Source organism: Sprattus sprattus (genome assembly GCF_963457725.1).
Source record: "Sprattus sprattus genome assembly, chromosome: 16".
NCBI lineage: Eukaryota > Metazoa > Chordata > Actinopteri > Clupeiformes > Clupeidae > Sprattus > Sprattus sprattus.
The window spans coordinates 13262979-13395451 of NC_137914.1; the positions used below are offsets into that span (position 1 = coordinate 13262979).

Consider the following 132473-nt stretch of genomic DNA (forward strand, 5'->3'; position numbering starts at 1 on the left):
ACAGATGATCTTCAGATAATGCCTCATGCAAGTTACCAGATGGATTTTTTTTTTCAAAACTTTCTCAAAATGCTTCTGTTATAGTCTATCAAATTTAAATCTAATTGAAAAACAAATAGGACGTGAGCTCATATCTCAGTCAATCTGTGGTCAGTTGACATGAAACTTGCTGTGAGGACAGCCATACCCTTGATATAATGACAAGAAGTTTCCATGGCGGCTATGCACTGCTGGACTGCTTGGCCCCCTCATTACTGATTGCAGCTTAATTTATCAAGAAGTCTTTTGGTTAATTTCCATTTCAGCTTCAGATCAAACAATTCTTTCTTTTTAATAATTTAGAGATATTCATGCCTTTGTCTTATCCCATTTTGATTACTGTAATTACCATTACAGTAATTAGTCACCTTGCTCTCAAGCTTACCATCACTACAGGATTCACTAATTTGTTTTTGGACTAATTTCTCACATTTCTTTTTTTTTCTTTTTTTCTTTTTTTTTTTTGAGGCTTTTGCCTTTATTTAGATATGACAGGGAATGAGTGGAAGCGAGATGGGGAGTGGGATCGGGGAAAGAGGTCAGATGTGAACCCGGGTGTGTCAGCCATGTCATGCTGAGGTTAAAAGTAGACTGTGTCTTGACAGATGTGGATGTGGAGAGATGTGGAGTGGGGGCTGAGCAGTGCACTCATGACGCAGAGTTTCTTCCATCTCTAAAACTATACTCATTACCATCAGCATTCATTTAATTGCTAAATATGACTGTCACTGGAAATATGAAAGTATTTCTAACATCTTTAATATGCACGCCTCCTAAATGATGCTGTGAAGTGTGAACTATTTAAAAAAAATGTTACATGTTACAACTGAATATCCCTTGATTACTGTGAGTTGTTTTATTAATTACTTTATAAATAACAAATTATTTAAATTTCATGACTCATTATCTTTACAGATCTTAAATGCCATATACCATGCCAAAGCAGGTAAGTGAACCAAAATAATACATTTCATTGCTGTCAGTAAACAGCAAACAACTGAAATTCTGTGGCAGCTTTAGCATCAGCTGTGAAAGCCAATGCATTTTAATGTAAGGTCTGATTCAGTGGTTTACCTCATACTTTTCAGCATGCTACATGAGCAGGAACCTTTCAGGTATTTGTTCAGCTTAAATTTACAAGGACCTCTTCTGATATATCTGCAGTGTATCTACGAAATACTTTATCAAAGCAACTGACAGATAGCTAGAGTCCATTCTGATTCAGTATGCCCTTACTTCTTCACACTTGGGAGACCAAGGTTTGTTAGACTTTTTTAGGTAGTCTGACATATCTTGATGTTTTTGTATATTTCACCTTACTAAAAACATTGATGCAAAGGTGGCACATATGATTATATTCTAGAAGACCTCAGCAATAATAACATGAGAGTAAAAGGAATTTAGTAAAACATGTTTTTATTTCAATCAAATGTAAACATTTACCCTTACCAAAACCTTGAAAACCAAAGAATCTTGCCTTGGATGGCCATCAATACAGCATGATGCATAGAATTCTGCACCTCATCAAGAGTTTTAAACTAATGGCCATGAAGCTATTGGTTCATAATGCAGTTTCAACCACGAATACCTTCTTTAATGCAAGACCTACACTTTGATACACTGATGTACACTTGGCAATGTCACTGGGCAGCACTGCCAACAAAAACCAACATAGTCAATTTAAATAGTGTTTCAGCTGTAAAAAAAAAAAAAACTGTTGAATGAGGGGGACTGTGTTTAAGGGGTCTCATTAATGTTGTCAAGCAACATTTCTCACCACCTAAAAACCTGCCATACACCTGTTTCTTCAAAACCATGACAGTTGAGTGCTGATGTTGTTTCCCCTGCTAAAAGCATTTCCTGTTGCCCTGCAAATGAAAACACTGTATTCTGGTCCCAGTGGATGGGATATTGACTGTATGTTGATTACACCTTATCAGTTTCAGCAGATGTAGAGGACCACAAGCTCCCAACCACTTATTGATCCTTTACTCACATTGCTGCCGATACTGAAGAAGTACACCTTGGTTGTTAGTGGGTGAGGTTGAAGCAGTGAGTTCGTTTGAGATCAATTCTTGACTCTTCAAATAATTCGAAGGTTATTGAAAGGTGGCTATAATGTTTTTTAAGAATAAATGTTAACATGTGCAAGAAACTTGCCTCTGCCTTTCTGGCTACATTGTTTGGTTTAATGTTTTTTCTCTGCAATTGAGCCACAGGCCTCTAGTAAATGAACTTCTATTACACTGCCTGAATAAAGCAACTACCAAATCAAATGCACACAATCACATATCAGAACAGAAGGTGCTCCACAATCAAAGCCAATCGCTCTCAGATCTCTCCGGCCACCATCACTACCTCTGCTGACAAAAGACCAGGCCAGCATGACAGAACTACTAAAACCAGTGCTTTAAATCCTCTCAACAGAAGACCACAATCCAACCCGAAAAGAATTGAAACCATATTTTATATACTACTCTGAATTCAAAGGCAGTCAAGGTGGGGAAAAGAACTGGGTTTTTTTTTCAACAAGAGTGTGATGTACTCACCTATGATCTGTATGGTGTTGCGTCCAGGCCGGGTCAGATGCGGGTGCTTGATTGTGTGATAGAAAGTAGCTTGGCACAGTGACAGGCCTGCCACACTGATCCACAGCCACAGCAGCCACGACATGACAGGACACCTCTGCTGGGAGAGAGCTGAGAGTCAACAGCAGAGTCCCCAATGGCTTCTCCCCCCCCCCCCCCCCCCCCCCCCCCCCCCCCCCCGCTCACTCACACTCATATACCTTGTCTTTCACCTTTAGGTTCACAGTTGCTTTCTCGTCGTTTACATAGTTTCTTTATTCCTCTTAATGAATGTTTGTTTTGTTCCCACACAGAAAAAGAATGTGCAAAAAACAGGAAGTCATAAGGAGGAAATCATAAGGATGTCATAAGAAGAAGAGAAATGAGAGAGAAATGAAATTTTGACACATAATTCCATTCTTCCTTTCTTTTCTCATCTGCAATCATTTGGGTCTATTTTGGATGCCAAGGGAGAATAAAAGCAATGACCAAAATGTGTTTTTTTGGTGTGAAGACTCATTTTCCATCAGCCCCCCCAAGACAACCCCCTTCCCCCCAATAAAACCCCACCACCAGCTTCTCCTCTTGCCTGTCCATCTCCACTGACCTACTATGGCACATGAACACTCTCGCCTTCTTCCACACTGACTGCATGTGTTGTTGTTTTGGTGGTTTTGAATTAAAGGCCAATCATGTTGAGCGCTCACTCTGCACCCAAACGCTCAGAAATATGGATCTCCCCTCCTGGGAACGTTTCCTCACAGCTGGATATTCCTCCTGACAGCTTTGCCGTCAACCTCTGAACACAACTCTGCAATTTAAGCCCAAATTAGACTTAAAAGTGGGCCGGTAAGACTTCTTTTTCCATTTCCCTTTTCAGGACACTTGGCTGCCAGCATTGTGTCTGAAGACGCTTTTTGATATTGCAAAAAGCACAGACTGTGACTGTGACAGTCACGTGAATGCTTTATTGTCACCCCACTGAAAAGAGTGGCTGGAGCTTCTTACAATAAACTGGTGGGATGTCTTCTCTGTGTTGCAATGCCACGAATGTAACAAAACCAGTATTGGCAACCAGGAATATTCCAGTGAAATAATTGTAAGATTTCTCCAGTCCTCTGACCCATATGGCCATGCTGGTGTCTGACAGCTGTCACATCTGTGTCATGCTTGTGCACTGTGTGCCAGGTAAATCACTTTCTGTCAGGATCATCATTTATTCTGATGCTCAGATTCTAATGTGTATGCTCAACATGTAAAAGAAAAAAAACAGTCTCATTCTCATACAGATGTGAGAAACTGTTAGATATGCCATTCACTCACATTCATGTACCCTGGTTACTCACTGAAATTACAAGACAGGAATGAAGCAGGCAAAAGCAGCATAACACTGCAATCAAGACTCTGCAATCAAGTTGTTGTTGTGGTAAAGCGTTTCTTACCTGTAATCTTTAGGCACAGGCAAAGGGCAGGTACTAATACGTCCACTCTAATTCCCCCATTCTGAAGTTGTCATGAATATCCACTTGTACCCCGCTTGGCGTCTTTGGCAAAACTCTCTCTCTTTCCCTCTCCACTCTTCTCACTCCGAGCAGAATCGCACCAGCTGTCGGGTGAATGAGAGAAGCCTACCGGAGATGAGGCGATAACTCGACGTAATTTAACTCGGTGGAAGGCGGAACATCTCACCACCGAATCGTCACTTTTCCCCCAGGACAAGAGGCTGACAACAGCCGTGGAGTTAATACGCCTCTGCACATTCACACGTGCGCAAGGAAGGAGCGGCGGAGAGAGAGCGAGTGAGTGTGTGTGTGTGTGTGTGTGTGTGTGTGAGTGTGCGCGCGCGCGTGCGGCCAGCGACTGATCAGGCTCTCCTCTCTTTCGATCTCTCCCTCCCTTTTCTCCTTATCTCGCCCTCCCTCTTGCTCTTTTCCTCTCTCTCTCTCTCTACTTGACTCCCTCCCGCTCTCCCTTCCCCTATGTCTCTCTCTCTCTCTCTGTCCTTCCCCCGGTTTTACTCTCTCTTTATCTCTCTCTCTCTCTGTCCTTCTGCCGGGTTTACTCTCTCTTTCTCTCTCACTCTCTGTGTCTGCCTCTCCTCCTTACTAGTGCTGTCTCCAGCTGCACGGCTGTGCCTCCTTCAATGAGTACTTTGCAGTGCGAGTGTTCCCCCTCTCACTGCTTGCCTGCTGCACTGTGCCATGGCATTGCACTGCATGTCTCAAAGCACGGCAGACCTGTCGCGTCTCAGAAAGTGCGCGCCGAATGACACCCTATGTCATCTTGCCCCGTCACTGCGTCAGTGCAGGTGCCAGACTTCTGCGAAGGACGGAGAGAGTCAGAGTCAGGTGAATTTACACCCGAATGTGAACTCCGCCTTGCTTTCCATATTTTACTTGACATTCTGGGAAAAAAAAGAGTAGGAATAAACTCACATCACTTTTCTGTTCTTAGTGCGCATCGGTAAAATTGGTTAAAGTCTTTACTCCTGGGGAAATGGCATTAAATCCACATTAAACGGCATGCTACCTTATAGTGTTGTTTCAGCAGAAGGTTCAGTGATTAACAGCAATTCAAGAGAGGGAGTTACATGCTTTATTCCCTCAGAAGGAGGATGTGTGCAGTGGGGTGGGGGAAGCTTGTCATCTGAGCTCAGTCCCATCCCGCTCTCTTATCTGCCTAACATGCTGCTGAATTCACCACCAACACCCAAATGACTCGAAGGACCTTACACTGGATAAATTGAATTTCTGACCTTCTCTGTCTACCTGCTCTTTTTAATGGCCTTCTTATGACAGGGAATGTTCATTTTTAACCTGCTTGCCAACAGACTGACACCAATATATTGTGTTGGGGCACTTTTGCTCCACCAAACATATACACGTACACTCACACACTAAGGCAACCACACACAACATACATACACACACATTCATGCTCACACCGAAAAGAAAAAAAAGAGAGAGCGAGAGAGACAGAGAGAGAGAGAGAGAGAGAGAGAGAGAGAGAGAGAGAGAGAGATGTCCTGTAGTGGAGATTTCCACTCCCTTTAATCAGAGGCTATGATTGAAGTGGAAAAACAAACAAGCATGTGACATGCAACGTCTGTGTTTTGCCCACATTCTCAAATCTATATTTTTACCTGTTCATATCCCATTCATTATCAGTAAGGCCACAGGCTGATCTTCGCTGCAAAAAAATGCTCGAGCACAATTCATTTGCTGACAGCCAAACGCTTTTTAATGTGCGCATGTTGGCAATTTTAATTGCTGTTATCAACTTGTAGAAAATGCCTTGAGTCAGTTTGTACAACAGCATATTTGATCCCTGCACAGAACGATGTCAAACAGCTGCAACCACAACATGCTCCAGGGGTGAGACATCCCTCATCCAAAACAAAAGAACGTCTTCTCTGTGTTACACACACAACCCTTGATCATCACTCAGCCTTACTAAACAAAGACATGTTTTATTTGAATTCCTTAACTGAAAATATATTACAACCAAAAACTAGAAAGTAAGGCAGTTTGTGATACTTTCTGAGAATGTTGTGTATTCCTATCCAGAGTCATAGAAGAGTATATATCGGTCGACTAAAAGAAACTCCATGGGGGACAGAAAGTGCTAAAAGAGTCTAGCAGCCTCCAGGAAGTGTTTTCGGATGAGATCATTTAAACAAAGTGTTCTTTGACCTAAATGTATTTAACCTTGCAGGGGACATTTTGAACTTCAGTGACTTGCAGAGTACTTGAAGGGTACACGCAGAGATGGGCAGTATTTCAATTACTTGTATTTGAAATACTAGTTAATTTACTTTTGAGTATTTTGTAATTTGTATTTGATAGGGCCGATAAAAAATCGAAAGTAATTTGTAACAAAATACTTTAGAGTGGAGTAATTTTGTATTTAAAATACTCAAAATACTTTCTCCAGTGTTTAGGCAGATGGAGATTTTTTTCTGTCGGATTCTACCACTAGACCATCTGATCTGCCTCTGAATGTCATTGTCGAATCAGGCATCAGTCAATTTGCCAAAAGTGGTGCTTCTTATGGCCCGCCCCTTTTTGGGGCGAAAAGGAAATCACCCCAGATCTCTCTTATTGACTCTCATGTTAAATCCATGTTTTTCACAAAACAGGGCTCAGGTCGAAAACTTTCAATTTATCTTCATTAGTACACCGACTAAAAGGAGGTTCTTTCAAAGAGCGAATCGAGTTGTTGCACTGAACGTTAGCCATCTTGACAGAATGTGACTTAATCAAAGCCGTATGATGTCCTTATACGCAATTACGTATGACGAAAGCATGGTGGGGATAGCCCTCCCGGAAGCCATAGAGATTGCAATGAGAGCCCAATATACAAAATCAATCAAGTTGTTGTCTTTTAATAGCTTTGCTTAGTTACACTGACATTCTGTGACTGTTCTTCCTTTTTTACTGGGTTCACCAGAGCTTTGTGTACATTATAGCCCCGTAGCAAGGGCCCATAGACATATTCATGTCAATCTAAATAGTCTGAATAGCCAAGTCACATTGCCAAAAATACTGATGTATACCTATATTCAGCGAAAAAATTACACTGACAGGTGTAATAGGCGGAATATGTGTGCGGGGGCAGGGGCGTGGTGGCGGCGGTTACAAACATGAAAAAAAGGATACGGGACTCAAATATTTGGGAACCACCGCCTTACAACACTGACAAGGGCCCGTCATAATAGCCTGCACCTGGGCCCGTCATAACTACGTTACGCCACTGAATAGCCCAAACCTGAATGTTCTGCTATACCAAATTGAGAGAAAACTGAAAATTCTGAAAAAGTATTTCCTGTATTTTAAAAATACAAAATACATGTATTGTATTTTGTTACATTTTCTGGCAACAGTATTTTGTATTTTATTTTGATACATTTATTTGAAGGGTATTTTGTATTTTGTATCAAAATACATTTAAAATACATACATCTCTGGGTACACGCTTGACTTGTCATTTTATATGGTCTCATCAGTGACTGAACCTATGACAAGCCACATGTGCCATCTGCATGAGAGCTCATTCGGTTGTGTCACACAACTGTAAAGTATCCAGAGAGCAGTTTTTAGTGTGACATAGCAATTTCATCACTATACAATAACAAAGTCCTTTCACTGTCAAGTTGAGCATTTGAGATCAGTGTTAAAGCACAACGGAGAATAATTTGAGGTTAAAAGAATATCCTAGGGGGTGGGGGGGGGGGGATCAAGGGTAAATAAAGTTTTTGTTATTCATGGCTCATGCTGTTTACAAAGCAGGTCTTGTGTATTTACAGTGAGCGCTGAAAATAGTATTGTCATGCCAACAACTAAGAACAGTGCCCAGTAAGCCATGAATCATTGCTACTGTTGTAAGTATTGCTAAGTAAGTGTTGCTGTAAGTATGGTTTATTCATGTGTGTGTGTATATGTGAAAGGAAGAGTGCATAAAAAAGGATGTGCGCATGTTTACAGGCATACATTTGTGTGTGTGTGTGTGTGTGTGTGTGTGTGTGTGTGTGTGTGTGTGTGTGTGTGTGTGTGTGTGTGTGTGTGTTTGTGTGTGTGTAGAGGTATGGTGGGTGGGAGAAGTGTGGTGGGTGGTAATACATTCTTGCACGTAAGTGTGTGTCTATGCGTGCATGTGTGTGTGTTTCTCTGTGTGTGTGTGCATGCAAGCATGACAGCACACATCTTTCTGTGTGTTTTCATTTCTTGTGCATCATCGGTGAGGTGGGGAACGTTCAGCATGGGAAAGGGACTATTGAATCACCCCAGTCTGACTGACAGCTGGGACATTTGCTAAGCATCTGCATTGTGTCCAGTCTTATCAGCAATCCCCAGAACACGCCTGTAGCATCAGACCTGTAGCTCCGCAAAAGGGAAAAGTTTCAGATTCATGGGCTTTCTAATTGAAGGTGTGGAAGCACAGAGGCTGGGGAGCGATGCATCATTGCAAGAGGCATGTGCCTGTCCTGTGCTTCACTGCACGGTATAAATAGCCTAGAGGTTTAGTCTAAGGCAACGGCATAAAAAACATACTCTAAAGAGAGTGAACATTTTTACAATCCTCATTTCTTCAAACACAACATTTCTAGAGGCAAACATGGTGACTGTGATGTTTGTTTTGGAAAATGGGTTTGTCTTCTACAAGAACGTATTTGAAGAGGAGTTTTCAGTTTATTTTTACATTAGATATGGGGATCAGTACGTCTGACATAAACATAATTAGTTTCCCGCTGTCTGCAGTGGTCCTGACATTAACATATCTTTGTTAATTAAAATCCGGTTTTAATAAAGGTGTTCCACTGCAGAGCACACGCGTTAACTGCTTTTTATGAGGTGGACTGCAACAACACATACCATGCCATTCAATTCTTTGTGTGTGCCGGGTTCCATATATCCATGCTGAAGTCTGTGACCTTCAGTTCCACACAAGACAGACTGCATCATTCCCACTGTAAAGAGTTATACTGACTGAAATAGCTTAAGTTGGCCATTCATCTCCGGATAAGTCTGCGGCTTTTTGTTACACAAACAAACCACTGCGCCCAAGCCATTCATCTCTACATTCACCAGACACCGAACTCAAATTACATCTGTCTCTTTCGAAAAGTTGTGGTAATCACAACTAAGGAACCATAGTTATATTATATAAGCCACATGCAAAATAATACCCATTATGGATGGATACATCTTTCATTAAGAATTCAAACATCAACATTCAGTCATTTGAAACATAAATGGATTGTCGGTTAGAAGCATGTAACCAAGGATGGCATAGGTTTCAGAATGTAGTTCTGAAGACAAAATACTTGGCACAGACATTGACCTATCTCCCCCATGGGTGTCAGTTCAATTAACGCTGGTGGAAATCAATCTCATCTATATGCACCAGATTGTACACTCCCGCAGACTCTTACACATAGGCTTATTCTGACCACAATCAGGTGTTGTGGGCCAGTTTTGGGCTGGAGCTGGCCACAGTTTTTTACAGACCTGTGTGAACTACTCGAGTGAACTCATGTTTGAGAGACCCACTTTCCCCACCTTTAAGATATCTTGCCACTTGAGACATCCGGCTATTCCAGAGATGCACTCCAAAGTGTACTTGACAGCTATTCTCTATGGAGAAGAATTCATTTACATGCAGAGCAATGAGAGAGAGGTGAAACACCATTCACTTTAGTCAAAATGGCTTTCCCTGAGTATAGAAAAGAAGACCTGGCCTCTCTCAGACAATTGAGACTAACATCAAATGAGGAATTGCAATGTACTGACAACTTCCATTTCTTTTCACCTAGGTTTTACACCTCGGTTAGTTCACAGTTCAAAACAAACCCATGAAAACCCATGAAAAATACAAACCACAAGCTATCATGGATACACCATCCTCTTGTTCGCATATCAGATCTTTCTTGAAGAGACTGTATGTGTCTACAGCTAAATGTATAAGACAACACAGGAGTCATTAGGTATAGTCATGACCCACTTTTTTTGTATTTCTTCTGAGGAGAAAACATACAATAGACACTCCCAAACAAAAGCTTTGGCAAAGAAAGGCGTGCATTTGATCGATCAGTGAGCCTTTTGAAATATTTGAAATGTTGAAGTTTTGTGAGAGTGCAGCACATACAAGAAAGCAAACGCCAAAGGATTCACTTCATACAGATCTACAGTGGTATGGTATCATACAATATACTATTGTATGTTTGCCATGAAGGAAAATCAGCATTCACTCATAATGGTTTGGGGCATTCCACAATACTATGAGTGAAAGCATTTGATTTCTGTGAAATGTATCAGTGTTGTTCTGCACAGTACAGCACCTGAGGCGGTTTAGAGGATTAGCAGGGTTTTTAGGAGCAGGAGGATGGTCCTTTATCCTTCTTTTCACAACAGTGACGTTGGCAGCCATCATATTAAATGAGTACAACTTAGTCTGACAGGGTCGTTACGGCTGTCCTGTATCCATCATTTTACCTACTGCTTAATGGCTCTCAACTAATGAGTACTTTAGAGGGCAGCGCAATGTTTGGTTTATTAATTTAATAAAGCTAACATCTTTTCTTTGCCTATCGCCGACACCCACAGGAAATGCAACCACAAGTGGGTAAGCCTCAGCCCAAGGTCACCGTTGTGCAAAGTAAACTAATTTGAGAGGAAAGATTCAATTCATATGCGCTGTTACAAGGACCGTGTGGCTGTTGAGTGGAACCGCATTCATCATAATTAAAAAGGCTGGCTCTGACTCAACAAACTGGAGCTGTGGCTCCACATGCTTTTTAGTTGCAGATGAATGTTTGCTCTTATTTTTTTCTTCCTGGCGGTGGTATGTCTCCGCTGAGATGCACACAGTGTGAAGACAATAGAGCTGCTGTGTGCTCGTAAATATTTAACATGGGACTGCTGAACAGAGCACATCAAACACATCATGGGTGCCCTACGCCTCTCTGTTCTAACTTCACATTTACATTTCTCAGGGTTTGGGGCTATTCCATTGTAATGGCCGAACGCAAGGGGCGATACAAGTTGTGACGGGTTGTATCAGGGAAGAATGGAGATTTTCCACATCAATGTCATCACATTTTTGTAAGTGTTTTAACCGCTCTGTGGTCAGTTTGGACTTTTGAAAACACTTTAAATACTGTCACTTTTAATAGAGGTGAAACGCACTTAAGTCTGCATCTCTCTCTCTCGTCCCCCCCCCCCCCCCCTCTCTCTCTCTCTTCCTCTCTCTCTTTCTCTCTGTATTTGAGTGTTGAATTCTACTCACTCATTCAGTGCACTTTCTCCTTGGGCAGTGGGCCTATTCTGTGCATTATCCTCTTTCGTCTTGGGCACTTTCAGGAATGCTGAGAGCTGGAGGTGAATTTGAATTGGTTCAATTTCCAGATGCTATCCTCATTTCTGATGAGCACCTCCCTGAGAGAACATCCATCATCTGGAATCTGCTATGGGGGGAAAACGCTTGATTGGAAAATTCCTACTCTCCTGTGTCCCTCCCGACAAAAATCATCTGTTCTGAAATCTAGAGAATGGTATGGAGATATGTTTGAATGCCATACTTAAAATCTGAATTCTAATGTTGTTATTTTGAATTTCCTTGACATCGGACTCTAAAAAATTTGGTTCTGGTCTAGCTGTTTCTTGTGAATGTGTGTGGAGCTGAAGTTATATGCAACAGTAAAGTTCGATTAATTAATTAAAGGAGAAAGGTGAGTTCAAGCCTACAGGGTGCCCTGCGAACTCTAATGAATTACAATTACAGGGCATAGGCATTTGTGTCAATTATTGTGATTAAAACGCAGCTACTCACAAGGATTTCTTTCCCTGTGCACTTTCATGGTTATATGGTACTGAAGTGGAAGAGAGGGCATTGACTCAATTTAAAACAAAATGTCATGTTGTGCACGTTTTGGCATATATTCAGGTTTTTTTTGTGGTTGCCTTTTGGCCTCCGCAATAGCACTTTCACTTTTCAGTATTTTATGCAGTGTTTCTGAAAGGTCAGATGTGTAACAATCTGTTTATTTGTATGATGGAGCTGTTTACAATATCAGAACCAGCTGCTGAAGCCACAGCCTCATAAGTGCCACCTGTCTCACCTTTGTGTCCAATACCTTGGTCACGCTGACAATTACAAGCCAGTGCAAGTGTGTTTAGATAGCAGCCTATAAACTGATGGTCCGTAGCATGGTGCTGGCTCAAATCCAAGCATAGCAGGAGTGCCTATTGTCTAAGCTGCCTTCACCTTAGACAATAGAATAAACAGAAGTATGACTTATTCAAACCACAGAATCAATGTGCTTGCATTCAAATAGGAAGTTCAATAATTCCTTGCAGCGGTGCACCACAAAGCCAAGGGCCAAAAATGAAAGCTAACCTGAATTACAATACGTAAAAACTCAGGCAATATTCAACTTAACCAATCCCTTTCCCCATATGCCAGTGCTGGAGCTGCAGAGGCAAACACAAGGTATGTAGCCAAAGTACAGAAAAGGATTTTTAGGGGGTGGTAGTATGGACACCCTGTCACTAGGTATGAGGAGGGTGTTGGATTATCTGCAGCAGGATGAAAACCAAGACCACACTGAGGCCCCCCTGTGTGTTGTTACCCACCTCAGAGAATACCTGTGATTTTATGACCTTAGGAAGGCAGGAATATTTCCAAAGCTTTGACAGCTCAGACTATGTGCCAAATGGGCTGGGGACAGCTGGGAATGTCCAGAGGAATTGAAGAGAGGAGTGGGAGGATTGTGTAGACCCGGAGAGAGTGAGGGAGTACCACCCCCATTTATTTCAATGGCTGATGCTATGCTAACCCCGGAAGTACCAAAGTGACTGCTGACATCTTTGAAAATGACGTTCCATGGGTGCTCAATTCTGGCAACATCTAAATGAAAAGCCCATTAGAAACCACATAACATATGACAACAGGCACCAAAAAGTAGTGTGTCATCTATGTGAATGTCTAATTTGAAAACTGCCAGCTCATGCACAAGTTTAGTGAAGGGCATGTGCTTCCTCATGCGTGCATGTTGACAACATTCCTTGTTTCAGGATAACGATAAAAGACACTGGCTGCTAAGATTTGTGTCAAGTCTAATATCTTTTGGCTCATACCATTATGTTACCCTTATAGGCTAAATGGGAAACAATTAAAAAAAATATGTCATGTTGTGGAATATATAGGAAGCTAATGTGATTGTGACTGCGAAAGAACAAAATTAATTTTAGCATATCTCTATGCGGAAGTTAAAAAACATCGTACATTAGCACCTGTTGTGTTCTGTACAAGTCTTGTTTTTGAATGTGTGAATTTTTGGTTTGTTTTTCTACTTACTGCATGCAATTACTATGCAACAATTTATTACTATGCAACAGCCCATGCTTCTTGAGGGCTGTAAATAGGAGTAGTGGCAATTCGGCAGTTCTCTGTGAGAGTGGGTGGATTTCATGATCGTGGGTTTGGAGTAGAAATTTTGTCGTGTAAGTTCAAATGTCGTCGTGCTCCACTGTTAATTGCACTTTACCTGCAGGGTGTGTACTTCTATCCATAATTGTTTTATTTCAGTTGGCTTGATTTAATTAGCTTGCCAACAGATGGATAAAGCACCGCAAATGTTATTCATTGGGTGTACAAAACATCTTTCAACTTAATTACTCATGTTTTTTCCCTGCAAAATGTTACCCTTCCAGCCACCCACGGATATACATTTGTGTGGTGGCAAGCCAACTATGGGCGTTCATGAATGGCTTTGTGACAGTCATCACAGGCGGTTTTCACACCAATCTGCATGTATACTATTTTTTCAGTGCCTGTTGTCATATGTTATGTGGTGCCTAATTGGCCCTTTTCTATAAATGGAAGTGAGCACCCATCGGACAACTTTTCAAAAGAATGTCAGCAGTCAATTTGATGCTCACTGGCTGAAGCTAACCCTCCACATCCTGACTTCCTTGTTATGAGCCTTTGAATCAAAGTTGATGCAGCAGCTGTGCTTACTCTGTGGTTCTCTGAAAAGCCAAACTACACCTACCACCCCTAGGGAAACAAATCCTGTAAAAACTCAATATGATGTTAGCCTTACTCAGTACATTGCTAGTGATGGATATGGACCATTAGGTAGAGCAGCGGCAAGAGAAGGTGCAAGTTAACAACAACATTTCCCATAGGTCTGTGTTGGCATCCCTCTGCTTCTTGTTTGGGCTGCCATGTCATCCTTAGGGCAAGAGGGAGAGACTGGTTTCACAGCACCATCATTCACTTGGGCCAAATACTGGCAGGCACAACAGAAGTACCAGCAGTTGAGAGAACACTCATAATACCACTGGGCAATAAGGAGAAAGAATGCTTTTGAACTTTTACCTGAAATGTTTTGTAGACAGAATCAGAATTTCCAGATTTGGGCTCTCTTACAAATACAGTGGGATGGTAACACTGGCATGAAGTATAGTTCATGATGAACCGATAGCCATATGGTGTTTGAGCCAATAACCAAAAAAGGGGTGCATGGGTGGCTGGAGGAATGGACAATATAAGCGGTTGCCTGTGGCGCAAAATACCAAAGGGGTGCTGCAGAAGAGTTTTCTTTTTGGAAGTGCACTCTCTCACAAAGGCTATATGCTAGTGGTGACTTTCTACTTTACTGCTGAGCTATAGCCCATTAAAACAGTCCATTGAGATGCATAGCCTTTTGGTTGCATGAGCACGCTACCCCTTCTGAAGGCTTGCTAATGTTTGCCTATTAGCAAAGTGACAGGATGTCTAACCAATCAAATCTCTTATTTGCTGTGTGGGGGTCTTACCTTAATAAACAACTAGGCTACCAAAAAAACACACACACACACAAAACACACACACACACACACACACACACACACACAAACACACACACACACACACACACAAACACAAACACGCTCTGAGAGACCATGTTTGTGTAAGAGTCCACATGGTCAGCGAGTTTCTCTCACATCAACAATGAGAGGCATGTAATAGTAGCCTGTGTCACCAGTTAACAGTTAAATTAGCACAAAGCCAATTCTGTAATTACTGTTGCAGGCTTAGAAGTTTCCCATCCTTTGTCAGACGAACCTTACCTACTGCGTTGCATAGAGTAACTTAAAATATGACTTCAGCCAATATAATGCGATAAAGAACTATTAAGACACACTCTGTGAAACCATCTTTGGTTGAACAGCACACATCAGTTTTGACAAGGTGTGATCAGTGTCATGAACAAATAGTGGTATCCCTTTTTGCAGTTTGCAGTATCTATTTTGCTTCCTCAGCTAACTGTGGTGGGCTTCATTTGGTGATCATTGACCACTGTAGTATTTGTCAGTGACATAATCTCACTTAATCTCAATTTTTAGTTTAGTTTTTTGTGATGAGCTGTAATTCTAACATCAGTATAACTCGAAAACAAGAGCTTTCCCTCCTTAGATAGCAGACATTAAACTCAGTAACTCAGGCATGTCCATGTTAAACTTTGTTTGCGTTTATTAACTTTGTTGGCTTAAAGACCCCTTTTTGATTTGTGTCTAAGACCAGCACCATCTGTCCCACATGCGTTAGGTTTGTGAGCTAGCCAGCAAGCTAATTTTTTCACGAAAAATAAAAGAGCATCGGTTCAGAGACAATTAGCAATCATTGATCATTCAGAACAGAAGTACACGCCTGTTGAAAAAGATGATTTACACGATTTAGAGTCAAACCGATATACTCAACAGCTTACTGACCCTACGTAATGACATATCATGAACCTACTTGATAAAGAATGCAGGGCCCCCTATATTACAGTAAAGTGTCTTTTTTATCCCTCCAGACTCCATAGGCGAGGTACTGTATGATGGGTGTGTAATTCTTATGAATGATTCTGATACTCTTAAACTAAAGTGGTAAGACATACGCAATTTGCAATGCTGTCTGTTATTTTATGCATGAGTTATTGGTGTGCCCTCTAATGTGAATCTAAAGCCAGTTGACAAGCTCATAATGCAATTGGCTCTGGCATTTATCTACCCCCTATATTAGTGTTATTGCTTTTTATGTTTGTTATTTGGTGCTTTAAAATGTGTTCAAATCCATATTTAAGCACCCTTCAAATAAGGTTTTCCTCAGGATATCAGAATGTCAGAATGCAGTCTGCATCTTCTTGGAACAGTGTGTGTATATATATTTCCATCTATTTAAGTTGCTAAACAGCAGCCATAATGAATGTAAAATGGTGAGGTAAAGGACTTAAAACATTTCAATGTTTAGAATACAATGGTATTCAAATCAAAATACCCCAATGATCCCAAAGTCAATGATAGCTGGTCAAACTGATGGATGGATTTGAATATGACAAGAACTACGACATACTGCAAATAGTGTAGAACAGCAGGTCAGGGTTATTCTAGTTTTTAACATTTCCCAACAACTTCACAATGTTCTCAGCAAATGAATACATCCCTGAGGGTAACATTCATTTTATTCCTATTTACTCAAAGCAAAAAAGAGTAATGCCATCCAAATGCTACAGTATGCAATGTTATCACAGCTAATAGCTAGGGCCTAAACATTCACCCTAGTCCCCACCTAGTTTCTGAGACAGCTGTTCTCCTGAGATCTTGTCTCTTGTGAGAACAAAGGGAATATTGTGTGTCAGCTTCTTCTGTAAATATTGGGGTTGGTTTGTTCTGTTTCTTCTCTGTGGCTTCGGCTTGGCTGGTAGTGGCTCTGTGGTATCTGAAGCTCATTCACGCTACACAGCAGCAATCTAATCTTGCCAGTGTGCTGATTTGTCACATCAGAGAAAAAAGAAAATATCCAACAATGTAAATATTCACTGGGGGATAAAATGACACTGAGATGTCTTTCCATTTAGTGTCCATTTGCAAGTAAATAGAAGGGTTGAACAATGTAACAGAAACAGTCACATACAGAAATGTTTTCTCCTTTTTTTTTGTATCTTAATCCAATCAATATCAGGAACTGAGCTAGAGAGATAAAGCTGAGCTTTCAGACTACATTCTTTTTCTATCTGTCTCATTCTGTTTGTTCAGCTTTGCTAAGTGAATGGAGCTTTGGCTTTTGATGAAAATGCACATTTACCTGATCTTCTTCTTCTCTTCATTGTCCCTCAGACAGCTGAGGACGTTTGCTAAACCGCCAGAGAACTAGGCATCACCATGGAGACAGACAGGTGCCGTGATGGGCTTGTCATGGCCATGTGTCTGCTGGGACAAGCTGACAGAGAGCGGAGTGGAGACCAGCCACTCCTGGGCTCAATTTAGTCCTTGCAGTTACCTGAAGCACTGGCAGAAGAACGACAATTTCCGTAGACGTAATATGCACCGTGTCCAAGGATCAGGGACAATTTACTCTCCAAGCAAGGTCAAAACCACATTGAATAGAATAAACACACTAAACTCGCGTTTAGCCTCGGCAGGGCGTTCCTATGCCTTTGCTGCCACAATGGCAGATGTGATTCTCCACTGAAAATGAACACTGACAAAAATAACCTTTTTTTTATCTCAGTCTTGTTACCCTTCAAATACATCTGCTGACAGGTATCCCCCAGGGGAGGATGTTTCAATCAAATCATAAGAAATGCCTGAATTTTGCCTTGCAGAGCAAGATGCCAATAGGGAGGAAATCTCTTAGATTTCTGACATACATACATTGTGTAGGGAAACACAAAAAAAAGGATGACTAATCTGTCATGTATGAAATCAACATTTGAATTCTCCACAGGGCATACTGAGAGAGGAGCAGCCAAAATCTTGAGAGGTCTGTATGTTTTCTGTTCACAATTCATCACAGTGATATGAATAAATTGGACACAGTGTTCTGAGATTATCCTTTTGTATTTGGATACGTAAGCCACACAGTCAGGATACGCTAATATAAACAATGGGGCCACGAGTGAGAGAATTAGCTAGCATAAAACAATGAACAACAATGAAAACATAAACAAACACCTTTTGACCACTGAAAAATGGAACATCAACTGGAACATTTCCAATGAGCTTTTCATTCTCCACCTCGACCTGAGAAACACCACACACACACACTCACACAGAAAAAAATGATGCATACTAGGCTCAAAATTGCATTCTGACAGTGTAATGAAAGGAGATTGCAACCTCCAGTGCGCCACAGCTTGGAGTTACCACCCGGTATGACTCCTGAGGTTGGAGGAGCCACATTTTTCTTCCCAACAAGGGGAAAGTGAGTCAGGTTTATTACTTTTGGGAACAGGGTCCTTGCCTTTATCTTCCCGAAAAAGCCTCATTATCATCACCCCCTCGAAATTTACGGCTGGTTTCTTGAAAGAGCGGGGTGACCTGAGTGCCTGTCATTTCCCACCCCTGGTAATGCATTATTGATAGATGTATACTCCAATCATTCAGTGTGTACGCTAGCAATATTTCAGCTGCGCCGCGCCATAGAGGTCCTCCGAGAGGCATGTGTGAACCTATCTCTCCATCTGTCTCTGCATGGAGAGGGAGAGAGAGAGACAGGGAGATGAAAGGTGAGAGAAATAGGATGAGAGAAAAGAAAAGGTGAAAAGCAGAAACAAGAAAAGAAGTGCAGGGAGTGAGTGAGAGATATCCAAGAGAGACGGAGTGTGTAAAGGTAAGGGTAGAGGAAAGACTGAGAGAGAGAGAGCAAGAGAGAGAGAGGTGATGGAAGAGGTATACATCCATTGTGGTCTCTGCACTTCACAAACACATAAACATGGTCGTTAGAAATGTACAATTTTTTCCAGTAAATTTACAGATATTTCACAGAGATGAGAAAATTAATTTCTTCAACATTGAGGGATATTTACATTCAAGTCAAATTGTAAAAAGATGATGAAAAGAAAATGCCTCATAACCATAGACCATCTACTGAGCACTAGGGGCCATACTTACGAAGGCTGTTTAAGCTGCGTTTCTCTGGTCAACAGCCTAAAACCCTTGTTTAACATCGCTTGTGCATAACTAGACAGTGATGAGTGCAAATTACAAATGATGATCAGTACCTGTTTAGCTGGCCACGTAAAACTTCTATATCGCATTATGAAATTTTTGTCATCAAACTCTGCCAGAATATTGCTCCTGTCAGCAAATATTTGCAGTCGTCAGGGACGATGTTCTTGTACGTATCTCCTCAAGTCCTTGCAGTGGGTCCATTTCAGCAACAACCCAGATAAATGCTTTAGACTGTAAAACAAGCCCCCACGGACATCTAATTCTTTTCATTGTCATTGAGTCACAGGTGACTAACATTTAAACGCCTCTCGGATAATCACCCGTTGTAAAATTGGGCTTTATTAGTCACACCTGATCATCCTCCCATCTGTCGGGTCAACTTAGACATGTAGAGATAAACACCCTTTTGTAAATATTGCCCTGGGTTTGGGGGTAAACAAGGCTCTAAGTTCCAGCTGATACACAAGTTGTTCCAAAGTCATTGGTTGCCATGTTTTTTCCTATTTGAAGTTCATAGCTATTCCACTTCTCCCCTGTTGGTACAGTTGGAGCAGTGTTCTTGACTACTGGATCCTTGCATACTGGATCTCCAGGCTGGTCCTAGCACATTTGATCTCCTCCACCAAGCTGGTCATTTTTTACACCAAAATTAATTTTCCATACATAGCTACAGCACTTACACAACATGGCCATTTCCTATCTGCCTTTTTAACGACTCTCTCAAAATGATCATCCTTTAAAAGAACAACTTCATACACAGTCAAAGACCACTGTATGGGTGGCAACAACCCAAACTGCCAGCAAAGACAATTTCAGTTTACAAGGGAAGGAGTTCTTAGCAACATTACTGAATGGCCTAATTCCAGAGGTGACGGTGTTACCACCAATTTTCCCTTATAAAGGATTCTTTGATACTGTCCGCCAGATACATTTGGAGAAAGAGATTCAGCCAAATTAAAAAAAACACACAGTGTGCACAGTGTCACTTTTTGAGGGGGATGGATGAATCAGCGTGTCCACGCCTTGCCCACTTGGGTGCCAGCCTCAGCAGAGAGATGAAAAAAAAAATTGCAATCTTGTTTAATCATCATCATTACATTAACTCAGAATAGGGTAATGGAAGTCTCTTCTTCCTAATGAGCTAATTAGATAACAGGGTAATTACATAGCCAGATTGTTAAGGGCCTGATTAGGGCCTTTGCCAGTACAAGAGCACCCAATGATATGAACTATAATAGTCGTTTCCAAACTATGGGTGCTGCTGACTGCAGACGGTTGGTTAGTTGATAAATAGAGGTTGTTAAAGTAATATTGGAGACGCTGAGGAGTATTGAAGAGTAAAAAAAAACAGAAGTGAGGGGAAGAACGTCATGGTGACTCAGTCACGACCAGGAGCTGCAACAAACTCTCACAGTGCTCTTGATATTACATTTGTTCAATAACATAAATGATGAATTATGACTGGGGTTTAGATTACAGATAACTAACACAAATAAGATACTTACTGATACATTTTAGCAATAGGTAAGGGAAGTTACTATCAGGGCATATATTAATCAATACAGGCACATATAATAGATTCTGACAGCCCAAGTAATTTAGGGAGGTGAATGCATAAATAGGTGAATGTAAGTTAGTGCTATCATTGTTTGTGTTCACGCGGAATATGGGGGCTATTTGCATGGCTCAATGGTGTAAATATACATATGAATGATTAATGTCACACATAAGTCTATTTTAGTGTGGATATAGTGTGTGGCCTTTGTCAGCCAGCGTCATGTAGTGTTTGCTTCATGGTTTATGTGTCATTTGAGTTGCAGTAGCTCAACTGAGAGAGCGACTAGTAGACAAAGGTCCACCACGGTCACTGCTCGCTCAACTACCTGTGAGCAAACTTAGAGATGAAAATGTGTATCTGTGCTGTGCTGTAAGTTGCTTTGTATAAAGATGTCGGCTAAATGAATAAAGGTACTTGCTTCATACCATAGCAGAAAAGCCATTATAGAATCACCTTCTTCCCACAGTCTGTGCAACTTCCCCTTCGGTCAGAATGTCTGCATCGTGTGGAAAAAGATCTTCAGGCCTTCAGGCAGAGTTTTTCTTTGTTTTACCTGGTAATTACATAGCATGCAAACAAAAGCCGGTGTGGCCTTCTCAGCTGATGTAAATACCCAGGGTAAACAATGTATCATCCAGTACAGTCTTTTAGTTGCTGTGATCAAGCCTCTCTTGATGTCTCATCCAGCCAGTGTCTCTGTAAATGCAAATCATTTGTTATGAGCACTTGAAAATGAAAACATATGTAAATAGGAGTCGTGTCAGTTGGCAACATATTTGTTTAACACCAGCAGCACAAAATATGCTGAGGACCTTCAGCATTTTACAAACTTCATCGCAAACCTCAGCAGGATCAGTTATCAGTGGACTAACTCTTGGAGAATGCCCTGAGTGTACCTGTGAATGTATCTGTTTTAATAAAGGCAGCTCAGAAGAGTCCTTGTAAGTTGCCATAGCCACTGCCATATCTGAGGTAGTGTAGCTGTAACTGGGGCTATTAAACAATGTAATAATACAGTAAACCACCATCTCGAATTCTCAGGTGGCACAAGAGTTATTAGACTGAATGATTAACAAGAGTTATTTTAGATCTGGGACAGGTATCAGAGGAAATTCAATTTTAAGACATAATTGAGACCCCACCACCCACTCCCACTTACTTTATGTGTAGGTTTGTGTGTGTGTGTGTGTGTGTGTGTGTGTGTGTGTGTATGTGTGTGTGTGTGTGTGTGTGTGTGTGCGTGTATGTGTGTGTGTGTGTGTGTGTGTTTGTGTGTGTGTGTGTGTGTGTGTGTGTGTGGTAATCTGATCCCTCTCCCACCAAATACTTGAGTGTTTGAAGGACTCTTGAAATCGGCTACAATCATGCTGTTGAAACAGAGCTGAGAGCGGGTGCTTGGTGTAATTGTGTTCTATTCCTGAGTAGCAGTGTGTTGTGTTGCTTATGCTAACATGATTCATCTTTACCATTTAGCAGCTGCTCTATGTAAATAGGCTCACCTGGCTTCCTCTTCCTTTTTGTTTTATTTTTACTTTCATTTAATACACCTGGGTAACAGGGATTTAAATTATTTGGACATCATGAGTAGATTTAAAGAAGGATTTGGTAGAAAAGTTTCAATGTCAACAGTAGTGTCTGTCTGATACCAGTGTCTGAATGCCTTTTTAAAATGCTATGCCACAATGCCTTCCTTTCTTTGAGATGCCAAATCAAGCCATTGATTAATTTCAGATCAGGGAACCATGCACAGACAAAGGCTGCTAAAGAAACGATATTGCCTCTCTTCTTTCTGCTTTATCTCCTTTCATTATTTTATTCATTCTTTCATTCTCCTCTCTCTCTCTCTCTCTCTCTTTTTCCCTTTCTGACTCATTCTCATTCTCTGTAGTGCCAAACTGTTTCAGTTGGGGGAATCGTGTCAGGCCGTTTGCCACCCAGACAATGCATCATAAATCCCCATTGCCAAGCTGACCTAAGGGCCCCAAGAACAGCACTTCAGGCAAATATGATCTCCTTTGATGCAAGCCAGGAGTTCAGAGAAACAGCGGGGATCTCTTGACAGGATTTGCTGTTGTGTCAACAATGATTGTTCATGACACTGGGAAAAATAACGTCACACTGACAAGGATGCTGTCTGTAAAACTCCAAGGCATAAGACAAAGCTTGGACTGTTCAAAGTTATATGCCAAAGTTCTTTTGGTATATAATGAGTTTGATGGTTAATGGTTCGCAAGATGTTTACTCTTCTGTCATATCCTGTAGTGCCGCCACATTAATATAATTAATTAATCATTATTAATATATATGGAAACTGGAAATATTATCATATGCAGCGCATAGAAAGAGGTAACTGAAGTCCATTGGGGTGTGTGGCACCTACAGTATACTGCACCTGACATAACCAGACAGCCCGCTAGATGTAGGCCTTTTTTCCAGTGTCCAGTGTCCAGTGTCCAGTGTCCAGTGTCCAGTGTCCAGTGTCCAGTGTCCAGTGGTTGGCTGACTTGGCAGTGGTAATGTTTCAGCTCTGTACTTTCATCTTGGTAGGGAATAATGGTTGATCTCAAGTATCTGGCAACTCCAGTGTGACAGAGAGTGGTTTTGACCTAAAAGAAAAGAGGCGTTTTAATTACCAAGGGACCATGAGGATTATACCTGTTTTTCCTATGTGCTGATTAGTTGGTGGGACACTGTGTCTTGCAGTAATTCCGACCTAACAAATAGACCAACCAGGAAGTTCTTGTTCATACCGTTTATCACCTGGGTGATGATTATCACAGTTGTGATTGGGAAAGCAGAGTATACGGACGTTACAAGTGAGTCGCAATACAAGAACATAGAAGGGCATAGGAAAACAGTTAAAATGTGTTCATTAACATCTGTTCATTGATCTATCCTTAAAGAATCTACAACATAAAACATCGAATTGCTTAATTGTAAAAAAAAAAAAAAAAAAGATAATTTTACATCACAGTGAGATTGCTTACACTGTTCTTTCTGAACAAGAGAGAGAGAGAGAGAGAGAGAGAGAGAGAGAGAGAGAGAGAGAGAGAGAGAGAAGAATGCCAAATATGAGGACTGTAACAGTGGAAATATGCGACCAGATGTCTATTGTACGCCCCATTAGCTTCCCAGATCAAGTCCAATCTGAGTCAGAAATAGTTTGGATAATTGACCCTCTGAGTGAATACATTTCAATGTATTAAACCTGCTTGGCCATGTAGTATTGAATAAAGTGTGAAATGTGCTTTTCAAATGAAAATGGAGGAGAGAGGTGGTTGCCTGGCTGCCTGAATTTTTATTGGGGCGGTTATTGACATACTAGGAGTTGTGTAGGTGCTGACCAATGGAAATCATGAGGGACGTCAAATAACCTGTAAATATAAATGATTCACCATGGCATGTTGATTAAACAGGCTATGAATAAAACATACTATATTGTTATGCCAGATAGAAGGCTACCCATCATTAGGGATAAGAACAGCATTTATTTATTTCTTTTTTAGGTTTTTTTATAAACAGTACAAATTCTAATCAGAATAACGACCAGTGCATCTGTGCATAGCGAAGGTGGGGGTCTCTGACTTTCCACAGTAGCTAGAAGGCACATGTTAAGACACTGATAAATGTATGCAATGTGAGAAAGATGTTTTTATCCTCAACAATTCAAGGACAAGACTGTGGCTTGCCAACTTCTGCCCCTAAGACATGGACATCAGAATTCATTTTCAGATCCATTCATTTCAATACTAAGTGTCTGTTAAACTCTGTAGTTCTGCACAAAAACAGTATCTTGCCTTAAGTTACATTTACATCATGTGGATATCTCAGACCTCTGACAACAACAAAGAACTTAGACTATCTAATAAATAGGCCTACTCATTTATTTGACAAACCTCAGTAAATATTATCCATAGAGCACCATAATGAAGTGTGGTAGCAGGTCATTAATAGAGACACAAGGGATTAATTTATAAAAAAAAAACATCCCCTGAAGCATTTAACAGCCATTTCTGGAGCATAAACCCAACACTCTGCTGGGGGAAGTTGAAAGAGCCCTATAGAGTTGTGAGGGAGCTGCTGTCTGCTGTAACTGGCAGTCTCCTGGGCTATCAGCCTTGCCAAGAATTTGCTGCTAATGACCTCCTCATGCAGGCTTCCCCTCAGACTACCCACAGCTGAGTACTTTTGGAGGGAAAATGACGCAAGCGCAGCTCACTGAGACACTTGAAACCATGCTGAAAATTGAGTGTGTAACAGAGATATCAGCAAAGGGTCCTCTTGCTCACAGTGATCATGTTCAGGTGTTATATACTGCATGTCTAAACACACACACTGGTGAGGAAGTGCTTTCGCTGTGGCTGCTTGCTGTGATGGCACATTGTGACCAATCTGAAACATGCCTCAGAGAGTGACTGCTGGAGAACTAAAGGTAGATTTACAGTCTGTCCAATGACATGTGGCTGAACAGACTGCAGACTTGCATTAATATCAAACCAAGTGCCATACATGCAACATTATTGAATGCAATAGGCAATGCACACTGTTTCAGTAAACAAAATGGCCACACAAAGCAGCAATATCACAATATGTGAGGTTCAAGTCCAGGATGATCTCCTGATACCCGTGGTTTGATAGTGGTCCAGGATGATCTCCTGATACCTGTGGTTTGATAGTGGTCCAGACATCAAAGCTCGTCTTGGCCTACCCAGATTGGGGAGTTTGGCTCCAGTCCCCTCTGTGCACCAGCTGCCACTAGCCTGGGGCTTCACAGCGCTTGCGTAAATGTCAGATGTCACCTCTTAATACTCTTAGTGACTTGATGTGTGATGCGCAATAGCAGGAACAGGTGAGTCAACCTTAAAAGTGTGGAAAACAACTTGAATTCACTCTTAATATACATGTATTCCTGTCTTCTTTTGTTGAAACAGTCTGTCGAGGGGTCTTAATGTATAATGTATGAAGTTGGACAATAACAATGTGATGTAATGCTGGCTTCAGTATATTCTATAACTTCGGAATGGTGTTATGTGGCAATATATTGAGTATTAAAGATACATACTACAAGATTGAACACGCCGTATGTATGCATCCTCAATATCATGTTGAGACAAATAAAAAGAATGTAAACACCCAGGAACATTCTGATCCACAGTTGGTAGCCCCTATCTAAGTTCTAAAATAGTTCAGAAGCACAGCGTAGTCAACAACCTGCTAAACAAACCCTCATTTTACAAAGGGATACAGAAAATACTCAAATCCAGTGAAAAGGGTTTGAAAGGCCAGCTTTGACTTTGTATTCCTTCTACCACTTAGGGGGACTTTTCTTTGTTCAGTAAATGACAGTGTGATCTGAAGATTCCTCATCACTGCATTGTATCCAGCATTAGCAGTGTGTTTCAAAAGACAAATAAAAGAGAAAGGTCGTCTCCCCACTGAACCGTGTCCAATTCTGTTCATGTCTGTCTGTAATACCTATTGATGAGAAAAAAATGCACAATCTCAAAAAAGAACAGCAAAAAACACTCAAACAAATGGCATCTTGGAACAACCCTTGGATTAGCTGTCATCATCTACCATCATTTTAACTGTCAACTGTCATCTTCTTCAATCATTACAGCTGCCAACCAGTCAGATATATCAGTGACTGTCCACTGAAATGATGATATAACTGCCAGCACATTTAATCATATCAGTAATGAAGGCAATGCATCATGATTTTGTCAGTTCCATGTAAATGCAATCACGAGGTCGTGTAAGACAGGCTCTGATAGACGATCTGTCCGATGTGTAGCGACACATATCTGTGTAGAAGTGACTATGCATTCCTTTATGTAACTGATATGTCACAGTGGGCCTCATTGTATTATAGCTTTTTTTCTCCCACTTTAGGGCAGTCATGAACTGACATGCTCCAGCGGGCCCGATAATTATTTCTGTTCTTCTCCTCCACTCTCCAAGACGAGGTCCAACTTTCAATTGCGGTGAAAGCTAGCCTGTTCCCCCAGTGGACATGCCACTGGAATGGCTAACTGAGGACTGTGTTAATAGGGATTTGGAACTGGCGAAGATTAGATAAGATTTTCCTTTTTTTTTATAAGAGGCGGATAGAATTAAATGGAATTTTACAGGCTGAATGGCCCGCTCCATTGTGTTATCCTACAAGCTCTATAACCCATCTTGCACACAAACAGCACGTCCCTTACCCTTCCTCATCACTCACTCTCTGTTACCGATTCAATCGTATTGGTTGCTTTTCACAGAATCGCGGCATTCTACCATAGGGTCATGGCCAATAATCATGTGACAGTGTATCTATGCATTTCTCTGCAGTTTAGCCCATGAAAGGCACAGATGGTTTCACTAGGAAGTGATGATCTGCAAATATACCACCAAAACACTCCAGTTCAGCATTCTCATTAGAACGACCGCAGTATAGCGCTAGCTCAACTGTTGTGTATAAGATAAGGAAAGAGAGAAAAAAAGACAGGTAAGGTTTTGGTTTACATCTAAAGGAAAGTGTTATTAACCCATCATGTACACCAAGCGTGTTCCAAACCAGTGCTGACCAGAGAGGGATTACAATCCCAGAATACAAAAGCTGCTACTGTAGTCTGCACACAACAGATAAACCTCAACAATGACTTTAATAGGCTGCGCAGAGACACCACAACCAATGCTTGAAAAAAAAAATGCATTTGTTCCCCCCAAAAGATGAATGTGTTTTGAGTGGCAGATTAGCCCAGTTGGTCAGGGCTGCCATATTGTCAGTGGAGAAAGGAGCTGAAAATGTGTGTCGGGGCGATAAATCGCAGCGTTTCGCAGGCGCCACGGGAATCTGCGACGGTGGAGCTTGTGGATGGTGCCGAGTTCCAGAGCCTGGCCCAGAGGGGAGAGTCATTACTATTCTCCCCCTTCTCCCCCCGCGCTCATTAAGTTCTCATCTTTACACGGTTCTGGACTTGTTTGGAGCAATTCCCTCTGCTGCACAGGCATTCCAGACCCTCCCTGGTCCTGATGCTGTCCATTGGACAACTTTAATCCTCACAGTGGCGAGAGTTCATTTGCTATTCTCCCTGTTTTGCGTACAGCTCTCTGTTTGTTGCCACTGTAGGTTCTGTTAAAAACCCACATACATAATGACTTGGTAATTGACTTCCGGTTGCCTGAATCAGAGACAGATAAAGATAGACCATATCATCATTGGTGAAGGTAATTGTATGTGTCCATTCATAGGTTGTGTATTTCTCTCTGTCCCTCACTCCCCTCTCTGTCTGTCTGTATGTATGTGGTTTGTGTTGTTTAGATTCAGTGCTTCTGCAAAGTTCAGCTGTGGATTTTAGACTCTCACTACAGCTTTTAACGCCTGACCCAGATAAATGACACTGTCATGGCAGAAACAAGTCAGAGTCTCTTTCCCTTTCCCATCCCCTGGGTCCATCCCTTCTCCCCTCCTCGGCTCTCATCAGTCCCCCACTGTCTATCCTGCAGTCTCTCCGGACCACACTCTCTCCTCAGGCTCAGTCACTCACAAGTCAGGCTCTCTGTGACATCTTCCGCTGGGCTTCTGTGTTAATTACTCTTCTCATATGATTCTTAACAGAGTCAATCTCTCTGTTTATTGCCATTTAAAAAATAAAAAACGCCCCACATAATCCCAAGTTCTTAGTTAACAAGTCGGATCGATTTAGATGAGATTTAGAACTTCGGCTAAGAGACTGCTACAGACAAGCCAGGGATTTAAATCCAAGGTCTTTTTTCCTTGCCGCATCTGCTCGTTGATTTAGCCTGCCCTCTAGGGTGTGGAGGAGGTAAGGCTACACGTATTGATCTCAGATGGAAGCATATTAAATATGTTTGAATTTAGAGGGAATGTGCGAGAACGCTGAAGCTGACTTAACGCACTCAACACCATTTTTTTCATACTTTCTGTCTGGCACTTCTGACGCAGCCCCTCAAAACTCCATCGAAAGCCCCGTCAAGCTGAATTGGTCTCCGTGGGTTGTCTCTCTGTCAATCATCCCCCCACCCCCACTGTTTCCGCGGGAACATCACTCTTGTTGTCACACCCCAGTAATGCATGGGAGAGTTTGACCTTGTGTCCCTTTTCCTCCCATGTATTTTGTCCTTTAGCATGTCATGAGCCTTCCTCTGCTGTTGACAGTAAAAGATCATTTACCGCATGTGGCTCTGAACCTTCAGATGACAGGTAGAGAGCTTCAGATGACAAGTCCCATGCTGTCTGAAACACAGGTATCTGAGACACGGGGCCATGCTGGAAAAACAAACAAAATGAGTTACATTTGCATTTTAAAAGGAGACCTTACACTGAAGTGTTATACTCAACTGCTGAGAGACATTATTGTAAATAATAAATGACGAGATAAAATATTGAAATTGAAAAAGACAGTTGAAAGTCAGAAAACAAGCATCTGAAAAATAAACACAGTTTTGAGATGCATCAAGAGCACATTTCTTCAATGGCATTGTGTCTCAAGAGATTCCTCTGGGATTTATAGCCGAGTGACACAATGAATCATTTGGCCTACTTTTTTTTGTTTGGACTCCCTGGAATCAGTGGGCGGCGAATTTGTAGGGGATCAGATTCTCTGCTGTCTGTCTGCTGTTGTTCCAGGACAGAGGATTACAGAAATCCTTGTTAGACATCACAAACTTTTGACTCGTCCCCTGGAAACCAGTGCCTGGCTGTGACACCGAGCGCTCAGGGGGCTAATGCTACAGATGAGCAGGCTGCAGTGGCTCCTGTGCCACAGTCAGATAGACAAAAGGATGGGAGTGGGGGATGGACTGGGATCTGTTGTTCGACATGTTTGACAGGTAGAACGCAGGTAAAATGAAAGCCCAATCTTATAAAGAAAAGGATCTGAGTAGAATTTGAAGAGTCTGTGATAAATTATTCGTCTTTTGGAAGAAATACAGATCTATGGAAAGAGTCTGTTGGTTCTGCCTTTCTCACAACACTTGTGCTATTTGGTTCAAATACACTCCATTTTAGGAATGTTTAGATATCATTTCAAGACAGCTTAGACAGTCTTTCCGAGCCTTGGAAAGCAAAAACACTGAAACTGAATGAATTAAGAAATACCAGCCTCTCTTTGCAAATTCAGCTTTGGGCCTTTTTAGATTAGAGATTACCATCCATAGAACTGGAATTAAACCAATATCTTCTCCCCCATCCCTTGCAACTGTAATTCACACCTGAAATTAAAATCAGAGTGTAAGAAATGTTTTTTTTTTTTTTTTAATTCCAATTCATTGCATATCTGAATTGCAATTCACTGCTTTTCTAGTTATTGAAACATTCATGATGAATATTAGAGATCAGAGGGGGACCATGGCCTTCTGTTTCTAGTTCTCAAAAAAGCCTGCGGCCCACTTACACTGGCAAACAGCTTTTGTCACAGTGTCTCAGTTAACCCGTTGAGGGATTACATTTAAACATTGCGTTGATCAGTGTCTGTGGTCCTCAAATCACAACCCTTGTGAACATATTCAGCAACACACAGTAGGCTTGGCACAGTGCACTCTAGCATACAAACGTTGAAACGCACAAGTCCCTCATGGCCCCCGAGCTCAAGCCTGCTGGCACTGTAAAAGATCTAACTTACATGACATTTTACAACAGCTTAATACAAGCCCAGTACAGCCATTCGGAGAGTGCCATCGACATGCGCACGAATCAATCGGCTGTGTTTCAATTAAAGTCAGATTAAGTGACAACAATCCTGGCGCAGTCCATGTAATTATAGGCAAGCTGTTCAGCAAAGAGATAAACTGCTGCTTATGGGAGCTGCCGCTAATTGGAATTCCTCCCCCTGCTTGTTTTTTTTTAACCAACAGGATGAAATTATACACTTACAAAGCATCATTTTCTGACACTGTTTAATCAATGTGTGCAATGTGGCTCAGGGGGTCACAGACGATATGATTTCATGTACAGGGACAGTGCGTTTCCAATGTGTGGGCAAAACATATTTGATTTCCGCTGCTCGAGTGAGCTGTACATATTTGCCTGCAAGGGTGGGAGAAACAGGATCTTACAGTTCGAATGGATAATCCCCGGGAGACGCTAAATTAAACCTACAGGCCGCACAATGCTTTCAATGGCAAAATGACCTCATGAGTGGGAGACTTCATTCTTTCAGTTTACGCTGTCATTGACAAATCCCCTAGCAATGTTATGAAGTAAATGCATTCATTCCATCTCACATGCAAAGTCAATTGGGGGAAGATGAGAGAGGAAACTAAAGATGCTTAATTTGTCTGCCATCATTAATACATTTTAATTACCATTGATAAACCACTGATTTTCTATATTATTACTTAATCACATTTTTCCCTATTGTTAGCAAGCAAAATGAGTTCTGGCACATTTCTCTTTTAGCTTTGCTTTACAAAAGTGTTTTATTCCCATCATTAAAAATGCAGTTCATCTGCAGGCCACGCTTTGATGCCACACTTGCACTGATAGGATCATTACTGTTGTAATAGAGCTATCTGTCGCCCCAAGGCAATTAACACAGTGATGAAAAACATGCCCATGTGAGGCTCTTTGCTTCTGTAGGACACTCTCCCTCAAATGCAGCCATTGAAGTCCTCATTCCTCACATTATCACAGTCAAATCCCCATCTCCCAATGCCCTAGATCTAAACACAGGGTCATCATTGATTAAATCTTAGAGATGTAATGACAGATAATTGTCCTAATCAACATTGTTAAAAAACCTTCTTGGAATTGTGGAAGGTTAAATGATTCAGGAAATCACGTAATGCCTTTTACTTTTTATATAAATTCTTTAGACGACCATGCATAATACATTCTGGTTAATGTGGCAATATTGCTCTTCTTAAGTGTTGTTTATATTTATTTTCTTTAATCCACCATTTTTTTGGGCGCCGCTTCTACTCCTAGCGCTTTGGAGATTCCAACACTGCTCCAACTCTGACACTGTGTTAATAGTTGCACTGCCCCCTGTCGTTCTTTCATTATTGTTGTTTTTCTCAGGGAATAGAATGGTGGAATGTTCTCTTATTGTGATGTTGCTCACTCTGCAAGCTGTACACTAGGAAGACCGATGGCAGCGCTTCATGCTCTATGATATTTTATTTCAATCATGCTATTGCGTTTACATATTTCGGTGGTTTTCAGAGATTTCCTTCAACCATATTGGTGGTAAAGCGGTTAGTACTGCATACTTCCAAGTCGTTGACCAGGGTTTGATTCCTGGCCAATGCAGATGCTTCTATAAGTCACCATTACGTTTACAGGTTAAAAGAGATTTTTTCCTGAACTTTAATTGAAAGATTATAGAGCACCATTCATTATACATATCTAGCTTTTATCAGATTTTCTAGTATGTGTCAATCCTCCTACTGAACAATACAAGTTAACGGGACTGCATGACTGCGTGCTCTAGCGCAATCACTGCATACTTGCTATGCCCTCACAACATACGGATATACAGTATGTGCATGTTTCTTTAAAGAACCACATAATTTAAATAACCAACACATGGGGGACTTGATTGGTATTGACAAGTCAAAAGACTACCACTGGGGTCACAGCATTGAAACAACTAGGCACAAATTGGTCAAAAGTGAAAGTGAAAGTCCTCTCTATGGCAGAGGTGGTGTAGACACACACACTCTGAAATTAGCCTCTGCATTTAACCCATCCAGGGAAGTGACACACACACACACACACACACACACAGTGAAGTGAAGTAACACTAACCTGGAGCAGTGGGCTGCCATTGGCGGCGCCCGGGGAGCAGTGATCGGGGTTAGGTGCCTTGCTCAAGGGCACTTCAGCCGTGGATGTGGGCATGGGAAAGCAGTGTCTACCACTTCCCCCACCCACATTTTTCCTACTGGTCAGGGATCGAACCGGCCACCCTATGGTTTCCGGACTGAAACCCTAACCAGTAGGCCACGGCTGCCCCATGGCTGCCCCAAAAAGATGCCATGTCTGCACTGAAATAAGCCTGCTAATTACCTCCAGCAAGGAGGTTATGCGATCGGGTCCGTTCATTTATTTATGTATTTGTCCGTCTGTCTGTGGACAAGATTTCTCAGAAACAGACTGGGCGGATCTTTCTGAAATTTTCACAAGAGGTGGATCTTGGTCCTGGGACATCCCCATTAAAATTTCAGGATGATCCGGATCTGGATCATTGTTCATTGATCATTGTTTTTATACGCACATATTGGAGCACCCTGTGGGACAATTTGAGATACATACAGCCACATCAAAGGCATTGACAAGTACATTTGTTCTAATTTATATATTATCATACTAAATCATGCAAACAGGAGTATGTCTGTGTGTTTATTGGCATGTGAGTGTAAGTGTCAGTGTATTTGCATGTGTGTGTGTGTGTGTGTGTGTGTGTGTGTGTGTGTGTCTGTGTATGTATGTGTATGTGTGTGTTAGAGAAAGTGAGCGAGAGAGAGAGAGAGAGAGAGAGAGGGAGAATTTAAGAGTTGACTCGCAGCATCTTTTTTCCCTTCCCTCTTTGGGAGGCCCTTCCCCTGTTTACTTCCTCTCCCCTTTTCCTGACTCTCTCTTCAGGATAAACTGTCTGTTTCTTTCTCTTTCCTGTCTCTCTTGTTGGATTTTCAAATGATAACAAAAGTCTAAGAAAAAAGTCCTCCATCCATCAATGCAATTTTGCATAGCAAAATTGTCAATCTGACATTCCCAAATTGCCTTAAATGAAGATTAGGGTCTCCTTCTCTCTTACGCTTTGCCTGTGGCTTCATGTTACCTTTCCAGAAGTTAGTTTAGTTTGTTTCAGTCTGTCATTGATTTTTCTCTACGTGAATTAACCAATACAAATTGGTTATCAAACCAAAAACCGACACCAATACAGCAAATAAGTTTAGTCGTTCGGTTATTCATTGATAATTAAAACATTCTGTGAATGTCAAACTATTGTACTCTCGTTTTAAGGCAGAGGTTCAGATGGTCTGGGAATGCACCCCTAGAGGTAGTCCTACCCGTCAAAAGTTTGGACATGCTTGATGATGAGTTTTTGATTGATAACTTTTTAATCAACAATGAATAAATTGCGTCAGGCTAGCCCAAAAGAATGGAGATGGACACAGAGATTTCTGATTTAAAGCCAAGAACCCTGATCCCATACACCACACAATCCCTGGAGTGCCATTTAATACTGCAAAACTAATTTCCCCCACACAACACGACCCTGGGAGTGACATAGGAACCACAAGCAGCAGGGAACACACAACAGGTCTTATACACCAACACAGCACATACACTGGTGGCACAGATACTCGAAACTAAAGCTAAACTAAGTCATCAAAAACCCTTGTACCCTACAATATTATATATAAATAAGATAATTTGAGATTGAGTTGTTTTTGACAAACATCAAGTCGTCAGTGGTCTGTTTCTTTAAAGTGGCATTATGCAGTAATTTTACTTCAGGGTTAGGGTAAGGGTAAGCAGTTTTACCTTAAAACAACAGCTTAAAAAAAATGAGGGGGCTACAATGACTTTTAACATGGAGAATCGCTTCCGTGCCATTGCCATACGATGGTCCGTAGGCATATTACTGCGTTATGTAGGTTTGCCTGAAGTCGACCGGTTTCTACTGTCTGCCAAACTAGTAAGTAGCTTATTTGCCGTCTTGCTTTGTCTTGTGTTGCACCTGCTTGATGTTTGACTGTGTTAGGACAGTTGTTGACTAACTAGTTTGTCATAGTGTCAAAGTAAGCACATTTCAAGAGGTTTCGCTAGTTTTAGCCGCTAGCATCTCGTTAGCAATTAGCAATTCTTCCGTTATGCTGCTTTTAAAAAAAAAAAAAAAACAGCAATTAGCAGCTAACATTAATTTCTAGCCGTGTTCATACTGGCTGACTGGCTGACTGGTACTGTATGTTTTATCATGTTTTTAAACATACAATTATTTAAATAAGTGCAGCAATAGCTTTGCTAACCATGCTCTTGTAGCCATCTCTACACATTTACACCCAAAGAAGTTGTAAAATTAGACAAATGACAACTGCATAAGGCCTACCTTCTATATGTCTTTGTGCAGCCTTGCTCCAATCAGCTCAGCGGGTTGGTTGCTCGACAACAAAATCTTTGGGATTGGCTGCTCCAACAAAACGTGCATCACAATGATACCTGTATAGCTTGTTATGTTAACTGCCCATCAACTTCAAACAAGGGCCTTGCTTCCTGTCCCTGTGGTGGGAGCTTTTACTGAACTTGGCTTCTGAACCTTTTCATAATTTTCTCGTCTGCTTCCCACAGACTTCTGTGGTTTACCCATTTTATCTTGGGCTCGGTCTAATTCTTTCTTTTTAGCTTGCTTTTCTTCATTGGTCTTCTTCTGTTTACTTGTCTTTGTTGTGTAAGCATTTGTTGGCAAAGAAGGAATGTGCAGTTTTTCCATTGTAGATGTTTGTTGAGTTTGACCAAGTGTGAAAGCATGTGGGGGAGGGGGCTGCCTGTATACGAGCAATGATTGACACTCCGTCAGACAATCCTCCTGGTACTGATTGGTTGTTTTGATTCTTCCAAAGAGCATAAGGAGCACTAGGTAGAGCCAGAGAAGCCTTTTTTTCTCAGATCACTGACTTTGAGGATTTCAAAGCAAGTAATCTAAGTATCATTGACATTCTTAACACTAAAAGCATGGAGGATGGGTTTGAATTTGGTTCAATTTGGTAACACTTTAGTCGTTCAACACTTTAGTGATGTAACTTATTACATGCGATAAATAAAGACTGTCAACTCATTGTGAATACTGCTTTATTAATCATAAAGCCCACCGTGTGCTGTATGCTCATTTGCTGGACAAGGATTAGCGGTCCTCTGCTGCTGTTGAGCAATTACACTTTGCTTTTCTTTTTGCATTTAAACCTGCATTTTTTTTGCTCGTTATCGCTGTTGTTGTAAAGATGGTTTTGCCATTGCCATTGGATTAGAATGAATCTATATGGAGCCACACAGTGGTCAGCCTTAGGGTTTGGGTAACAATGATGTCATATTTCCCAGATAAGAAAGCAGTCTTATGAGATCGTTTAGTTCAGCCTAAAAGTAGCCACGGCCTCCCAGGAATAATTCTGTGTTTGTGAAGGAGCTTTATCCCTCTACAGCATGATATACTATGATGACACATGGTGATTTCTTCTGGTCGCTTGCTTAGGCTGCATGCATACTGCAATAGTGACCTCTTCTGGTGAGAGAAAACGACTACTAGATGCACATGGGTCACACCCAGAGGCAACTATAGAGGTACATTTTCTCAGTCTTCTAATATATTCAGTAAAGTAAACATGGCCAGTGAAAAACAAATTAGCTCCTTATCTTTAAAAATAACCATTAGGAAAAAGCACTGATTACGGTTCACTGAAAACATGAGTTTAAAACTTAACACTTAACACACAAAACATTAACACAAAACATTAAACATTAACACATTAACACATTACACATTAGCTTGTGTAGATTCTAGATTTACAATGCATTACAAGGTCAGCTCTCTCTCTCACAAACACACACACACACACACTCACTCACTCACTTACTCACCTCACACACACAGACACACACACACACACACACACACACACACACACACACACACACACACACACACACACACACACACACACACACACACACACACACACACTCACAGACACAAATGCACACACACAAATACACACTGGCAGAAAATCAGCAAAATGAAATCAATAAATTAAATGACACCTGGTGTATAGTCTTCTCTAAAGCAATGGTGCCAATTGTAATCACATTTGTTGAAGTTGTACATGCATTTCCTTTCAACACAGCTTTACTAGTTGACATTGTCAGGTAAGCTACAAATGTGATAGAAGTCCATGAACCATATTGATCGCTGATGCCTCTGGCTCAGAGTCCAGCTGGAGGGCACAAGTCTCAAATCCAGTTGAGCCCAGTTGACTCTGTGCAAGCACAAGAAGTGGAGGCGCGAGTTCCCTTAGCAATCCACCTTTAGTGACCTGCACAACCTGATCATCTGGAATTCTGCATTGTAGAATTCTGCACAAACTGCCTCGATTCTACTGAAATGGTACTACACTGGAAGAGCACCTCCCAAGCATGTATTTATTTTACGCTAAATTTTGAAAAATAATCGAACCCCCTCAGAGCAACATTATGGGAAGAGCAAATACTTGGGCCCAGTATATCTGTTTTTCTATCCTCCCTCTAAGCCAGAGTCTCATCAGTCTCATTTTCAGCGCTGCTCCCCATCTCCTTCAGCTCCTCCATAGCCCCCTTCTCCTCCTCCAGCTGCCTCCGCTGCGTCTCCTCTTGGGCCAGCCACTTGTAGTTGTAGTAGTTCATAATGAGCAGGAAGATCCCCCCGACCAGCATCATTACACCACATGCATAGTACATATAACTGTAATCATCGAAGATGTCCACCAGAGCACCTTGAGGGAGGGAGAGAGAGACAGACAGACAGACAGACAGACAGACAGACAGACAGACAGACAGACAGACAGACAGACAGGGTTGAAGAATGTCATTAACATAAAAAGTTGAAAATAAAAATGAGCATTTTTCTCTTGAAATCAACATTTGCAGTATTAACTGTAGTGGAGGCAAAGACAGGCAATTTAACAAAGCATTTACAGTACTACCTGATACTACTTATCCTGATTGACATTAAGGGTATCTAAGATGCTTTTGCTGCACTCTCAGGAGTCTTTCGCAACCAGCAGAGATGACATCTGACAGGTTTAATACAGAACTGCTGAACATACTTCCTCAGTCAGCCGGAAACACTCACCAGAGATGGGGGGCCCCAGAAGGACAGGGGCACACTCGATGATTGTGGCGAGTCCAACTGCACTCGAGAACCGCTGTGGCCCGACCAGATCCGTGAGAACCTCAAAGAGCAGAGCGCACACCATGCCAAATGCAACTCCGAAAAACACAGCATATACAACCAGGCCTCCATACCCAGTGGCAAATGGACACAGGATATGGCACAGTCCGTTATAAGCCACCGACAAGCTGAAGAAGTACTGGATTCGGGGCCTGATCCACTTGGTGTTGGCCACTAGGCCAGTGATTGGGCGGGCGAACATATCCACCAAGGCAAAAATTGAGAGCAGTAATGCGGCTGAGTACTCATCCACCTGCATGTGCTTGGCATACAGCGCCAGGAAAACAACCGGGGCGAAGAAGCCGAAGAACATGATCACGTTTCCCACCAGGTAGATGAGGTAGCCCCGGTGCCTGAACAGCGAGAGATCAATGAACTTGTTAACCCTGTCCGCGCACCCTGTCTTCTCCACCGGGCTCTTGGTGCTGGTTTTCTCATCTGACACCTCCTTATCGTTTTTGGCTCCATTTGCAGTTGGATCTAAACTCATCCGTGGCTTGACTCTGATGGGTCTCATGAGGGCTCCAGCCACACAGCAGTTCATCACAAATCCGCCCAGGATCAGGAAGGAGCCTCGCCAGCCGAAGCTGTCACAGAGGAACTGGTTGAGAGGAGCCAGTGTGGAAAGGAAAACAGGACTTCCTGCCATGGCCAAGCCGTTAGCCATGGGCCTCTTGACCTGGAAGTATTTTCCAATGATGGTGAGTGCAGGCTGTAGGTTAAAAGCAAGGCCAAAACCTGAAAATCAGAAAATGGTTTCAAAACATGTTAACATGGCATGTATATTTGTCATCAGTTCTTCAACAGTGCTTATATTTAATCTGTGTATGATAAAAAATTACAGTTAGCTCCTCAAACATCTTTATCCAGGCCATATTTCTATCTGAGGTGTGCCTATGAAAATAGTTTTGACGTGATTATTCACAACAAAAATGTGCATAGCTACCCAGAAGACAAAAAATATGTTGTCTCTGCTTTTCTGAAGCCTCAAATTAACTAGAAAGGACAATCCCCACACAAACTTTAAGAACCTCCTGTGAATTAGGCTAATGGAACTCTGTCTGCTAGCCAAAAGGAGCACAGTTTCTACACACACTCCATTGCCTTATTTAACTTCACTTGGCGTTTTATTTCACAAAGGCTTCCCACAGGTTTTCAGAAAATGTCACTGAAAAGAATAATGTATGTATAATTGCATTATACAGTAATTGCATCACTGTTTTTGCTCAGTGATAATGAAATACGGAGACAAACAGACCACTCACACAGGGAATAACCCTTGAGCTACCCCCACTAACCACAGTGAGAGAGAGAAGGGGAGGAACCCAAGTCCATTGACCTGTGCAGTCGTAAATGATGATCAATCGTCAATGAGTACAAACAATGTTTTACTTTGAGAGAGAAGCAGTACCTCCAATGACTCCGACGCAGATGTACAAATGTGTAATGCTAGTGGCAAAAGAAGAGGCCACCATTCCGATTCCAACCATAACCTGTTAGGAGAAAATTCCCTCAAGTTACCTCAGGACTCTGGATTTGCATATAAGCATATTTATTAAACAACACCAACAAGCATGTTGGGCTCACCCATGTCCCAGCAGGTTGGAGAGAAGCACGGGCCCTCTCACAGAGAGAGAGAGAGCCCGGGCTTACTCCCAGACTGCAGCAGACGAGAGAGAAGATATATTAAACAAATCACATAAGGCGCCAAAACAATTTGTCAGCAGGGTTAACCACGTGGTGGGTCTCTGATGTCTGAGGCTCCCTGTCTTGCAAGGATGTCAGGTTTGCACAAGGTCAAAAGAAGCACAGTTCGACCCTTCTTATCACCTCTGGTCCAAACATGCTCTTGGACATAAGCAGACTAAGTGGCACCTAATAATCTATGTTACACACACACAGAAACACAGAAAAGCCATGTTCCTGCTTACATAAGCACATAATTCATACAAGGTAATTACTAATATATCCTTGAGTCATTAACAGTGTTTTGAGATTATCTCTGTCATTACCCCTCCAGTCATGACCACCGGTCGGCTGCCATACCGGTTCACCAGTATGCTGCTCACGGGTCCTGTAGGCAGACAGGAGATGGAAGTGTTCATTCAAGTCAGCCACAAACAAGTTCTCCTCCTTTGTCTGTTTGGGTACAACATTCTTTGTACTGAAATGGTTTACCTGAATTTCACAAAGCTTAAAGGAGAGCACACATAAAGAATAGAAAAACAGAAGGTATACCATATCCGAGAGAGAAAGAAAGAGAGAGAGATTGCCCTTACCTCCAGCGTACATGGAAGCCAGCATGATTGATGACACCCATGCGATCTCACTGTATGAGCTGAGAAAGTACCTCTGGATCTCTTTATAGTAGATTGTCAGGGACTTGGGGAAGGCATAAGAAAACCCTATGGATATAAAAGACCCAAAGACCACTGCCCAGCCCCAACCACCATCTGGTGGAGTGTAGTCCAGGTTTGTAGGTGCAGGAGAGGGCATGGTGAATCCCTAAATAGAAAAGATGAAAATCTTAAATCAATCAAAGAAAGTATCTTTAAATGTTTAAATATTGGCTCATTCTGAAAACTTTCAATTAAGTTTTAACATGATAATATAAAAACAATCTAAATATACTTATACTCACATACTAATTCACACACACTTACATACATACATATGCCTCGTCCAAGACTAAGACTGAAATATATTCAGCAACCTAATTATGTAAGGCTCAGTTACATTATTTGAAAGCATAATTATTCTTAACATTTCCCAATAACCTGTTTTAATTAGTATAACTTTGCACGTTATTGTGCATTTGTTTTACATTAAGCTTTTGGGGGAAATAGGCCTACTTACCTCTTCGTACGAAGACTGTCGGGTGTTCCCCTCGCTGCAATTCAGGCAAAATGATCAGTCAAATGCCAGGGGAGTGCCCTCCGTCCACTCAATCTGGCCAGTCAGTTGATAGAGAAGCTAGGACAAAAATCGACCTGTTTATTTAAGCCTTTTCAAAGTATTGATGTTTGTCGAATTAATGAATTTGAATCGAAATAAAAGTTAATAAATGGTTAATTTGATCTAAGGGGTTAATGGGACAGTGTTTAGTGTGCATATTTTTATGGCGTCATTTTCGTCACATTTTGAAACACATTGGTTGGCTTTCCGCCCTCTTTTCCGGAGAGCAGAGGTAGTCGTACTGGCAAATGTAAAAAGCTAACAAACACTCCGGGAAAAAAACACCCATACTTAGATCATAAACCTATTTAAGTTTTAATAACCGACTTTAGGACTACTAAATAATTATGTGTTAAAGTAACGCGTGCCTTCTCAAATCTAAGTTGTTCTGATAGAAAGCAATGGTGATTAAAGTGCTCTCATCAGTGGTGGAAGGATTGCACCATAATTTTCAACCTGCTAAACTGCGATACGAAATTTACGAACTTTACCCTTACAAGCTGCCTATTTCCTTCAAACTTTCTTCACTTACTTTAAATAATTGTAACTTAAGTATTTTTTATAATTATAATTTACTTTAAACTGTTCAGAAATAAAATGTATTTGGGTTTTTGAAGAATTTTCTCTGAAAAGAAAACAGTTTAAAATAAAGGTGACGGTAAAACATGATTCACCAAGGTTTCCCAGCAGAACGTATCTGTTGATGTGAAAATTACCACGTATGTTGATCTGGGCAGCCTTCCTATAGGCTACGATTGCTTCAAGTGTACGGTAGTGTGACAGGTACGGTGACAGAACAGAAGAACAATCTACATCAGTGGACCAGCGACTAAACTCGAGAAATATCGCCTCCACGTCGTTTGGTGGCAGTATTAGTTTTCAGAAATACGTGTCCAAAACGGTCGAAGAAGAGGTCAAAGATACCTGTATGTAGTTTACAGAACGCTATTATTTAAGGCAGTGGTTCTCAACCGGGGGTACGCGTACCCCTGGGGGTACGTGAAGGTAGTCCAGGGGGTACGTGAGATTTTTTAAATATATATTCAAAATTAGCCTCCATTCAAAAATCCGTTAAAAATAGTTAATATACGGCTCTTCAGAATGTTCCTAAAAATTCTGTTGATTTGTATCCATATGTGGGTTAAATGTCTACGTTCACAGGTTTGTAATTTCTTGATTCACACTGCGAAAAGTTTATGACCGCTGCCATTGGCAACAGGTTTTTTGCTTCTTTCATTCATTCCGCAAATATCCGGTTGGTACGCAAGTCAGAAGGTTGGTACGCATTTGTGTGAAAAACTATTTTTTTCTTAGCGGAAATCACGAAATGGCAACAAACTCTTTAAAAAGAGGTATTATGGAGGAATGTCTTCTATCGTTTTGGCAAGTAACTGTATTATAAGCGCAATTGTTTTCGCGAAAACATGGGACCTGAACACACACAACTCCTGCTGCACACAGAAGTGCGTTGGCGCTCTCGAGGGAGAATACTCAAACGGCTGTGGGAATTACGATCTGAAGTACACACCTTTATGATTGAGCACAGATCACCGCATGCCACACAGTTGCAAATATGTGCTATCTGGCAGATATATTCAGCAAACTGAACGAACTGAATATATCTGCAGGGAAAGGACACCAGCATTTTAAAACTGTATGACAAGGTGGGAGGCTTCCTGAAGAAAGCAGAGCTGTGGAGAAGAGCCTCTGCACAGGGGAATATTACCTGCTTTCCTCAGATGGATGATTTTCTCTCTAGTGAGGATGTGGACAGAGCTCCAGTCAAGTTGGACATCGTGGGACATTTGACGAATTTGGTTAAAACATTTCATTTTCAATTTCCTACTTTCCTGATATGGAGGATAAGTCTACACAGCTGGATTGGGTGAAAACCCCATTTCTCTTGTCCGAAGCATGTGGAAGTAAGCTACCTGTCACTAATCTGGAAACACTCCTGGAAGTGTCATCTGACCGTGGCCTCCAGATGAAGTTTGCCACATCCACACTCACACAGGAGCAACCTGACCTGGGAGAGAGCGCTTTGGAGCAGCTACCCTTTGCCTCCACATATTTATGTGAGGCCTCTTTCTCTGCAATGACTGTGATCAAAACAAAGCAGAGAAACAGACTGTGCAGAAGAGCTTGATCACAGCAGTTGTCTCCCTGTCACCAAGACTGACAAAGATTTTCAGTGAAGCACAAGCACAAGTTTCTTACTAAAATGTAATTGCAAACGCCCTCAGTTCAATGCAACAATGTTCAATCTTCAATGACAGTTTAATAAATCAGACAATGATGGCATAGCGCTGTGTATTACATATTTTTTTTCAATCAAAAATGCTTTGCGCTGGTTAGGGGGTACTTGGCTCAAAAAATATTTCACAGGGGGTACATCACTGAAAAAAGGTTGAGAACCACTGATTTAAGGCGTTGTGTAATTTGAAATCTTAGCTGTTATAAAACTGGCATTGAGAGTTTCAAAACAGTTATCGTGTTCGTGTATAGTGGTCGACATGCAGTTTGTCAACGTTTGAAATAGGGGGACCACAGTTTGCAACTTAAATAACAAACATGATCGCAAGGAATGCTTTAATACGTCTAAGGAGTTGTTTTAGGACCGCAAATGCTGTCTCTGCTAGGCATTTGTATCGCACTCATCCAAAGTCCTCAAGCGTAAGGGTAAGCAAGCAAGCAATCCGAAAATTCTTGTCTTTTCTACTCCAATAGGCCTACATGCTTCATTGGTTTTGTTTTGAATTGTTTAACCATTTAACCCTTTAATTCAAACTTTAATGATTTAAGGCTATGTTACGTTAATTGTTCCAGGTATTGTATGACGGGGAGTGTCCGATATGTGTGAAGGAGATACACTTCTTGCAGTTCTTGCAAAAGAAGAATCGACCAGAGGAAGTCGAGTTTGTGGATATATCACTTCAAGGTTATGATGGAGCCAAATATGGGGGGATCAGCTACGAGAGGGCAATGGAGGAAATGCATGTGATCGATGAAAAAGATCAGGTAGGCCTACTCTTGTGATCTCGTTTATTATGTCCCCCGCTAGAGCTGTCTCAATAGAGACAATCACTTGCCAAGTTCTATTGGTTGCAACGATAGTAAAACAGTACAGTAAAATACATTCACGTCATATGGGTCCATGGCATAGGCCTACATGAAAATAGCAATAATTATTACACACACACACACACTCACTCACCGTTGTGCTTTAAGGTTGTGTCTATGTGCAGTGCACCATACACCTTGTGTAGGCTATGAAAAATAGCGACGAAAATCATATTTTTTTAGATCCCCTTTAATTATTCATTTCATTTTCTCACAAGGCTCCTTCTCCGTACACCATCGAAGTTACATTTTTGAAATCTCTTACATAGAAATAGGGTAACATTTCTGGTGAAGTTTCATTGAATCCGCAGTCTCACTACTGAACTCAACACTACTAGCAGTCTCACTACTAGACTCAACACTATTAGCAGTCTCACTACTGAACTCAACACTACTAGCAGTCTCACTACTAGACTCAACACTATTAGCAGTCTTACTACTAGCAGTCTCACTACTGAACTCAACACTACTAGCAGTCTCACTACTAGACTCAACACTATTAGCAGACTCATTTCTAACAGTCTCACTACTAGACTCAACACTATTAGCAGTCTCACTACTGAACTCAACACTATTAGCAGACTCACTACTAACAGTCTCACTACTAGACTCAACACTACTAACAGTCTCACTACTGAACTCAACACTACTAGCAGTCTCACTACTAGACTCAACACTATTAGCAGACTCATTTCTAACAGTCTCACTACTAGACTCAACACTATTAGCAGTCTCACTACTGAACTCAACACTATTAGCAGACTCACTACTAACAGTCTCACTACTGAACTCAACACTACTAGCAGTTTTACTACTAGCAGTCTCACTACTAGACTCAACATTACTAGCAGTCTCACTTAATAGACTCAAATTGCATTAGTTCAAATAAGCTGATTAGTATCAAATACAGAGCCAGCACATCCACTTCCCCTGTCTGGGGGAGTCTGTTTGAGTCTAGTGTGTGAGGTATATTGTACATAAAATGACTCCCAGATGCCTATCCCAGTAGAATACCATTACCTCAGCTGGCTACACAAAAAGTTATCAATTGTTGAAATGCATGTTCTCAGATTATGAAGTCTACAATTCCGAACTAAATGCCGTTTTATGTGTACAGGTTCATGTGGGAGTCCCAGCCTTTGAGGTGATGTACACTGCTGTCGGTCTGGATTGGTTGGGCCGCCTCATATCCTGGCCTTACATCCGGCCCCTGATGGACAGAGCCTATGATACCTTTGCCAGAAACCGCCTCAAGTGGACAGGCAGAGATGAGTGCACTACCGGACGCTGTGTAAAGAAGGATGAATAGAGAGAGAGAGGAATACCAACATAAAGAAAGAGGGATGAAAATTAGTAATTTTTTGTTTGAGTATACGGACATCTCCGGTTCCTAAAGATCCCAAGATGAATTTGTTTTTGGCTTGAGGTTTTGGACCATTTTGCAAACTGAATTTACTGAGATCATCAATCAATACTGAGGCCATTATCATGTTTGGATGATGTGTGAGAAAACCACTTGCCCATTGGTTGTTGGGGAACAGAGTGGTCATGGAAGGAACAACAGAATAATGACTTTCTTATTTATTATCATCATTAATATTTATTTTTGTTGTGAATTAAAACATATAAAAAATGTAAACATGCTACTTCGCTATATATAGTGAAATGTTTAATCCCAATTACTCCCTTGTAATACCTAGAAAAACAAAGGACAAAAATAAACCTCAGTTGACATCCAGAGAGGAAGCAGCATATGGATTTGGACGTGATGTTCCCTAGTGTTTCGCATACTCATAGTGCCGGCAGTTGTATTTACTAAACAGAAGCCAGCAGTGCACAATAAATCTTCATCCTCAGTATCTTGAGCATGTTGTTGCTAGAGTGGGTGCCAATTGTTTGGCTTACACTTGACCTTCTTTATTAATGACATCACAGCCCGTTTTTTCTCTGTGATCTTTCAGATGCAATATGTGCGATTATTTGATTATTTATCTGCTTATGAAGGATATTTTCTGAGAAACGTGACGTTAGTACTGTACTGCTCAATGTTTGGGACTTAACTGTTTCTCTAATTTTAGACTGAAGACACATGACTTCCATGTGTTGGCCAGGAGTGACCTATAGGAAAGAATGTAAAGGGGGCATAGCTGATTGGGTTACCAGAGTGCAGCTTTAGATGGGACTGTCCTGACGATAGCCAATCAAAAGGCAGTCCTGTAAGAAGGAGGAGGGAGATAAAGTATCACAACACAAGCTTGTGCTTGTTCATAGCATAGAAGAAAGTAACTCTCAGTGCGAAACACTGTTTTCTTTTAGCATCTTGGGCAACAAACATATATTTGTCTGCAGTAAAGTAAACAGTAGGAGGAAAAGGAGTCAGCTTCAGGTAAATGCATGTATTACCTTTGTGATTCTGTATTCATTTTTAGGCCATGGCCTTCTCAAGGTGAATCTGAGGATTTGCCAGGTTCATGTGAAATGTGTGGCTTTGACCGTCACTCTTTTCATACTGTAATAAGTTATGTTACTGACCATTCTTCATCTGCTTGAGGTTTGACTGTATAACTAGAGAGTCAATTTATAGAAGGACCTTATTATCTATTAAGCTGTTTAACTTGCCAGTGAGACGCATGGGAAGGTCACAAATGTTTACAATGGATATGCAATAAGTAGAGCAGTGCAGAGTATATTCAGCAGCATATTTTAAATATAAATTGAATGCACTTGTTTACACTGTAGATGGTGTCATTTCCAGGAAGGCTCTGCACATTTAGTAGCATTAGCAGTAACATTTTAGAATCCTGTTACATTTTTTTCAATGGGTGATTTTTTTTCTTATTCAGATTCCTTTTGTATCTTAGTGAACTTGTGTTGTCCAGGCAATGAAACACATCAACATACCTTTCATTTACAAGGGAGGTATCATGTTCTATTAGGACGAGAGTACTAGGAAATTGACGCAAATGTACTGTACAACAACAACAACAGCTATCTCTGGACGTGATGACAGGCTAACACGCTTCATGTCTTTGCCTACTACATGATGTGTGTTTATAAATATAGCACACAAACACAACTGAGATTGTTTCTGGATGGAGATTCTATAACTCTTAAAGGTACACTATGCAACAATGACACTTTTTGAGGTATGGTTTTATAGGCAATTAGTTAAGTACCATCCTCAAATTAATTTTGATAGCATATGGTCATGTGAAGGACAGATATTTACCAATAGTCATCGAGGATATGCCCTATGTAGTTCTGTATACCGGGCTGGAATGGAAGAAAAGCTTTCACAGCATGTCATTGCCAGCAAAATACACCAGTTAGTGTGTTAGCAAGCTCCTATCAGTGGCTGGAATGGAAGAAAAGCTTTCACAGCATGTCATTGCCAGCAAAATACACCAGTTAGTGTGTTAGCAAGCTCCTATCAGTGTCAACTGGGCTGTTGGTGGTGTTTGCAAGGTATTTGCATGCCTTTTAGGTAGTCAGCTTTCTAGTTTTGCAGCAGAACTCCTTATTGCTGCTTTAATGAAACACCATAACATGCTGTCATAGCCATTGACATGTGGACCCATGGCAAGTTACATGTGAATATGGAAAATTCACAGTGAAAATCACATTTTATTTTTCAGTCGGTTACACTTAAGAATTGTTGGTACTGCTCTTGAAACATTGCAAACTTTGTACAACCCACCACTTTCACATCCAGTTTTCTGAAGAATGACTTGCACTTTGGTATGTTTACACTTACTATTTATCGATGGATTACATTGAAGGAAGGCATATACACTAGTAAGGCATGTTTGATTCATTTGCCAGCGGGGGGTAAAATATTACTGTTGTCCTTCTCAGTTTTAATGATTTACACATTTACACAATTACTGAAATAGACTTCATAACTTATGAAAATTGTGAGACAAAGCAGAATGCATACAATATTTAATCTTTGCAAAATTCTACCATATTTGTGTTTTGAAGGAAACAGATGATTCTGATATAGCCCCCTAAGCCAATACAGACACAGATCAGAGGTCCACTAAGGTGCGATTTGCTCTCGATCAGCTGCTCCCACTCCTAAATGGGTCGATTCCTCAGCACAAACTTTGTGACTTACCTTGGAGAGAAGAGGCTCAGGTGTTACTCTAAGATAAGGTACCTTATGACTAATATCAGAAACATTTTGTACTGGACTAACGAGAGGCATTTCCAAATTCAAAATTGATATTCTATTCATCATTTTTGTGTCCAACAATCATAAAATACAACTTAAAAATGGCCCTTTTTGAGGCCTCACTGGTCTACATTAATCTTCCACTTCCTACATTCCAGCTCTCTGAGAAAAACATATCTGAAAAATGTAAGATCAAAACAAAAGAACTTGAACTCGGGATCCACCAGTCCTTTTGGGGACATAGGAAGAAGAGGGACACCTGATACCATCCTGTGGTCTCAGGCTATGCGACTTTACTCAACCTCAAGCGAGAATGTATTCAAAACAAAGCCCCCCATTGGCATCTACCAGGAAGAGAAGCCTACTCAGCAGTTGGGTTTGCTAGGGATGCGACTTGGGGAGTCCTTTCAGCGTCTCTCCAGACATATCAATTTGTATTTCAAGCAGAAGGACCTGTACCTAGCACCTAGCGATGGTAGCAGTGGTTTGGTGTGCACCCTGCATGAACCTCAGAGAAGACAACAGAGACGTATGCTTAGTCAGAGAGCAGTGAAGGACAGGAGACCTCTGGAGGAATCAAGGAGTAATCTGAGATCAGAAGCAGTTCTAGAAACAGCAGAAAAGCAAATTGAGGAACAAAAGCCCTCTAGACTGTACACTGGGCTGCAACTGTTTCATATGAGTTCACTCTCTACCAGATTCGGAGAGAGCTACACCTATGTTGCCAATCATATTAACTCAGCCTTCTCTAAAAGTCCAGCAGAAGATATTCATGCCAAGACAGCTGTGGACGAATCTCAATATGGGCGGGCGAGACATGGTAGACGGAGAAAAAACGTGAAAGTCATCCCTGACAGCCAGCCATTAGTGAATGATGTGGTAAACATGAGTGCCCAAAAGGAAGATTCCGAAGACACTAAAGTCCCCAGGCCTTGGGAGGAAGGTTACCTTCAATTTGCTCACCACATTAACCATTACTTTGGAGCTAAGGTTACGGACACTGGATCTTCTGCAACATCATATCAGAACATTAGGTCTTCAACAGAATCTAAACAGGGCCCTCCACCACCTCAGCCCAAATCACCAGGCCTATTCCACACAAGCGACATAACAACAAGCTTTGGTGCAAACCATGCAACCATGGCTAACCACATAAACCACTACTTCAAAGGGCACCCGGGCTTCGAGGATGACCTGGAGGGAGATTACACGGACCACACAGCAGTGTCTGTAACCAGTGCTCCAAAAGACAAGCCTGCTTCCTTTATGCAATACCTGCTACATTCAACAGCAGCTATACCAGATCTGATAGGCAACTATTTGGGAGCTGGCTCTAAGAGCCAGGAGGCTCAAGATAGCTCCAGAACCACACCAACAGGAGCCAGGTTGCAAAGACTGGTGAGTCATATACTATGACCGACTGACTAAATCACAAATCAATCTGGCAAAGCATGTTGTTCAATGGCATTGATTTTAGCTCTGACAGTGCTAGAGGCGTCTGAAAGCGTCAGTTCATGCCTACGTTTATTTGATGGCATATGGTGATGTGAAGGCCGGGACAGATCAACACACCTGTCCTTCCCGCTAGCTGCCCAGGTTTTTAAATAGGCTGTGCGATTTTGTGATCTGTGACTAAAATCAGTTAGCAAGTTAGCTAGCTTTTACGAGCGCAAACTGAACTGTTCTTGCATCACCTTCCACGCGCGAAGCCCCTAAGATCCATTACTTGCAACAACAAAAAAACGCGATTAACATCAGCCGTCACAATTTAAGATCAGCAACAGAATATGGAGCAAGTACACACAACGCAGCACACGTTAACAGCATGACAAGCCACGCTTACAACGCTTGCGTGTAATATTCATCGAGGCATTATGGTGTTGTGCAGGACAACTATGTCAATTTGTGAAATATCCCTAATGCCAATGGTCTTCTTAAAATATGTATAGGTTTTGGCCCACAATCAAGCCGAGGAGATGACAGGGGTCCTGTTAGCCAACCTGAGGAGTGCCAGTACACCTTCATCCGTCATTGCTTGCACAGAGGAGCTGAACAGACATATGACTGCACACCCAGCATGCAAAGCGATGGTTTGGCAGGTAATTGATCTGTGTGCATAATCATTTGAATAGCTGCCTGGACTTGCTTTGTCATGTATTGTGACCTATCCTCTGTGCAATAATGTATGAGTGCTGATAGGATTGCTTGCCTACAAAGTGCTTACTGGGTCTGCTCCCACCTACCTAAATGCTCTTGTAAGGGCAAATGTCACATCCAGGACGCTGCGCTCATCCAGTGAGCGTCGTCTGGCACTGCCCCCAGTGCAAGCAAGGCAATCCAGACTATTCTCAGTTGTAGTTCCACGTTGGTGGAACGACCTGCCTAGCACTACCAGAGCAGGAGCGTCCCTCCCTACCTTTAAGAAACTCTTGAAGACCCAACTCTTCAAAGAGCACCTCTCTTCCTAAACTGGCACCTTGGCTCAACCTGCACTTAAGCAGCAACAGGCCCGCACTTCTTTTTTGTATTCTTTCTATGTCGTTTTATAAGCAATATTTATTGTTACACCAGGTTTTTTTAATGCTCTTAGCTTGATTGTTCTCCCTTGTACGTCGCTTTGGACAAGCGTCTGCTAAATGACTAAATGTAAATGTAGGATTGAACTGTTTTTCAGGAAAAGACTGCATTACATCTGTTGAGACATCGACGGAACCACAAAGAGGATGTAAAACTGCAGAGATCCATCAGGGAAACCATGGCTCTGATGGGTTACATGGATCCAGTCAGAGGCCAAGGAGTGAGGATGCTCTCTATTGATGGAGGTGGCACAAGGTATAGCTGGGTCATTCATTTTATTAATGATTTTTAGTAGAGGATAAATCACATCACAGAAGAGGAAACAAGTTAAGGGTTAGAGTAGTCACAACAAGTCAATTATACCTTATTTGAGATCCCTGATCAGTTATGAACAAGATACTTACGGAGCCCAACCGGTTTATGGATTTGTTCTTCTGTGTGGGTAAATGTGTTCTGAATAGGTCTTCATTAACACTTGTGACTTTAGGGGAGTTGTTCCTCTTGAAGTTTTGAAGAAGATAGAGGCACAGACAGGCAAGCGGATACATGAACTTTTTGACTACATGTGTGGAGTGAGCACAGGTAAGTGATAGTCTTACAAACTATATTCATGAAAATATCATTAATGAATCAACAGAACAATATTTTGATAAGATAAGTTGTAACTCCTGTGCCTTGAACAAATACAGTGATTCTTTTGGCTTTCTTAGCTGACCAGTGTCTCATGATGTCTGTTTCCCCTCATCTTGCCAGGAGCTGTGCTAGCCTTTATGGTAGGTCTGGGACGGTTCTCTTTGGACGAGTGTGAGGACATGTACAGGAGCTTTGGATCTGATGTTTTCAAACAGAACCCCCTGGTTGGAACCATGAAGATGGGTTGGACTCACTCCTACTACAGCTCACAAACCTGGGAGACATTACTAAAGTGAGTCAAAGCGGATGAGACCGTATGTGCTCTGGTGTACTGTCATTCGGAGGTTACCCTAACACGTTGTTGTTGTGGCACAGGGAGAAGATGGGTGAGAGGATTATGATAAAAACAGCAAGGAGTGAACAATGTCCCAAAGTAAGTAATTTTTGTATCTTTGTCAGTACCTATCCCATTCTAGGAGACAGATATGGTGTATGATACAGTGTAACAGTAGGGCAGCTTCCTATCCTCTTGGGATCTTCTTTGTCTCCTGTACTGCATAACAATTATCAGATCTTACATAACTTCAAATTAGTGCTTCACCTCCTAGACTAGACTTTTATATGACCCCTTAAGCTAGATGGGATGGACAGATTACTTTGTGTTGTAGTTCTGTGAACTCTTTACCTCCTTGCGTTAACGCAGTGCCAGAAGTATGCACTAGAGGGAGTCCTACCACCTTGGATAGTATCTCGTGTCATGTGTGACTTCCTCTGCATGGGTCTACAGGTGTCTGCAGTGAGTGCAGTGGTGAATTGGGGGACCAGCCCCAAGGCCTTCATCTTCAGGAATTATAACCATGCACCGGGGCGTCTCAGCCGGTACTCAGGGGGCTCGGCATACAAGCTGTGGGAGGCAGTGCGGGCCTCTTCTGCAGCCCCCGGGTACTTCAAGGAATTCCCCCTCCATAGTGACATCCATCAGGTGTGGAACCGCTCATTCAGACATTGTTCTGTATGTCAGTGTGCTTGGATTGTAATTGCTTTCAACTGCCAAAATAAGTGATATCATACTGGGGTTGTGTGGGTTTTTTTTTTCGTTGGTAGAATATTTTTATTTACAGGGGAAAGCCCCTATATAGTTTGTTGCTCACTCCGAAATGATAATATAGTTGAAATTTGGTTTGAATTTTAAACAGGATGGAGCTCTCATCCAGAACAATCCATGTGCCCTCGCTGTCCATGAATGCAGACTGCTGTGGCCCAGTCAGCCTTTCCAGTGTGTTCTGTCACTAGGTACTGGACGGCATGACAATGCCCAGAGAGGGCCAGCCACTTCCACCAGCCTTCGAGCAAAGCTCGGCCACTTGATCTACAGTGCCACAGACACAGAGGGTGAGTGCACTACATACTACACTGCACAGAAGAAAGACTCTGAAGCTCATGCTCTCAAAATTACCTTTCATGTTGTACAAAGAAGTAGTTACAGTTCAAGACGACAGCTTTATTTCATAGCTTATGTGAATGAAAAGGCTCTAAATAGGACCTCCTTTCCAGATGGGTTCAGTGGGATTTGCACTTCATTGGCTTGCTTTTGATGCAGTAACATTTTTCAAAGGACAAATAAAGCAATGAAAAATCCAAGTAATTTAGATTTTTTTTCAGGTGTTCATACTCTCCTGGATGACCTGTTGGAAGAAAATGTATACTTCCGTTTCAACCCCATGCTGCGTGCGGAAGTGTCCCTGGACGAGAGCCGACCCGAGGTCATGGACCAGCTGAAGTCAGACACACTCCAGTATTTGGACCGGAACCAGCACAAGATAGATCTGCTGTGTATGGTGCTGGGGGCTGAGCGTACACTTCTCTCCAGGAGTAAAGACTGGATCAGTGGGAGAGCGTGGGAGCTGAAACATCGTTGGGTCTGAACTGGTTCGTCTTGGTCTTAGTCCCTCCGTGTAACAAAACGTAAAACAGTCCAGTTCTGAAAGACACTGGATTTAATGAATGAGGTGGTGTAATGGCCATGAAAGACCACTGAGTCGCAAAATAGGGGTGATAATTAAATAATTTTGGGGAGGCCTTTGCTCTTTTGAAGATGTATTTTCAGTTCAAGCAATGAACGCGTTGAAAAAAATACTCTTGACTTAAGTTGTAATGGTAGCCTTGAAGGATAAAATGCCTATCAGTACAGTGGGATCGCAACTAAACAAAAGCACTTTAACATATGTTACACACAATAGGGATGTTCTTTGGGCACAAATTAGATTTATTAGATTCATGATATTTGCACTGATATACTGTTGTTATAATAACGCACACACACACACACATACACACACACACACACTTGGCAAAAGGGTTTTGTTTAAGACATTTTATGAAACAAGAGATATACTCCTATGTATATCCTCCACAATTCTGAAAATATCATCTATGTAAAATATGGTGATAAATATAGTGCAATTAACAATTTACTCAGTGCACTCAGGGCTAATGTTACTGTGGTCTACCCACATATTTACTTATCAGGGTGTGAAATAAGGGACACTGAGCACTTGAAGCAATATAATGCAATCATAATGTTGTGCCAACTACTTGTATCAATGTATTTATGACATTTACAGGAATATTTCTTAAAAGTTGTTTAATATCTTATATTTTCAGACAGGCAATAAACATATTTTTCTCATAATATAAACAAGGATACTTTGTTGTCAGCCAGTCTTTGTTATACTATGGAGCTTAATACATAAGCAGAGGTCATCATTTGTGATGACAGAAGCAGCTATTCAGTAGCTGGTGAATAATATGTTTTCGTCTTAGTATGCAGGACAAATGTAAAATAATACTGAAGAAAAGACATGGCAAAGTAGCTCAAGGTTTCTAGAGGTCCCATCATTGGATTCTGCCTCTATATCCGCCCTCAGTATCCCCCACCTCTCCATCCATTCACTGTGGCCGCTCTAAGAAAGGCTGACTTTGTTTGTGACAGAGAGGTCTTTTGGAATACTGAGTGTCTCGGTGCCAGCCACAGAGCCAACACAGCAACACGGTTGCTTTCTAGTCCTGTATAAACAAAAAGGATAGCTAACAAGAAAGAAGAAGGTATAATCCAAGACCTAAGTCTATTTTAACCATGTTTTTACTCAGCACTTTAAAGGGTTTGTGTTGGAAAGTCATGTCTATTGAAAGTAAATGAATAAGGGAAGTGCTTGACCAACAGAGTTTAGGTGATGACATCATTTGTAAATTGTGTGTTGAACAAAGACCATATTATCATGGATTTCATGAGTCATGTGACCCAAGGAAATTCAGATGAGGAACTCAGATGAACAAAATACAGGTCTTCTTCAGAGCTAAAATCATGAATTCCCTCACATAAACGCCATCTAAATAATGTAATTATGTCTTAATACCAATCAGGAGAATTTTGTGGACATTTCTTGTTGACTTTATGGATTACCTATTCATGGATTATTTCAAGAAAATAAAGAGACTAAACAGCAGTCTTGTTTCATCTAACACTGGTGAAGAGACGATCACAGATCATTCTACCTTTTAGGTGAACGGAAGCCACAAGACCACAAGCTCAGGTAAAGCATCAACTACTATAGCGTCAGTGTTAGTATTGCTGTCAACAGTATTGATTTTTGGAATGAAAATCTAAATTGATAAGAAATTGGGGTAAATCCGACAATGATATTTCTTTTTTTTTTCTTGGTTTCTGAAAAACTGGGCTCCAGAGCGTGTTGAGTTCTAAAATGCATTGCCTGTATTATTTCTATTAGGTGGGTCTTTGTTTGTCCCTGTAAGGCTCTACTGTATGTGTTATGGGCTTTGATTTTTCACTCGAGCTGTGTCAGTTTAGCAATGATGTCATTGCGAGTTCTGGCAAGAGAAGATGGTCAAACATAATGACTCAGCAGTTCGATGTAGAATGGGCTACCGTTCTGTGAGTGCAGGTTACTAAATCTTCCTTCTGAGGAATGGACCAATGGTTATTCAGCTCACATATTGCACATACTGTATCACACAGAAGCACAAATAAAACCAAGCACAGAATGAAATGCACCTATGGTCAACACACACATTGTCTATTGAGCTATGCAAATTTAAATGTGTGGAACAGGACCAATTCAATTTCATATGAAAGAGGAAAAAAGAGGGATAGGAAATAAATTCAAATTATTACAATTAAGTAAAAAATGCATTAAGGATCCAGATACACTACTTTTGGATAATTATTTGTTCCAAAATCCTTCACCAGTGAATACATACACACATACATATGTCATAAACCTGTCGAAAATATATCAATATTGTTAAATAATGAAAATTAATGAGAAGGCCATTACACTTAAAAAAAAGAAAAGAAAATGGACACTGCTGGAGTGGACTGTCTGGCTGCAGCCCCCATCGCCCCCGTCGCTGTCCATGGGGTGTCAGCATGACAGCTGCTACGTCTCTGATTCTGTGGGATTTGAATGATCCATCTCCATCCCTCCACTCAGAGTAGGCCAGTCTCTGTGGGCCAAGACATGCTCACATCCCCATCCGCTCTTGAACCTATCTATGGACACACGTGCCAGGAGACACTCTTGGAGAAATAGAGACCCCTTTGTTGTTATCTTTGGATAGCTGAGAGACGTGTGTGTGTGTGTGTGTGTGTGTGTGTGTGTGTGTGTGTGTGTGTGTGTGTGTGTGTGTGTGTGTGTGAGTGTGTGTGTGAGCGTATGTGTGTGTGAGAGAGCATGCGTGTTTCTGTGTGTGTGTATCTGGAGAGGGGGGGACTGCTTTCATTCTTCACTCTTGGTCCGAGTGGTGCAATCTAGAGCATGGTACCATTTAACCCACAGCTAGTGTCTGCACTGATGGCAATTACAATAGAGGCAGGCAAAATGGGCCCGTATAAGAATCTGTACATATGTCTATTCTGTGAAGCATCTTCTTAGTTGGCAAATAGACTCAAGATCTTTATCTTGACAATGGTGACATGACGCCATGCTATAGGCAGTGGCGAATTTGCTTTTCGATCAGTGGTTGCAGTGTGTAACATATGTTAAAGTAGTGGCTGTCCATTTGTCCTAAATGAAACCTTATGTGTAGATATGGTGTGGGTACTCAGAAGGCCCCAAGAAAACAAGAAAATCATAACGCGAATCGATGAGCTTTGCATTCCGCAGTACCCACTCAGGTCAGAAGTGTAAGGCAAGCGCTGTGATGGCCATTGTCTCCCACGACAGCAGCCTCTCCTGAGTCCTCTCCTGGCCTGGGAAACGATCCGTCTGAAAACAAGAGGCAGTGTGGTGTCCCTGGAAACCCCCTGCCAGAAAGCATTGCTTTCTAACACTAACAGGGAGAGTGTGTGTGTGTGTGTGTGTGTGTGTGTGTGTGTGTGTGTGTGTGTGTGTGTGTGTGTGTGTGTGTGTGTGTGTGTGTGTGTGTGTGTGTGTGTATGTGTGTGTGCCATCCAAAAAAGAGAAGGAAAATACTGGTAGTGGCATCATACACTTCACCTCCCAATGAAAAGAACTTTAACTTTTGACGTCATTTCTACGATATGATCTCGTATGACGGATTTCACCAGATCTTTATCTGAGCCAGTTCTGTATCTACTGTACATCTTGTCCATATAAATAAACAGTTGCTTTTAATGTCTAGTCACAAGATTTTATGACCTCTGTGATAATTCAAAGAAACAATCACTGCTTTCATCCCTGTAGTGCTATTTTTTTTCAAATCCAAACAATGTGGCCCACACATTGATGTCATAATCAAAAAGAATGCTGAATATTTTGCCAAGTATGGGTTGGCTCTTTTGCTTGCAGCAGTTTTAGTGAATGAACACAGTGGACAGAATTCAAATAAAGAGAAAAGAAAGTAAGAAGAAAGTTTTGTCTGGAAAGTAAATTGGCATTTAGATTTAGTATGCTTACATTTATTAAGTGAGAGAGAAGGAGGAAAGCGTAAGATGGATTAACCACTCACACACTCACAGACTGAGAGTGGCAGAAAGAGGTAGACGGGTGGTTTGTGTGTGTGTGTGTGGGGGGGGGGGGGGGCATATTATTCACAATTCATGGACTGAGTGGGAGGCTGGCAGGAGACAGACACAGACTGGAAGTGCATGTGTCCAATAAAACTACTGCATTACAACTGCGTGGTCCTCTGAAAGATTTGCTCTCCACAATTCTGTTTGTTTATTTGTCTTTGGAGAAGAAATTACATTTCAAAGAAACTGAGATTCAGGAATACAGGTTTACAGGATTACCTTGATGGCAGATTTAACATGATCCAGTAGTTCATATCATGGGGCCTTCTTGCCAAGGTACTGTAAAATAACTTAATGTAAATCGTCATAGTGTACAGTAAGTAAGTACAAATATTTGCATTTCGTTCATGCATTTCATTAAGTTGCTGTGGTGGTGATATGACAACATTGTGGATCAAGACTAGATTTGAATAAATGTAAATGTATTGCTAAAACATTTGTTCCAGTCCTGCATTCTACATCCAATATTGTGTCATACTGTATATAGTTGACATGATGTTAGTGTATTGGACTTATTATTTGTGTTTTTTGTATTTCTCAACAATAACAAGTTAATATTCTTTGTCTCTAGTTGGAATATGAATGTAGTCTTCTGAGCTTAAGGTCGACAATGTCTCAATGCTGGAGGCATCAGTGAATACAGGTAGGCTACTTTATCATCTCACAGACTTTTATCAAAAATGATATGCTCTGAAATACTTTAGAAATGTACATAAGGATAATCTTACTAATCAATTTAATTTCCACCTCTTTATTTTAACATGGCTCTTTGCCCAATATTTGAAAGCATTCTCCATGAATTCACTCTCACATTAAGTAAACTACTCCAAGGGTGGAATTGTGGCTTAAATGCTACCTTGAATTATGTTAGCATAGCATTGATTCTATTACAGTAAGCTTCAACACAGTATGGAATAAAACAGTTTTTTTATTCCTGGGTTCTGTCCCTTAAATAAAATTATTATAGTTCTGGGGTGAAACCGAAATTCTGAAATTCTATATGGAATATATAAATAACTGGTATCAGCTACATTAAGTATATAAATGTGATGTATTGAGATTGTTATTAGTATATTAATTATTCAAAAATGAGAGAAATGTGAAGGAGAATATTTTAGTAAACAGTAATTAAAATAAAAACCCTATCCCACTAAGCAGGTTAATTCAAAAGTGACTTAACTCATAACAATAGGATCAGCATGGGCCACAGTAACTCCTCAGTCATGGGACCCAGCAGAGAGTGCACCAGCTGGCTGCATCTGTGTCTGAATGGTGCAGGCGTGAGACAGAGGTGAGCTTCTAGCCTGTGGCTGGTAGACTCATTGTGTGGGCATGCCATGCAGCGTGCCCATGACAAAGGAGCTGTTTGAGAGGCCACCACATTACAGTCAAGGGGTGGGGGGCTGTAAGTCACTATTCACAAAGCACTGGAGCATTTTTCTGCATTGTTTTTTTTTTTTTTTTTTTTACCTCTTGAGTTATTTGTTGTTTAAAAAAGGATTTGGCCTCTGTTTAGATGATGTTTAAGGAAGGGTGCCGGACAGTGCAGTACAGACAGTGGCGACTGGTTATTTGAAATGAAACCAACGGCTGAAAACAGAACCCACATTTCTTTGCTTCTCTGCTGATTCTGTTGTTCATCAGTTCAGCATAGCTGGAGTTCAATCTGAGAAGGGATGGGGAATCAGGACTGGGAGGTGAATTTGGTCATCAGGTTTGCTGTTTTACTGCTCACACGGCCAGGTCTGTTTGCCATGGAAATACCACAGGATGGTAAGTTATGTTACTATGTTAGCAACTGTGTGTGTGGGTGTGCGTGTGTGAGTGTGTGAGTTAGAGAGTGTGCATTTGTTCATTGTGAATATAGAGAATCCAGTCATGGTCTCCAAACTGTAATCTTCTCTAGACTTATTGGGTTTTCAAACATGATAAGTGTGGCATTTCTTTTCACAGTCATACAGCCCCCTACCATCATCAAACAGTCGGTGAAGGATCATATTGTGGAGCCCAAAGATCCCATTGTCATTGAGTGTGAAGCAACAGGAAACCCTCAGCCTGTGTAAGATTTACATTTGACTGTTTGTTTCTCTCTTTGAGGCATTTATTTATTCATTCATTTCATTAGCATTTCAATCTGAAAACAGTGGTGCAGTGGAGAGTTTTTGTCTAGTGAGCTAACTAGCTAGCCAGAAGACTTGCTTTGCAGATAGGCCTACCAACAACAACAAGCCTAAGCACTGATAAAAGCTAGCTACCTTGCTAGCTGATAGAGCGTGGCAATACATTTGGTGATGTGCAGGAAAAGCCTGAATTTGAAAAAGGTTGAAGAAGATGCAAACACTCCAATAGCACAGGCCTATCTAAAAACTCCAATACCATAGGCCTATCTCAAAATTCCAAGAACATAGGCCTGCCTATCTCAAAACTGTAATGACAAAGGCCATCTCAAGACACAGTTAAAACTTGACTGCTGTTACTTTAACATTACAATTAAGATTGTGGAATCTTAACCCAAATAATTTAGTGGGTTGAGGATTAACATTATTTTTCTGTCTGTTACCTACTGCTAGTTTCACCTGGACCCGTAATGGAAAGTACCTGAATGTTGCCAGAGACTCCCAGGTGTCCATGCGAAGGCGCTCAGGAACGTTGGAGATCTTCTTCTATGGCCGTCCAAATGACTATGAGGGGGAATATCAATGTACTGCCACAAATGAGTTTGGCTCAGCAATCTCCAACAAGATCAACCTAAGGGTTTCCAGTGAGCAGCACTGCTTTTGTTTATGAAGATTTTCAGTGTACCTTGCTTTGCCAAACCCATCAGTCACAGTACACTCTGGTGCATTCTGCTCTGTTACTTTCCTGGTGTATTTTGACTATTCTATTTTTTATATGTCAGTTTTGCTGTCATAAGTTGTGACCATGGGTGATGTGAGTGGTATCATATTGTTAGGACACAGTCAAGATCATAACTGGATGACACTTCCTTCTGCCTGACCAGTAAATCACAGCTTTCTTAACCCATTCTGTATCTTTGGGGCAGAGTCTCGATCATGGCCGAAAGAACACCTGGAGCCCATGACAGTGTTTGTGGGTGAGCCGCTGGTCCTGTCATGCAATCCCCCTTCGGGTCCGCCAGAGCCAGCCACCTACTGGGTGAACAGCTGTAAGACCTCTTACAGTCGTTATGGTGCTAATGTCAGAGCACCACAGTTCACTTACGCCTCACTTGTTTTACCACGACTGAATAATTCATGGTGTCATTGCGTGACGTTTTTTATGAAGTCATACATACAAGGCAAGATAACTGCTTTAATAGTAATAATATATGGTACTGAGTGAATGGTAGATAATTAAATCTCTAGATAATATTAAATTATTCATATATGGTGCTGTGGCACATCCCAGACTTCTTCATCCTCTCTGGTGTCTCACATTCCAGCAATGGTGCCAATTCGTCAAAGCCGCAGGGTGTCCAAGGCTGAGAACGGGGACCTCTACTTCTCCTATATCTTGCCAGAGGACGCTTCCACAGACTACTGCTGCACGGCACGCTTTCCCTACACCTACACCATACATCAGAAAAGCCCAGTCATTCTCCAGGTGCTAACAGGTGAGCTCTATTAAAGCCCTAAAGAAAACTCATAGTTTTGTTTGCTTTCTTCACTAACTAATGCTGCTCTAGCTGCTAATGTTGCTAAACATGCAGACAAACCCCGGCCACATTCACTCTTATTTCAGGGAGGGTATTGTCAGTGTAGTTTGTATGATCTAGTGATGAAGTCCACAAACTTAGATTTAGTTTTTCAGTGTTGGCACTGGAACAAATTTCATTTTGGTAACTGTTGTCAAACCCCTTAAACAATCCTAAAGTAAAGAACACTTTATTTTACCAAATATATCTATTTCATTTTTAACAATTCTATTCATTATTAAACTAATTATTAAACCAAGTTTACATCCCCCTGTCCCTCTCTTAATTTATGCATATGTTATTGTTTTGTTCCAGAATATATACTCCTAAAATGACCCACTAAGGTCCTTCTTAAACCATACTGATTGAGTGGTGAGTCTGAACCACAGTATTTCTTTCCCACCCCGGTTTGTTTGTCTTGGTTTAACCATATTTCACTACTATGTGACACACCAGAGCTTAATCACTGACGTCCACCAACCTAAGGCTAGCGCTTGGCTGCTTTAATATTTTGTTCTGCAGTGCTTGATGAATTGTCTGATGTCCTAAGCAGGCTTCTGTTTTTGGCCTGTAATCATCCATACTCTGAATTTTCTTTAGTGCGTAGGCCGTCTGAAAAAGCGCCTGCCTTTATGTACCCCCCAAAGAAGGCCACTTCCAAAATCGCACTCCTGGGGGAAGAGTTGGTTCTGGAATGCTTCGCGACGGGAGTGTAAGTCACAAACTAAGGCTGGTTTTCATCACTTGTCAAAATAGACGGGAAAAGCTCCTTCTTCCTTACATGGGCAAATTAATAAAAAATCCATACAACACTTTGAACATTCATTAAAATGGCAGACCCGCTATGTATTTCATCAAACAATGAATTGAGATGTATTCAATGAATCCATCTTTCAGTCCTGCACCTGTCATTAAGTGGACCAAAGACTGGGATGAGATGTCCCTGGATGGCAAGAGGCTGGAGAGTTTCAACAAGAGACTTCGCATCCTGTCTGTGTCCATGGATGATGGGGGAGACTACACCTGCACAGCCTCCAACAAGATGGGATATGTGGAGCGCACCATCTCAGTCAGTGTCAAAGGTCAGATACAAGAAGACCCACTTAAAAGTTGACCGCCAATGATAGTTGACTGAAGTTGACTGCAGGGATGCTCTAGTCTGGTAACTCCTCCCTTTATTCTCTCACGTGTTCTTCCTTAAACTCTGCAGCGGCTCCATTTTGGCTGGAGAAGCCAAAGCTCCTCATTCTGTCCCGAGACATGAGTGCGAAATTGGTATGTCAAGCTGATGGCATCCCAAGACCCAGTATTCAGTGGCTGGTCAATGGAGTGCCAGTTGAAGGTACGAAACTAGGCATCAAACCAACATTCACATCTCTCAGTGAAGTATCACTTACAGCCACACTGTAACAGTCATACCGTTGTTTTTAGTCCATGTAGCATACAATACAATCCTGTGGCATAAAACACAAAACTGATTCTTTGAACGAACATTTTTGCATTGCATTTTTATGAGACAAAATTAACATATTAACATCACTTGTAAGCCATTTAAGACCACTATGTTACACCCATGTACCTGAAGGAAAAACTTGCAGCAGTTGCTGACTGATTGTAGTCCCCACACTTAAAATTTTCACTTTGATAACTGTCTGTCAGGTTTCTGACTTAGGCTACTGTTCCTGCACATTCTGCTTTAGAAGCCGAGCCGATCTCAAGCAGGCAAGTGTCTGGAGAAACTCTGAACTTCCGAGCTGTGACAGAAGAGACAACAGCTGTGTATCAGTGCAACGCGTCCAACCCGTATGGATATCTCCTGGCTAACGCCTTTGTCAGCGTCATGGGTAAGACAGGAGTGACTGTGAAAATGATCCAAGCGATGTGAGGGAAATTATCTTCAGGTGGGGGAACTGTGGAGAATATTGACAGTCCATCGCCATGGGAACCTGGGTAATAGTTTCAACATTACCTCAGGCTCAGTCAGGCAATAGCATGAACACAGGCGGTGGGGTTTGCAGGTGGGAAGGCTGGCTGGTCTGAATACAAACACAAACTGTGGACAAAGGCACTGAGTGGGCATAGCAACAGGGCTGGAGAGGTACATTGTTGCCTGCCGCCCTCCCTCCTACAGGGATACACAGAATTGGTATCAATTAAACTGGGGTAAATGAGTAACTCAGTTAAAACCATGTCATTAGTAAATCAGTTCAGTTGAGTAGAGGAGATGTGGTTTTGTTTGACCTGTGTTTGAATACCTCAAAATACAGATGGGAGTATGTCGTTTTGAATTACTTCAGAAAGCTGGAAGATATATTAAATATTACTACATGAAAACATGAGGCTCAGCCATCAGGCTTAATATTGAGCATCTGCTGACAGCCATCAGTGAGAAATGAATGTCAATACAGAGTAACATTGATTTCATCTTCGGCACAGTTATGGCACCTTACAGACTTCACTTAGATGTTTCAGGACTGTAAAGTTCCAGGACTCCAGAGAGTATCAACCCAGACATGCGCGCACACACACACACACACACACACACACACACACACACACACACACACACACACACACACACACACACACACACACACACACACACAAAATATGAGTTCAATTATATGATTGTCCTTTTCCACTGACTACAAGAGCGTACTCATCCCTCTCTGCCCTCCCCAGACCAGCGGGCACGTATCCTGGGTCCAAGAGATCAGGTGGTGAAAGTAATTGAAGGCAGAAAGACGGTACTAGATTGCCCCTATTTTGGAGCTCCAGCACCTGCAATGCACTGGTAAGCGTGCTTTGGCCATTGCTATACCATCTAATGTCAACACTGTTATTTTTGAGGTCTTATGTGTTCTTCTCTTTCTCTCACTCTCTCTGTGGTTCTACCTATTCCTGTATTTGTTAAAAGGTCAAAGGGTGCGATGGGCACCTTGGAGGGCGGTCGCTACAAAGTCAACAAAAACGGGACGCTGGAGATCCGCAAGACGAGGGTTGATGACCAGGGCGCGTATGTGTGCATCGTCAGCAACCTCATGGGCAGAGATGAGAATCAGATTCAGCTTGAGGTTAAAGGTCAGTCGGTATTGTGATTGTGCTAAAGTGGGACCACTGGAACTCCTTTTCCAATTTGCATCCAGCACGTATGCCTCATTAAATGTACTGCTGATGTGGTTCTTTGGTTGTCTAAACTCGCTGTTGTTAGATTCCTTTTTAATAAAGTTATTCAACAACCCAAAAGGTTTACAGAGAACTGCCTAGAATAGCTACCTGAAGTAGGAAGTGAATGATGACAGAGGGTGATTCATTTCAGAGCCCACTCAAGTCATCCGAAAGCCACACAATGTTGTCATCCTCCGTGGGGGAGATGCCAAGTTTGAATGTGCAGTCAAGCATGACCTGTCCATGCTTCCCTCTGTCAACTGGGAGAAGGACAACAAGACCCTTTTCATAGGAAGGAGGTGTGTATTGAAATAGCACACAGGCAGTGATCCTCAGTTCTTTACTACAGAAAGTTTTTTTATTCTTCACACATCCTCTTTTGTTTAGAATGCTGAAGGAGGAGGATGCGCTGACTATCGTCAATGTCAACAAAGCAGATGACGGCATCTACAGCTGTGTCGTCAAAACCGAATTGGATGGCGTCGTAGTTTCTGCTCGACTCAAAGTTATGGGTAAGTACACGCACGCGCACGCGCACGCGCACGCGCACGCGCACGCGCACACACACACACACACACAAACACTCACATACACACAACACACATTCTCAGTCATGTAAACACAGACTGACCTCAGATTCCTTTTAACAGACCGCCCAGAGTCCCCAACAGACCTCGTGATATCAGACCCCTCAGAGCGCAGTGTGCGTCTCACCTGGACACCTGGTGACAGTAACCACAGTCCTATCAAAGGTAAATATCGACAAAATGAGTTCTGAGGCAAGGACCAAATCACAAACCTAAACAGTTCAATGAAAAGCATGTATTTAAAAAAAAATAAAAAATCTAGGAAGGCAAACTCAAACCCACATGTGCCAACACAAGCTGGCAGACAGAAGGGCTGGCAAAGCTAAGACATTGCTTCTGACAAACAAGATGAAATGTACATTAACCCTAGGTTATAGGAGATGCAACAGACTCTTCCCCACTTTGAAGTTAGCACTGTTTTGAGGTAAGGCTGAGTGGGGAATCTCTGACCCAGAGTCCTATGTTGCTCAGGGCTCAATCATTGGTAAGACTAAAGCCCTAACTCACTGTGTCTTTCCTATAGAGTACATGGTGCAGACCAAAGAGGAGTGGTGGTTCCCCTCGGCCTGGAAGAACCTGACTACTTACCCTGGGAACCTGAACTCTGTCGTGCTGCAACTCTCCCCTTACCTAAGCTACCGGTTCCGGGTCATCGCTGTTAACGCACTCGGCCAGAGTGAACCCAGCCGTGCAACAGAGTACTACCAGACTGGAGGAGCTGGTAGGGTGTAACATCTATACCAAAGTCCAATCGAAACACTAAGAACATTTGACACATTGTAATATCATGCTGTTGCACATTTGGTAATATTGGGATATAATGTTCTTCAGTGCCAGACGCCTTCCCAAAAAACATCAGAGGAGTGGGAAGTGGATTGTGGAGAAATAACATGGAAATCACTTGGGAGGTAGATATATCACACAACTGAGATTCATTTTCATCACTAGTTTAATTTCAGCATAAACTGTAGCATGAATAGACAAAGTAGTTAATGTTTACTTTTAAACAATATTGTCAGTATTGTAAAATAGTTGTCAGAAATAGCCCTCAAAACCAGCAAATGTGTTTCTCTGGTGTCAAGCCCTTGCCAGAAAGAGACTGGAATGGGCCCTATTTGCAGTACGTGGTGTGGTGGCGGCGTCGAGAGTCAAGGGAGGAGTGGAAGAACGTCACCACCAGGTGGTGGTGGCACACCATCTACGACACGGACACCTTCACTGCCTATGAGATCAAATTGCAGGCTATCAACAACTTTGGCTATGGCCCAGAGTCCCCAGTGGTTATTGGCTACTCCGGAGAGGACCGTGAGTGCAGGGAAACACACAGTTGCAGCCCACACACACACACACACACATACATCAAAATCATGTTCAAATAGTACACATTATTAACACTTGTTTATGGTGTCAGTCATCTGTACAACTTTTCTGTTCTGTGGTAACACCATGTATCCAAATACAAATAAAGCATCAGGAGAAGTTTATAATATCCTAATAAGTATGCGCACTTAGTACGTATAAGTATAAGTATGCATATCGTAACCCATGAATAAGCCCTTGGATGAGTGTTGTGTTTTTTTGCAGGGCCTCTTGAAGCTCCTGCAGAGCTGAGTGTGTCTGACGTTGAGAGCACCTCAGTGACTGTAAACTGGCACCCTGTTCCTCGTAGCAGTATCATGGGTGAGCTGAAGGAGTACAAGGTAATGGTTACCACTATATGGCAGGTCAGATGGTTGGACGTTTTTGTGTGCCTGTTTACTGAAGTTGGTTTGGCTTGTTTTTGTTCGATGAAGCATATCATTTGGCCTACCAGTTGAGGTCGTCTACACAACGAACTGCTGAAACCCAAACGTCCTTCCAAATACAACTGTCAGGCTTGCAATGAACACTGGGAGTTCACTGTGTCTTCTGACATTAACTATGTTGTACTGCTTGCCACATACATTTTACTTTATATACTGTAGATATATTGTTTTATAATTTCCAAGTTGTGTCATTATGTGTATGCTTTTGTTCCTTCATTTGTTTGTGCTTGTTCAAATTTGGGTCACCCAAATCTATAATAATGACTGGCTGCTGTCTTTGCTGCAGGTCTACTACTGGAGGGAGACTAGTCAGCTGCCGTGGCTGAGTGTAAGCAGACGGGCAAAGTCCAAAGGTTTCGCTGCCTCTGGCCCACGGCTTTCCGGTGACCTAACAGGGTTAACCCCTTACAGTAACTACAGGATGTACATAGTGGTTGCAAACAGCCGCTATGAGGGGCCTGCCAGTAGCACTATAGAGTTCCAAACACCAGAGGGGGGTATGTTATGTGTTGTGATTGGAATTATATTATTTCATGAAGTAGTGTAGTAGTTTTGACAGTGTAAATAAAAACAGTGATTTCAACTCATCTCATTTCAACTGCTCTGTCACCCATCTGTAGTGCCATCTGCTCCACGCTCTTTCAAGATTCAGCACCGACATTTGGACACCATCTATGTAGAATGGGAACGGCCAGCGGAACCCAATGGCATCCTAACAGGATACATAATGAGATATCAGCTGTGTAAGAGGAGATATGTGGAAATGGAGATTGTCATTTGCAAGTCCCTCTGTTCCCAAGTCGTCTAAAAAAAAATTATCAGTATCCGCCATTCTACCTGTAGATGCTTGTAACAATGTCATGTCTTTTGACTTCTTTTGTTCTTGGTCTTAACTGAACTTTGAATTGTCTCCAAAGTGAATGCAACCAGAGGGGAGAAAATCCGTGAGGAGCACCTTCCTCCCAACACAACCGATCTCTCTGTCCAGCGGTTCGACCGCTACACACGCTACAAATTCTCCTTGGCAGCACAGACTCAGGTCGGCATAGGAGAGTTCTACACAGAGGAGTCGCCCCACTTCACGGAGGGTGAGACATCCTGAGTAGAAGATCAGATGTTCTGGGTTCAAATGGTCAGATTCTAATTTATCTGTGTGTGTGTGTGTGTGTTTGTGTCCTAAAGCTTACTCTACGGATCAGGTGGACCTGGCCACACAGGGCTGGTTCATCGGTTTGATGTGCGCCATTGCGCTCCTCGTGATCATCATGCTTGTTGTGTTCTTCATTAAGAGGAGCAGAGGGGGGAAGTACCCAGGTACACTAAAATAACATAAAATAACTAAAATAAAAGCATATTTTATACACATTTCTACACATTATAATAATGCATTATTTTCCACAATAACATATTTAGCTTGTACTACGCTGTCACAAATACACCCATTTCTGCATGCAATATATATAGTGAACGCACTGAAGACATTATTTTCATAAGATGCTTATCAGTATTTATTGAAAAAGTAGATTCTGTTTTGTCTTTTGCAAGTGAGGGACAAAAAAGACTTTGCCTTGGAACCACTAGATGATAAGGATCAAGAGGGAACATTTGACTATCGGTGAGTTCCTACGTATCTAAGTAGGTAAGCCCTGTAAGTGCTGATATGGTCAAAAACTGCCTAGTTTGCCTAGGATATGGTGTATGACTAAATGTTACTTTTTATCAAGCACTTTTTGCAAATCAATATCCCTTATTCTGTTGTAACTGATTATCATATGGTTTCTACTGCAGTGTAATTGATAAAGCTCTTTGTTTAGACTAAAACAGGTTGCTTCAGGTAAGGTCTTCAAACACATCAATGAAAGGGCACTTTAAGGAACTGAAATTATTTTATTTGATGTTTGTTAAACAAAGGTGAGATGATTATTTGGGCAAATCATCACCTATGTCACACGTCATTTTATTTAGGTTCATAAACCCTGGTTAACTTTCTATTTTCTGCCTTTCTGAATTCTTTAACTTTGTTTTGCATTTTCTTTTCTTTTCTCATCGGACCACTGAAGGTCTCTGGAAAGGTATGAGAAGAGCTGTGTGCACTGTGTGTCATTTCTGTGAAGGCGTGTGGCTGTGCTCAAGATTAACTGACAACACCCTGGTTTAACACTGAGTTTGATATTTGTTTGTTTGTTTGTTTGTTTGTTTGTTTGTTTTACTAGTTATACAATATCCATTCCTGAGCGTTGTTACTTCATAGTTTGCAGGCTGCTTTGTGATCCTGTTTATTCATGAACATTTCGCAATGTTTGTTTCCATTTCTTTGTAATCACGGAAGCTTTTTTCACTCCTCACTTGTTCCTGTTTCAGGATAACTCGTGTTCCTACTCTCCCCTACAACCGAAGGTATCTACTATCATACTATAATAAAACTCCCATGACTATGAATGACAAACTCATACCTCTAGTGGTCAAAAAACAGTGAATTGTGAACAGGAAAGCAGCATAATGCTATTCGAAATCAGACAAAGGATTTCATTTATTGATTTAATTAGAAATTCATGTTTAAAAAGAACACAACTTCAAAATAGTAGGAACATGCTGTAGGTTGTATGTTCTACCACCTAAGGTTTAACCTTATATCTAAAGAACACAATTCGGAGAACGTCTAATCTTATATGTTATGTAATCCTCTGCATGTCTTGAACCCCAGGGAGGACGACATCAGACAGCTCCAGCGGAGACGTGGCTCGGTGGACGGCATTATCAGGAGGACAGAGAGCGATGACAGCCTTGTGGACTATGGTGAGGGAGGGGAAATCGAGTTCAACGAGGATGGCTCATTCATTGGCCAGTACACAGGCATTAGCAGGCGGTCAGACAGGTCAGAGAAGGAGTACCATGACAGCTCGGAAGCCACCTCACCTGCCAACACCATTTACACACTGGCCTAGTTTAGCTTTCACTATAGGCACCACAGAGGTCAGTGGGTACTAAACAGAGGGTGCCCACATACCAGTGCGGCTGTCTAAGACGTTTTCCCACCACTGTTCAGTCATGGAGAGGAAATGGACTCTGCTTGTATATTTCAAGTGGAATCATAGAGGAGACAGCACTGACCTTACCCTGGTTCTTTCACTCTGGCTGTAGCTGAGTTTGGGATATAAATCAAGGGAGCAAAACAGATGTTGTTTCACAGGAGAAGGCTGCCAAGTTTTTGGATAATCCCTTTATGCTAATATTACCAATACGATCCTGTCCTTTTTTATCTTTTCAAACTAAAGAGCAAAAAGTGGTTGTATAACAGCCCTATGGGGAACGGGAAGGCGATATGTTTTATCATGTTGATAAAGAGCAGTGAAGGGGCTGAGGGGTATTTTATGCATGGCGTTATGGCTCAGCCAAAGTTCATCAAATATTTATTCCCAATAATTTGATTTCTTTACCCATTTCTGAGTCTATTAATGATGTGTTATGTAATGTACTTGCAGACAGAAGCCTACTGCTTTAATCAAACTGTCCTTATTCTTCAAACATTAGAGCACTAGAGTGTATTAATGCATAGCTTTAATACATACAGTCCCTTGCACATTTAAAAAAAAATCTTTAATGATCTACACCAATATCAATGAGTACTGATACCAATTGATGTTTAAAGTTAAAACTCACAGTATATTTAAGCTATCTTCCTATATTTCAAAATTAGGACATGATCCATGTCTTCAACCAATATGTTTCAAACATAACACATAATTCTGGGTAGGTTCTGTCAGTTGTATATTGCACTTTTGTTTATCATCTATGGCCTATGTAGTTCTGCACACTCAGGTAGCATGTCCCATAGTATCAAAGGCTTAAGAGAAACAGGTCTTACTGTGACTTATATTCTCTGCACTAACCTTAACAATAACCTTTACAACAGAGAAGGTAATGTTTCCTATATCATTCTTCGGTTCTCCTATTGGTGACCGCAACTTCATGGCAACTTCTGATATTCTGTATTAGAGTTCATGTATACAGGAATTGATTACACTGATTCCATTATGCAGAATGCAAGAATATGAGGAAGTACCTTTTACATTAAGTCATTAAGCAGACGCTTTTGTCCAAAGCAACGTACAAGGGAGAGAGCAGTCACGCTACGAGAAAGAGAAAAAAAAGAATTGCAGGAATTCAGTGTAATAAGCCATTTATTGCTAATTATGTCTTTGCCGGTGTGTTTACTTTTGTTTTTAACCCTTACTTGATTGTTGGACATTTGTATTGTGGTTTTATATGTGCATTTTAGTACAGTTTTACTCTCATATCATCTGTGAACTAATTTGCTGAATGTATAAAAGAAATGCCAATAAACCCAGTGTTCATTTTAAATTGATATTGGATTTATTTCAAGTGTTTACAAGGAACGTCAATGGCGCCTCTGAATCTAGGCAGTGTAGTGAGAAAAACTGGTTTAAAAGTTAAAATAGTGATGGCAAAAATGATAAATGCAATGGCAAAATGTAATTCATAAAAAGATGTCCATACCTAAAATTCACCAGAGATTGTGTTTCATGGGTGCCTACAATTAGAAAACCTATGCACCTGAGTATGAAAAAAACCCATTGAAAACAAGGTCATAGCAAAGACCTGCTACTGATGTGTTCACCAAATATGGCCTGGATGGATCATTTAACATTACATGCTGAGGTTTTTACCCTTCAGATACTCTTGTACAAAAAAAAGAGGGGTATGAGGGCTCCCTGACCTAAATATCCTCTGACAGCTTCAACATTTCACAGTACATTCTGTGCATCTAATGGCCGTCACAAAGAGCCTTTGAGCGGCAGAGCCTCTGCTCTGTTTTCCCCTGAGCAGAGGGAGCATTTTACAGACAGCAGAGGGCAGGGGGCTTACATGAGGGCTCAGGCATGTTCACCAATCACCATAACTGAGACAAGACAGCTGAAGTGCCCTTACCACTCTTTTTATCCCAATTTAAACAACATGGTAGTATTCTAACAAAATGGTATCACACAGCTTCACACTTTCAACACAACTGGAGTGTTCTTCTGTGGTAGGGTTCAATGCTCAACTTCATTGCTATGCTGGTAAGACATGGGGAAATTGTCATGCAATGTTTTTGACCTTTTCAAAACAGTCTAGACTTCCTCTTCTCATCAGGTGGTTAAGACAGCCTTGTTTTGTCTGTGGGGACACAAGACCATGAGTTTGTGGAGATTATTTTGTCTGATAATTTCCCAACATGAAAAACATCCTCTATTTCCACATGTTTCATGGTGGGTAGCAGCATTGCATGACAGATGCTGCTGCAACATCCACCCACCAAGTTGCAACCGAGAGGAACTCCTGTGTATTCACTAAAGCTCTTCATTGCATGGAAAGCAACTTTCAAGAGAAAGCATCTGAAATATTTACCTGTCCTCAAATGCATTTCACCCAGTGATGAACTGAATTTATTCATCATGTGTTCTTTAATCACTTCAAATAAAATGGCCTTTAAAATCAATACTGCAGGTTACATGTGTTTCATGAGTCATTCAACGTCTCATTACACGTTAAAGCTTATTATACAGCATAGACTAAGTGTATTACACCTGGTCTTGTGCAACAGCCAGGTATTATCAATAGTGATTTTAACAGACGTTTGTGTTATAGGATGATATCCTGCAAAAATGGAAGAAAAGCTTTAACAGCATGACATTGCTAGCTATACTGCCAAAATACATACGTTTGTGTGTTGGCAAGCTTCTATCAGTGCCAACTCAGCTTTTGGCGGCGATTGCAAGGTCTTTGCATGTGGTTTAGGTAGTTAACTGGCTAGTTTTGGAACAGAACTAGTTATTGCTGCTTTAAGGCCAACGCTTACTGTCAAAGTATCCTGGAATGTTCCTAACGTTTTGAAATACCCATTAACAGTGGTGAAAACAAGACTAGTTCAAAGCATAGCAATGGCAGGAACACAGTGTTTCAGTCCAATTCCAATTCACTCAAAGAAAGTTCTGTGACAGCAGGAATAACAAACAATAAAGCTTGAGCTTTTTGATATTCATGCTGTTTCATTGCTATCTATATTTCAATCAAAAAATGCCCAATATACCAAGTGTTTTCATCTATTGTTGGTCTTTGGCCCAATAAAAGTTCTAAACTCTGGTATCTTTTGACGCATTGGCTTTAACCTGAGTAGATAACAATGTTTAGAATGTTGTGAATGAATTTCCTAGGTAATTGAAATATTGAATGTGTTCATTAAAGCCTTCTTGTTGGTGTAGAACAGAATACCTGCTGAAGATCAACTGGATGTCCTCCTGAGTTGAGACCTTTGTATCAAGCCATAAAGATAAACACGTACCACTACCTGCATTCCTCTGTTTGAAGTCAAACTTAGGAGCCCACACATTTTGCTGTGTCTCAGTTTTTCTTGTACAAATCAGTGATTTCTGTTGCACTATATCCTAGCTGTCCCGGTGGCTATGCCCCTCCCCATCCTTATCAAACATGTATAAAGTTGTGTCATGTCCATCATTGTTCTAGTACCTGAGGAATAGGGAAGACATCCCCTGCCAATAGACTGCTTGGCAAGGAAAAGTATCTTCCAATACAGTATGGCCAGGCTAACAATCCTTGCTGGTAAGTCCTCGTATAAAATTAAAACATGTTTTCAATTGATTTTTTTTTTATTATAATACAATGACATTTCCTGAAAAACACCACATGGCAATAAGCAATAATGAGCTTTTCCCCCATCAGGTTTGACCCTTTTGGCCTGCCTAAATGTGGGTAAGTGAACTTTTAGGGAAACATAATAAATAACTGTTTCTTAACATAAATGCATTGCATAAACACAAAGAATTTGTTTCCTTAATGTGTTAGCACTGTGAAACCCAGAGGCAAGTCTTTAGAGACATAAGTAGCATTAGAAGTAGTTGACTGGTCAGTCTTTTTTAGTACCATGGCAACATAGACTGAAATGTGCACATGTATTCCACAGTATCATCAACCAAATTGGTCTGCTACTTCACCAACTGGGCCCAGTACAGACCAGGATTCGGGAGGTACCTGCCAGAGAATGTAGATCCAAAGCTATGCACTCATTTGATCTATGCCTTCTCCATTATCAACCACGCCAATGAGCTGGTCACCTATGAGTGGAATGACGAGACCCTTTACAGGTCATTCAATGGACTCAAAAACAGGTATGCCGCACATGACTTTGTGTAGATTGTAAAATTGTGGTCATTTAAGGGATTATTGAGCCATGTACTTTCTTCAACATCACAATCAGCCTTTGTGACTGCTCTTACAGTTGAAAAAATCATGAATTGTCTTGACAGAAATCCCACTTTGAACACTCTGTTGGCCGTTGGAGGCTGGAACTTCGGAACGGCCCAGTAAGTGTTTTCCCGTAAAGCATAAATTAAATTGTGTGTGCCCCAAACCTCTAGACTCCTCTCTGAAGCGTGTTTATCAATCCTAATCCTCAGCCTGTACTCATTAACTAAAATTCCACAGGTTCTCCATTATGGTATCAACTGCAGCTAACCGACGAGCATTCATTCAGTCCTCCATCAGCTTCCTGCGAGCTCATGACTTTGATGGTTTGGACCTGGACTGGGAGTACCCTGGCTCACGTGGGAGCCCTCCAGAAGATAAACAGAGATTCACAGCACTCTGCAAGGTACCACCACACCCAAAGCATCCATAAGGGAAATGTTACTGTAGACGTTCCTCATACAGGCTTTGAAAGATGAACCTGTTCTTTTTGTTTCTTGAGGTGATATACAATACACATACCTTTTTGGCTTTCAGGAACTGCGTGAGGCATATGAGCAGGAAGCCATCAACACAAAGCGCCCTAGATTGCTGCTTACAGCTGCCGTGCCTGCAGGGAAGGGAAACATAGATAACGGTTTTGAGATCGCTAAAGTTTCAACGTAAGAAACCGCCCTTAAAGATGCCATTCTGCTTTCAGATTTCTTTGCTTACAGTTTATTGTATAACGTGCATGCCCGTATTAAGACTTCGTGGTGCCCCTGGGCAACAGTGACTCTGGTGCCCACCTACCCCCACCCCGCAGAACACAAACCATACCTATCCACAGGGGTGTTTTAGTCCTTGAGTAGAAAAATACTTTCTTACTTTACTCAAGTATTATTTCTGAGTATCTGTACTTAACTTGATTGTTTTTTTATACATACAGTACTTTATTGCATTTTCTCGCTTATATCACAGCTTACTTGCGAAAGTAATTAATGCATATGCTGTAAATTATGTTTAATGTGAACTTATGTTATTAGAAATCACAATACTTGGGTGCCCTGCTTGCACAGACACAACGCAGGAGGCACCACAGACATAGTGGGACGTTAACGAAAGCGATTTTTTTTTTGGTCACTGTTGTCCCAAATGTATGTACTGTATAATTGCAATTACATGTTTAATTATTATTATTATTTTCATTACTATATATAAAAATAAATAAATAATGTTTTACATCGGTTGCTTGGGGCCCCTGGGCAGTTGCCCAGTTGCCCATATGGTTAATCCGGCCGTGATAACGTGACATGACACACTCTCATGGGTCACACAGGTACCTTGACTTCATCAATGTGATGACCTATGACTACCATGGGGCCTGGGAAACATTTACAGGCCACAATAGTCCCCTCTACAATGGTGCCACTGATGAAGGAGACAACGTTTACTTCAACACGGTATGTTAGATTAAGAGTCTTGTACTCACAATAGAATAGCTTTATAAAGAAAAGGATTTTACACCAAGTCCCAAATCTTCTGTCAATAAAAAGGATGGATTTGAACTCCCTGAGCAACTTACGGTTTGAAACACAATTAGAATGACTGTTTATAGTTCATACTTCTATCTACACTTCCTGAACCTACTGAAGAGCTTCCATAATAGTTAATATGTCTCGTTATTTTAGACTCCAGTGAACATAACAGTAGTAGTAACATTATTAGTTATAAAAGTTGAGCCTTTTTAATAGGGTGGTTGATGTCCACTACAGTTCAAGACACTAAGTCATTAGTTAATTTTGGCCTTTCAATGATTTCTTTTTGTTCAGTCACATTTTCTGAGACTAAATCGTGACAGAACAACCTTTTTTTTTAAATCAACTGTCTCTCCTCTGACAAAATTGAATCATAAAAAGCTCCACAGAAAAAAATGGGGATATGAGGACTATGGTACTAAACCAAACTGTGCATGAGGTGAAGGTCAAAGCATATGTTTGCTTATTAGATTCTGGGTCTACCTAAATGTAAACGGGGCAATGTCTAAACAAATATTTGCTGTGTGCTCACCAGGACTTTAGCATGAGGTACTGGAGAGACCAAGGAGCTCCTTCTGAGAAGCTGCTGATGGGGATAGCCACATATGGCCGCACGTTCCGCATCATATCGGCAGATGACGGAGTCGGAGCACCATCCAATGGCCCGGCCTCTGCAGGAAGCCTCACCAGAGAGGGGGGCTTCTGGGCCTACTATGAGGTCCGTCTCAGCCAGTGGCTAATGCTCAGAGTGTCCATAGAGACGTTCTTCCCTGGACTCGCCCCAAGCTTAATGTTTATTTATTTAATTTCTCTCAGATCTGCACTTTCCTCACGGGGACTACCATCCAGTGGATTGATGATCAGAGGGTGCCCTATGCTGTCAAAGGAAATGAGTGGGTGGGCTTTGACAACCAGGAGAGCATCACAACGAAGGTACTTCTGCTCATCTGGCAGTGACTAAAAAGGACTACTGAGATTCCAATTGAGGCTTTCATTACAATGGACTATAAATGATATCTATTTACAATCAGTATGTCCTAAAATAAAGAGCTATTCAATAAAGCTGACAAATCATCTCAACCATCTATTTTTATGTTATTGCATCTTTAGGTTCATTACCTAAAGGACAACAGATATGGAGGTGCCTTCGTCTGGGCACTGGACCTAGATGACTTTGCAGGACAGTTTTGCAAACAGGGCAACTACCCTCTGATAAACCACCTGCGCTCTCTGCTCCACTCAGGTAATCTAACAAACTGTACGAATATTGTTATTGATCATCAATTTTGTTGATTGATCGTAAATGTGGTGCAATCACGGAAACGACTTCTGAAGGACAATGAACCCGACCCATTTAAAACTCAAGTTGCCATTCCTTTGGAGAAAACAAATATTAAATACTTTTGTTCCCCTCAGACCTGCCACCTCTCCCTCCCACTACTTTCCCTGAGAAGCCTACAGAAGCACCGGCCATCACCGAAGCTGACACTACCACTACCACCACTACTGCCGCAACCACCACAACCACTCCAAGCGCCCCAGGAAGTGGCTTCTGTGCTGGGAAAGCTGATGGCCTGTACACCCATAGTGAAAATCCCAATAGATTCTATCAGTGCTCAATGGGTCAAACATTCATCCATAAATGCGCTACGGGCCTTGTTTTCAATGGCAGATGCAACTGCTGTGATTGGCCATGAGGCAATGTGAAGATTTTCTTGAAATGAGAATGTATACTTTGGATGTGGGTTACTTTATTTCATTGGTTCTCATCATGGCGGAAACGGTCTGAAAGAGTCAAACCTGATTGGCCTGGCTGTGCCTGCCTATTCGATAATGTCTGTCTGGTCATGCCTAGTCAAGTGGCTTAACGACGCAAGCGTGACAAAAGCGATGAAAGCATGACATTTGGCACACAATGAGCTTATACCCTACCAAATGGTATTAAAAGGGGTGCCCAAGTGAAACTGCTTGTTTTTCCGTTTTAAGGAGACATTTAGTTTTGACCGAAAACAAGGTATGCGTTACCCGTGGTGCGATTTTCAAAACAGTTATTTTGCCTATAAATGCTTACCAAATAAGTAATTAAACAGTTATAAATGCATGTTTGTGCTTTCTTGTTTGTTTTTGATATGCACTAGTTGAAACAAATATAAGAAAAGATACCCCACCCATTGTTAAGTGTTGCAACACACAGTTATAGACCATGTTTGTTTGGTCTATAACTGAGTGTGGCAATGCCACTGACTCACCCTGCATTTCCTCCCAGACTCAACCTTTTACAGTCACTGATTACTAAACTTGAGTTTATGTCAGTCATTTCTTTGTTTATGACTCAACTGCTAGGTCACAAGGTCAGCAACAGTTCTTCCTCTCAATAATTTACTTTCATATTTCATATTAAATGTGCCTTTGAAAACCTTTATTAGGATTTTGATAATGAATTTGGATGGATCTGCCAAAAGGCCTGTAGCCCATCTGTCCTGTTCCATCCATTGCTTATCTGATTGCATTAATCAAGCAGAAATGACCTGACAACAGCAGATTTCTTAGAAAAGTCGATGTGGATGTATATGAAAGGTTACTTTATAAGAATAGAATTGTATTAACTAACTAAATCACAGAGCTCTTAACTCTTAAGGTAAATGTCAACTCATGGCACAAGTATGCAATTGTTCTCACTGGAAGGAGGACCAAAAGCTGTTGATGGCAAACAAATGTTGGTTCTGTAGTGTTCCTGTTTTGAAAAAAGAGTAACCTTGAAGTGATGTGCGTGTGAGGTGCAGCCACCCATCCAGATCACAAAACACATAATAAGGAACTGGTCAGCGGTCCGTGGTCAGTTTATCTGAGCATGGAAATTAGGATAAACTGTTTAACTAACTGTTGAACATCAACAGGTCCAGGTGTTATGTGACCTGATGTGCGCCTGTCAGTATTGTTTACATACTGGGTTTCACTGTTCAGCTTTAGTGCAGTTTAGCAGCACGGTGAATGAAGATTAATCTGTGCAGTACACAGTGAAGTTCTCAAGCTCAAGTTCAAAACATGTTCAAGTTTATTTCCTGTGACAACGTACGTAAGTCAACACTAGTCCTAGTTATGAAGTGTCTCATCAGTGATCTGTCATGGTAAATATTTGGTTTTGGTAATCAGATATCCCTTTCCTTTTAAAGAATCCATTAATATACCTACAAGATAGAGTTGGTTTAGTAGAGTAAGTTTAATAGAGTTAGTTCCGTAGCAGCGTCAGCACTGCATTTATTCTTCTACCTTTTTTCTTAAATCAAACTAAATACTTTTTAACAAACAAACAACTGAACAAGCTAAATTGCCTCGATGGGCCACATGCAACTAGCTCTAACAGGCTTTATCCAAACATCCTGCTAAAAAGTTCCTTCTCCCAGGTTCATCTCAGCCAGTATCATAGATCAAAGACATTATTCATACAAAACCTCAAAATAAACATAATATTTCTCACCACAACACCAGAAATTAGTTTTTCCCTAAACAATGGGAACCCCATGAACTAAGATTTGTGTGAAATACATAAAGCTTGCAACCCATGCACACCCATCCTAAACACATACCACCATCAAGCTAACACACATCCAATCACAACAGGCGGCCTTCTGAGTACCATAACTCTATCCTCCGATCCGTCGGCATGGCACTCATACATATTACAACACATCCTACAACACAAAAACAGAAGCTGACAAATTAGGAAAGATAGTATTTTTTTCTATTTGGGTATCCAGTCACATTGCCTGTGGGAGGTGTGGTTAATCATTGTCATGATATAAAACCTGCTCTGTAACAGGCTAGAACACACTCTTCTTGCCATACTGAGAACAAACAGGCCTCTGAGGAACTGAATCCAACCTGTTGAAGAAGTGACAGCACAATGGAAAGGCTCACTGCCTTGACAGGTAAATAACTTTCAACCAGATCTGCTTTACAGACTTTTTTCTGAACTCCGTTTGCCCTGTGTGGCTCTCCACTGTTGGCTTAATCAATTATGTTTGTTATTTTTAGGGCTGTGCCTCCTGCTGTGTCATTTAGGTCAGTTTTTCTTTTTCTGTAATCATTCCAATAAAAACATTGCATTAATGCAAACAGCAACATTTTTGACATTGGTATGACTTATGTTGAAATTGTTATTCATTAGGATGTACGTCTGAGCTGGTGTGTTATTTCACCAACTGGGCCCAGTACAGACCAGGAGCAGGAAAGTACCTCCCAGGAAATGTAGATCCATACCTGTGCACACATTTGATCTATGCCTTTGCCGTCATCAATGATGCCAATGAGCTGGTCACCTACGAGTGGAACGATGAGACTCTTTACCAGTCTTTCAATGGACTAAAAACAAGGTGTGTTTTGTCTGCAGACAAAAAGGAATAATATGTTTTTGTCTATCCTTTCCATGCTGTACGTTTTTGTATTTCTGTATTCTGACAAACAGTAAAATGAAAAGGAAAGAAAAGAATAATATTTAATGAGGAGATAAATTCTATGAAATCACAATGGTAATTTTTTTTGTCAACAGAAATCCCAATTTGAAAACACTTCTAGCCGTTGGTGGATGGAACTTTGGCACAGCAAAGTGAGCCTTTGTCTCTCTTAGGCACATATGTTATTTTAATAGGACATACAAATTAAATGTTAGCAAACAGCTACCTCCCAATAATGTTATTACTAAAATAAGAGATAGTACAAAAACAAATCATGGGACTGAGTGCTAAAAACCAGAGTATGCAAAGCACAAAAATGAGGACAGCTGCCGTCTCTGAAATCTGCATGTCTCTCCCCAGGTTCTCCACTATGGTCTCCACACCAGCCAACAGACAGAAATTCATCCAGTCATCCATCAGCTTCCTAAGGAAGCATGGCTTTGATGGACTGGATCTGGACTGGGAGTACCCTGGGTCCCGGGGAAGCCCGCCCGAGGACAAGCAAAGATTCACTCTGCTGTGTAAAGTAGGGAGATTTCATGTGTGACTTACAACAGCGCTAGGCATCCCAAAGAGTTTCAAGGACCAATGGGGAGTAGTCAAATTACTTCTAAGCTACTTGTTTCAGTGGCTTGATGTTTCTGAGTGTATCTCTTTACGTAGGAACTCCTAGAGGCCTATGAGGCTGAGGGAAGAGGAACGGGGCGTTCCCGACTGATGCTAACAGCAGCAGTGGCAGCAGGAAAGGACAAAATAGATGCAGGCTATGAGATAGCTGAAATTTCTAAGTATGCATTGAGTGTGTTTTTTTTTTTAAAGAAACATGTACATAAGGATATGTAAAATATATTAGGTGTATGTATTGTCATCAATATTATTTAAAATTCAGCACACAGGCATACAGATTACTGATGGTATATGCGTCACAGGTACCTGGACTTCATTAGTGTGATGACTTATGACTTCCATGGAACCTGGGAAAGTTTCACTGGACATAACAGTCCATTGTTCAGGGGCTCAAAGGACACGGACGATCTTATCTACTTTAATACGGTGAGTAAATATTTGGGTTATATGACAAGAAGAAAGACAACTTCTTACCAAACACATCCACAGCAGAACACGAGGATACTGCTAGCATCTACTATTTAGTAAACTCATTGTAAACAATCATGGTGGAATTCTGACCCCCCCCCCCCCCCCCCCCTGCCCCCCTTACTCTGTCCTCTAGAACTTCAGTATGACGTACTGGAGAGACCAGGGTACCCCTGTGGAAAAGCTGAGGATGGGATTCGCCACTTATGGCCGTACATTCCGCCTAGCATCCTCAGACACAGGGGTCGGAGCTCCAGCAAGTGGACCTGCCTCTGCTGGAACTTACACCCGAGAGGCTGGTTTCTGGTCTTACTATGAGGTGTGCATGTAAACATAAAAAAAGAGGAAAAGAAGAAAGAAAGTGATCTGATAAAGAATCAAACATTTGCATTTACTGTAAGTGATCAATTAATAATAATTTTTAAATCTCTTACAGATTTGCACTTTCCTCCAAGGAACCACCATGCAGTGGATTGAGGATCAGAAAGTCCCTTATGCTGCTAAAGGGACCGAGTGGGTGGGATTTGACACCCAGGAGAGCTTTCAGACAAAGGTGCCAGGTTTACCGAGATGAGTCAAGGAACGTCATGGTGTGGGAATCACCAGTGCAAAGAGCGTTAAACTAACTCAGTTTCACTTCTCTGTGCAGGTCCAGTACCTCAAGGAGAAAGGGTTTGGAGGAGCTTTCATTTGGGCTTTGGACCTAGATGACTTTTCTGGGCAGTTCTGTGGGCAGGGAAAATATCCCCTGATCAGTCACCTGAAAAACCTTCTGAATACCAGTAAGTCCCCAGTAAGACACATTTTTAAGACATTTGTGCATATTTTTCAATCTCTCATAACCAACCTAGAGAAGAAAACAGTATGTACAAGCAATGTCATCAATCATCAACAATATTGCAATTGAATCAAAAATGTATTTCAAATGTGTTTGAATATTACTTATTAACCAGAATGGGGTTGTATTGTATTTCTTCCACTGAATAAGTCCATTTATCTTCGTGGAGATGCTCCGTTATGCATTCTGGCAAAAGTGTAAATGGAGTGTAAATCAGTTTCCTCTTTCCCAGCCTCGCCTCCTCCCCCGCCAAACACTCCTGAGCCGGGCAAATCGACAACAGCCAAACCCATCATCCCAACCACCAAAAAAACCACCACGCCCGACATAACTGAGAAGCCGGGCAAGGACTTCTGCGCCCATAAAGCTGATGGGATTTATGCCAACCCTGAAGACAGAGGTACCTTCTTCCAGTGCGCTGGTGGTAGGACCTTTCTCCAACGTTGTCCTCCGACCCTGGTTTACAAACAGTCCTGCAAGTGTTGCGACTGGCCATGAAGTGGCCACCTTTCACACAACCATTTTGGGCCAACACCTACGCTGGCCATAAAGACATTTTCTACATAAGTTATGTCTGTTTGTGAATCAACTAACAAGAAATGTGTTCTATAATTTTTTCATTTACGTTTTCATTAGTGTAACAATATTGTTTAACATGATTTTCGCTTAAAAGCAATAACAAAAATGGTATACAGTGCAAAAGACCGTATCATCTCTCTTACTATGCTGTTCTTACTTGGTCAGGTACTTTCATCATTAAAAGGAAATAAAATGTTTTTGTTGTAATTAATCTTTTTTTTGAACACTAAAAATCAGTCTTTTTCATTACATTTTAACATTTATTTTTTGGCATGGTAAAGCTGAAGTCAATTAAAAAAAAATTATTTACAGTTCTGCAACACATACATACAACACATTTTAAATGATGGTTGAGGTTAGTATCCAAAGTAAAGGTGATCAACAGTCAACATGTGGGTTTGTAAACACATTAGAATACTGCCTGTTCAATCAACCATGGCCTCGTTTCCCGAACGCGCACTTAGCCTAAAAAGCACTTGAAATCGTTCGTAAGAGGAATCCTACGTTGCAGACGGGTTTCCCGACGAGGCACTTAGCTTAAGTGTATCTTTCGTTGAGAAGAATTCTACGTGTGGTCAGGACCAGTAGTAACTTCACACTTAGCGATGCAATCCACCAGGGGCGTCGTTCGCCCTATTATAGAAGAAATCCAAAGGATGTTTCGGTGTATAGCACATCATGAGATCAATGTCATTGTTTCACCTGCCTATTCCCATCAAAATAGAAATAATTAAGCAATATAGCACGAGTGGGAGTGGGGTAGGTAAGGGATAATCCCATGTTGTTGCCTACGCCACTCGGCCGCACTCCCACGAGTGATATATTGCCTTTATAAAACAATTCTACCGTCAACAAATTAACATTTCAACACAAAGTTGTTGATTAAAAATGGTTTATTTCGCCATTGTTTCTCCGCAACAAAAAATAGTTCCATTGTCAACGTCTTGGTTTGGAATTTTAAAAACTTTGAATTAATGATGACTGGAGATGGCGTTACTATCCCCGCCCCCGAATTCAGTGCACAGTGCACGTTTGATGCACGCATTGGCTAGCTAATTTCACAGCAATTAACGTAAACAGGTTAACGTGACGTAAACAGCTCCTAAGAGATACTTAAGAACTCGTGCACGTTGCGCTCGTGCACCTGACTTTAAGTTGATGGTTGGGAAACGCACGTAAATACAAAGTGTATCTTAGTCTACGATGTCGCGAAAATCCACGTAGGCCGTTAAGATACGTCGTTATCGGGAAACGAGGCCCATAACAATACATTTAAGAAAAATAATATAACAATAACAAACGTTTTACCTGAAACAGCTGTACATTAACCGATCCATTAAATCCTGTGCCGACCAACTAGCTCCAGTGTACACCATGATCTTTAATACATCTCTGGCCCAAGCTGTCGTCCCATCTTGCTTTAAAAAGTCAATCATTGTACCGGTGCCCAAAAATAGTAAACCATCATGTTTAAACGATTACCGTCCAGTGGCCCTGACATCTGCAGTGATGAAATGTTTCGAAAGGCAGGTGAAAAATTACATCTGCACCTCCCTGCCCAACTCGTTCGACCCCCTCCAGTTTGCATACAAAGCAAACAGAAGCAGAGACGATCCCAATCTGCTAAACACCACTCTTACTCATCTGGATGGTGGGGGGGGGGGACTATGTGAGGATGCTGTTCATTGATTACAGTTCAGCTTTCAATACCATAGTCCCCCTCCGCCTGATCGACAAGATGAGGTCGCTGGGGATCAACACCCAAATGTGCAACTGGGTGCTCAGCTTCCTTACTGACCGCCCCCAGGTGGTGAAAGTGGAGGGTGGTGTAACCTCTGGGCCGCTGACCCTCAACATCGGTTCCCCCAGGGCTGTGTTCTGAGTCCGCTGCTGTACAACATCTACACTTATGACTGCACAGCCTCCGGAAGTTCAACCTCCATCATTACATTTGCAGACGACACTGTGGTGCTGGGTCTAATCTCTGATAACAACGAGCAGCCCTACCAGAACCAAGTGGCAGACCTGGCACTGTGGTGTCAGTCCAACAATTTGGTAAAAAAGACAAAGGAAATGGTGGTGGACTTCCGGCGGAAGCAGGACAGCGGGTTCAACCCCCTCACCATCAACGGGGAGCCTGTGGAGAGGGTTCCTAGTTTTAAGTACCTGGGGGTGCACCTCACTGAAGACCTAACCTGGACCCTCCACACACAACATGTGACAAAGGGCCTCATTTATAAAACGTACTTACGCACAGAACTGATCTTAGACTGTGCGTGCGATCAAATCCCCGTCTAAGTACAGATTTATAAAAAACGTCTTAGACGTAGAAAAGGACGTATCTCTACGTCTGGTTTCAGTTCGTGTAAGTACATTTCATTGCTGCAATACTGGAGTACTGCAGGAATCCAGGACTCTCCGAGCGCCGACAGCCAACATGCAGTTTCATCATCATCATCGTCAGCACCGCCGTCACCATTTGGGCTAATGGTGAAAGGCCAAATTAATGTTTCGCTCAATAAAATCAAATAAACTATTAGAATAATTCACACATGAATGAGATTCACGTCTTATAGTTATTCCGTTTTAATTTCACAAGTGTAAAGCATTCAAACTGCTGAGCGGACTATCAGTGTCCCTACCCAACGTGAATGACATCTACCACAAGAGGGTGGAGTCGAGCGCAAAAAACATCAGGAGGGATGACACACACCCCAATGCCAGCCTCTTCACCCTGTTGCCGTCGGGTAAACGCCTACGAAGCCTTAACTCAAGGACTAAGAGACTGAGAGAAGTTTTTATCCACAGGCAGTGAGACACTTAAATTCAAATTTCTAATTCAACACCTTATTTTTATTAGAGTTATTTTTAAATTGTATTTTATTTTTAATTGTATCTTAATACATGAATTAATTTATTTTATATTTTATTTATTTTTGCACAGTGTGGAGCATTGACCCTTTTACATTTCACTTCAATGTATTGTATGTGACAAATAAAAACACTTGAACTTGAACCGTATAGAACTGGCCTTTTCAGTAGGAATAGAAGTCTCAAGTCACCTTGCGTTGATCTAAGTCGCTCACTAAACCTAATGATCTGCATTAGGAACTGTCAGTAATAGCTTCTCGTCTACTTCCTCACACTCAGTCATACTGCAAACAAGTTGGATCAGAATGAATATCTATAGTGCCATTCTACCATCATGTCAAATAGCAGAGTTAAGTAGAGAAGTATGAGGCCAGAAAAGGTCTGTAGCAACCAATAACGTAATAACGGCCAATAACGTAATAACGGCCAATAACGTAATAATTTAAATGTAATAAAACCAACAACGTAATAAACTGCCAATAATGTAATAAAGTTGCTGAGTCAATAACGTAATAACTTTTGGCCAATAACGTAATAACTTATTACGTTATTGGCTGGTTATTACGTTATTGGCCTTGCATTAAAAAAAACTTTGAAAATGTAATAACTGAGCCAATAATGTAATAACTGAGGTATCACTTCATCATCACTTATTTTCAATATCTGGACAGAAAGTGTCACACTTAGCCTTAATATTGCATCTTGCAACAGATGCTTAAATAGCCAACCTTACAGATACCCCTCCACCCTCAACCCCCCCTCAACAGGAGGCCTTACAGAAGCAAATAAGAGTCATTTTGGATTAATATGTCACTCTTAGGGTTCTGTTATAGTACTCTGTGTATCCAACTCTGTGACCATGCAGGCGCTTTGATGGAGTCTTTCTTAGTTCTGCGTTGCAGTTTTCAGTATGGTATTGCAATTCACTGCCGGAACGCTAGGGGTTGCGGGAATTATCTGACCGTCTCCATTGGTCTCAGTCGCCTCGACTGGTAACATTTTTTGGAGGCACACGTCGGGCTACCATAAGCGGAGCTTTACTTTTACTCTAGGATTCTCGAATCGGCCAAAACTGTGCTAGGGCCAGTCTGATCTACAAAGCGACAGTGGACGTGGAGTTCGTAATACACCCCACTGGCATATACAGTATAACTGAGAATTTTAAATGAATTGCTACACACAGATAATATTCTATTGCAAAAAATGCTGAATAACTCAGTAGGTTAGTACATATTATTCTCTAAGCAGTTATGTTGTCATTAAGTTTAATTTTCATATCAGGCTTAGCTATCACAATTAAATTATTTAATCTACACTGCCATCTAGTGGACAAAACATGCAACAGCTAAAGTAAGACTGAAATAAAACTAGCCTACTTGGGTATAAACCTCACAGCTGTCTTATTACAACAGATATTTCTGCGCAGCGATACACAACAAATTATATTTATACCAAACAATATCTAGAGCATTATGTGCAACCGCAACAATATCTACTGAGATACAGTATATAGCTATGCCTACTATAATGTAAATCATGCTAGCAATTTTACAGTTTTACAGTTAGACTAGCTATTTGTTTGTTAACTTTAACTATGCTCTCTCAATGTATACCTCTTCCCCTTATTATATAGGAATATACATAGGCAAATGAGAATGTATGAACAGGGAATAATTTACCTTCCAACATGTTAGAAGTATGGGCATTTGCAGAACTTCTTCAGTCACATAGCTTAGCCACTTGACATGACTTTACTATTCCATTGCCATCTACTGGACAAATATAGGTGCTGCTGCAAAAGAAGCGTTTCTTCGAGAAAATGTAAGGATTTTACGAGTTTAGGTACGTGTGTGCTGTTAAATTATTTTAGTATTTAAGTTTCTTTTATACACATTGATGGATACAATAAATAAATAAATAAAAATTCAAACAAGACAGCAATAACAGGGTGTGTGTGTGTGTGTGTTTGTGCTAGCCTGGGTGAACCCACCCGAATCTGCAAGCAATTTAATGTCGCTTTGTAGATCAGACTGGCCCTAGCACAGTTTTGTCCGATTCGAGAATCCCAGAGTAAAGTAAAGCTCCGCTAATGGTAGCCTGACGTGTGCCTCCAAAAAAAAGGTACCAGTCGTGGCCAAAAGTTATTACGTTATTGGCTCAGCAACTTTATTACATTATTGGCAGTTTATTACGTTATTGGTTTTATTACATTTAAATTATTACGTTATTGGCCGTTATTACGTTATTGGCCGTTTTTATGTTATCGGTTGCTACAAGGTCCTTGTTCCATGTTTTGTTTTTGTTTTGCTTTTTAAACTTCTTTTATAGGAAAACACTGAATTAAATTCAATACGAGTTTCAAGATTTCAGTCGATAAAAGGAAGAACTTTTACCAACTCCTCATGGATTATCCAATATTTCTTTGCAAGTAACGTATCTGAAATGTATTCAATTCAATTTCAGCATTATGATTTGAAATATGAAGAGCACAGATTGTCCTGTTCCATCTGTCCTGTTCTTACCATTGCTTATCTAATTGCATTAAACAAGGAGAAATTATCTGACAACTGCAGATTTCATAGAAAAGTCGATGTGGGTATGAAAGGTTACATCATGAGAATAGAGTTGCTTTAACTAACTAACTCTTAAGGTAAATGTTTACTCATGGCACAAGTATGCAATTGTTCTCAATGGAAGGCAGACCCAAAAAAAGATCCTACACAATAGTCAGCTGAATATTACAGCTGAGCTGTTGACGGCAAACACATGTTGGTTCTGTAGTGTTCCTATTTGGGGAAAAAAATAACCTGGAAGTGATGAGCGTGTAAAGTGGAGCCACCCATCCAGATCACAAAATACATAAATAGGAAGGGGTCAGCGTTCAGTGGTGAGTTTATCTGAGCATGGAAATTAGGATAAACTGTTTAACTAGCAGTTGAACATCAACAGGCCCAAGTGTTATGTAACCTGATGTGCGCCTGTCATAATTGATTACATACTGTTCAGCTTTAGTGCAGTTTAGCAGCACGGTGAATGAAGATTACTCTGCTCAGTACACAGTGAAGTTCTTATGTTCAAGTTTATCAAGTCAAACCTAGTCCTAGTTATGAAGTGCCTCATCGGTGATCTGTTATGGTAAACATTTGGTTTTGGAAATCAGATATCCCTTTCTTTTTGAAGAATCAATTTCTATACCTGTGGCCAAGTTGACCGGGGGTTGTGCAGAAGAGAGAGTTTAGTTCTAGTTCTAGTGTCCTGCGTGCCTCATGGGACATAAGGCCTCAGAGTTAGTCTAATAGAGTTAGTTTAATAGAGTTAGTTTAGTACCAGCGGCAGCACTGCATTTATATTCTTTTACCTTTTTATTCTTACATCAAACAAAATACTTCTCAACAAACAAACAAAGTTGCCTTGATGGGCCACATGCAACTAGCATTAACAGGCTTTACCCAAACATCCTGCTAACAGAGGGCTACTTCCTTCAACCTTCAAACAGTTCTCTCTCCCAGGTTCATTTCAGCCAGGATCATATGAAGGCTGTGAATCCCACGAGACACACATCCAATCACAACAGGCCGGCCTTCTGAGTACCATACAAACTCTATTCTATGATCCATATAATGGCACGGCACTTTAAAGAACATATTACAACACAAAAACAGAAGTTGAAAAATGAGGAAAGATTTTTTTTCTATTTGGGTATGCAGTCAGATGCTGTGTGTGTGTGTGTGTTGGGGGGTTAATCATTGATCCAAATGATACAAAACCCACTCTGTCATAGGCTAAAACACATTCCCCTCATACAGAGAACATTTTTAAACAGGCCTCTGAGGAACTGAATCCAACCTGTTGAAGAAGTGACAGCACAATGGTCAAGCTCACTGTCTGGACAGGTAAATAACTTTCAATTAGATCTGCTTTACAGACTTTTTTTCTTAACTCCTTTTGGCCTGTGTATCTCTCCACTGTTGGCTAAATCAATTATGTTTGTTATTTTTAGGGCTGTGCCTCCTGCTGTGTCATTTAGGTCAGTTTTTTTATTTATATAATCATTCTATTAAAAACGTTGCATTAACGTTGCACAACATTTTTGACATGGGTATGGCTTATGTTGAAATTATTATTCGTTAGGATGTACGTCTGAGCTGGTGTGTTATTTCACCAACTGGGCCCAGTACAGACCTGGAGGAGGAAAGTACCTCCCAGAGAATGTAGATCCATACCTGTGCACACATTTGATCTATGCCTTTGCCGTCATCAATGATGCCAATGAGCTGGTGACCTATGAGTGGAACGATAAGACTCTTTACCAGTCTTTCAATGGACTAAAAACAAGGTGTGTGTTGTCTGCAGAGAAAAAGGAATAACATGTTTTTGTCTCTCCTTTCCATGCTGTACGTTTTAGTATTTCTGTATTCTAAAAGAATTGTATGAAATTACAATGGTATTTTTTTTTGTCAACAGAAATCCCAATTTGAAAACACTTCTAGCCGTTGGTGGATGGAACTTTGGCACAGCAAAGTGAGCTTTTGACTCTCTTAGGCACATATGTTAATTTTATACGACATACAAATTATAAGAGACAGTACAAAAACAAATCATGGGACTGAGTGTTTAAAACCAGAGTATGCAAAGCACAAAAAATGCAGACAGCTGCAGTCTCTGAAATCTGCATGTCTCTCCCCAGGTTCCCCACTATGGTCTCCACACCAGCCAACAGACAGAAATTCATCCAGTCATCCATCAGCTTCCTAAGGAAGCATGGCTTTGATGGATTGGATCTGGACTGGGAGTACCCTGGGTCCCGGGGAAGCCCGCCCGAGGACAAGCAAAGATTCACTCTGCTGTGTAAAGTAGGGAGATTTCATGTGTGACTTACAACAGCGCTAGGCATCCCAAAGAGTTTCAAGGACCAATGGGGAGTAGTCAAATGACTTCTAAGCTACTTGTTCCAGTGGCTTGATGTTTCTGAGTGTATCTCTTTACGTAGGAACTCCTAGAGGCCTATGAGGCTGAGGGAAGAGGAACAGGGCGTTCCCGACTGATGCTAACAGCAGCAGTGGCAGCAGGAAAGGACAAAATTGATGCAGGCTACGAGATAGCTGAAATTTCTAAGTATGCATTGAGTGTTTTTTTTTTTTTTTTTTAAAGAAACATGTACACAAGGATATGTAAAATATAGTATGTGTATGTTTTGTCATTATACATTATTTAAAATTCAGCACACAGGCATACAGATAACTGATGGTATATGCGTCACAGGTACCTGGACTTCATTAGTGTGATGACTTATGACTTCCATGGAACCTGGGAAAGTTTCACTGGCCATAACAGTCCATTGTTCAGGGGCTCAAAGGACACGCACGATCTTATCTACTTCAATACGGTGAGAAAATATTTGGGTTATATGACGAAGAAAGACAACTTCTTACCAAACACATCCACAGCAGAACACGAGGATACTGCTAGCATCTACTGTTTAGTAAACTCATTGTAAACAATCATGGTGGAACTCTGACCCCCCCCCCCCCCCCTGCCCCCCTTACTCTGTCCTCTAGAACTTCAGTATGACGTACTGGAGAGACCAGGGTACCCCTGTGGAAAAGCTGAGGATGGGATTCGCCACTTATGGCCGTTCATTCCGCCTAGCATCCTCAGACACAGGGGTCGGAGCTCCAGCAAGTGGACCTGCCTCTGCTGGAACTTACACCCGAGAGGCTGGTTTCTGGTCTTACTATGAGGTGTGCATGTAAACATAAAAAAAGAGGAAAAGAAGAAAGAAAGTGATCTGATAAAGAATCAAACATTTGCATTTACTGTAAGTGATCAATTAATAATAATTTTTAAATCTCTTACAGATTTGCACTTTCCTCCAAGGAACCACCATGCAGTGGATTGAGGATCAGAAAGTCCCTTATGCTGCTAAAGGGACCGAGTGGGTGGGATTTGACACCCAGGAGAGCTTTCAGACAAAGGTGCCAGGTTTACCGAGATGAGTCAAGGAACGTCATGGTGTGGGAATCACCAGTGCAAAGAGCGTTAAACTAACTCAGTTTCACTTTCTGTGCAGGTCCAGTACCTCAAGGAGAAAGGGTTTGGAGGAGCTTTCATTTGGGCTTTGGACCTAGATGACTTTTCTGGGCAGTTCTGTGGAAAGGGAAACTACCCCCTGAGTCTTCACCTGAAAAACCTTCTGAATACCAGTAAGTCCATACACACATTTGAAAGACATTTGTGCATATTATTCAACCTCTCATAACAGATGTAATCAATCATCAACAATATTGCAAATTAATCCAGAATGTATTTCAAATGTGTTTGAATATTACTTATTAACCAGAATGGGGTTTGTATTGGATTTCTTCCTCTGAATAAGTCAATTTCTCTTCGTGATGATCCTCAGTTATGCATTCTGTCAACATTGGCATATCAAAGTGACAAATATAAACACGTAATCACCATTAACGGCATAGTGCAAACTCAATAGAAAATATTCACCTGTGTATAGAGGCGTGTAAATCAGTTTCCCCTTTCCCAGCCTCGCCTCCTCCCCCGCCAAACACTCCTGAGCCGGGGAAATCGACAACAGCCAAACCCATCATCCCAACCACCAAAAAACCCACCACGCCCGACATAACTGAGAAGCCTGGCCAGGACTTCTGCGCCCATAAAGCCGATGGGATTTATGCCAACCCTGAAGACAGAGGTACCTTCTTCCAGTGCGCTGGTGGTAGGACCTTTCTCCAACCTTGTCCTCCTACCCTGGTTTACAAAGAGTCCTGCAAGTGTTGCGACAGGAATACCAGTAAGTCCATACACACATTTTAAAGTAATTTGTGCATATTATTCAACCTCTCATAATCGAACAAGAGAAGAATACAGTTTGAACAAGCAATGTCATCAATCATCAACAATATTGCAAATTAAACGGATCAATAGCTATTCACTAACGGTATGCTAGCAGCTAAAACTAACGAAATCTTTTGAAATGTGCTGACTTTGACATTATGACAAACTAGTTACTCAACGACTTTCCTTACACGGTCAAACATCAAGCAAGTGCAACACAAGACAAAGCAAGACGGAAAATAAGCTACTAACTAGTTCGGCAGACAGTAAACAAGTCGGGCTGCCACAGGCAAAACTACAGAACGAAGTTATATGCCTATGGACCCTGGTATGGCAATGGCATGGAGGAGATTCTCCATATTAAAAGTCATTGTAGCGCCCCAATTTTTTTCAAGCTGTTTTTTTTAAGGTAAAACTGCGTATCCTAACCCTAATCCTGAAGTATAATTGTTGCATAGTGTTACTTTAATCCAGAATGTATTTCAAATGTGTTTGAATATTACTTATCAACCAGAATGGGGTTTGTATTGGATTTCTTCCACTGAATAAGTCAATTTCTCTTCGTGATGATCCTCAGTTATGCATTCTGACAAAATTGGCAAATCAAAGTGACAAATATAAACACGTAATCACCATTAACTGCATAGTGCAAACTCAATAGAAAATATTCACCTGTGTATAGAGGCGTGTAAATCAGTTTCTCCTTTCCCAGCTTCGCAGGACTTCTGCGCCCATAAAGCCGATGGGATTTATGTCAACCCTAAAGACAGAGGTACCTTCTTCCAGTGCGCTGGTGGTAGGACCTTTCTCCAACCTTGTCCTCCTACCCTGGTTTACAAACAGTCCTGCAAGTGTTGTGACTGGCCATGAAGTGACCACCACCATTCACACAACCATTTAGGACCAACACCTACGCTGGCCAGAAGAAATGTTTTACATTAATTAACCCATATCGGTTTGTGAATCAACTAACCAGAAATGTCTTCTATAATTTTTCATCTACGTTTTCATTAGCGCAATAATATTTTAACATGATTTTGGCTAGGCAAGAAATAACAAAAATGCAAATCTGTGCAAAGGAACGTACAAACCATATCTCTTACTATGCTGTTCATACTTGGTTAGGTACTTTCATCATTAAAAGGAAATTTGAAAAAAAAAATGTAAACACAACAAATCAATCTTTTTCGTTTATTTATTTTTGAAATGGTAAAACTGAAGTCAATTAAATAAGTAAATTACATAGAAAACATTTTAAATGATGGTTCAGTTTAGCATCCAAAGTAAAGGTAATCAACAGCCAACATGTGGGTTTGTAAACACATTAGAATACTGCCTGACAATCAACTTAATACATTCAAGAAAATAAAATATAACAATAATAAACTTTCATATGCTCTAGTTTCACAAGTCCGATGTGCAATCAAAGATAAGCCATTTGAAAGCTCGACCTCTGACCTCTTTCAAAGTTTGTGCTGAGTGAATGCGGAAGTTCACAATGGCCTCAGCATAAGAAGGGAGATCATTAACCTGCAGAGCAGAGGAGGTCAAACTAATTCAGCATGCTGGGCAAGGATCCTATAAGAGACTTCTCGAATAACAGAAAACATAAATACAATGCAGAGCTTTACCTTCACGCCTGAATTAAACATGGTAATGGCTGTTGTTGTTCGTACAAAGGCATTTGTATCAGGTCTTCTTTCCATTACTCTGTTAGTTCACACAAATTATAACTTTGGGGTCAATATGAGCCCTATTCTCAAAGCTTTTGTCCCATGTACAAACACAACAAACATTAAAAAAAGAAGAAGAAGAAACAATGGTTTCCGCCTTGATTTGCTCCATTTTCTGTTACATCACAGTCACATCACGTTACATCAATGTGTCCTGATATTTCTGTTAGTTTTTATTTCTTTACAGAAGTGACAGAAGTAACTGGCCTGTAAAACAACACTAGCTATTTGAATCCCATTTGACCCAGCCCAATAACACTATAGCCTTGTTGTGATTTCACCTGCACCCTCCACAATTCAAACAGAGCCTCAAGTCTACTCAAAAACAAACAGTTCCTACCTGCTCAGGAGTGGAGTAAACAGCCACAGATTGGACATGATGAATCTGAGGGGAAGGCCAAACTACCAAGTGGCAGAAAAATAAAGCAACTGTTAGTGTATAGGGATATCAGGCAAACTCTTATTTCATCTCATAAAACAGTCGCTATTGAAATATAAAGCAATTTGGGTAAAACAAGCCCTAGAGCAAGAGATTTACACTGTGAGCCAGATGCTCAAATGTTCCCCGTTCAGGACCTAAGCCAAAGAGTCTTGGCATTGGGTTATCTTCTAGCCTGCAAGAGGGACACATAGACCAGCATTGTTCTTAGTTCATCTGGTCCTACACATTTGAGTGTCTATGAATTATTAAAAAGGGGTGATACATTTAGTTAGTTTAAGCAACACATACAGCCGCGGAAAAAATTAAGAGACCACTTCAAAATTATCAGTTTCTCTGGTTTTACTATTTATTGGTATGTGTTAAAGTAAAATGTACATTTTAGTTTTATTCTATAACCTACTGGCAACATTCCTACCAAATTTCAAATAAAAATATTGTCATTTAGATCATTTATTTGCAGAAAAATGACAATTGGTCAAAATAGCAAAAATGATGCAGTGTCTTCAGATCTCGAATAATGCAAAGAAAACAAGCTCATATTCATTTTTAAACTGCACAATACTAATGCTTACACTTAGGAAGAGTTCAGAAATCAATATTTGGTGGAATAACCTTGATTTAAAATCACAACTTTCATGTGTCTTGGCATGCTCTCCACCAGTCTTTCACATTGCCGTTGGGTGACTTTATGCTACTCCTGGCGCAAGAATTCAAGCAGCTCGGCTTCTTTTCATGGCTTGTGACCATCCATCTTCCTCTTGATCACATTTCAGAGGTTTTTTATGGGATTCAGGTCTCGAAATTGGGCTGGCCATGACAGGGTCCTGATCTGGTGGTACTCCATCCACACCTTTACTGGCCTGGCTGTGTGGCATGGAGCATTGCCCTGCTGGAAAAAACACTTCTCAGAGTTGGGGAACATTGTCAGAGCAAAAGGAAGCAAGTTTTTCTTCCGGGACAACGTTGTACTTTGCCTGGCTGAGGTTTGTAAAAGACCATAAGGATTGAAAAAGCGGACTGGAGGTTCTTCTAAGTTCGTCTTCTCTGATGAGTCCGATTTCACAGTAGGTGCAAGACTCTCTGGCTTGTAGGCCTCTCCAGGTCTCCGTCTAACCATCACGACGACCATGTGTTGGGCAAAGCTGAAAATTGGACTCATCAGAGAAGACGAACTAGAAGACCCTCCAGTCCGCTTTTTTCAATCCTTATGGTCTTTTACAAACCTCAGCCAGGCAAAGTACAACGTTGTCCCAGAAGAAAAACTTGCTTCCTTTAGCTCTGACAATGTTCCCCAACTCTGAGAAATGTTTTTTCCAGCAGGGCAATGCTCAGCTTGACTGCGATGTGACATTCGGGACATGACACCCTCATGGACCTATCGAAGCACTTTCTATTCACGCCGGAAGGCCGAATTGTGACGAATCACCGCACTGAGCCCTCCCCCTCAGGTCCCCATAAATTGGGGGTGATTACGTCGCTCATCCTCTTTTTGACTCTTCGCTTCTGGAAGCTACAGATCATCAGAAAAACCCTTCTACACGCTTTGCGTATCCTTTATTCTTGTGTGCTATTTACTCTTTAGAGTTGGTGAGTTGCGGATTAATTCCCTTACTAGCTCTGAGTGCTGCAAGGATATTCAGCGCTTAAGTAAGCTGCTGTCTAGCTGGTGACCACGCTCGTCCTCGACTTGCCGTCTCACTACTGCTGCAACGCACTACGTTGATATAGCTCTTGCTAATTTGTGTTTCATTTCAGATGATGTCCAGGCAGTGGCTACGTCCCGGCCGGCGATGTCTGTGCTAACCTTCTCTCGTTACAGACACGTCAAGACTGGCGTGCCCTGACTCCAGCATGGCTGGTGAGAGTTATCAAGTTAGCTCATTAGCTAGCTAGGCTGCTACTACCCTGCTAACTGAGTTGCACACGATTAGACTCAGTCCCGAATGTCACATCGCAGTCAAGCTGCGATAGGGAACATCTCGGTTACGGAGGTAACCTCGGTTCCCTGAGCAGGGACCAGATGTGACAAAGGCTGCGTGCACAGTGCATGTGTTTTTCTTCTGGTAGGCTCATTGCTCAGAGTCTTCAGAGGGTGAGTGACGTAATCACCCCCAATTTATGGGGACCTGAGGGGGCGGGCTCAGTGCGGTGATTCGTTGCAATTCGTCCTTCCGGCGTGAATAGAAAGTGCTTCGATAGGTCCATGAAGGTGTCATGTCCCGAATTTCACATCTGGTCCCTGCTCAGGGAACCGAGGTTACATCCGTAACCGAGATGTTATCCCTGTGTGTACATACAGTATGCGGTACACTTATGTCTCCATGTTCTTATCATTTAACTGAGAGAAGTCACCAATTCAGATCACAAACATTGGGATGACCTCACCTCTTCGTTATGTCCCAGACCAACGTAGAAGCCTCGTTGTGGAGTGTAACCTCTCGCTAGCAGGAATTCCAGTGCCTCTAGAATTCCCTACAATAAGAACGATCTGGTGGTCAGAACTTTGGGACAGGAGAACGGCTAGTGCGGACTGTCAAGAAAGCTGAAAAATAGCTTTTGCTCCCTCACCATAACCGAATGCTTATTATCAATGGTCCCTCTGCCATAGATGAAGCCATCAATCTCTTTGGCAGAGAAAGGAGGTGCATCCCAGCCCATACCTGTCTTCAGTATATAAATAAATACACAACTGTATTTATCAACAACATCTAATATATTTATGATTATTATGTATTTATTCACAATGAATGTATTCCCAATCACTTATTTATTTTAACAACTCGCTATTCTGTGATACAGAATTGAGGAGAAACTATGAGAAGTCCTATATGGATCTATACAGAATAGCAGTTAAAAGGTAACTACTGTTTTGTAGTATTGTATATGTGTGTGGCTGACATGGCTGCCCACGTGTTTTCTTAGATGGGCTGTACTTTAACCTTAGTGAAACTCCTCGAGGCATTGCCATGTGGAATGCAAAGTATTGAAGCCTTGCACAGGTCTCAGGATATGCATTCTAATTTAAAACAATGGCCAGTAGAGCAATTCAGAGAAGACGCTCCCTGATTCTCTCTTTGTCTTTCTTGTCCATGCACTCTATTGAGTCTGTCTTTCTGCCTTTCACCTTTCAGCAGATGAAGCTCTGAAAAGTGTCAAGATCTTTTGTTGTTCATTGGGTTGTTTTCTTTATTGTCTTCATCATTTGTGGTCCATTTCGTTCCATCAGTCAATCTCTTAACACTTCCAACCCCAAGGGCTTTTTTTTGACTCTGTTAGGTAGTTTGCCATGCCTGATATTTTTGTATATTTCATCTAACTAAAAACCATGAGGCAAAAGTGGCATTTATGATTATATTCTAGAACAACTCAGCAATAATACAATGAGAGTAAAAGGAATGTAGTTAAACAAAGTTTTCTATTAAAATGAAATATAAAGACACTAAAATGAAATCTAGTTTTAGAGGTGCTCAGACTTTGTACAAAAACACATTGTAAATATTTTGGAAGTTTTCTTTTTTACTCTGAACCTTGTAAATAAAGGTGTTTGCTCCAAAAAGGTGAGTTTAGCATTCAAAAAGTGTGTGTGGTTTCTATACTAATTATAAGTAATACAGAAAGTGACACTTTTCTTCACTTAGACCAAAATGCATATTGATGAGAGAGGTGTGAACATTCTGGGCCACCTTGGTCAAAGACAATGGCCAGCACGTAATGGCCCTTGAATGTCTTAAACCTCACAAACAGACTGAAATGTGCAAAGGATTAGTTATATTCTCTAGTTATATTCTCCTTACAAAGTGATTATTTATATTTTAGTTTCAAACTGTAAATATTTTAAAAGAAAAGGGTTTAAGGTTGCTGTAGGTGTTAGTTTCATGTTTGTAGGACAAAAACTCACAGAGATTTTAAGGGCGGCGGGAGATGGATCAGAAAACGGGAGAAACCCGGGAAAAACGAGAGAGTTGGCAGCTCAGTTAGTATCAGAACAACAGGGAGACAACTTCCAAAAATCCAAGTCGCTAAACCCAATGGTAAAACCGCTGCTGTTAATGCTAACTGGTATGCAAAATACTCATGGGTCACTGTTACCATTACAAACAATCGGCTATACTGTTTTATTTAAATCGTTTATAGGTATATCATATTGTAAGTCTGACTGTTCTTGTTCAGCTGACATTCTGAATGTAAATTGTTAATGAATGTTTCAGAACGCGATGTGTTTTCTAATTATCCTACGTTGTCACTTGGGCATTGGCCTCATATAAGGCTACTTTGAGTGATAGATGTAATAATCTGGCATAATCTGAGCAGCAATTGTAGGACGTTTTTGCAATTTTAGAGAACAAAGGTAATTTACTCAGGTATTTACTTTTTCCATTGGCCTATTTGTTTTATATAGGCTTAAAACATCTGCTAAGACAGACACATAGGCTAAACATACAAATATATTTCTGTTTAGTATTAAACTTAGTCAAAGTCAGTCCACCCCTAAGTGATCAATGCATTTGCCCCTAACAATGTTGGTCTTACAGCCCATGTTAATAGTTGCGAAATAATGTTCTTTTACTTGCCTTTGTTACTTGTTGTTTATTATTGTGGAAAGGATGTTAGTGAATGATTCAGAGCATAATGCATTTTAAATGGCATCACTTTTGGTATTGTGTCTTAATTTTTCTTAAAACAATTGCAGCTGAAAATAAAATCTGTCAAATAATAACCAATAGCTTCACTAATTGAGGGGGGAAATAGGCCCAGAATTTTGAATTTAGTTTATCAAATCAAGAGTAGGCCTGATTTGACTTATTGGCTTTGCATCCATTCCTTCTGGCCTTGTCTAGTGACAAGACACGCTGCCCACCAGCTTTCAAAGTACAATGGTGCCACACTGGTGGCTTTGTATCAATTTTATCCCTGCCAGCTATGTTGTACTGTAGTTCACAAAAACACCCTGAAACAACTTGTATCTCACATACTTATGCCACCAACAGAATAGGCAGGCCAATGGCAACCAAGCGCGCAGTCCTTCCTCCCTCACTTTAAAAACCACCAGCCGCCACTGATGCACACCCATCCTAAACACATACCACCATCAAGCTAACACACATCCAATCACAACAGGCGGCCTTCTGAGTACCATAACTCTATTCTCCGATCCCTGTCGGCATGGCACTCATACATATTACAACACATCCTACAACACAAAAAACAGAAGCTCAGAAATAATGAAAGATAGTATTTTTTTCTATTTGGGTATCCAGTCACATTGCCTGTGGGGGTGTGGTTAGTCATATAAAACCTGTGGTTAGTAATATAAAACCTGCTCTGTAACAGGCTAGAACACACTCTTCTTGCCATACTGAGAACAAACAGGCCTCTGAGGAACTGAATCCAACCTGCTGAAGAAGTGACGGCACAATGGAAAGGCTCACTGCCTTGACAGGTAAATAACTTTCAATCAGATCTGCTTTACAGACTTTTTTCCGAACTCCGTTTGGCCTGTGTATCTCTCCACTGTTGGCTAAATCAATTATGTTTGTTATTTTTAGGGCTGTGCCTCCTGCTGTGTCATTTAGGTCAGTTTTTCTTTTTCTGTAATCATTCCAATAAAAACATTGCATTAATGCAAACAGCAACATTTTTGACATTGGTATGACTTATGTTGAAATTGTTATTCATTAGGATGTACGTCTGAGCTGGTGTGTTATTTCACCAACTGGGCCCAGTACAGACCAGGAGCAGGAAAGTACCTCCCAGGAAATGTAGATCCATACCTGTGCACACATTTGATCTATGCCTTTGCCGTCATCAATGATGCCAATGAGCTGGTGACCTACGAGTGGAACGATGAGACTCTTTACCAGTCTTTCAATGGACTAAAAACAAGGTGTGTGTTGTCTGCAGACAAAAAGGAATAATATGTTTTTGTCTATCCTTTCCATGCTGTACGTTTTTGTATTTCTGTATTCTACCAAACAGTAAAATGAAAAGGAAAGGAAAGAAAAGAATAATATTTAATGAGGAGATAAATTCTATGAAATCACAATGGTCATTTTTTTTGTCAACAGAAATCCCAATTTGAAAACACTTCTAGCCGTTGGTGGATGGAACTTTGGCACAGCAAAGTGAGCCTTTGTCTCTCTTAGGCACATATGTTATTTTTATAGGACACACAAATTAAATGTTAGCAAACAGCTACCTCCCAATAATGTTATTTTTAAAATAAGAGATAGTACAAAAACAAATCATGGTACTGAGTGCTAAAAACCAGAGTGTGCAAAGCACAAAAATGCGGACAGCTGCAGTCTCTGAAATCTGCATGTCTCTCCCCAGGTTCTCCACTATGGTCTCCACACCAGCCAACAGACAGAAATTCATCCAGTCATCCATCAGCTTCCTAAGGAAGCATGGCTTTGATGGACTGGATCTGGACTGGGAGTACCCTGGATCCCGGGGAAGCCCGCCCGAGGACAAGCAAAGATTCACTCTGCTGTGTAAAGTAGGGAGATTTCATGTGTGACTTACAACAGCGCTAGGCATCCCAAAGAGTTTCAAGGACCAATGGGGAGTAGTCAAATGACTTCTAAGCTACTTGTTCCAGTGGCTTGATGTTTCCGAGTGTATCTCTTTACGTAGGAACTCCTAGAGGCCTATGAGGCTGAGGGAAGAGGAACGGGGCGTTCCCGACTGATGCTCACAGCAGCAGTGGCAGCAGGAAAGGACAAAATTGATGCAGGCTACGAGATAGCTGAAATTTCTAAGTATGCAATGAGTGTGTGTTTTATTTTAAGAAATATGTACATGAGGATAATTCAAATCTATTAGTTGTATTTATTGTCATTGTATATTATTTAAAATGCAGCACGCAGGCATACAGATTACTGATAGTTGTATTCATCACAGGTACCTGGACTTCATTAGTGTGATGACTTATGACTTCCATGGAACCTGGGAAAGTTTCACTGGCCATAACAGTCCATTGTTCAGGGGCTCAAAGGACACCGGTGATTCTATCTACTTCAATACGGTGAGAAAATATTTCTATTATATGACAAGAAGAAAGACATTGTAACCCAAAACCAAAGATATCCACAGCAGAGTGAATGCATTCAGGATATGTGCCGAGCAGAACATGAGGATACGCCTAGCGTCTACTATTTAGTACACTTTTTTTGAACAAGCATGGATGGAACAGTGGAACTCTGACCCCACCCTAATCCTACTCTGTCCTCTAGAACTTCAGTATGACGTACTGGAGAGACCAGGGTACCCCTGTGGAAAAGCTGAGGATGGGATTCGCCACTTATGGCCGTTCATTCCGCCTAGCATCCTCAGACACAGGGGTCGGAGCTCCAGCAAGTGGACCTGCCTCTGCTGGAACTTACACCCGAGAGGCTGGTTTCTGGTCTTACTATGAGGTGTGCATGTAAACATAAAAAAAAGAGGAAAAGAAGAAAGAAAGTGATCTGATAAAGAATCAAACATTTGCATTTACTGTAAGTGATCAATTAATAATAATTTCAAAATCTCTTACAGATTTGCACTTTCCTCCAAGGAACCACCATGCAGTGGATTGAGGATCAGAAAGTCCCTTATGCTGCTAAAGGGACCGAGTGGGTGGGATTTGACACCAAGGAGAGCTTTCAGACAAAGGTGCCAGGTTTACCGAGATGAGTAAAGGAACGTCATGGTGTGGGAATCACCAGTGCAAAGAGCGTTAAACTAACTCAGTTTCACTTTCTGTGCAGGTCCAGTACCTCAAGGAGAAAGGGTTTGGAGGAGCTTTCATTTGGGCTTTGGACCTGGATGACTTTTCTGGGCAGTTCTGTGGACAGGGAAACTTCCCCCTGAGTCGTCACCTGAAAAACCTTCTGAATACCAGTAAGTCTATACACACATTTAAAAGACATTTGTGCATATTATTCAACCTCTCATAACAGATGTAATCAATCATCAACAATATTGCAAATTAATCCAGAATGTATTTCAAATGTGTTTGAATATTACTTATTAACCAGAATGGGGTTTGTATTGGATTTCTTCCTCTGAATAAGTCAATTTCTCTTCGTGATGATCCTCAGTTATGCATTCTGTCAAAATTGGTATATCAAAGTGACAAATATAAACACGTAATCACCATTAACTGCATAGTGCAAACTCAATAGAAAATATTCACCTGTGTATAGCGGCGTGTAAATCAGTTTCCCCTTTCCCAGCCTCGCCTCCTCCCCCGCCAAACACTCCTGAGCCGGGCAAATCGACAACAGCCAAACCCATCATCCCAACCACCAAAAAACCCACCACACCCGACATAACTGAGAAGCCTGGCCAGGACTTCTGCGCCCATAAAGCTGATGGGATTTATGCCAACCCTGAAGACAGAGGTACCTTCTTCCAGTGCGCTGGTGGTAGGACCTTTCTCCAACCTTGTCCTCCTACCCTGGTTTACAAAGAGTCCTGCAAGTGTTGCGACAGGAATACCCGTAAGTCCATACACACATTTTAAAGTAATTTGTGCATATTATTCAACCTCTCATAACCGAACAAAAGAAGAATACAATTTGAACAAGCCATGTCATCAATCATCAACAATATTGCAAATTAAAGCAGCACAACGGATCAATAGCGATTCGCTAACGGTATGCTAGCAGCTAAAACTAACGAAATCTCTTGAAATGTGCTGACTGACATTATGACAAACTAGTTACTCAACTCAACTCATTTGGGCTATGGACCTAGATGACTTTTCTGGGCTGTTCTGTGGACAGGGAAACAACCCCCTGAGTCGTCACCTGAAAAACCTTCTGAATACCAGTAAGTCCATACACATATTTGAAAGACATTTGTGCATATTATTCAACCTCTCATAACGGATGTAATCAATCATCAACAATATTGCAAATTAATCCAGAATGTATTTCAAATGTGTTTGAATATTACTTATTAACCAGAATGGGGTTTGTATTGGATTTCTTCCTCTGAATAAGTCAAGTTCTCTTCGTGATGATCCTCATTTATGCATTCTGTCAACATTGGCATATCAAAGTGACAAATATAAACACGTAATCACCATTAACTGCATAGTGCAAACTCAATAGAAAATATTCACCTGTGTATAGAGGCGTGTAAATCAGTTTCCCCTTTCCCAGCTTCGCCTCCTCCCCCGTCAAACACTCCTGAGCCGGGGAAATCGTAAACAGCCAAACCAATCATCCCAACCACCAAAAAAACCACCACACCCAAAATAACTGAGAAGCCGGGCAAATCGACAACAGCCAAACCCATCATCCCAACCACCAAAAAAACCACCACACCCGAAATAACTGAGAAGCCGGGCAAATCGACAACAGCCAAACCCATCATCGCAACCACCAAAAAACCCACCACACCCGACATAAATGAGAAGCCTGGCCAGGACTTCTGCGCCCATGAAGCTGATGGGATTTTTGCCAACCCTGAAGACAGAGGTACCTTCTTCCAGTGCGCTGGTGGTAGGACCTTTCTGCAACCTTGTCCTCCTACCCTGGTTTACAAAGAGTCCTGCAAGTGTTGCGACAGGAATACCCGTAAGTCCATACACACATTTTAAAGTCATTTGTGCATATTATTCAACCTCTCATAACAGATGTAATCAATCATCAACAATATTGCAAATTAATCCAGAATGTATTTCAAATGTGTTTGAATATTACTTATTAACCAAAATGGGGCTTGTATTGGATTTCTTCCTCTGAATAAGTCAAGTTCTCTTCGTGATGATCCTCAGTTATGCATTCTGTCAACATTGGCATATCAAAGTGACAAATATAAACACGTAATCACCATTAACTGCATAGTGCAAACTCAATAGAAAATATTCACCTGTGTATAGAGGCGTGTAAATCAGTTTCCCCTTTCCCAGCCTCGCCTCCTCCCCCGCCAAACACTCCTGAGCCGGGGAAATCGACAACAGCCAAACCCATCATCCCAACCACCAAAAAACCCACCACGCCCAAAATAACTGAGAAGCCGGGCAAATCGACAACAGCCAAACCCATCATCCCAACCACCAAAAAAACCACCACGCCCGAAATAACTGAGAAGCCGGGCAAATCGACAACAGCCAAACCCATCATCCCAACCACCAAAAAAACCACCACGCCCGAAATAACTGAGAAGCCGGGCAAATCGACAACAGCCAAACCCATCATCCCAACCACCAAAAAACCCACCACGCCCGAAATAACTGAGAAGCCGGGCAAATCGACAACAGCCAAACCCATCATCCCAACCACCAAAAAACCCACCACGCCCGAAATAACTGAGAAGCCGGGCAAATCGACAACAGCCAAACCCATCATCCCAACCACCAAAAAACCCACCACACCCGAAATAACTGAGAAGCCGGGCAAATCGACAACAGCCAAACCCATCATCCCAACCACCAAAAAACCCACCACACCCGAAATAACTGAGAAGCCGGGCAAATCGACAACAGCCAAACCCATCATCCCAACCACCAAAAAACCCACCACACCCGACATAAATGAGAAGCCGGGCCAGGACTTCTGCGCCCATAAAGCCGATGGGATTTATGCCAACCCTGAAGACAGAGGTACCTTCTTCCAGTGCGCTGGTGGTAGGACCTTTCTCCAACCTTGTCCTCCTACCCTGGTTTACAAAGAGTCCTGCAAGTGTTGCGACAGGAATACCCGTAAGTCCATACACATTTTAAAGTAATTTGTGCATATTATTCAACCTCTCATAACTGAACAACAGAAGAATACAGTTTGAACAAGCAATGTCATCAATCATCAACAATATTGCAAATTAAAGCAGCACAACGGATCAATAGCTATTCGCTAATGGTATGCTAGCAGCTAAAACTAACGAAATCTCTTGTGATGTGCTGACTTTGACATTATGACAAACTAGTTACTCAACGACTGTCCTTACACAGTCAAACATCAAGCAAGTGCAACACAAGACAAAGCAAGATGGCAAATAAGCTACTAATTAGTTCGGCAGACAGTAAACAAGTCCGGCTGCCACAGGCAAAACTACAGAACGAAATTATATGCCTATGGACCCTGGTATGGCAATGGCACGGAGGCGATTCTCCATATTAAAAGTCATTGTAGCGCCTCAATTTTTTTCAAGCTGTTTTTTTTAAGGTAAAACTGCGTATCCTAACCCTAATCCTGAAGTATAATTGTTGCATAGTGTTACTTTAATCCAGAATGTATTTCAAATGTGTTTGAATATTACTTATCAACCAGAATGGGGTTTGTATTGGATTTCTTCCACTGAATAAGTCAATTTCTCTTTGTGATAATGCTCAGTTATGCATTCTGTCAACATTGGCAAATCAAAGTGACAAATATAAACATGTAATCACCATTAACTGCATAGTGCAAACTCAATAGAAAATATTCACCTGTGTATAGAGCAGTGTAAATCAGTTTCCCCTTTCCCAGCTTCTCAGGACTTCTGCGCCCATAAAGCCGATGGGATTTATGCCAACCCTGAAGACAGAGGTACCTTCTTCCAGTGCGCTGGTGGTAGGACCTTTCTCCAACGTTGTTCTCCTACCCTGGTTTACAAAGAGTCCTGCAAGTGTTGTGACTGGCCATGAAGTGACCACCACCATTCACACAACCATTTAGGACCAACACCTACGCTGGCCAGAAGAAATGTTTTACATTAGTTAATTCATATCGGTTTGTGAATCAACTAACCAGAAATGTCTTCTATAATTTTTCATGTACGTTTTCATTAGCGTAATAATATTTTTAACATGAGGCAATAACAAAAATGCAAATCTGTGCAAAGGAACGTACAAACCATCTCTCTTACTATGCTGTTCATACTTGGTTAGGTACTTTCATCATTAAAAGGACATTTGAAAAAAAAAAATTAAACACAACAAATCAATCTTTTTCTGTACATTTTTTAATTTATTTTTGAAATGGTACAACTGAAGTCAATTAAATAAGTAAATTACATACAACACATTTTAAATGATGGTTCAGTTTAGCATCCAAAGTAAAGGTAATCATCAGCGAACATGTGGGTTTGTAAACACATTAGAATACTGCCTGACAATCAACTTAATACATTCAAGAAAACTAAATATAACAACAATAAACTTTCGACCTGAGACAGCAGAGGGATATTTAAAGTACATGGTGTAGTGACAAACATGGGTAAGTCGAAATAAACGGTAACTCGAAATAAGCGGTAAACTTCCTAATAGAGGAGGCGTATGGCTTTTTTTTGCTAATAGAATAAAGCCATGAAGGCTCTTTTATTAGGTGGTTCACCACTTACTCTGAGTTAACTGATCCACGTTTGTCACTTCACTACATACCTGGAATATCCACCTGTTCCAGTAGCAAAAAAAAAACTATTAAAAACAAATCACTCATGACTCCTCTCAGACAGCACATAGATTAGAGGGCTGCATTTCTCCAATACTTTTCTAGAATCACTTTGGCCTAAAGCAGAGTTCACTCTTCACAGAAATAATCATACATTTACCATACAGAACTGGCCTTTTCAGTAGAAATAGAAGTCTCAAGTCACATTGTGTTGATCTAAGTCGCTCACTCAACCTAATGATCTGCATTAGGAACTGTCAGTAATAGCTTCTCGTCTACTTCCTCACACTTAGTCATACTGCAAACAAGTTGGATCAGAATGAATATCTATAGTGCCATTCTACCATCATGTCAAATAGCAGAGTTAAGTAGAGAAGTATGAGGCCAGAAAAGGTCTTTGTTCCATGTTTTGTTTTTGTTTTTTAAACTTTACATCAACTACTTGTATAGGAAATCACTGAATTAAAAATCAAGCTTTCAGTCGATAAAAGGAAGAACTTTCACCAACTCCACCTGGATTACATAATATTGCTTTGCAAGTACCATATCTGAAATGCGTTAAATTCAAATTCAGCATTATGATTTGAAAAACGAACACTGACATACAGTAGAAAATGTTTATCATGCAAGTGGTTGTAATGAATGTTATGTCCGCAACTGAAGAATATCAATATCCTAGAGCTTACTCTGTCTTGATTGTGAAAATAAAAGGGCGATGATGAGGTCATGGAAGGATGCCAACAGCACTCTTAAAGCTCGTGTCCATCATCATGAGGGGATGGGAGATCTCTGATGTCACAGTTTTGGAAGAGTTTGATGTAGAACACAACAAGCTCCTCATAGTTCTTAATGGATATCCTCTCATTCACACCATGAAACCTGGATGAGATTGCAGAGGCCAAATGGGATCTCAACATTAAATTAAATACAATATTGCAAAACATGTTTGTTTTTTCATTCACTGACACACATATGCATGGGAGGATTGTGGATTATTAATGAAAAATCTCACCAATATGGGGCCTCTGACATATTATATACCATTGGATTGGAAGGCATAGAATGTACACAACGAACGTTTCTCAATATACAGAATTTACAACTTAGGGAAAGGTGATGACCATAATGTGTCAATAACAGTTGCCATGGATACTAATACGCAAATTAATGCATCTTATGCCTTTAATTATTTAAGGGCGTATGGAACCATTCATATCGAACAATATGCGCCATTGTAACCCTCATGCATCGATACATTAACCTATTCTGGCATGAATATTTATGACCCATAGGGTCCTTAGTAATAGGAATTTCTAATCTATATTCTAAACATATCCAAGATGGAAAATTCTAAGACACTAATCTAAATTAAGCTGTTGGTGTGTTATAATATCAATACCAGACCCTTGTGATAGTTAAATGTAAACGTAGTTAAAGTAAACGTCAGAATTCCAACAGCAATGAATAAAAAGTTTGCGTTCAAGACCTTACCTCTTAGGGTCACCTGGCTTGAACCATGTCGGAGCAAAGCGATAGATATCTTTGGTCAACTCAGTGTAGTGTCTGCTGTCAGTATTTCCCACACAAATTCCTGCACAACAGTGGGATGAGAGAGAGATAGAGAGAGAGAGAGTGAGAGAGAAGGGGGATTAGGACCATACAGAAGTCAATTAACCAGATGAGGGGCACTTCAAACACACCACTCCACTCTTATTGAAGAAAGCCCCGGAACACTCCAGACAAAATCCCTGCTCTCCTGTGTTAGTGGCACTCACCTGGAGCTATGGCCACATGTGGGAACATGTCCTGCACTGTTTTCTTGATGACCTGGTACCCAAATGCTTTGGCACTGTAGTCGCTGACGGGCAATGGGTCAAACCCATTCAGGAGGTCTATCTTAACTCTCTCATCCGCCACTGAGGCCTCAATTAGGTCCAGCACCTGGAGAGAAACCTCTTTCAGCCTCTCTTTTATTCTGTCATTTATTCATTGATTCATGCATTCATTCACTAACTTGTTCATTTATTCATTCATTCGTATATACTTTAGTTGGACCAAAACATTGTTACATCTGTACATAACATTTGGTATGTAATGTGAAATATGGTCTAGTTTCACAAGTCCGATGTGCAATCAAAGATAAGCCATTTGAAAGCTCGCCCTCTGACCTCTTTCAAAGTTTGTGCAGAGTGAATGCGGAAGTTCACAATGGCCTCAGCATAAGAAGGGAGAACATTAACCTGCAGAGCAGAGGAGGTCAAACTAATTCAGCATGCTGAGCAAGGATCCTAGTGTAAGAGACTTCTCGAATAACATAAAAAACATAAATACAATGCAGAGCTTTACCTTCACGCCTGAATTAAACATGGTAATGGCTGTTGTTGTTCGTACAAAGGCATTTGTATCAGGTCTTCTTTCCATTACTCTGTTAGTTCACACAAATTATAACTTTGGGGTCAGTATGAACCCTATTCTCAATGCTTTTGTCCCATTTACAAACACAACAAACATTAAAAAAAAAGAAGAAGAAGAAACTATGGTTTCCGCCTTGATTTGCTCCATTTTCTCTTACATCACAGTCACATCACGTTACATCAATGTATCCTGATATTTCTGTTAGTTTTGATTTCTTTACAGAAGTGACAGAAGTAACTGGCCTGGGAAACAACACTAGCTATTTGAATCCCATTTGACCCAGCCCATTAACACTATAGCCTTGTTGAGATTTCACCTGCACCCTCCACAATTCAAACAGAGCCTCAAGTCTACTCAAAAACAAACAGTTCCTACCTGCTCAGGAGTGGGGTAAACAGCCACAGATTGGACATGATGAATCTGAGGGGAAGGCCAAACTACCAAGTGGCAGAAAAATAAAGCAACTGTTAATGTATAGGGATATCAGGCAAACTCTTCTTCTCATAAAACAGTCACTATTGAAGTATATAGCAATTTGGGTAAAACAAGCCCTAGAGCAAGAGATTTACACTGTGAGCCAGATGCTCAAATGTTCCCCGTTCAGGACCTAAGCCAAAGAGTCTTGGCATTGGGTTATCTTCTAGCCTGCAAAAGGGACACATAGACCAGCATTGTTCTTAGTTCATCTGGTCCTACAAATTTGAGTGTCTATGAATTATTAAAAAGGGGTGATACATTTAGCTAGTTTAAGCAACACATATGTTCAGTCTTCTCTTACCTTTTGATGGCAGAGGCAAGGATGCCAATACTGCCCTCTGCTGGAGGCATGGAGGAGTGGCCTGGAGGGGCAGTGACACTGAGCTTCACTGTGGCTTGGCCCTTCTCACTGATTCCAATCCTTGACAAGCACACAGTACACATCAAATACACACACACACACACACACACACACACACACACACACACACACACACACACACACCAGAAAATTAGGAAAGAAACAAGCCACATTAAAACATATGAGTGTATTCCAAATAATATTCGTAAAAGGCATCCATTGCTTGAGGACGGCAACTATTCTGTTTTACACACAGAGCTGCAGGTCCATGTAGGCCACTGATGATGCCATCCAGCACAGCCAGGCCCTCATCCAGCACAAACTCCAGCCCAACTCCTCGCTCCTTCAAGGCGTTCACAATGTTCACGGCACCATTGAGGCCATTCACCTGAGACAAGGCAAGTGCAATCCTGTCAGCCTTATAACAACAATCCAGCTAGATTTACCAGATGGATTTAATAGTAATGACATGCAAATTAGTTCCACTGCATGTGAACAGGTCAGGTGTTAAAGAAGCAGTCTACCACTCGGTTTCTGTTACGCAAAAGGTTGTTGATATTTGTGCTCAACAGGCAATCAAATCCCCCCCCTCCCTTATGTGTTCCTGAAGCACCATGTTGATTGGCTGGGATTGTTCATGGCTCGGTCCGAGTCACTATGTTGGTTTTCCATTTACAGAGCCAGAACTGTGGGGGGTTTTCAACACTAACACTGAAGGGACAGTTAGAGGACCATGAGGAGCTATTTGCTGAATTGAGAAAGGAGTGCATAGGATTAGAATTGCAGACTTGGCTGCAGAATTAATTGGCAGTGTGAATGTAGAGAGGTTTCTGAGCTTAACACGCAGTTATCCCTGTGTGTACATATGTGGTACACTTATGTCTTCATGTTCTCATCATTTAACTGAGAGAAGTCACCAATTCAGATCACAAACATTGGGATGACCTCACCTCTTCGTCATGTCCCAGGCCGACGTAGAAGCCTCGTTGTGGCATGTAACCTCTCGCTAGCAGGAATTCCAGTGCCTCTAGAATTCCCTACAATAAGAACGATCTGGTGGTCAGAACTTGGGGACAGGAGAACGGCTAGCGCAGATAAACACAGGACTGTCAAGAAAGCTGAAAAATGGCTTTTGCTCCCTCACCATAACAGATTGCTTATTATCAATGGTCCCTCTGCCATAGATGAAGCCATCAATCTCTTTGGCAGAGAAAGGAGGTGCATCCCAGCCATCACTTTCATTGGCTGGTACAACGTCAATATGGGCAAGTAGCATGTATGGTAACAGGGAAAGGTCAGTCCCAGGCACCCAGAAAAGGTGGCTGTACTCTCCAACGACTTCATGCAAGACCACATTTGAGGAAAACAATATAGGGAAAGCTGTAGAGGCAGAAAAACACATTATTTTTTACGTAAATTAAAATAACAAATTACACTACATCGCGCATTTAAAGGGTCCAGAAAGTGTGCCGAGTACGAAGAGTTATAGGCTGTCAACAGAACATCACACATTATCGTTAATCAGTGTTTGTGTGGCGCTCTGAAGAAGTCTCTAGAGGGACACCTTTTCTCATCAGCCCATAGAACTCTCGCAGTGCAGTAGTGTTGAGCTCAGTTTCCGAATACGATACGGTGGGGATCCGAATCGCCTCTACGATGAAAGGGAAAGAGGATAAAAGCATACAATTGTCCATCGAATTATAACAAACGAGGACACACCTAACCCCTTGAATTTGATTTAATGTACAGAACAACAATTATACCATGTTATGTGGTACCAGCATAGGGAACTAACATTAAGTAAAGCCTACAAGCTAAAAGCTACGGTCTTCACGTGATTTTGAAAACTGTCAAGATATTACAGCCATCATCTCACATTTCCGGGAATCCGAATTGCCTACCAATGCATTTTCTCCAAATGAATATTTAGTCATTATTGGCCGCATATAATTTAAAGAGCCGGCTCGTGCAGTCAACTTACCTTTGAAATTGGAAACGAGCCGCTGTCTGTATTCACTGGTTATATTGGGGGGGACGTGTTCGGTCCTCTCCCATCGTGCCAGTTTCAACCCCGTATTCACATCTAACGAAATCGTCCTGACCGTAGCCACAAGAATTAGGACAGTGAGGACGAACAATAAACTTAAGATCACAACTTTCAGAAGCTTGGTGATTCGCAGCCTCACGCTTTGGCCTGACATTTTTCGATTCTGAATGACAGACAATTGTTTACTAGACGAGTGGACGTTTTGTGACGCACGGGCGCCACCTGCTGCGTTGGAAGGGATGTAATCGTTATGGCTTGTACAAACGGTCACCCTATTTAAAAAATATGTTCTGTGCTCCATCAACCGGGTTGTTTGCATAAAAGAAAGGAAGTTTGCATACAGTAGATAGCGCATGCACACACACACACACACACACACACACACACACACACACTAGAGATGGATACACAAATACTTTATTCCGGAAAATCTAAATCATTAGAACATAACCTCATCAAAAAACACCAAAAAAGAATGTCAAACTGTAAACTGACTCAAAAAAAATGATATTGCTATTGTTGGATAAGACCATGTTGAATATTTTGATCCCCTTGATTTTCCTCCAGACAAGACGCTCCACACATGCTTAACACCTAATGAGCAATGTGACGTTCAGTTCAAGTTCATATGTGGCGACTGTGCTTTTTGTCTGCTTCACAGTCTGTGTAAGGCACAATGACTCCATCTCTAGCTGAATCAAGAGATGGGATTTAATGATTTGGAAATGAGTTGGTGTTAAAAAAATTAAGTGTTATAAAAAAATGTGCCCGCTACTCCCCTGAGAGAAGGGTTACAGCAGCGTCGGCTATCAAAGGAGCCTCTTCGACGCTGAGCGCTGCCAGCACTTCATTGAGATTGTCCAGCAGAAGCGTCAGCGAGCCCTTCAGTATGTCCTCCGTGGCCAAGTAGGTGACGAACAACAGCAAGGTCACAATGAGGAAGCAGAGAAGCTGGACCCAGATCGGGAACTTGTGGCGCTGGACCTCCTGCTGGCCTGCCGTGTTGGGGCTCCGTGGGAGGTCCGGGTACTTGAACTTCACCGGTCTTCCTGCGGCTCCCTTTATTGGCCGTCGCCGCGTTGCTCTAGTAAAAAAGATTGGAAGTAAAGATGTAGCATTAGAGCATGTGGAAAACTGTTGGGGGGAAAAAAGCTGTTTTTGCAACAATTTAGGGCCAACAAACTGACAATAGCAATATGCTGACCTAGCTAAGCTAAAATGAGACCTAACTTCACTTAAAAGAAGGTAATTAGCCCTCATGGGGTTTACTGTGAACACAAACACTTTCAAATATCTTGTATGCACTTGTTTTGTTTTCGTCCCGACAGCAACTTTAAGTCAAGTTTAAACAGATTTGATCTGACCTTATCTGATTTGTGAATACTTGAGCAGCTGTTTCTGTGGAGGCTTCACTTACACAATGCCAGTTGGTGTCTTTTCTGTCTCTGGAAAGATCTCCATGAGGACATCTGTGACCGGCACCTCGACCTGTAGAACACAGCCATTAGAGAACAAGTGGCCAGCGAGATTCAAACCACAGATCAGGGAGGAGCTACGCCATTACCCCACCCAGGTGACATGGAAGTAAACACAAAGGTCACCAGAATGTGATCAGTGTGAAACTTGCGAAAGCAGTTTTAAGAATTGCACTAACCATGGTCCCTGCTAGCCTGTTGACACCAGCCTACGTATTTCCGCCTGAATTGATTTCAAGCTCATACTCAGTCTGGCCCAGCCCCATTGACAATCGTTTCCAGAACTCAAAATTTTGCCGGACCAATCAGCGAACAGTTCAGAGCTGTGACGCAAAACTCGCCTTGCCGAGTTGCATGTAGTCCAGCCGAGTTTGTAGTTTAACAGTATAGCAAAAATGGCTACGGAGGAAGAGACACGAAAAGCTATCGGAGAAGTTGTCTCAACTCTCGAGAACATCAGAAAATTAAAAGGAGAACAAGAGTATTTTCTTGTAAGTTTTATGATTGGAAAGGACGTCGTAGCTCTTCTCCCAACTGGCTTTGGGAAGAGTTTAATCTACCGAATGCTTACTAAACGTTGCTGATTGGTTAAGGGAACTCCAATGATTTTAAACCTCAAGATAAGCACCCGCCCATCTCGGAAACCAAAATGCATTGGGTTGGCCCAGACTGACTGACGGAATGAAATGGAGTCACAGTCTGGTAACGGCCAGGCTAGGTCCCTGCTGCCTTAGATTTGAATTATTGTACAGCAGCTTTCAGTTCTTTAACACAGAGCAGGTGCAGCTCCAGCTACATCCACTGAGGAATTCCATCCCATGACCAAACAGCATATGAGGCTTCAGCACACAGCACAGATTGCAATCCAGGTCACTCTTGACTAATACATAAGGATTAGGAATCCGTGAAAAACACACAAGCTTAAAATGGTTGTCTGACTCAACTTTTTCTCTGAGAGTACAGTCGAGTCTGGCAAACTCCCTCTCCAGCTTGCTTACTACCCCCACCCCCCCCCCCCCCCCCAACCCCCACCCACCCCAAAAAACTCCAACAACACCTTTCCAGAAAGTTCCTGCAAGTGTTCAATGACGTGCTCAGTGTAACAAACAAAAGAAACCTTTTGATTTCCCCATATCACTTTCTGAAACGTAAACACGTTGCAACTCCAGTCTGTGGAGCATGAAATTCTGAGATGGGTGGAAAAATTAAAACTGTTCATATCAGGTGCGCAGCAGAAAGCCCAAACAGCCACACCGTAGAGCAGTGGTTCTCAACCTTTTTTGCTCCATGACCCAAATTTTTAGATACCAGTGCAGTTGCGACCCACAAATTAATAATCAGCAAGAATCATCAGGGCAATAATTTAACAATTGTATTATTATTTTATTATTATGATTACTACCACTACTTCTAGGCTTAATACTATACCACTGTTTTACCATTGAAAACACATGCAACTGTTTAAAAGTCAGAATCAGTTATGCAATCATGGTCTTCTGAACTTCTTTGAACAAAAATGGACTTAAGCCATACATTTTCAACTTCTTAAGAAAAATCCATGGACTTACATGTTCACCTTTTTAGTCAGAGATGGACAAACATGTTCCACTTATCACAGGACTTATGTTGATTTTCTAAATGAGAAATCCTTACTTACATGCTCAACTTCTTAATGAGAAATGGACATGTTCAAATAGTAAATGAGATCCCTGAATGTTTTCCTGTCATCGAGACTGCCCCATCCGTTGTCACACCAACATACTTTGACCAGGAGAGCTGACTGAGTTAAAGTATGTGTCCATTGCAGAAAAAAATCTATGCTGCCTGCAGTGGTAAATGTTGGCAAATCTCAATTAAATAAGAACTGCTCTTCAAAGTCATCATTCTGCACATACCGCACGTAAACCAAGAGAATGGCATGGCTAGCCACGTCTGTGGATTCATCGAGTTGTAAAGGCGATAAAGTCAAAAGCGCAGAGACGTTCAGTGATCTGCTGCTCAACATCATTTGACATGTCACATATCCTCACATGAACAGTGTCGTTTGTCACGGGAATTGTCTTTAAGTTCGCTGCTTCTTTTTCACCTATGAGTGCAGTGCACAAATCGATGGCAACTTCTGCAACCGTATGGGACGTTTTGCTCTGAGCTAGTCGGTAGGAGACCAGCTAGGATGCACGCAGTGCCTGCTCCTAAACAGTGATGATGGCACGTTAAAATGTTTTTTTTTTGTTTTTTTTTTGGGGGGGGGGGGGGGGGGGGGGGGGGGTTGGCTCATACGTTTAAAAAAAGTTTTTATCTTTATAGTTGGCCTGCTTTGTTTCAAAATGTATCTGCAATTTCGAAGGCTTCAGGCTTTCAGTAGCCAGTATTTCGTTGCATAACACACACAACGGCGGGTGCTCACCATTCTTCACGCAATATGTAAATCCATATTTCAGAAATACCGGGTCACAAGCCTGAAAAACTCCCTCTTTGGTTCTTCAGAAGAAGTCATATCTGAGCTGGTACTCGTTTTACACAAAGATACTCTGTTGACTTTTTGCCTACACTAGTCGCCTCTAGACATTCTCCGGTCATGTCAGAGCATATTATCGCGCAATACATGTTGATACATTTGAAATATCTTATATGCAAATTTGATTGGCTGAATGTTCGAACATGTTATTGTTAGATAGGCCTACGTGCAGAACCATTGCCGTGCCCACTTCTGTAGTTTAATGTCAGAACTGGGGACAGGGATTCCCTAATGGACAGAGGGAGCATTGCTTGAAAAAAGAGTTTTACATTTAGAATTTGTCTTGCAACCCTTTCAGAAACTCCGGCGACCCAAATTTGGGTCGCGACCCAAGGGTTGAGAACCACTGCCGTAGAGAACAAGGGAGAACAGAGACCCTAGCCCCAAATAAAAAGGTCATCCAAGAGAAGGAATAGGTTTGTAGGAAAATTGAATAAGATTAATTAAGAATAAAACAAGTACTGCCATCTGAGGTCGGAATGTTGACATCGGTGAAGTGTCGAGTAGGGACGTGTTTGTCATGGTGAGCTTATCCAGCATCTGTAGGGGCATGTGGACATGTAGCACAACAAAACCACACATTGAAATCACCGCCTGCTCTCCAAAATTAACACAAATGCAGACTCCAAACTGGCAAATAGATGGAACCTGTGGTTAATGTCAATGTGTTGACTGAATGTGTAAGAGGTTTATAGGTAATTCCGTATTTTCATTCGGACCAGTCAAAGTTCCACAGCACCACAACTGACCCGCCTTCCACAGTACTCTGGTCTCGGCTCAGGATTCCAACTGGTCTCCCATTCTGGCTCTGGCTCTGGGATAGAAGACCGACGCCTCTCAATCTATAGTTTGTATAGAGGCAGGTCTTGTTATTAAGAGCAACGTGCACTTCTTAATGATATTCCTAGCGATGAACAGCCCGCACCGGCACCACGGTGCTGCCAAACTCAAACCCAACACAACCCACAGGGAGGCCACCACCACCAACAGATTTATTTAAGAGGAAGGACTACAACTCCCCTTCTCCACCAGCTCAGTCACAGAGAATGTGGAGGCAGCGGAGCTAGTGGGCTTCGCTGATTTCTTTGGACGATTTCTTCCACAGATTTCTTTCTTTACCTGCAAGAAGCACGAATTAACCGTTTCAAACGATCCTATGGTTGGAAAGCTGTTTAAAAGCCATAGAGGGGGGAAAAACAGCTTGACAAAGTAAACATGGGCTTCTTTAACAAGGGCTTATTTAAACTCCATACGGTCAGAGAGCCAGCTGGATGGAATTTATATGACTGAAGTGTGTGTGTGGCACTGGCAATCAACAGCCATCATCCATGTACAATTCATAGAGAGCTCATAGATGCCCTCCAGCTTGTGTACCAAATTCCTTACAGACAAACTATGAATTTGGAATATGTATTATGAATTTCAAACTGCGCTCTATAGGCATTTACATGAACATATGAAATGGGAAAAACATTTTTAAAATTCTTAACAGGCGCTTTCCTTTTGCATTTATTATTCTAATCTAGATTCAATTGGGAGATGTTTTCAGGTAGACTCAGGGTCCTAGTAACAGACGACGGATCTCTTTTCTATCGAGGACTTTTACAGTTGTTACAGAAAATAATAGCTGGATGCGCTTCATGCAATTTGTGATTTAAATGGGGGAAAGAAAAAAAATATGTGTTCACATCTTTGAACATATTGCGATAGAAAATAAGATTCCTGGTAATGACATATTTACCAGTCTGGCGGGTGGCATAAAACACTGAGGATACCAGTGATAGTCAGCCATACTGTGGGTCTCCATCTGTTCAACGTGGAAAATAGCAACAGCACAACAGATGCAATACAATTATCTGCCAGGCTCCAGAGAGCATAGTCTGTGGTATGTGTGTGGGTTTTGAAAGTGTGTGTTTGAAGGCATTTTAAACTGCAGACAGTGTTTGCCTTCTGCCACAAGATGGCGCTGTGGGCAACACATAAATCTCTGCACACGGAGCTGATCAGCACTGAACATGTTATAGCCGGTTTCTTGGAGCATCTTTGGAGGAACTGTTGTTTCAAGTGACAACTCACTAACTCACCACAGCAAAACCAACATCCAACATAGCATTATCATCACTCTACTAGGGTGTCAAATTTTACTACTAACATGGCATCTTTCCACTCACCTCGCTGTTGGCAATCTCCTTCTCCACACATGTGACAGTCTCTAAACTTGGATCTAGACCACAGAAAAATGTAATATACAGAGCATGCATTAAGCAAGTGCGTACATCAAAGAGAAATTATTAATGCCAAGGCAATTAAAATGGTAGCAGGAGTGAGGTGCCATTGTACCAGGTTGCTCTTGGTCCACGTCATTCTCCTCTTCCTCACTGTCAGAGTATACCGCTTTATCTTCTGAACCGTTCTTCTGTGCCTGACTCTTGGGCTCCATCAGTCTCTTAAGCTTCTTCTCGTAGACGTACCGAGTTGTAGCTGACAAGAGCAAAACAAACGCTTCATCACAGTTGGAAATACGAACAAACATTCACACACACACACAAAAAAGATTGAAATACCCATATTAATGGCTCATATAAAATTGAACAGATTGTAATTAATCAATTCCTTTCTATATTTGAAATGTCATCCATTTGAATATTCATTTGACCTCAATTAATATCTACCCATACCAGTAGGGGGAAAAAAGAGGAGGAAGGGAAGGGAGAGGGGGAGGGGGAGAGAGAGAGAATGCAAGTATGTGTGTGTAAGCTTCAACAGTGTGTAAATATCCTGATAGAATCCAGAGAGAGACAATGTTCCGTAGCTATGACCCACTGATCTGGCTGGGAGAGGATCCTCACCAGTGATGGGGCCGGCCTGGAAACCGTGCTGCCTCAGGTATGCTTTGAGATCCTCATCGGTCAGTCCGCTCAGGTCCCACATGTCTGGCTCCTCTGCCCTCTGCTCCTGCCAAGAGAAGGACAAAGAGAAAGGCAGCGCAGACAGTCAATCAGCCAGCCATTTAAGGGGCAGCGAGCCAGAGTGGAACGCCTGTCAATGAAAATGTTATGCCAATAACCACCAAGGAGCTCTACAGCTCATACAGAGTATGTGTGGCTTTCAGTAGGGAATCACTGGTCAAACTTGACCAAATACAGCACCTACAGTCGTGGCCAAAAGTTTTGAGAATGACACAAATATGCATTTTCACAAAGTTTGCTGCTTCAGTGTGTTTAGATATTTTTGTCAGATGTTACTATGGAAGGCTGAAGTATAATTAAAAATATTTAATAAGTGTCACTGGCTTTTATTGGCAATTACATAAAGTTAATGCAAAAAGTCAATATGTGCAGTTTTGACCCTTCTTTTTCAAGACCTCTGCAATCCGCCCTGGCATGCTGTCAATTAACTTCTGGGCCACATCCTGACTGATGGCGGCCCATTCTTGCATAATCAATGCTTGGAGTTTGTCAGAAATAGTTTTTTTTTGTTTGTCCACCCGCCTCTTGAGGATTGACCACAAGTTCTCAATGGGATTAAGGTCTGGGGAGTTTCCTGGCCAATGGACCCAAAATATCAATGTTTTGTTCCCTGAGCCACTTAGTTATCACTTTTGCCTTATGGCAAGGTGCTCCATCATGCTGGGAAAGGCATTGTTCATCACCAAACTGTTCCTGGATGGTTGGGAGAAGTGGCTCTCGGAGGATGTTTTGGTCCAGCAAGCGCCAGGACCGTCTCCTAAACATGATTCAGCTGCGGGATCGGGTCACCTCCAGCACAGAGCTTGCTCAGGAATGGCAGCAGGCAGGTGTGAGTGCATCTGCGTGCCCAGTGAGGCGAAGACTTTTGGAGGATGGCCTGGTGTCAAGAAGGGCAGCAAAGAAGCTATTCTCTCCAGGAAAAACATCAGGGACAGACTCATATTCTGCAAAAGGTACAGGGATTGAACTGCTGAGGACTGGGGTAAAGTCATTTTCACTGATGAATCCCCTTTCCGATTGTTTGGGGCATTTGCAAATAAGCTTATCCGGAGAAGACAAGGTGAGAGCTACCATCAGTCCTGTGTCAAGCCAACAGTAAAGCATCCTTAGACCCTTCATGTGTGGGGTTGCTCCTCAGCCAAGGGAGTGGGCTCGCTCATAATTTTGCCTAAGAACACAGCCATGAATAAAGAATGGTATCAAAACATCCTCCGAGAGCTACTTCTCCCAACCATCCAGGAACAGTTTGGTGATGAACAATGCCTTTCCCAGCATGATGGAGCACCTTGCCATAAGGCAAAAGTGATAACTAAGTGGCTCGGGGAACAAAACATTGATATTTTGGGTCCATTGGCCAGGAAACTCCCCAGACCTTTATCCCATTGAGAATTTGTGGTCAATCCTCAAAAGGCGGGTGGACAAACAAAAAAAACAATTTCTGACAAACTCCAAGCATTGATTATGCAAGAATGGGCCGCCATCAGTCAGGATGTGGCCCAGAAGTTAATTGACAGCATGCCAGGGCGGATTGCAGAGGTCTTGAAAAAAAAGGGTCAAAACTGCACATATTGACTTTTTGCATTAACTTCATGTAATTGCCAATAAAAGCCAGTGACACTTATTAAACATATTTAATTATACTTCAGCCTTCCATAGTAACATCTGACAAAAATATCTAAAGACACTGAAGCAGCAAACTTTGTGAAAATGCATATTTGTGTCATTCTCAAAACTTTTGGCCACGACTGTAGGGTTAATGCTTGTACTGGAAAGTAGCACAAAATATCCATTACCACTACTTCAAGTAGCATGTGTATCTCTAGTTTGTAGTCCGTTGAGAAAGGCAGAAACAAAACATGGATCTTCAAACCATTTCAAAATGGAGAGGGCAAGACACCAAGAAAGGGCTATGGAGAAAAATGGCTTGATAACACCAACCATAGTGTTGACTTGACAGGGGCAAATGGTTTTAAATTAATTTCTTGTTTAAAAGGTAGTCTATGCCGTGCATATCTGACGCTTTAAATCTGACACCTGTCTGGAAGTTATGGGGTGACCCACATTTGACAGGCACCACCCCTGTGCACCATTTTAGAGCCGCCTGCCGAGGAAGAGCAGGGCTTTGACCTGACAGGAGGGCAGAGTATCAATTGCATTGCTGGTCTGCAACAGCTGCTGCACCACACTTAGCCTGTGTAAGAAGGAGACCCTGAATACATGTGGTAACAGGGTAAAAAATAAGTACAATACTCTACTGCAGTGTCTACACACATAGTGTGCCAATCATGTAGTCTGATTTTCACATTACTAAACTCCCTGGCTGGGACTTTATTTTGGATCAAACAGACTTACTTTGCTACTTTGCAAGCGCATTCCACATTATGATTAGGACCATTGTCGTTATAATAGACACAAATATGCCTCTCTTTCAGTTAACACATTAAATGCTTGATTGCACGCTTGAATTATCACCATTTTTAATTACTTTGATTAGTAGCAAGAGATAACAAATCAAGGACTAAAGTTGCATTGCAAAATCAAATCTGGCTTTGTAAAGATTTCCTAATCAAATATTATTCAGGCTTTTGTAAAGTTGGTATCAACGCGACAGCAGGTGAACTAGTTTGGCAATAAAAAGCGTTGTAAGCAAGTAAGTAATGTGCAGCTTAACACGTGTTAATCAGTTAGAGCTATGTTTTATTGACAGACTAAAGTGATCGACAACTCACGCTGTCGACCGGTACAGTCAATTCCTCCTCTTCATCGCTGGAGAAATCTGCAGCATTTTTCGTGTCGACGTTTTTCAGGTATAGTTCTAGATATTCTTGTTTCTTGCTTTCAACCGGAGGCAAAGCTACATTGTGCGCAATTAATTCTGACTTCAGCCTCTCTTTCGAGAACTCAGAAGGATCCTCCAAAAACACCGGCATGACTGGGCCTCTACCAACGAAACAAAACACAGCCCCACACCCAGCAAATACAAATACTCATGGAAACTGACTGCTACTGACACTCACGAGTCGGCGCAAGCAGCCGCTCTGACAGCTGTTGCAACACAAGAACTGTCTTGGAAACGGATGACATGAATTTTATTAAGGCATATGAGAGGTCGGTAAAAGTTGGTAAAATATGATAATCATTTCAATAATTGATTGAAGGTTAACATATTGTGGACATTAATAGACTGTTTTGTGGGGTTTTTTCTAACCATAATGTTAAGTTCTCCTCAATGTTCAGAAATAGTTTGGGAATTTATCTGATGGTGTGACCGATACCAAAGCTCACCTATTTCGCTAATATTGGAAAATCCTGGCTACTTTGCTAGCTAGGTAGGTACAGAGGATAAATTCCGTGTGCCCACTCATCTAGGGCTATAATAACGATGGGATGTAAGATGACAGAATGTTAAATTCAAAATCTTTAAGGTATCATTAGTGCATTCATGCATTTTGTGACTGTAGAGTTAACTGACTGGCATGTCCCTCTGGATAAGGACAACGTTATGGTAGCAGTTGGCTAACCAATGTAACGTTAGCTAGTTTAACCAGATAATTTAACCTTTTGAGACGTGACCTTTTTGAGGTGAGCGGGTCATATTCAGGGTATTCGGTTGTGGGATGAGTTTTAGCAAGTCATTTCGTACATCATATACTCACAAAATAAGAGATGTGAAGCTGATTTTGTAGGATTATCCAAGCCAGGCTTTTCACCTGTGATGATGTTTACCCGCCTTTAAATAAAAGCTCTGTTTTCTCCACCAATGAAAAATCGATCTCATCATCTCTGTATGGGTTGGTTCAGTGATGGTCATATGATTTATAAACAATGGCGTGAACTGTGAATCTTTTTGACTGAAACAGGCAAGGATCAAGTGAAGCTAGGAACGAAAAACAGTTTTGATAAATATATAAAAAGATGGAATCATTTACAATTATAGAAACGTGTAATTTAACCATAAGGACTGACACATTCAATGTTAGCTAGAAAATTCAATAAAAATGTGAAAATATAAACATTGTCATTTAAATGTATGATGTTTTTTTGCCTCTATGGTAATGTATTGATCACAAATATTTACATTTTAGAATCAAAAACAAATATTGTTTATTGCATTTGGAACATTTTGGAATATTTCATATGACTTTTTTTCCATTTCAAACAGGAACCTTTCTCCAACCATTTTATTTCACCTTGTTGGAGGCAAAAAATACAGTATATACTATAGTGCCTCCGGTGGTCAAATGAATCAACATTTTTGCACCACCTCAGGAAGGGATCCTGAATCCATTTACCAAGTTTTGTGTCATGAAGGAATTGGTGAGATATGATCTGCCGGCATCATGAATTACAATACAAAGGCAACAGACAGATTAATAGATACATTTCCCCAACTTCCTTCTGTATCATATTTCATACTTGATATATTTACCTTAAATGCCAGCTGTATCATATTTAAAACAAACATTTTCAGATATTCCTATAAAATAAAGTATGAAATGTTGAGTAATTATAAGTTGCTTCAAAATAGTAATTTTTATAATGAAATATTACTATCAATATAAATGAGTTATTGACAAGTGTCAGTTTCAGCCCCTCCTATGAAAAAATATTTCCCAAAATTTGGTGTGATCAAAGTCAAAGTCAAAGTAGCTTTATTGTCAACTACTTCACATGTGAACATACAAAGCAGTCGAAAGAACGTTTCCCACTCTCACTCTCTCACAGTGAAACATATAAAGTGCACAGGCACAACAGATAATCAACAGATAAACATTACTTAGAGCTAAGAAGTATATTGATAAGATATTGGCTAGTTAAGCACTATATTTTTGTATTGAATATTATTCACTAGGTGGCACTACTTGACAAATAAGTTGAGCTAGGGTAATGTGGCTCCAGGCCAATTTGCCATAAAGATTTCGTAATTTGTGACTAAACAGTTTTCGAGCTGCTGCCCCAAAAGTGCTTTGAGCCTAGTCCACTTCAGTGGGCATTAGCATGAAGGGACATGGCCACCTAGGGACACAACCTTATATCCCCTATCACCCATGTGGACTAGAATCATGCCAAGTTTCATGTGGATCAGTGATGTCTAAGTGTATTATATTGTCTGTGGGGGGGAACATTCACAAACACTGTATGACAGACATGCAGACATAATAATCTTAAGATCAAGTATAACCACCAAACAGAGGGGCAGAAAATGTAGAATAGAAAGCAAAATTGAGAAACACGATCTTCACGTGCCTTGGGATTATGCCATTGTTGTGGGTAAAGAGATATTTTTTGAGAATATGTAGGCTTAAGATTCAAATAACAGTGATCTGTGGTGTGAGTTTAACAGAGATGGCCCCTTCTCCTTAAAGCTACGCATGAGAACAGCAAGATTTCGGTCCAAGTTTATACAATTTTACAAAACGCTTTGTTGTTTATTCTTCTCTTATAAAACGAATAAACCTCCATGGTGTCTGATGAAATGTTTAGTTTGAAGTCCCTTATGGTTCCACATTAGTTATTCATCAGGCATGTATAAGGGCCTATGATAAACCAATATTGCTCCCTGATTGAGCTTCTGGTGCAAGGATTATCCAGTCGCACTAATAAGGTTTTCCAGTCCAGAAGGAATTGCCCAGCTAGAAACGTGCCATGCATAGCACAGTCGCGATCTCCTTGATGTTTCCCGGCACCACAATCACCCTGGCTGCAGAGACACTCTCTGCTCTGGTTGTTTATTCCACAGTTGTGAGGGCTTTTCTTCTGTAGTGCCAGTGCCTTTTCCCAAGTGAATGTGGTCTGATTTGTTCCAACCACCGTTCTCCAAATGCTTCGCTTGCTGCCCAGATTAGCGTGCGCTCTTGTTCACTCATCAATATGCATATGCTGTGCATGAACTCGTGTTGTCTTCTCTGCTTCTTCTTCTTTTTTTTTGCCTTCTCTCCCCCCCACCGCTTTTGTGTTTTCATGTTGGCTGAGAAACTTGAAATTGAAATGCAGAAGGGGGGGTAAACTTGAGCTCTCCTGCTGCTCTTCATTTTTGCAGTCAGAGATATATGCTGAACATCAAACAGTGGTCAGTCAACTGAGTAATATGCAGTGCTGTTATAATGCTATCACAGCACTGAATTCTAATTATAAAGTATGAAATATTTACTTACTTTTTTTCTTAGGAGGGTTAAGTTGGGGTACATTTAGTTTTGAAGCAGTTGTTAATGAGGAAGTCAGTGGGCTGGACTGGCTATCAGAGCAGAGTTGGCTCCACCCTTCAAGCATGTAGACAAGCACAGCAAGTCTGCACAACATTGTACTGTATGTATGTGTGTTTGTGTGCATGCACATTTGCATGTGTGTTTTGTGTTATGTGCCTGAGACAAAGACAGTGACAGTGTCCCATTTAAAGAAAATTGCACTGTTGTCACTAGCACATCTTGGAGATTGCAGCCACCTCAGTTCTGCCCTCTCAAAAAAAGGCAGGGTGTTGTAAAGCTTTGCTCATTAGAAAATAAATGCCTGTCAGTCCTCTTCACATTCCTTATCGCAAAGCAAGGCTTTGCAGCATTATGTCAGCTGAGAAAATGTTAGCATATTAATTATTGTTTGGCCCTAGAGGCACAATCAGTCTGACTGAATGAAGTGAAATATGGATATATGGACCATAAGGGCAAATTCAGACATGAAGAGACCTGATAAAGCTGTTCTGTAACAGCCAAACAGCAACTTATAAGCATGAACCATGCAAGAAAAGTATTTTTATTTATTGTTTACGTTTTTGTAGGTAAAGAGATTAGATGACAGTCTCAGATTTATTTAGATGATTTATGATCATGTGAAGGAGAGATACACTCACCTGTCACTCCCACTAGCCATCCTGACTACTCTCAGGGTTGTTTTGGGCCCTGTGTTGGAAATTCTGGAAAAAAAAAGAAGAACAGCTTTTGTAGCACAACATTGCCAAATGTATAACAAAAATACATCAGAAAAAGGGGTAGTTTTCATCAGTGCCAACTGTACTATTGCTGGGTTTGCAAGGCAATTATATAGAGTTTTGACTAGTTCAAGTTCAGTATTCTCCCAAACATTGTATCCCACTTTGCTCAGCACAGGTCCTCATACGCAATGCAGTTCATTTAAAGAATCAGTATTGTGAATATTTAAGGAAAAGAACAAAAGTATGTTTCTTATTTATAAAGATTCAGTTTTGTTGGGGACATTTTTGTTAGGGACTCTCCTACACAGCCAGCTTCACAATTGAAGAGATTCCCCATGTGCAACAGTGGGAGTTCTATATGCTTACAGCTGGCTTCTTTTCAGTTAGATTCTCCAGCTAGCTTACCAAATTCATTTGTGACTCGCCTTCAGATGTCCCTGTGATAATTGTATGAGTTTGGCACTGCTGTCTTCATCTTTCAGAGATTTGAGGAGTCCCCTTCAAATAAGCTGCTACCTCAGAGAGCTTGGCTCGGAGTGTGTGTTTAAATACATTTCATTCTGTGTGTTTGATCCTTGTTGTTTGTGTCTGCATTCTCTTGCTTGATGATTTGCCACACAGTATCCAATGGCTTTCAACCCTACATGAGAATCAGGATACCATCACATAGGAATAGAAAGCCATAGAACACAAGTGAACAAAAATACTCTGAACTGCCTTCTCCCTTGCTTGTTTTTGATGGCTTGTTGCAAAACACCAACAGAGCTAAATGCCTCCTCCATTTGTCTTGTAACTCACTGTATCATTTTCTTCGCAGGAGCCACACAGTAGGGGAAAAAACATTTGGGCAAAGTTGCAGGCAGAGCAGAAGATTAAAAACTCACATCAACATGAATAATTAAACAAAAGAATGAGTATTATTCAGCTTTTTCAGGCCTGGGAGGGATGAAGCGTTTGTATCTCATTATTCTTTTTTAAGTAACTCCTCAGAGATTTTTTTTTTTCTTTTTCCCCCCAACCCATGCACCTCTGAGCACTATTTGGTTTTACACTCTTAAGATCTGTCTGCAAGCCCTTCAGTCCCAAAGGGCATTAAAGGAGTAGTCTTTGATGAAACACTGGTAACTATGCAAAAGAAAAAGGTACGATGCTAATGAAAAGGGTTTGTAGTTGCCACAGCTACAGCATACTTCAGGGATTACGTAAACATGAGTTTCTATTCAGTGCCAAGCCTCTTCCTGACTTTCTGATCTTCAGACAAAAGATTGGAGAATGACCTCAGTGATCATTACCGGTGCCCTGGGAACAGGGCAGATTTGGGTAATTAACAGAATCTTTGTGCTAACAGCTCCGGGGGAAACGTTACAGGGGGCCGTAGTTTGTGGGCTCGCCTCAAGAAACCGAACTGTGGATGTTCCGTTTGGGACTCAGTCTCAGTGCTCCCTGTGCTTCCCTGTAGATTTATTAACTCTTCTTAAAGGTGTGTTCAGCCTCTTTTCTTTACTTGTTCTCAACAAACCTGACATTGCCATTCCACAACTTTTATTGCATTCATTGTGGTTTGGAAACTCAAGGAGGATTTATTTGGGTTGAAGGGGTTATAAACCTGGAACAAACTGAACATTCGTTCACTGTCATCATTGTGGTCTGGAGCTGTTCCACTTGAAATTGGGCTAGGAGCATAGCTAACAAGCATTGATCTGAATTATAATAATTGACAGGATCCCCTTGCAGCTCATGCCCCAAACACAGAGATCACAACAGTGCAGAGCTAGCTTGGGAGATACAATAAATCAAACTTGCCAAATCCAATCAGGAGATGAGATGTAACTTTACCTCAACAAAGGTCTATGTGGCTTCCTGATAAGTTCTCCACAGCTTTATTCCTTTGATAACGGCATCTTTTTTTAATACCCTGAACAACAAATATGACATTGTATTTCGAATGAAGACACAGCCCCAAGACTCAACCACAGGAAAAGCCAGAGAACTCAAATCTGAACAAAATGTTGACTTATTTGGTAAAAAATGAACAGGAGATATACAGTGTAGGTATAGCCAGGCTGGTTTGTTTTGTTCTTTATTGTGTATAAGACCAAAATGGTGGTGAAGAAAAAGGCAATCGTACGAGTAGAAGGAAGATCATTAGTATTAGTAGAACATTAGTAGCCCGAAAATATTTATTATGCCATCTTTAATATCTCCAACAATCATGTTAATGACCAATGTCTTCCCCTTCCCCAACACATTGTGACACACCATTCCCATTGATTTTAGGGTTCGCTGCATATTTTTCAGTAAACCCTTCTCTCGCCAGGATATTCTTGTCAGCCGAAGTTTAGCAGTAATTGCAGGAGCTTCCTACCTTTGGACAGTGTATCAATGTCGATGTCTGTTTCCATTCCCTGATAATTTCTGGATGCTTTTGGGATGAGACCCTGTCTCTGCATATAAGGTCCAGTTAAAATGTCATAACACTATTAACAATTGAATACTTGAACAAAATCCACTCTTTTGTGGCTTGTTTATTCTTCTGGACAAATGTATTTCAGTCATTAAACATACTAATATCTTCTCCATCCTGTTTGTCAGTGTATGAAGCTCAGGCTGTAATTGTCACACAATCTGACAGTCACACCCTCCTATTGATATTTCAGGGGCAGAGCACTAGTCTTGCACTTGAATGAACAAAAAATTGCCGTTTCGTCATTCCCACTTACTGACATTGCACACTGCTGTAACATACTTCGTCAGTCCATTCCAAATTTCATGACATTATTCCTGTGTTGAAACAGTTATCCATATCTCTGTAGATGTAGATAAGACCTTGTGTACAACTCTGCTTACCCCAGTGGCACTTTATTTTTTTGTTTTCTTATGAAAACATAGCAAATAATATGACAGTTACTTAATATTTAATCATTCTTAAGTGAAGGTTTGACAATACAAAATAAAGGCTTAGTCAGGATGGCAGTCAGATCTGAAGACTACACCCTTTACAATTCACCATACTTGCTGTGTGTTCCCCAGATCTAGCACTACTTAAAAACTGAAAAACAAATCCCCATTTCTTAAAGACTGGACAATCTATGACCTCCCCTATCTCCCCTCAAGCTCTGTGAGAGCACATTCCTCCCTTTCACTCATGTTCTGCCTTAATAACATTGCTCTCCGACTGCTGCAGGTGAACCAAGCCTAGTGTCTTATTTTCCTAGAGAGAAGACATGGACTACACGGGACGAGACAGAGGGACAGAGACTCCATTTGTTGACATCGTATCCTGTGCATAGCTGAAAGGTAAAGGGGCTTGGGTAATGGGGAGAGAGTGAGAGGGGACTAGCAGGTATTTGTCAATGCTTTCTACATCCCAGCTATTCACTACAAAAGCCCCATTGAAGCAGGGCTCTCTCTTTTTCTCTTTTTTTTTTCTCCCTCTGAGAACACAAAGCCTCCTGTGGGGCTCTCAGGCAAGTCCTGAGCATGACTTCCAGCCGCCTGGGGTATAAAGGCTCAGTGCTGGTGCATTACAATCACACAGACTGAATCTGGAATTGGGATGATGGGAAGCGATCGCCATTCACATTCTCTACCAATCTCACAGTTTCAAACGCTCCTGCATCAGGTTTTATCACGGCACCATGTGTTTTAGTGGCCCACCCATGAGAATTCGAGGAGGTCCTATTTTTGTATTTGTTTTTTGTTTTTATTGTGTTGGCATAACCAGGAGCGCAAGTCTACAGAAATCTATTGAATGTTTTTTTTATGAACCTTTTAAACAGCTGCTGGTGGAGCCCACCACACCGCCACTAATCCCCCCCACAACCCCCTGTTTCACCATCTCTGGCTGTCAGCCGTCTCCCTGGAAATGAAAACGGACAGGCGGCAGGCTGCTCATCCATCTTAGTGCGCTGTCTGCGCTGTGGTCTGATGAACTGTGTTCGTACTTGTCACCCGATACCCACATATGTCTGTGGGGGTTCAAAATGTGTGAATGTGGATATTAATATTGGTATCCTAATGGTGTAAAATTACCATATTGTGCTCACACTATACAAGTGGATTTGGAGATGAGTGCCCAAGGGGAACATTGATGAATCCTTATTCAACCATAAATATGACACATCTGGATGATAAGTATTGGCTAGCAAAAATGTGTTTTGTGTTGAAGCTTTGCTTTCCTTTCTATTTGGCAATCCTATCTTTCTCTTTGGTTTAGGTCAATAATAGAAAAACCAACCAGAACTATAAGAAAAATGTAGACAAGACATGAAACAAAATATTTTGGTGTAACTCTCCATTTCCTCTTGCCCATTCTATCTTTGCATCAGCTCTTATCAATGTGGGAAAAAACAGGTGAATGTTCACTGACTGTGAAGCTGAAAATAAATCACGACAGACTCATCACTGTTAACCACACCCATGACTCAAGACAGTTCTGTTTTGAGAAACCAAAATATTGATCTATCTCACTGAGACAATAATAAGAGAGATGAATGGGTCAGGCGAAATGTGGCGCTGGATAAATTGACATTCTCAGTGCTGTTATAGCATATTTGCTCTAGCGTATTTGATTTACCGCAAGAGGAGCGAAGGGAAAGCAGAACACAATGTTTGTTCAGGGTTTGGCAGCAAAGCCGGGAGGAGAGATCTGCCTCATTATTTCTGTATTGTGGTTATTTATTTCCTATGTCTTCTTAAAATCAAATGAACATTGAAATATTTTCACAAGCTCTTGTTAGTTCCAAACCCTTTGATTTCAAATGAATAAGTGAACAGATATATCATTCAGTTGATTAAATTGAATCAAGTCGTACTAGATCCACGTAAACTGCTTTTAAATCAAATACAATTTATCACCCCTTTCATCAAGTAGCATTTTAGACACAATGCTAAAAATTGACAATTGCGCACCTGTAACGTAATACCCTATATCTAAAACAAAGTCCTGCCCTCCAGTTTGTAAAGTAGTCTTGAACATGAGCATGTTTGGTTGGCCATTGACCAAGTTCCTTCTCTGCTCTCCCTGGTCCTACCCACAATTCCACCAGTTCCCTACGACTCTGTGCCATACCAGAGCTGGCATAGAGCATCAACCGCTTTTGAGTGTCAGGGCCATTCTGTTCACAAGAAGGGAAGGACCTAACCCTCTCCCTCATTAAGTTTCCATCCAGTGCAGCGGACTGGCTGGGGATGACAGAACCCTGCTGATCCTTTAACCCCCGGGAAGCTCGTTCATGCATGTCCGAGCATAAATTATGAAGGCAAAAAAATATTTAACTTTTTCCTAACAAAAGGGGTGAATCGCAGGCACAGGGAAGATTAGATTAATCCCCGACTTCCTCTGTGTCTCAACTCCTCTGGGAGCCAATTTGAGTAATTGTCACATACCAGATGTTCATGTGTGAAATAGAGAGAGGTGCACAGGGAGAGGAGGAGAGAAAGGTGGAGAACGCCAGACAGAGCCTGTGTATTATTCATCATCAAATACCAGGTGTCCGTTTGTGTAGGATTATGGATAAACATTGCAAACCCAGAGATGTATAATTACCACAAGATCAAGTGCAGAGCTCTTCAATTCACTGAAAGCCTTTATGGTTTCCCTCCTGGTTAGGGGATGGCTCAGAGATTCCTTTGTGTAACACTAATCAAAACTGTGCAATCAGCCTTTACAAACTACTTTAACAAAACCTTACTCCTCAGTCTCACCCACTCTTAGTAAGAATTCACTTCATTCTGGCCATCCTAATTAGACAGGGGGGGAAATAAAACGGCATGCAGTGGTTCATTAAAATTCCACTAAAAAGACAAGAGCACTTCACCCTGAAACCCTGCCATTGTTAGCGCATGTACGGTCTGCACCTAACGGCCAGTCTGAGCGCACAAAACTACACATTCCTCTCTTGTGCATCTGCCCTTTTCCGCCCCCTTCTCCAGGCTTAAACACTACGGTAGTCAGTTTGTGTTCGATATCCACATTGTATCTCACCCCATGCTACCATGCTGTGGGCACTACCGTACGTATTTCAAGCCACACAGCTGCCAAATATCATATAGCATCACTCTTAATTTTACACTCACCTCCTCTTCGTCATCCTCTGCCGGTGCCTGGGCTGGAGAAAGCGCAGCATCTTCCGAGCCCTCATACTGTATGGAGAGACAATAGGTAGGGAGAGAGGCTGAGTTAACAAGTAAGCCAGGCTAGAGGGAGGGGGAGGGCAAGAGGAGAAGGGAAAGAGAGAGAGAGGGGAGGGAGGGAGAATTTGTATGAGAAAGGGAGGGAAGTGTGTGAGGTGAACGGGTTTAAAGGAGTCCAGGTAAATGAAAGCTGTGTTGAGGGAACAGGTTGAACATGATGGGGGAAAAAAACAAATTAGTTAATTTTAGGTATGTTCTATTTTCAAAATGTGTAGGTTTTTTCTTGCTTAGGAGTATTTAAGAAGTTAAGAACAAGTAAAGAAAAAAAAATGCTGAATCTACTGGTGAAATGAAAATGTGGGGAAATCGAGGGGAAAAAGCAGACTAAAAGAGAGAAAGAACGGGCCTTGCCTTTTACCAAGCTCCTTTCTTACTTTTTTGAATGAGAGTCCTTGTGCTTCAGGCTTGGCAGCGATCCCCGGCTTCTGGGATGAGTAGAATAAAACAGTGAGGGGGGTCTATTGTGAAATTCCCCTTCCTTTCAACCCAGGAACTCTGGTTGATCTCTGTAAGCAGTTTCTGGATGTGCTGTTTTTCAGTAATCCCGTAAATTCTCCTCTTCTCTTCTAAAAACATCTTCATCAACTGCACCTGACTGAAATACTGTTCATTTGTACATCCGGACTATATGTTACCCTTCTGCCAACCAAGAAATATTAGGTCTTGGCGGTTTTCTTTTTTCAAATCCCCCCGCTACCCCCGTACTCCCCGTACTTCTATTTTCTTTTTCTGTTGCTGTAAGTTTCTCCTTGA

At 41.3% G+C, this 132473-nt stretch overlaps 11 protein-coding genes across 14 annotated transcripts in view; 7 read left to right on the forward strand and 4 right to left on the reverse strand.

Annotated features, from left to right (window-relative positions):
* tafa1a (TAFA chemokine like family member 1a) overlaps positions 1-2712 on the reverse strand; it is a gene marked incomplete at both ends in the record, with an annotated part of 38205 nt that extends 35493 nt beyond the window's left edge. The window contains one exon of the mRNA XM_080854617.1: positions 2589-2712. Within this exon, the coding sequence (XP_080710743.1) occupies positions 2589-2712 (124 nt within the window). The remainder of the gene's footprint in view (positions 1-2588) is intronic.
* A 34179-nt stretch (positions 2713-36891) lies between these two features.
* Positions 36892-40072, reverse strand: slc16a7 (solute carrier family 16 member 7; the record flags this gene model as incomplete). Its single annotated transcript, XM_080854291.1, has 5 exons — positions 36892-37118; positions 37478-38314; positions 38988-39069; positions 39589-39650; positions 39856-40072. 5 exons carry the CDS (start codon positions 40070-40072, stop codon positions 36892-36894), a joined length of 1425 nt encoding a protein of 474 aa, XP_080710417.1.
* Positions 40073-42964: 2892 nt separating this feature from the next.
* On the forward strand, positions 42965-45379 carry LOC308376815 (uncharacterized protein). Its single transcript, XM_080853286.1, has 3 exons — positions 42965-43210; positions 43358-43549; positions 44769-45379. Exons 1-3 carry the CDS (start codon positions 43103-43105, stop codon positions 44958-44960), a joined length of 492 nt encoding a protein of 163 aa, XP_080709412.1. The 5' UTR covers positions 42965-43102; the 3' UTR covers positions 44961-45379.
* A 507-nt stretch (positions 45380-45886) lies between these two features.
* Positions 45887-53700, forward strand: LOC308377691 (calcium-independent phospholipase A2-gamma-like). The gene is made up of 11 exons (XM_080854428.1): positions 45887-46037; positions 47633-47806; positions 47984-49223; positions 49775-49924; positions 50500-50657; positions 50890-50984; positions 51156-51327; positions 51411-51468; positions 51823-52017; positions 52232-52427; positions 52698-53700. The coding sequence occupies exons 2-11, from the start codon at positions 47733-47735 to the stop codon at positions 52958-52960; spliced, it is 2601 nt and encodes an 866-aa protein (XP_080710554.1). The 5' UTR covers positions 45887-46037; positions 47633-47732; the 3' UTR covers positions 52961-53700.
* A 5063-nt stretch (positions 53701-58763) lies between these two features.
* On the forward strand, positions 58764-69320 carry nfascb (neurofascin homolog (chicken) b; the record flags this gene model as incomplete). The annotated part of the gene is made up of 25 exons (XM_080853315.1): positions 58764-58860; positions 59041-59146; positions 59658-59848; positions 60131-60253; positions 60530-60700; positions 61382-61493; positions 61679-61863; positions 61992-62123; positions 62482-62625; positions 63464-63575; positions 63699-63862; positions 64101-64248; positions 64337-64461; positions 64600-64701; positions 65060-65257; positions 65368-65444; positions 65619-65841; positions 66121-66236; positions 66628-66838; positions 66962-67084; positions 67259-67429; positions 67524-67655; positions 67887-67956; positions 68703-68738; positions 69046-69320. 25 exons carry the CDS (start codon positions 58764-58766, stop codon positions 69284-69286), a joined length of 3510 nt encoding a protein of 1169 aa, XP_080709441.1. The 3' UTR covers positions 69287-69320.
* Positions 69321-72937: 3617 nt separating this feature from the next.
* LOC308377209 (acidic mammalian chitinase-like) lies at positions 72938-78946 on the forward strand (the record flags this gene model as incomplete). The annotated part of the gene is made up of 12 exons (XM_080853793.1): positions 72938-72962; positions 73083-73112; positions 73324-73528; positions 73667-73723; positions 73845-74010; positions 74142-74266; positions 74923-75046; positions 75657-75839; positions 75938-76054; positions 76232-76364; positions 76538-76708; positions 78942-78946. 12 exons carry the CDS (start codon positions 72938-72940, stop codon positions 78944-78946), a joined length of 1341 nt encoding a protein of 446 aa, XP_080709919.1.
* Positions 78947-79025: 79 nt separating this feature from the next.
* Positions 79026-82006, forward strand: LOC308377210 (acidic mammalian chitinase-like; the record flags this gene model as incomplete). Its single annotated transcript, XM_080853794.1, has 11 exons — positions 79026-79050; positions 79157-79183; positions 79290-79494; positions 79671-79727; positions 79936-80101; positions 80239-80363; positions 80505-80628; positions 80807-80989; positions 81107-81223; positions 81320-81452; positions 81741-82006. 11 exons carry the CDS (start codon positions 79026-79028, stop codon positions 82004-82006), a joined length of 1428 nt encoding a protein of 475 aa, XP_080709920.1.
* A 6820-nt stretch (positions 82007-88826) lies between these two features.
* Positions 88827-95826, forward strand: LOC308377211 (chitotriosidase-1-like; the record flags this gene model as incomplete). The annotated part of the gene is made up of 13 exons (XM_080853795.1): positions 88827-88851; positions 88959-88985; positions 89090-89294; positions 89423-89479; positions 89646-89811; positions 89949-90073; positions 90221-90344; positions 90517-90699; positions 90817-90933; positions 91029-91161; positions 91497-91763; positions 92520-92579; positions 95738-95826. 13 exons carry the CDS (start codon positions 88827-88829, stop codon positions 95824-95826), a joined length of 1578 nt encoding a protein of 525 aa, XP_080709921.1.
* A 3571-nt stretch (positions 95827-99397) lies between these two features.
* Positions 99398-105593, forward strand: LOC308377212 (chitotriosidase-1-like; the record flags this gene model as incomplete). The annotated part of the gene is made up of 14 exons (XM_080853796.1): positions 99398-99422; positions 99529-99555; positions 99662-99866; positions 100048-100104; positions 100313-100478; positions 100616-100740; positions 100883-101006; positions 101215-101397; positions 101516-101632; positions 101728-101860; positions 102196-102462; positions 103180-103545; positions 103881-104672; positions 105436-105593. 14 exons carry the CDS (start codon positions 99398-99400, stop codon positions 105591-105593), a joined length of 2745 nt encoding a protein of 914 aa, XP_080709922.1.
* A 758-nt stretch (positions 105594-106351) lies between these two features.
* On the reverse strand, positions 106352-111796 carry LOC308376903 (N-fatty-acyl-amino acid synthase/hydrolase PM20D1.2-like). Its single transcript, XM_080853396.1, has 13 exons — positions 111573-111796; positions 111156-111242; positions 110736-110971; positions 110542-110628; positions 109846-109979; positions 109532-109651; positions 109323-109398; positions 109129-109190; positions 108685-108763; positions 108507-108578; positions 108114-108279; positions 107830-107929; positions 106352-107217 (listed from the first exon to the last, which is right to left on the reverse strand). The coding sequence occupies exons 1-13, from the start codon at positions 111790-111792 to the stop codon at positions 107088-107090; spliced, it is 1569 nt and encodes a 522-aa protein (XP_080709522.1). The 5' UTR covers positions 111793-111796; the 3' UTR covers positions 106352-107087.
* Positions 111797-112039: 243 nt separating this feature from the next.
* Positions 112040-121583, reverse strand: lemd1 (LEM domain containing 1). 4 transcript variants are annotated; one of them, XM_080854656.1, is made up of 6 exons: positions 121330-121583; positions 118481-118580; positions 117972-118112; positions 117803-117855; positions 113056-113126; positions 112040-112722 (listed from the first exon to the last, which is right to left on the reverse strand). In XM_080854656.1, exons 1-6 carry the CDS (start codon positions 121528-121530, stop codon positions 112410-112412), a joined length of 879 nt encoding a protein of 292 aa, XP_080710782.1. In that variant the 5' UTR covers positions 121531-121583; the 3' UTR covers positions 112040-112409. The 4 variants fall into 4 exon arrangements, with proteins under 4 accessions (XP_080710782.1, XP_080710780.1, XP_080710781.1 ...); XM_080854654.1 differs by having other exon boundaries at positions 117972-118133; XM_080854655.1 differs by having other exon boundaries at positions 118481-118586.
* Between the last annotated feature and the right edge of the window lie 10890 nt (positions 121584-132473).

What these genes read in the sequence shown, in the direction of transcription:
- LOC308376815 (XM_080853286.1), top strand. Translation starts at nt 43,103, where the DNA reads ATGATCGCAAGGAATGCTTTAATACGTCTAAGGAGTTGTTTTAGGACC. An exon ending in CAAAGTCCTCAAGCGTAAGG is followed by an intron (nt 43,211 to 43,357) that starts GTAAGCAAGCAA and finishes TAATTGTTCCAG; the next exon opens with GTATTGTATGACGGGGAGTG. An exon ending in TGATCGATGAAAAAGATCAG is followed by an intron (nt 43,550 to 44,768) that starts GTAGGCCTACTC and finishes TTATGTGTACAG; the next exon opens with GTTCATGTGGGAGTCCCAGC.
- LOC308377691 (XM_080854428.1), top strand. Translation starts at nt 47,733, where the DNA reads ATGGGTCGATTCCTCAGCACAAACTTTGTGACTTACCTTGGAGAGAAG. An exon ending in AGGTGTTACTCTAAGATAAG is followed by an intron (nt 47,807 to 47,983) that starts GTACCTTATGAC and finishes CCTACATTCCAG; the next exon opens with CTCTCTGAGAAAAACATATC. An exon ending in CATGTGTGGAGTGAGCACAG is followed by an intron (nt 50,985 to 51,155) that starts GTAAGTGATAGT and finishes TCATCTTGCCAG; the next exon opens with GAGCTGTGCTAGCCTTTATG.
- LOC308376903 (XM_080853396.1), bottom strand. Translation starts at nt 111,792, where the DNA reads ATGTCAGGCCAAAGCGTGAGGCTGCGAATCACCAAGCTTCTGAAAGTT. An exon ending in ATAATAAGCAATCTGTTATG is followed by an intron (nt 110,629 to 110,735) that starts GTGAGGGAGCAA and finishes TTCTTATTGTAG; the next exon opens with GGAATTCTAGAGGCACTGGA. An exon ending in TTGAGCATCTGGCTCACAGT is followed by an intron (nt 109,191 to 109,322) that starts GTAAATCTCTTG and finishes GCCACTTGGTAG; the next exon opens with TTTGGCCTTCCCCTCAGATT.
- lemd1 (XM_080854653.1), bottom strand. Translation starts at nt 121,530, where the DNA reads ATGCCGGTGTTTTTGGAGGATCCTTCTGAGTTCTCGAAAGAGAGGCTG. An exon ending in CCAGGCCGGCCCCATCACTG is followed by an intron (nt 118,134 to 118,480) that starts GTGAGGATCCTC and finishes ACTGTGATGAAG; the next exon opens with CGTTTGTTTTGCTCTTGTCA. An exon ending in AAGACACCAACTGGCATTGT is followed by an intron (nt 112,723 to 113,055) that starts GTAAGTGAAGCC and finishes CTTTTTTACTAG; the next exon opens with AGCAACGCGGCGACGGCCAA.